This window comes from the organism of the source record quoted next, unplaced genomic scaffold (assembly GCF_019419815.1).
Source record: "Pyrus x bretschneideri cultivar Hongxiangsu unplaced genomic scaffold, Pyrus_bretschneideri_v1 Contig1, whole genome shotgun sequence".
Taxonomy (NCBI): Eukaryota; Viridiplantae; Streptophyta; class Magnoliopsida; order Rosales; family Rosaceae; genus Pyrus; species Pyrus x bretschneideri.
Genome location: NW_025999390.1, coordinates 3,399,051 through 3,537,975, shown reverse-complemented (window position 1 = coordinate 3,537,975; position 138,925 = coordinate 3,399,051). Strand labels below are relative to the sequence as shown.

General features: G+C 36.8%; 18 protein-coding genes and 1 long non-coding RNA gene across 36 annotated transcripts in view; 7 read left to right on the top strand and 12 right to left on the bottom strand.

The window, feature by feature from the left end:
- LOC103951808 (protein EARLY FLOWERING 3) overlaps positions 1-300 on the top strand; it is a 4,997-nt gene extending 4,697 nt beyond the window's left edge. The window contains 1 exon segment of the mRNA XM_009363269.3: positions 1-300. This exon segment is cut by the window's left edge and continues 62 nt beyond it. The gene's annotated coding sequence lies outside the window, so the exon portion shown is untranslated.
- Positions 301-846: 546 nt separating this feature from the next.
- Positions 847-2,873, bottom strand: LOC108867771. The gene is made up of 6 exons (XM_048590439.1): positions 2,700-2,873; positions 2,138-2,620; positions 1,822-1,983; positions 1,655-1,708; positions 1,357-1,503; positions 847-1,239 (listed from the first exon to the last, which is right to left on the bottom strand). Exons 1-6 carry the CDS (start codon positions 2,871-2,873, stop codon positions 847-849), a joined length of 1,413 nt encoding a protein of 470 aa, XP_048446396.1.
- Positions 2,874-3,815: 942 nt separating this feature from the next.
- Positions 3,816-6,007, bottom strand: LOC103955288. The gene is made up of 7 exons (XM_048590431.1): positions 5,867-6,007; positions 5,696-5,791; positions 5,316-5,459; positions 4,734-4,883; positions 4,597-4,650; positions 4,357-4,503; positions 3,816-4,233 (listed from the first exon to the last, which is right to left on the bottom strand). The coding sequence occupies exons 1-7, from the start codon at positions 6,005-6,007 to the stop codon at positions 3,853-3,855; spliced, it is 1,113 nt and encodes a 370-aa protein (XP_048446388.1). The 3' UTR covers positions 3,816-3,852.
- A 1,306-nt stretch (positions 6,008-7,313) lies between these two features.
- LOC103951900 (CXXC motif containing zinc binding protein) lies at positions 7,314-9,626 on the top strand. Its single transcript, XM_009363386.3, has 4 exons — positions 7,314-7,494; positions 7,674-7,781; positions 8,411-8,578; positions 9,193-9,626. The coding sequence occupies exons 1-4, from the start codon at positions 7,393-7,395 to the stop codon at positions 9,313-9,315; spliced, it is 501 nt and encodes a 166-aa protein (XP_009361661.1). The 5' UTR covers positions 7,314-7,392; the 3' UTR covers positions 9,316-9,626.
- A 24,947-nt stretch (positions 9,627-34,573) lies between these two features.
- LOC103951891 (glycosyltransferase BC10) lies at positions 34,574-37,752 on the top strand. Of its 6 annotated transcripts, none has more exons than XM_048579850.1 (3): positions 34,574-34,724; positions 34,819-35,924; positions 36,798-37,752. In XM_048579850.1, the coding sequence occupies exons 2-3, from the start codon at positions 35,394-35,396 to the stop codon at positions 37,434-37,436; spliced, it is 1,170 nt and encodes a 389-aa protein (XP_048435807.1). In that variant the 5' UTR covers positions 34,574-34,724; positions 34,819-35,393; the 3' UTR covers positions 37,437-37,752. The 6 variants fall into 6 exon arrangements, with proteins under 6 accessions (XP_048435807.1, XP_048435809.1, XP_048435819.1 ...); XM_048579852.1 differs by having other exon boundaries at positions 34,577-34,699; XM_048579862.1 differs by having other exon boundaries at positions 34,609-34,965; positions 35,400-35,924.
- Positions 37,753-44,718: 6,966 nt separating this feature from the next.
- On the bottom strand, positions 44,719-51,177 carry LOC103951877. Of its 3 annotated transcripts, XM_009363356.3 has the most exons (7): positions 50,979-51,177; positions 50,826-50,873; positions 50,496-50,717; positions 49,186-49,524; positions 46,822-47,179; positions 45,242-45,319; positions 44,719-44,968 (listed from the first exon to the last, which is right to left on the bottom strand). In XM_009363356.3, exons 4-7 carry the CDS (start codon positions 49,479-49,481, stop codon positions 44,915-44,917), a joined length of 786 nt encoding a protein of 261 aa, XP_009361631.2. In that variant the 5' UTR covers positions 49,482-49,524; positions 50,496-50,717; positions 50,826-50,873; positions 50,979-51,177; the 3' UTR covers positions 44,719-44,914. The 3 variants fall into 3 exon arrangements, with proteins under 3 accessions (XP_009361631.2, XP_048435792.1, XP_048435797.1); XM_048579835.1 differs by lacking the exons at positions 49,186-49,524; positions 50,496-50,717; positions 50,826-50,873; positions 50,979-51,177 and adding an exon at positions 47,311-47,489; XM_048579840.1 differs by lacking the exons at positions 49,186-49,524; positions 50,496-50,717; positions 50,826-50,873; positions 50,979-51,177 and adding an exon at positions 47,320-47,480.
- A 5,277-nt stretch (positions 51,178-56,454) lies between these two features.
- Positions 56,455-60,019, bottom strand: LOC103951861 (vacuolar-processing enzyme). Its single transcript, XM_009363331.3, is given in 10 exon segments — positions 56,455-56,914; positions 57,013-57,219; positions 57,335-57,544; positions 57,755-57,803; positions 58,008-58,207; positions 58,288-58,373; positions 58,709-58,829; positions 58,832-58,867; positions 58,956-59,120; positions 59,777-60,019. Coding segments are annotated over 10 exon segments (1,485 nt in total). The 5' UTR covers positions 60,005-60,019; the 3' UTR covers positions 56,455-56,731.
- Positions 60,020-64,582: 4,563 nt separating this feature from the next.
- LOC103951850 lies at positions 64,583-67,929 on the top strand. The gene is given in 6 exon segments (XM_009363319.3): positions 64,583-64,753; positions 65,041-65,204; positions 65,206-65,345; positions 65,433-65,538; positions 66,959-67,102; positions 67,223-67,929. Coding segments are annotated over 5 exon segments (780 nt in total). The 5' UTR covers positions 64,583-64,753; positions 65,041-65,066; the 3' UTR covers positions 67,475-67,929.
- Positions 67,930-68,443: 514 nt separating this feature from the next.
- LOC103951836 (PITH domain-containing protein 1) lies at positions 68,444-73,027 on the top strand. 7 transcript variants are annotated; one of them, XR_007256653.1, is made up of 10 exons: positions 68,444-68,600; positions 69,139-69,219; positions 69,520-69,569; positions 70,112-70,189; positions 70,606-70,663; positions 70,748-70,797; positions 71,019-71,127; positions 71,203-71,264; positions 71,879-72,017; positions 72,126-73,027. XR_007256653.1 is itself a non-coding variant. In XM_048579801.1 (10 exons), the coding sequence occupies exons 1-9, from the start codon at positions 68,517-68,519 to the stop codon at positions 71,952-71,954; spliced, it is 648 nt and encodes a 215-aa protein (XP_048435758.1). In that variant the 5' UTR covers positions 68,444-68,516; the 3' UTR covers positions 71,955-71,980; positions 72,126-73,027. The 7 variants fall into 7 exon arrangements, 6 of the variants coding, with proteins under 6 accessions (XP_048435758.1, XP_048435752.1, XP_048435737.1 ...); XM_048579801.1 differs by having other exon boundaries at positions 71,879-71,980; XM_048579795.1 differs by having other exon boundaries at positions 71,874-71,980.
- A 1,477-nt stretch (positions 73,028-74,504) lies between these two features.
- LOC103951871 (ferrochelatase-2, chloroplastic) lies at positions 74,505-77,545 on the top strand. The gene is given in 11 exon segments (XM_048579769.1): positions 74,505-74,562; positions 74,565-74,589; positions 75,076-75,379; positions 75,480-75,623; positions 75,710-75,811; positions 76,023-76,126; positions 76,218-76,344; positions 76,528-76,680; positions 76,847-76,947; positions 77,045-77,198; positions 77,200-77,545. Coding segments are annotated over 11 exon segments (1,410 nt in total). The 5' UTR covers positions 74,505-74,519; the 3' UTR covers positions 77,353-77,545.
- Positions 77,546-79,504: 1,959 nt separating this feature from the next.
- Positions 79,505-85,398, bottom strand: LOC103951915 (far upstream element-binding protein 2). The gene is made up of 6 exons (XM_009363406.3): positions 85,028-85,398; positions 84,515-84,801; positions 84,227-84,316; positions 84,076-84,147; positions 83,756-83,872; positions 79,505-80,858 (listed from the first exon to the last, which is right to left on the bottom strand). The coding sequence occupies exons 1-6, from the start codon at positions 85,329-85,331 to the stop codon at positions 79,683-79,685; spliced, it is 2,046 nt and encodes a 681-aa protein (XP_009361681.2). The 5' UTR covers positions 85,332-85,398; the 3' UTR covers positions 79,505-79,682.
- Positions 85,399-86,316: 918 nt separating this feature from the next.
- Positions 86,317-88,054, bottom strand: LOC103951932 (NADH dehydrogenase [ubiquinone] iron-sulfur protein 7, mitochondrial). Its single transcript, XM_048579761.1, has 2 exons — positions 87,598-88,054; positions 86,317-86,896 (listed from the first exon to the last, which is right to left on the bottom strand). The coding sequence occupies exons 1-2, from the start codon at positions 88,002-88,004 to the stop codon at positions 86,662-86,664; spliced, it is 642 nt and encodes a 213-aa protein (XP_048435718.1). The 5' UTR covers positions 88,005-88,054; the 3' UTR covers positions 86,317-86,661.
- Positions 88,055-89,051: 997 nt separating this feature from the next.
- LOC125475218 lies at positions 89,052-89,818 on the bottom strand. The gene is made up of 2 exons (XR_007256639.1): positions 89,682-89,818; positions 89,052-89,564 (listed from the first exon to the last, which is right to left on the bottom strand). It is a non-coding gene; the product is annotated as an uncharacterized LOC125475218 (long non-coding RNA).
- Positions 89,819-89,887: 69 nt separating this feature from the next.
- Positions 89,888-95,007, bottom strand: LOC103951938 (serine/threonine protein phosphatase 2A 55 kDa regulatory subunit B beta isoform). 2 transcript variants are annotated; one of them, XM_009363437.3, is made up of 14 exons: positions 94,580-95,007; positions 93,685-93,788; positions 93,454-93,552; positions 93,223-93,342; positions 92,702-92,893; positions 92,458-92,549; positions 91,980-92,098; positions 91,533-91,656; positions 91,250-91,373; positions 90,849-90,917; positions 90,649-90,740; positions 90,468-90,545; positions 90,261-90,328; positions 89,888-90,030 (listed from the first exon to the last, which is right to left on the bottom strand). In XM_009363437.3, exons 1-14 carry the CDS (start codon positions 94,698-94,700, stop codon positions 89,894-89,896), a joined length of 1,539 nt encoding a protein of 512 aa, XP_009361712.1. In that variant the 5' UTR covers positions 94,701-95,007; the 3' UTR covers positions 89,888-89,893. The 2 variants fall into 2 exon arrangements, with proteins under 2 accessions (XP_009361712.1, XP_009361718.1); XM_009363443.3 differs by having other exon boundaries at positions 92,705-92,893.
- A 9,614-nt stretch (positions 95,008-104,621) lies between these two features.
- Positions 104,622-108,446, top strand: LOC103951961 (protein NDL2). Of its 3 annotated transcripts, none has more exons than XM_048579738.1 (11): positions 104,622-104,853; positions 105,625-105,724; positions 106,183-106,280; positions 106,419-106,507; positions 106,705-106,765; positions 106,865-106,951; positions 107,041-107,118; positions 107,206-107,250; positions 107,381-107,436; positions 107,683-107,818; positions 107,919-108,446. In XM_048579738.1, the coding sequence occupies exons 1-11, from the start codon at positions 104,794-104,796 to the stop codon at positions 108,135-108,137; spliced, it is 1,029 nt and encodes a 342-aa protein (XP_048435695.1). In that variant the 5' UTR covers positions 104,622-104,793; the 3' UTR covers positions 108,138-108,446. The 3 variants fall into 3 exon arrangements, with proteins under 3 accessions (XP_048435695.1, XP_009361736.1, XP_048435704.1); XM_009363461.3 differs by having other exon boundaries at positions 104,624-104,853; positions 107,206-107,262; XM_048579747.1 differs by lacking the exon at positions 104,622-104,853 and having other exon boundaries at positions 106,065-106,280; positions 107,206-107,262.
- A 1,126-nt stretch (positions 108,447-109,572) lies between these two features.
- Positions 109,573-111,663, bottom strand: LOC103951970 (inorganic pyrophosphatase 2). The gene is made up of 4 exons (XM_009363474.3): positions 111,458-111,663; positions 111,254-111,375; positions 110,870-111,071; positions 109,573-110,218 (listed from the first exon to the last, which is right to left on the bottom strand). Exons 1-4 carry the CDS (start codon positions 111,596-111,598, stop codon positions 109,829-109,831), a joined length of 855 nt encoding a protein of 284 aa, XP_009361749.2. The 5' UTR covers positions 111,599-111,663; the 3' UTR covers positions 109,573-109,828.
- A 599-nt stretch (positions 111,664-112,262) lies between these two features.
- On the bottom strand, positions 112,263-115,675 carry LOC103955295 (homeobox protein ATH1-like). Its single transcript, XM_048579727.1, has 5 exons — positions 115,082-115,675; positions 113,382-114,654; positions 112,847-113,193; positions 112,683-112,743; positions 112,263-112,601 (listed from the first exon to the last, which is right to left on the bottom strand). The coding sequence occupies exons 2-5, from the start codon at positions 114,513-114,515 to the stop codon at positions 112,437-112,439; spliced, it is 1,707 nt and encodes a 568-aa protein (XP_048435684.1). The 5' UTR covers positions 114,516-114,654; positions 115,082-115,675; the 3' UTR covers positions 112,263-112,436.
- Positions 115,676-118,320: 2,645 nt separating this feature from the next.
- LOC103951975 (abscisic acid receptor PYL2) lies at positions 118,321-119,391 on the bottom strand. The gene is given in 2 exon segments (XM_009363488.2): positions 118,321-119,084; positions 119,086-119,391. Coding segments are annotated over 2 exon segments (603 nt in total). The 5' UTR covers positions 119,145-119,391; the 3' UTR covers positions 118,321-118,540.
- Positions 119,392-132,245: 12,854 nt separating this feature from the next.
- LOC103951984 (K(+) efflux antiporter 6-like) lies at positions 132,246-138,458 on the bottom strand. 2 transcript variants are annotated; one of them, XM_009363498.3, is made up of 20 exons: positions 137,879-138,458; positions 137,540-137,583; positions 137,221-137,279; positions 137,036-137,123; positions 136,897-136,958; positions 136,728-136,803; positions 136,528-136,602; positions 136,220-136,291; positions 136,009-136,092; positions 135,616-135,684; positions 135,410-135,487; positions 135,193-135,281; positions 134,767-134,863; positions 134,628-134,681; positions 134,084-134,179; positions 133,589-133,777; positions 133,417-133,494; positions 133,224-133,268; positions 132,891-132,980; positions 132,246-132,773 (listed from the first exon to the last, which is right to left on the bottom strand). In XM_009363498.3, the coding sequence occupies exons 1-20, from the start codon at positions 138,147-138,149 to the stop codon at positions 132,690-132,692; spliced, it is 1,800 nt and encodes a 599-aa protein (XP_009361773.1). In that variant the 5' UTR covers positions 138,150-138,458; the 3' UTR covers positions 132,246-132,689. The 2 variants fall into 2 exon arrangements, with proteins under 2 accessions (XP_009361773.1, XP_009361781.1); XM_009363506.3 differs by having other exon boundaries at positions 137,036-137,114.
- Positions 138,459-138,925: the final 467 nt, after the last annotated feature.

Here is a 138,925-nt window from a genome sequence, read left to right as displayed (position 1 = left end):
CTCGAAGTTGGCGTGGCTCGGTCACTTCCTCCATGTACCATTTTCAGTATAATATTGTGTAACAGGTATTTTCTTTCGCATGTCTCGGTCTTGTGAATGTGTACATTCATATGTATATCGTATATATACCTCTGGAAAACTCACAAGCAGAGCAGTGTAATGTGAACATGCGAGATGTTTTCTCTTGTATTATGTTATAGTGGGGATATAATGTAAGTAGCAATGGCATTGCTATTTTCGGGTAGAACCGTAGAAGGTGTAATTGCCCATTTTTGAGTATCTGATTGTTGTTAACTAGAAGATAGTCAGAGCTGGAAATATCTTCCCTTAAATTATACCGTATTTTTGCTATTCTCCGGATACGATATTTCGATCACGTTATTGACATGGTTGATTATCTTAAGAGTATTAAATCATCATTTAGAGCGTCGATTCTAGGTTTTTGAATCGCACTCTGGTTACTTAAAACCTAAAATTTAAGCTGTTCGACACGTCCGCCTTGTAAGAAAGAACAGATGTTATGTGGAGAGGGCTCTAAGAACCTTGTAGCACGATAAAATCGTGCTCGCCAAACACGGTTTCAAACTTATTGTCCGCCAAATAAAAATGGTTGATTTTCTAAAATAGTAATCGTGCATTTTTTCATCTTTTATTTTCTTTTTTCACTGAGAGATGATATGTAATAACCTTCTTAGATGGATCACATTTATAAGTATTCTTCCCTCGCACTAAAAAGGTACTTCTGAATCTCCGATCACATTACAAATCAACTGGAGTAAAACAAAATTGGACTTTATTTCAAAAACAAAGGAGATTAAGCACCCATAATCTGAGGATTTAGAGTAATTAGTTACAATCAGGAGGATTTAAGCCCGGGCCGCCGAAGTAAAACACAGGTTCTTCAGCAAGTGAAGCGGCATAGTTCAATGCAGTGTAGCAATACTCTTCGTCTGTATAAGTCCCTACCCACTCAGGATACTTGAGCTGCATCGAGTAATCTATGATCCTAACCTGCTTAATATAACATGCATTCCCCAGTTTGCCCCATGCAAAATCACCACTTCCCATTTCAGTTGCAGTGTGTGGATGGTTTTTCTTAATTTTGGAGCTGTACACCTCCCCACCCCATTCGACTAAAGCTGCAACACCCTTTGTTAGGTAAAAGAAGAGCTCTGGGGGAAAGTATCCGACGGGGATGTTTTGGCCGACGCGCACCCACCAGTTGTTGGTGTGAAAGTCCTACAGCAGGAATAGAACGGGTTATAAACTTTTAATAAAAAACAATACTTTAACAGACTAAAGGGAGACAAAATCGGCTTATTGTTTGTTCAGCGTAATCCAGTTGATATTTCAGACCTTGCTGATGCTGAAGGTGGCCTGATATTGTGGACCCATTTCAGAAGAAACAGGTCCAAGGGCCATGCCAAGGGCTAGGTCTTTGTTGGTGTGCACAAATCCTGAGCAAGTGAGATCAAAGCAACCTGTCGATTTGTATGCGTCCTTCTGATCAAAAATGAAAAAAAGGGTTTTTATTGGAGAAGTTCACCGAGGTTTCCCAACTTATCACTTTGTCCCTCGCATTTTAATCAAAAGATATGGAAGCTGGTACCAATGACATTTTCCTGACTGATCATATTTGTAATGAAGTACTTACAGTCCAATATACAAAAAGTCGACTTGCTTCATCACCATACAACTTCGGATTTACCTAGAAGCGAAAAAGGAAGGTTCATGTATACGTGTCAAAGTGTGATTTTATAGATCTAAAGTCGATTTTTTTTTCATCTGCAGTCTACAGATGAAGAGTCCAGAGTGAGTTACCACCCAGCCTGATTCGACGCTTTCAAAGGCGTCTCCGGGTCCATTCTTGAGCCAGATTTGAGCAGTAGTGAACTCATCTGGCGATTGGACTCTTGGATTCCAAATATTTATATCCCCATGAGCACCTGTATAACTATATCCAACTGTTATAAGGATAGCAGCCTGCACGTTCACATAAAATTTAACCATTAATTGCACAAGACACATTTACAAACTAAAAACTGAAATAGTTATAGAATGATTCCTAAACATAACGTTTGCTTGCTGAGCGATTGATTTGAGGACCGAGTTCGACTCTGGTGCCGTTGATGATTACAGCGCCTTTCTCATCGTTGGTTGAGTAGTAGGAATTTGCCGGTTTCTTCCCAAAGTGTTCAAGTGAAGCAGCTCTCAGTAAGTCCTGCCTTCGAATTCTCCGAATGGGAATTGTTCCATCTGGACAGCTTCCACTCTTCTGCCAAATCTGAGACAAAATCTGCTGAGAAGAATTATGATCATTTTGTACAGGACTACTTGCACTAGGACTGGGACTGGGACTGGGACTAGAACTAGGAGCCTCCGATGTGAATTGAAGATTCGGTGTCATCTGCAATAAATCATTAACCTCATTAACCTTCCAACTGTAAAATGTTTCATTTAGATGTAACCAACCATAATGTTTTCCAGTTTTTGTTTCGTACATTCTTCGAACAAATGAAGGATTAAAGTAGACCTGAATTTTGTGGTTCCGCAATGCTGGATGATCAAACGCAGGCTGTTTGTAGATGTCAACACAATCAACGATATCTCCATCCTCACTCTACAAGAAATCATAAAATCAAAGAGGTAAAGTGAGTTTAGTCTGCAGAAAAGATAATTAAAATGGCGGAAAACCAGACCTTAATAGTCTTAACGCCGGGCTTATTGAGAAGCTTCAACATCTTACGAACTTCCAATTCCAAAGTAGCTTGGTTTGCTTTAGATTTCACATGAGGATGATGATCTGCTGCTCCACCACTGAACGCAAACAATCCCATTGCTAACAAGAGCATTATAATCCTCCTTTTCCCCATCTTCGATCTCTCGGCGTCTCGCTCAATCTTGCAGAGAGAGAGAGAGAGAGAGAGAGGGGAAGAGGAAAGTGTCTGGTTTGAGAGGAGGAAGATAAGAATGCCTTGATTATATACAGTGCATGCATATGCGTCATGGCTTCAGTTTTAGTCCATGTGTCAAACGAACAATTCATGCAGGCTTACACAATGAGCTGGAGGAACTTTGCATGTATGGAAAGGAAAAAGAAAATTTTAATGAAACACTTTCGGTACTGTTCATTTTTTAAAAAACATCACATTTTTACCTTTTTTTAGTACTATTCACTATACCTTTATTTGTCTTTTAGAATTAAAACTAAATTTTTTTTTTGAATTTTTCGTTAATTTTCCTAAGGAAAAAAGGGGTTACTTCTGATTTCTATATTCAGTGAATCAGACTGTTGTGGATGCTATAGAAAAGTGTGCAAATTCAAAAAACATAAAACTTATTTGGAAATCTCAACTATGCCACTTTGGTAAAGATTGAAAATTTAATCTGGTTGGTACCTTCTGAGCAGAAATGGAAGATGTGCCACTCTGGTGGAAATATAAGACGTTAACTAATGAACAATTTTGCAATGGATAATACTTCCATCATTTCCATAACCGTAAATTCTCTTAATCGTCATCTTAAGATAAACTTTACAAAAATTATATGATTGAAAGACTATTTAGTGATCTATAAATATAAACAAATTGACAGTTCATCATGAAGATGTTACATATTGCTAAAACTGTCAATTCGTTCAATACTTATGAATGATTAGAGATGTTCTTTCAATAATGAAATGAACGGTTTGATTTATCCTCATTGTACGTTAGATTGAAGTCACATTAGTGGAAAATAAGAAAAATGTTGTCTCATTTTGAAAGTACAAGTAGTGCTTAAAACGACACAGGCTTAGATATAAGAACAATAGGAATACTAGGTGAATACAAAAGCAAGAGGTATCCCTATTGATTAAGGACACATAGGATTTCTACCAGGCCCTCCGTAATAGAACTCAGGTTCTTCAACATAATCTACTAGATACTTGACATCATAGCAGTTGAACTCGTCCATATACACATCAGCGTATTCCGGCAATTTCAGCTCAGGCGAATTGTCGTGTATTCGGATTCTTTTTACTGAACCTGAAGTCCCCCAAACAAAATCAGCAAACTGTCCACTTCCCATGTCTGTTTCTGTGTGAGGAGTAGTTCCTACTCTTGAGCTGTAGACTTCACCTCCCCACTCCACACTAGTTGCATGATAGCTCAACGCAAGGAACAGCTGCGGCGGCCAATATCCGACGTAAATGCTCTCCCCATATTGCACCCACCAATTGCTTGTCACCGGGTCCTGAATTCGAAGGCAAAACATAAAGGAATTTAATTAATATGTTATGTTGTTAAATTATTAATCTAATACGTTATGTTGTTAAGCTGTTAATGTGATGGTATGCTGTTAAACTGTTCATATTACCTTGAAGACGTAAACGATTATTTCATATGGAAGGTCATGAGGAAAAGATACTGGATAAATTGCTGCACCAAGAGCGACTTTGTTGCTAACTTGAACAAATCCAGGACAAGTAAGATCAAAGCAACCTGTTTTCTTTGAATCATCAGCCTGCAGGGAACATCAGAAGTGCAATTAACCCTAGCCAGTGGAATTAATTCACGCAAAAACTGAGTTGTGAACTTGTGATTCATGTCTGCTTACAGTCCAATACACGAAAAATCGAGTCTCTCTATCTCCGTAGACGCTCGGATTCACCTGAAGAGGGATTCACAACAACGATGTAAAATATTTCAAATCAAGAACATGAAGGTGAAGGGAGTTATGCAGTTATGTTATACCGCCCATCCGGATTCAACCATCTCACGTGAATTTAGGAGGCTAACTTGAGAAGTGCTGTAATCATCATCGAGGTCAACCATAGGGTTATAAACTTTGATGTCTCCTTTGCCTCCAGTATATCTGTACCCTACTGTAAGCAATATTGCCTTCTGTAATTCAAATTAATTAACACAGTCAGAAATTAAAAAGGGTTTGGAATGATTTCGCTAAGGGTATGCCCAAGAGTCACATAAGCGCTTTCTGTAAAAGCATATGTCAAATGCTTCTTCACAAAGCACTTCGATTTCGATAAAAAAAATTCATAAGTGTTTCAGATAGAGAGAATGCTTATGAGCATAAGTGCTTTCAAGAGAAGCAGTCCCAAACCAACGACGTGTAAATTTATAATTAATTTCAACAATGAATTAAAATGTGATACTGAGGAGTTAATGCACCGAGTGGTTTGCTCTTAGAACGTTCCCAGTTTTGTTGTCATCAAAATTTGCAGCTGCAGCATGACGAGACACAGTACTTTGCTTCTTCCTTCCATAGTCCTTAACGGAGCTAGCTCTCAGCAGTTCCTTTTTCCGGACTCGTCGGACCGGGATTGTTCCCGGAGGACAGCTTCCACTTTTCCTCCATTTTTGCTTCACCATCCTGGAAGATTGTTCTTCATTCTTTTTCTTCAATCTGTCCATTTTTGTCACTGTCTTTCTCTCCCTTTCTGGATCATACGTGGGTGCCATCTGAAAAGGGAAAATTATTCACACCACTTGTTATGTTGAAAAATCGAGGACGGTTATCCTACTAACACATACTTAACACGAACACTAGAAAATAGCACCGTAATGGTCCACTGAGTGGTATATTTGGCCTAGTAAATGGTGTAATTACTTTATGAGTCTACTACACCATCTGATGAATCATTTGTAGATGTTCGTACTTAATACACGTTGTCATCCTAAAATATATCGAATTAGATAAAAGTTACCTGGATGGTATGGTTGCTGAGAGCAGGATGATCAAAAGCTGGCTGCTTGTAAATGTCAATGCAATCAATAATATCACCATCTTCACTCTACAAGCAATCAGAGTTAATATATATTAGGGTTTTACTGTGTAAGTGAAATTTATGAAGTGAGTAAATTCATACCTGAATGGTTTTAACTGCAGGCTTTCTGAGTTGGGTTAATTTTCTTTCAGCTTCCAAAATCTTGTGGTTAGAGAACAGATCACCCTCCACAATTACCCCACATCTAATCAGAGTCACAGCCACTCCCAACATAATTACCATCCCCCTTAATCTAATCATCACTTCACCAAAACACAACCCTTTCCCCATTTGTTGTTAATTAACTAAACTAATAATTAATTAATTACTTTGAATATGTAATTAAGATGAGATTAAGATATGAAGAGCCCAGCAGGAGCTGGATCTATTTAAAGGACATTGTCTCTGCAGAATGTGCAGCATGTGATTAAGTAGACATCCAAATCATTTCTGCCAACTACACTTGGGCAAAATAATTTGCATGATTCACCGTTCAATCATGCAAATTTCACTTCTTTTTTATTTTCAATTTTTGGATTGTCACATGTGAGTCACCACATCTTAAAATTTTGAAAAGTTGTCACTTTGTTTCCTCTAGCTCAAAAGTTAAGAGTATTTTTAAATAATTAGTAATATTTTTCTCACGCACGTAAAAAAATATTGTAAAAATTTAACAAAATCATATTAGTAAAAACAATGATTAAGTATCTGAAACTCCTCAACTTTTTAGTGTCATTCTAAATTGCTTTCAACCTTTTGAAACATTTCAAATAAGGGCATCTGCCACGATATTTGTCTATTTGATAATATATGTTGAGGTTCTATGTGATCTGTAGCTGATGATGTGAAGTGGATAGCATTCTTGACCAAACACAGCCGCTATATATATATATATATATATATATATATTTTTTTTTTTTTGGCTCATTTTGGAGTGGTCTTGAATTATAGGGTGGTGTGGGCGGTTGTGTTGGCCTTGGAGGTGATAGCTTGATAGGAGGTTAGGAGGTGGTGACCGTTAGTTAGTGAAGACTAAGTTTTTATAACCTTCTATTGATTTTAGAGATAAAGTAAGTCTTTATTAATTTAACATAAATTTAATTGACGTTTAATGGATGTGACATTTCAATAGATTAAGTATTTGCTTTGAATGTTTACAAAAGTTAAAACCAATTTAAAATAATACTAAAATGTTATGGGATTTTAGGTACTTCATCGTAGAAACAATCTAAGACGTTGTACGCAGCTACAGGGAATTTGATCCGCTCCGGACCTGAGTGTCCAGAGTCTAGGGATCAAATCATCTGGGCCGCTGATTAGTGTGTAAAAAAATCAGAGCTGTTGGTTTTTTATAGTGGGCTAAAAAAATGAGTTAACGAGGATCATTAAATTAAATTTATGCGGTTCAGATGAATTAATTTCTAAGCTCCGAACACTAAAGGTGCGGAGCGGATCCAATTCCCAACTACGGCGTTCTGTCAAGCAAACAGTGGCGCGGTTAAGCTTACGCGTGACCCAAGTCCATTTTAATTACCAATCCTACCACTCAGCGAGTCAGAGTCATTCATATACACAGAGAGTAGAGAGGAAGAGAGAGAGTAGCTTGGGATTTACGTCAAAATCCAAAAATGGTGAAATTCCTGCTTCAGATCACCGCGGAACTCGAGAACCTGACCGACCTCCAGCCTCAGGACGGCTGCGACGACACCAACTTCTCCTACCTCTTCAAGGTCAGACCTCCATTTTCCTCCAATCCATTTCGTTTTGCTATTTCAGTTTGCGTTCTCCTTTTCTAGGGTTTCTGGCATCGAATCCATGTCGATTTTAAGTCGCTAAATCTGCTGATGCTTATAGACAGTATTCACACGATTCTTTTTTTATTTTGTTTATTATTTTGTGAATTTTGTAGCTGAAATGTGAGAGGTGTGGAGAGGTGAGCCAGAGAGAAACTTGTGTGAGCTTGAACGAGACTGTTCCCCTTCCAGTCGGCAAGGGAACCGCCAATCTCATCCAGAAGGTAATCCCTCTTTCTCTCTCTCTCTACTTATTACACAAGGGGATTTGTAAGTAAAGGGTTTAGGGTTTGGTGAGAAAATCCAAGGATTCTTGTGTTTTCACTTGTTCTTGCGTGAATTAGTGAAATGCCGTGTTTGTTGAGTGCCTAATTGTTGTAAAAACGACCTTGAGATTCCCGTTTCGTTCTGCTTACCCTGTGTTCAATCAATTTGACGTATGCCTCTGGGAATGGGATGTTGGGTGACGTTTTGCATAGGTAGGTTTCAACTTGGTTGTATACAGTTTGTGTGAAATTGTTTCTTATCCCGTTTTTTGTTTGACTGATAAGAATTATTATCGATACTTGCGTTTGGTTTAGTGAGCATTTCAGATTTTTTAGTTGTTCGTAGAGCTCCGATCTTACATGAATTGGCCATATTTGTCACTTTGATTTGAGATAGTTCTGTTTGAAATTGTGTTGTGACATATGGGAACTTATTGATTTTGATGGCTACATTATTCCTATTTCATAATTTGAATTTTGATCGTATGGGTATGGGGCTTCTTCCTATGTTTGGTTTTACCCAAAATATTTTCTGCTTAAGTTTGTTGTACATGGTTGGTGATTTTTTGCAAATTTTTCCCTTGCAGTGCAAGTTTTGTGAGCGCGATGGAATGATTATGATGCACCCAGGTCGTGGTAAGCCACTGACGCAGGAAACAAGTGAGGCCAGGCAGTTTGCCCCATTGATGATCTTCGAGTGCAGGGGTTATGAACCTGTGGACTTTGTTTTTGGTGGTGGCTGGAAAGCTAAGTCTGTAAGTTTCTCTTCCTCACATGCAACTTTCAATCATATAGCATATCGAATGAACATTTCTCATTGTACTTGAGGCCAAAAAGTACCTTTTGTTGGACATGTGAGCTTATAAATAATATTTGTGTGAACATTCCTAAGCACTAAATCCCTGTACCTCCATGAACTTCAGCACATATGTATAAAAATTTTGCTATTTGAGAGGGGTGGTCAGTAAATGTGGTACAAACACCATAATTATCAACATAATTATTCATGTATTGAATTCTTTCATTCTTCACTTTTTAACTTCAGCGAGCATTAAGGATTGCTTTCCTGTTTTATATTGTGCTAGTTCCCTTCAAAGCTTATTTTGGTATTGTTGTTTGCTTGTGTTTTGATCCTTATTATTTTCTTGTGAGAAAGCTTTAGTCTCTGTCCTTTCCTATAAATGTCGCACGGTTAGTACTGTTACATTTCATGTTATGAGGATAGCACATTCGAGATGTGAGAACTGCAGATAATTGTGATGCTTTCTTTTTTGACCCCGTCTTTTCTTGTGATAACATTTAATTGTCACCAAGTTTAATTGTATTGCATCTGTATGTAAACTTAAACTAGTGTTCATTTCTTTTGTAGTTGAGTGGCACAAATTTTGAGAACATTGACTTGTCGGCTGGGGAGTTTGTTGAATATGATGAGAAGGGAGAGTGCCCAGTTATGATTTCTAATCTTCAGGCTGCTTTTGTGGTGAGTTCTTAGACTGTATGCCACATGAAATGCGTCTGGGTATATAAAAGTTGGTATGTGAACTTGGGAAGCTAACCGTTCGCTTGTGAATAAGATGGACTGTTTCCTGTGCCGTGAGCAGAAAAACCTATGTAATTCGTACAGTAAATGTTTTGAGAAAGTTCAGAGTTCATGTTGTGCTCGTTATTCGGTTTTAAAATGATTCAGTTACGTGGATACAACATGGTGTACTTTCGTTATGAATGCATGGATTGCAAAACTTGGTTGTATCATGAAATGTTTACGGGATCACGATTCAGATCGGTGGAGGCTTTATAATTCTACTCCGCTTGAGCAGTCAGAACTGCTTTTTTTTTTTTTCGAGTGTGGTTGAATGAGATTACACCTTGACAGTGCCTTCGACCATACAGTCTGCAATGCGACCCAAAGAGTCCAATTTCTCCAAATTTCGAGTTAAAAGTTTCTTATATTGTGGAATTCCTAATTTTTTTTGTTTTTTGAATAAACGATATTATCTATGCTAATGGATGGTAGAGTAGGCTAAGCCTTACAATGGGCTAGCAATGATGTAGTTCAAATTCGTCTTTGGCGAAAATCGAATCTAAGATCTCTCACTTACAAGTAAAGTAGAATACCATTAGACCGTAATATTAAGTAATTGAAATTTGTACTTATGTTTTGATTTTTTCGTCGCTAGTAAGTGCATGAATATTCTATATTTGGAATTAAAATTTGTTTGATTCCAATTATGTAGTAGTAAACATGCCATGAGTTCTTAATACTTGAGTTTAGGCTCGGTGAGCCATAATCGGAATTGAAGTTTTCTTTATTTTGATTCCGATTACGGAGTAGTAAACATGTTAAGCGATGGGTTCTTAATACATTGACATTACTTTAGTCTAAAGAAGCTGGCAAAATTGCACTGTAGAAATGAACAGTGTTTTGCATCACATTTCAGTTTATTTACAGGATTGCCACTCGGTTGCTTTTAACACACTTTCGTTTTATTTACACAATTGCCACTCAGGCTTAAGGATTGATTTTCAACCGTTCGCAGCTTTCGACTCGGGGAGAGAGGGGAGGGGGATATCATGGCTGACAGATTGGAGAGAGACGATGACTCCAATTTTTCACTCGGAGACAGCTGGGTGTCGCTGTGTCGAGCGGAGAGAAAGGGGGACAGAGACTCGGGGAGAGAGGGGAAGGGGACATCACGGCTGACGAATTTGAGAGAGACAGTGGCTCCCATTTTTGAGTCGGAGACAGCTGGGTGTCGCTGTGGCGAGGGAAGAGAGGGGACAGAGCGACTACAGAAGAGGGAGACATAGGGCCTGACAGATTGGAGACGGATGGGAGCTAGGGATTTGGACTGAGTGAGAGAAAGATTTTGCTAGCACCTCTGCCAGGATCTATGGGATTTTCTCCCATTTTAGAGAGAGAGATGGACAGGGAGAGAGATACACAGCGGAAAGCATGGGTGTGTGTATTCTTTAGGGTCGACGGGTTACGCACAGAGCCGGTGAGGAGGGGATGCCTCAGGGACGAATGGCAGCATCTGGGTTTTCATTTTTCTCCCTTGATTCAAAAGGTATTGCACTGCTTTTGTTTTCATTGTTTGGTGCCTAATTGCCATTTGATTTGTTAAAATTTTCTTTTATATTTTGTTCTTTCATTCAAATTCTAACGGATGTCTATAAATTGTTCAATTGGGTGCTAGATTATGTCTCTGTTTTTGTCAATTAGGATCTTCCACTGATTTAATTTGTTTTTTTCTTGATTACTTTTTGTGTGATTGATCCTTTTTCTCTTTTAGAATTGTTAAGGATATTTTGTTCCTCCATTAAAATTGTCATAGATCTTTATAGATTGTTTAGCCCACATTAGGATTTTACTCTTTTTCAGTTTATTGTTTTTAATTGTTGTTTACTGTTTGATTAGCCATTTCATTTATTAAAATTGTCATAGATATTTTTTCTCTCATTAATGCTATCATAGATATTTTATATTGTTTACTTAACTATTAGGGCTTGCTCTTAGTCTTTAGCAGGTTGTTTAGATCACCTCTACGATTAGCTATATGTCCACATTCTTCCTACAACCTAATCCATTGTCCTGACAACCATAATGTAGATAAATTTGTGCTGCTCCATTGCACATAGGCAGTAAGCTGTGAAGTATATCAAATATTCCATAAGATTAACCAACGTTTGACAAGTTTAAGCAGATACACCAACACAGAGAGAAAACACCTAAATTTACAGCAACATGAAAGCTTAACAAATAAAAAAAATTTCGTAAAACATATCTAAGTTTACACAGTTTATTGTTTTCAATTTGCTGTTGACTGTTTGATTTGCCATTCCCTTTATTAAAATTGTGATAGCTCATTTTTCCTTCATTAAAGCTGTCATACATATTTTAAAGTTGTTTAGTTAAGTTTACAGCTTGCTCTTTGTCTTTGTAAATAAGGGGCCTACACTGTTAAATTGTCATGGCTAATTTTCCCTTCATTATAGCTGGTCATAGATATTTTTAATTGTTTAGCTAACTATTACAGTTTACTCTTAGTCTTTCTAAATTAGGGGACTGCACTATGTTGATATTTGTGTTTTTCAGAAATTTTTTTTCCTTTGCTTATGTGTAAACAAAATTCAGTCTCCTTTTTAACTTTATTGTTTTTTAATTAGGGAGTTTAGGCTTTTTAGCTTTCTGTCTTTATAAATAATGGGGTTACACTCTGCTCATTTGTGTGTTTCTTCGTACTTTCCTACTATTTGCTTCTCACCAAATCACCTTCAGGTTCCTTTTCCACTTCACATCATTCGAATATCTCTATGTTCCTAGGTTGTTTTTCCTTTTCTTGGTTGCTTCTGTATTTTTGGGATGCACTTATAAATTTTATTTTTCATATGCATGTAGATCCAGCAAAAGCATACACATCAAACCCCTCATTCACACAACAGCCACCAAAGAGACCATTACTGAGGTATTTCTCAATCCATTTAAAAATTTTTTGTTAACTTTTGTTAACTTTTATACAAACTAATTTCTAATATAATTCTCCTTACTGTGTTTGGATACAAACTCTTTTTCCCTCTAATTTTTTGCCATGTCATGTATCCTTGCAGCTCAACCACCTGCAAGTTTTTGAGAAACAAAGAGCCTCATCCACAGGAATCTGTAATTCATAGCAGCAGGTATATCCTAAACTTTTAGTTATCATCTCCTTATTCATGAAAACTTTTTCCTTCTATTTTTTTGTTGATACAGTATATAGTGTCCTTTTTCTAACTTGGAGAAAATCATTTCGTATTATTTGGATTTGAGAACACCAGCATACACATGTCCTGGTTTTTTGGCATGCAACTAAAAGTGTGAAACATCAACTTGAGAAGAGTAAGACTAATTTCTTGGCTTTATTTATTTTATTTTAAAACCAAGCCTACATTCTTTAAAGCCACTATTAGTATTTAACTATGATTTGAATTAATTGATCTGTGGGGTGTTTCAATTGATCATCTGCAAATAAATATACAGTTCTTTAGTGGTACCAAAGGGTTGACAGTGGGAGTTCTTAGTCATCCAAATCTATTTCAACGCTGAACAAAGAGTTCAAACATATGTTATTCTCTTATATGTTTGTATTTGAATGGTAACAATGTTGTTCTTCAGCTGCAAAAATCATCCTTTTAATCCATTTCAACTTAGGCTCAACTTTACTTTCGTTTCAGCTTCATTTTCATGTTAATCATGTCCTGTTTGTGTGTGTTTTCTGTTGGCATTGGAGCGTGGTGCTTAAACTGAAAGCTCTGGGTTTATTTATTTATTTATTTTATTTTAAAACCAAGCCTACATTCTTTAAAGCCACTATTAGTATTTAATTACGATTTGAATTAATTGATCTGTGAGAGGACTGATTCCAAAATACATCTTAACAACTTTATCCGGCTGATAATTCAGAACATTATCAAGTCTAAATGATTGGTCGTCAGTTAAACCCTTCTGAGATATACCCTTTGTTTGTTGCACTCTCACAAATTTAATCCGTTCCACCATCACAGTTTTTTTAGCTTTTACAGTTTTCCCACGGTTTCTGGAATGCTTTTTCGATCTTAATACTATCTGCTCTGTTGCTTGATGTTATCAAATTTTAAAAATTGAAACAACGTTATAGTTCTAACCAAAATTTGTGAAGGCCAAGGATGTAACCATCTTTGGTTTCACATTGTTAATTTGAATTATGAAGTTATGAGTGAATAAATTGGGAGTCTGAAATGTGTGTCTGCCACATGGGTTGGGTTGGGTTGGGTTGTATTAGCGACTCTGTGTGAGTGTAGAGGTGGGTGTGGAGGTGGAGGTGGAGGTGGTGGGATGGTGGTTTTGTTTTTGCGCCATCCCAAGACCAAGGAGAATGCATGTGAGAAAATCTGATGAGTTTTAAACTCATCACTCACTTATTAGTCAAGTCAACCATTTTCCACTAAACTCTGATCTGCCAATTTGCCAATTGGCATATGGTTTTAATTTGAATAGGTTTAAGGATTAGGTTTGGTTGGATTTCAACCATTAGATTTCAGATTAAACGCATTAGGTTGAACGATTAGATTTGGTTGGATTTCAACCATTACATTTCCTAGATTTAAAATCTGTTTACTATCTCATTTAATTGTTGTATGTTACCTCATTTAACTCAAATTTAATGATATTTGCTCCTCCAATTTCTCAGATTTCCTAACGGATTTACTTTCTTTGGAAATTTCAGGAACCCTGATTCTGGGAGGAAGAATACACTGCATTGCCATCTTTAGGTATACAATTCTGCACGCTGATTACATGTTCAAAAGCCTAATTAGTTATACACCATTTTTTTTAATTACCTTTGCAAAGCTTTTTTACTTAGATTTTAAATATGTGATTAGTTTGTAAAGAATAAACGAGACAACTAATCATGGGTACATACTTCTTTTTCGATTTTATCCTCTGCATTGTTTCTTGAATGAAATTGGATTCATAGATGTAGGGATACAGCAACAACTGAGGTGTGAATAAAAGGTCTAGCCGTAATGATTTTAGGGTTTAGAATTGATTTGAAAATATGAGAAAATGCTGCATTCTCTGTTTTTTTTTATTTTTTATTTTTTTTTATTTTTTTATTTTTTTGCTGTAGTGATTCCAACTTAGTATATACCCATTTTTATAGTACCATGAATAAAGAATATGCAATTGCTAGGATCTCAATTTGATAATCCGATTATAAATGGATCTATATAAATCAAGGCTAATTCAGTCCAACTTGATATAGCATGACTTAATATAACATATCCTTTGATCTTTATATTACTTATGGTTTTCTGTAGTGGTAGTTTAATTAAAATAAAAAAATATAATAAGAATGAGGTTACTCATTCATTATATTTTAATATTTTCTAGGTTTTAAATTAACTTTGATCTATCCAAATATGATGTTAATCGATTATGAATCAATAAATAAGATTTGGTGATCCAAATAGGATTCAAAACTGTTAATTCGATTTCAAATATGATGTTACATGTACTGTAGATTGGTCACAGCCTAATAAGAAGACTAACTGGAAGTGATTTAGCCCTTCGTTCTCATTTTTTTTTTGTTCAGTCCAGTGGCAAGAAAAAATAGGGGTGCCTGAAAATCATTTACCTAAGCATATATGTATAACAACTTCCTTCACTGTAGATTAATATCCAACGATTCTAACCTATATTATATCGTTTATATACTTTTGGAAGTATGTCATAATCAATTTGATTTTCTATTGGTATGTGTGAAACCAATTTGATTCAGGTTACAAGGTTGAGGGTTGCGGATAGTTAATCATGTTCAATAACCTTAGTTACAGGGCCATTCACTTAAATTTTGTTTTCAAGTTATAGAAATACGGCTTTTGATTCTTACTTAATATAAGCTTTCATTGCATCTTCAGTTTCACATCATTCATCATTGTATTTGCTAATATCAGTTTTTAATGTGATAAGCTTACTGGTGTATTGTTAAAAGGTAGTGAAATCATCTGTGCTTGACGACTTACCTGCTCAAACAGCGCTTTCTGTGTGTTTTGTTAACTGCTAAGTAGGTTTTTAGGAACTTTGTATTTTCATGTTTTCACGAATTTAGAAAACAGTTTTGACGATGGAGATTGCCTGTTGAGTGGGAGGACTTGGCTTTTGGGGACATGATAAATTCAAATTTTAGCAGATTGTTTCCTCCATTTTCCCAGTTTGTTGGTTTCTAATTTCTCTTTGGAATCAATTGAACCTCTTCAGTGTGGTGTGGTGTGAGTAGATAACATTGTAATTGGTATTGTTTAAAGAATCCACAAAATGTTGTCTCTTTATCTCCTGTCAGTTTAATCTTCTTCTGGGTGAAGAGAATGAATTGGCAGAAAAAAGTTTTGATTTTGCTTATTGGGTTCAATCCTTTTCCTTCCACAAACTGTTAGGTTGCCGAGAAAACGATGGAACAGGAAGAAAATAAACATTGATTTGGTTGTATTAATTTTTCCTCATTTGGGTAATTACAGATGCGATTTATATTCCTCTTATGTAAGAGATGAGATCTTGAAACCAGAAGAAGTTATTGTTGAATTGATGCTGAATTAGATGCATTTAGATTTAATTAGTTATGAATTATCCATTTTTCTAATCAGCCATTCATTCTTTTCCTTTTCAACATGAGTTGGCCAAAATTTTCTTTAACCATTGAATGAAGTGAAAACGGATGTTGGTCTGGTAGATGGTTTTATGAAATTCGGTTGATGAAACTAAACCATGTAGTTGAATTTAGCTCAGTTGTGTGCTGGTTCGAGTTTTCTCATGTCTCTGTTTCTTCAGTTTCATATGGAAACAGACCTTCTGCTTATTTTTTCCTTTGAACAGTTGTGGCTACAAAATTAGCTACTTGAACGAGTCCTCAACACTTTCTATTTTTAGTTACATCTTGAAATGGCTGCCTACACTGCATGACACATCGACATCCTCAAATGAATGCTTCTTCTTTTATTAGAGTTGCAATAATCTTCCCATACATGTTGTAATACCCACATGAGCTTGCCAAAGGTACTGACTGGGTGCTAATTTCAGGTTCACGTACAAGGTAAAGTTCCATAAGGAGGTGCAAGCAGAAGAAGAATTGGCATCACCCTTCAGTTTTTCAACCAAAAGCAGGTAACCTTTATAAATGATTTATACAAGCTTCTCTGTTTTGTATCTCTGAAATTTGAGTTCTTTCACAAAAAATGTGAATAGGGATTAGTAAATATTTCGCATTTTTTTTTTCTATGGGCCATTTGTGTTCTATTTCAGTTGTATTTTGAGTCATGTAATATAAATTGCATACAAAAGGCTAAAGAAGTAAATCCAGTATACAAGCTCTCACGGTGAAGTTGAAGTTGAGACTACACTATGGAATGTTAAATATTTAGTCTAAATCTGAAGACCGAAGAATAAAATAACTTAGAAGCTAAAATGAGTAGAGTTAACTTTTTAGCCTCAGATATCCTTAGGCGGGCACAAAATTTTGACCACAACATCCAAAATTTTGATCCCAACAGCGTCGATAAACATGATGTCAGACGACTGATTCCAAAACACATTTTAACAACTTTATCCAGCTGATAATTCAGAACATTATCAAGCATAAATGACTGGTCGTCAGTTAAACCCTTCTGAGATTTACCCTTTGTTTTCTTTAAAATTGTAATGGATGTTTATAGGCTGTTTAGTTGGGTGTTGCGGAGATTAGGCTGTTGAGTGCACTGTTTCGTACAATGTTAGAGTGAGGTTTCTGTCTTTAAGAAATGGAGAAACAATCTAATTATTCTCATATAGTGGAAGGTATTAATTTAGACTAATCAATGTTATTTAAGATCCAATCTTTTTTTATCTTTTGTAAAATTTTTCGCACTCCTATCAAAATTATTTTTCCTTTGAATATCATATCAAGTGAGATAATGTAAAACATAATTCCTCATGCATGTTCTGTATTTTAATTTATTCTGGACAGATGCTGGCCAAAATTTATTTGTTGTTCTAAAATCCATAATTTCCTTATTTGTATTATGTCTGCTCAACTTCGGTGTAGCCAAAATAGTATATTTATCAATATATACCTAAGTATATGTCTAAATATATGTATAGGCATCTGCATAGCTATATGTATATGTATGCATATATACATGTGTATGTATGCATCTGTGTGTGTATGTACATGCCTATATAGGTATGCATGCATAGATGTGTATATAACTATATATGCATCTGTTTTTTTACGTCCATGCATATAATATGATCATTGAATCTGTTGTCAAGACATACTATATTAAGGATCTTGCAATCATGAATTTGGCTGAAATGACTATTAGTACTGATTCAAGTGTTTAATCTTTTTGATTGTGGAATGTTTAATATTTAAAACTATTTAGTCATTATTCTTAAGATATAAAGTGAATAATGAAGGCAAGCGAATTGAGGTGTTTCTAATTTGTATCAGTTCAGGCTCTAAAAAATTAGTGTTTGTTTTCGACAATTTTTGATATTTTCTATTATTTTAGGCTGTACATGAAGTGTAATGTGGTATGCATGCTAGGTGTGAACCATTATTTGCTCTATTTAGCCTATTCCTTCTAAAACCGACGTTCTCACACTCTAACCCCTGTACTAATTCAAAACCGATTACGATACCTCATCCTTACTTTAGGCCTTTAAATAAATATGGTGACAGAAGATGCATTCCCATTGTTAGCAACTTTTCTTTCGTTAAATGTGAATTTTTCGTACATTAAGTCCATTGAACTGTCCCAGTTAGAGTCCATTGCACTGTCGCAAATTGAGTTACTTTTCCTGTATCCATTTGTTTGCGCTTCGAATTCTAACTCTCAATCTCATTGATTTGTCGTAGTTTAGATCAAGGTGTTATTGCAACATTGTGATCTGCTCTTCTTGCTGCCTTTCATCTAGGGATCCGCACCTATTGCATCTGAATCAAGGCTTTGGTATGTCACCTAAACTAAGATACATTGTTTCCCCGTGCTTTCTGGTTGAGTTAATGCAGATTTATCATGTTTCAGTCGATTGTTTGGTTTTATCAGCTTATGTCATTCGTTTGCTACCTGCTTTGTTTTCATTCTTCGTTATCTCTGTGATCTTTTGATACTTCACAAGTTCATTGGTTTCTTTGTTTTTGTTGGTTTTAACTTAGTCTCAACCATTCTATTATTGTTCAAAGGTGCATTGGTGTCATCTATGATTTTGCTTTAACCGAGTGTTCCTAATTCTTAGTCGAATGTTGTTAGCCATTTTATATTTTTTTTTTTGTCAATTGCTTTCTTTCTTTGTCGCGTTTTCAATCTTCCAAACCACTCTTCAAACCTTAGTTACTTTGCTTGGTTGGTGTGGTTGGTGTTTTCGTTAGGTTTTCCTAAGAGTCAACCATCTCATCCGTCCCAAAGTACATTAATAAGTGTTGTTAATAAATACGCTCTCCGAACAAATCTAAGTTATTTCCAAAAAACTCACCGCTTCTATATTTGAGTTTTAAAAAATTTTGACGATGTTATTTTAAGATCTACAAGCTAAACACATTTTTCTTTCTAAAATACACTTGAAATCGTAGTAATTCACGAAAAGAACAAGTTCCGTTGGATGAAACAGTTTAGATTTTGTTTAAAAGGTTTTTTGGTGGTATCTACACGTTTGGTTAGTGCAAGAAGATTTGAATTTTTTTGCTCTTGCTTTCCTCCACTGTAACGGCTTTTTGGGCTTTCACTGTATAAAGATCGAACAATTGTTAGATAAGATAAAGCATTACTACAAACAACTAAGGGGAAATATGAAAGATCATAGAGAAAATTCTTAGTAGTTATACAATCACAATTTAAGTTACTTTTATTGTAACTGTTTGTTTGCACTTCAAATTATTAATCTCAGTCTCACTGCTTTTTCGCAGTTTAGATTGTGCTCACATTGTTCAATCATAATCTGCTCTTGCTACTGCCTTTAATCAAGGGGTTCCGAACCATTACGTTTCAATCAACCCTTTGGTATGCTCTGAACTTCAATACATTGTTTCCCCATGCTTTCCATTTCAGATAGTGCGCTTTTATAATTTTTAACATAACTGTTAGGTTTTTTCACCTCATATTAAACGTTTGTTCTAAGCTTTGTTTCTCATTCTTCGTTATCTTTGTAACCTCTGATACTCCAAAGGTCCGATAGTTCGTTTTTTTTTTCGTTTAAATTTTGTCTATGCAATTATGTTATTGTGTGAAAAGTCTCTGGGTCTCTGTGATTCTTATCTAACCCAATGTTTTTAATTGTTTATCAAATGTTGTTAAGCATTTTATATGTTTTCTTTTGGTTGCTTCCTTTCTTTGTTACATTCTCACTTTACCAAACCGTTCTTCGAAGGTTAGTTACTTTGGTTGGTTGGTCTTTTCGTTAGGTTTATCTGGTAGTCTACCGTCTCATCCTCCCCGAAGTGCTTTAATAAGTGATGTTAACAATTCCAATCTCTCAACAAACCAGACATATTTCCAAAAAAAAAAATCACAACTTCTATATTTAAATTTTTAAATTTTTTTACTGTGTTATTCTAAGACCTACAAGCTAAACAGATTTTTCTAAAAAACATAAGTATTGACACTATATTTAATTTGTGATTCAGGATAGATAAAATGGTCAAAGAGATTGATCGAAGCGAACAACAAATTCTAGGAGGAGTTTTGGTTAAAAATTTAAAGGAACTGATTGAGGCTCGAAACAATAACAAGATTCGAAGAAGGATACAGATATATAGAGAAACTCCCCCAGGACCCAGTACAAAGGAAGAAGTCAAAATAGAAAAAACAAGGATGGGTTTGCGTGTTTATGGTAAGGGTGCAAACCGAAACAAATTGGTCGTCCACACTATCCCTTCGCCTGAAAATCGTAGTAATTCGCCGAAAGAACAACTTCCGTTGAATGAAGAAGTTTAACATATTTTTTGGCGGGTTTTCGGTGGGATCTACAAGTTTGGTTGTTGCTACAAAATTGGAATTTTGTTGCTCTTTCTTGCCTCCATTGTAACATCCTTCTAGGTTTTCAATGTATAGAGACTTAACGGGTGTTAGATAAGATAAACGCCATGTAAACCTCTTTTGTTTGGTCATAACATCAATAATGTAAACAATTAACCCTTTTACCGTTCAAGGATGAAGTGTTGGCGTGCTAGGAATATGTTTCTCTGCTTATATATTTTTTCCATTTCTCTTTTTCTTGATAGGATCATTTGACTCATGCTTCTTTGTTGGTTATACACTAATAAAACAGTTCTTCTATTAATGTTTTGATATTATTCGTTTGTTTTTAAATTGCAAATTTAGTTGTTTTTATGAAGATTCTGTTCTCATTTTTAACTTTGAAAATTTTGGTTGGTCCTTCAACAATTTTTAATTGGTTACTCCAACACATATGTTTTATGCTGTGTTAGTTCATTCTTTGCAGCCATATCTGAATTCTTGAAAACTATGGTAATTAATGTGGTTTTTCGGGTGGTTTTTCAAATGGGGAAACAGGGGTGAGCGACGAATTTATATTATTATTCTCGGTTGGTATGTAACTATTTGAATATGGAAGGCATCATATTATGCAAACAATGCAACAATTGTAAATAGAAAAGGTCCTTGCGGTGTGCAAAGGGTGGGTTTAGAGATGGTGAGGTTTGCCTAGGTGGCAAGATTAATGCTCATGGTTTCGTAGTTGTGTTGATAACTGTGAAAACAGCCGACATTGGTCACCTCACTGTTCCTCTACAATGATTTTAATGTTTGGATCTTTAATGACTTCTCAACTTAATGGTCTTTAACTACTTCAAAGTGATTCATAAAGTTGGATACGATTTTATTAGAGGGTGTCAATTTAAAAGTATGGATTAGGGGTTTACATTTTTAGGGTCTTCAGCTATGGATACAAAGTTGTTCATCACGTTAGACAGGAATTTCAAGTTGAATTATGACCGTGATAAAATGTTTCTTATGTTTACTTACCTTGGAGTGATTTCAATCCATTTTTTCCACCATCACAGATTTTTCATGATTCTTTTCAATTTTTATTTCTTATAAATAAAGTTGTTCCAGTCAACTTATCGACGTGTTGACATGTTTAAGTGGTGGTGCTTAAACTCAAAACATCCTAGAGTATTGTTGACATGTTTAAGTGGTGGTGCTTAAACTCCAAACATCCTGGAGTATATCTATCATTAATAATTTGTATCAAGCTCACCGTTTAATAAGAGTCCAACCTACAAACTTTGTGAAACGGAACAATGGAATCGCATCATAGATTTCTATGTTTCCCTAAACATATTTAATGAAAAAGTTTTCCAACATTTACAGGATCTAACATATACTGAATGCAAGGTTTAATCTTCGAACTCTCAAATGATGCATATCCTTTAGCATCCATCACAAATGTTTCTACATATGTTGTTGATTAACTACGTGAGGTGCAACTCCGTCTTCAACTGTTAAAATATATTTATTGTTGGAAATTAAGGGCTTAGACTCTTAAATATACACTTTTCATCTTGCACTATCTATCGGTCTAAAGTGAGTCAAACCTAAATAATTTGTTTGTTTCTGTCAAATTTATAAATGCATGTCTTATATTAATGTCGTTGAGCCGTGCATTAGTTTTTATAGTTCGATGTTTGTTCTGTCTTTGGCTTCTCTTTGATTATATATGTGTTTATATTTTGTCTTCCTATTTCTCTAGGTTTTGTTTTTATCGTTGGAGTCCTGCACTGTTCTTTCGTGGCATTCATTCACAGCTACGCTTTCGTCTCTACAACAGTTAGATTTTTGTCCCTTTAAAGAACCTTTAACTTTTTATTTTTTATTGTTACTCTTTTCTCGGTTTACATGTTCAATCGTCTATGCATGCTTTTTTGGATCATAGTAACGTCGTTATTCAATATTTATGCTGCTTTCCTTTATCACCATTTTTTTGCAATCATCGTTCACTTTAATCATTAATTTTCCACTCTGCACTGACAAACCACACTATTTAAGGAAGCAATTACAAATCAATTGTCTCTATTCTTCATTCTAATCTAAAAAGATTAGGATTATGTTTTTACTATTATGTTAACAAAGTGTTTGCGATTCTGATGACCTCTTGCTTGAATGGGTTTTGGTTCACCGCTCATTTCATATGGTTAACATAGTTGTTTCATCGTCACATTCCTTCTGTTAGAAAGTAAACCATTGTTGTGTGGTTTTTTCCGTTTATGTAGATTTATGTCTAGAAGAATAGGGCTATCTAGGAATGCCGCTAGAACTGAGCGTGCTGATTCGCCTACATCTATTGCGGTTGTTAATCTTGATGATATCGTATTACAAGATGTTCCCATCAGTTATGACGACGAATACAACAATACTTCAACCTCTTTACTATTTTTAAACAAAGGAAACAACCCTCCCCAAACATTTACATCAAGTTTTGAACAACATACTCCTGTTCGAGGTCTTCTTACCTCACATTCAACAGCTGGAACAAGTTCTCATCAAATTTCTGTACCCCTTTTTCTTGCTGACCATGCCACTATGCGCCGGTTGTTAGCCAAAGATGCTCCAACTATTCATTCTGTTAAAAACCCGCCCATCACTGGGCAGGCCACCTATCAGAAAAAAAGAAAGAGTATGCACTCTTTCAATATAACTTTGTTTACATTTTGCTGCTGATTTCAAAATTTGGCTTATCGTCGTTAATTAACTTCTATCAATTGGTTTGATGTATGCTTCTATTATTCATTGTTTTGTTAGGGATTGATCCAGAATATGTTGATTTTGGATTAAGAAATTACCAATGTCAATATTGCAGTGCTCTATTTTGGTCTGCAGAGCAGACAAAGAACCATCCTGAGCGTACTTCTTCTATTTCTACCCCGCAGTTTACTGCGTGTTGCATGAGTCAAAAAGTTCAATTCCCACGTGCTAAACCCACACCCATTTTTTTGGATGAATTGTTAAACCCCACAAATTCTCAAAGCTTTTTACAGTTTAAAAGAAATATTAGATCGTATAATTCAATGATGGCATTAACATCAATGGGGGCCAAAGTTGATCCATCGATCAACAAAGGTCGAGGTCCATATGTTTTTAAAATTAATGGTCAAGTGCATCATTTGATGGGTTCTTTGTTGCCTCCAGAAGGCGACAATCCTAAATTTGCACAGCTCTACATTTATGACACTCAAAATGAAGTCAGTAATCGTATCGGTTGTTTGAACAGATCAGAAGCATCTGAAAAACTCGATCAAACGGTTGTTAGTGGCCTCATTAAAATGCTAGACGAGTGTAATGAGGTTGTTCAACTTTTTAGGCAAGCCAGGGATAGAATTGATGAAAGGTCCACAAGTAATTTACGTCTACGTTTGTACGGTGCACAGAGTAACCATGATGTACAATACAATTTGCCAGCATGTAACGAGATAGGTGGCTTAATAGTTGGGGACATTGGCCAATTTCACACCGAAAGAGATATTGTTGTGGAGCATAGGACAGATGGCCTCCAAAGAATCACAAAGTTACATCCTAAATACATGGCTCTACAATATCCTCTTCTTTTCCTATACGGTCAAGATGGGTACCGGAAAGGTCTTCCTTGGAATCCAAATTTTAGGGGCAAAAAACCAAAGACTGGGGGGGTATCAATGAGAGCATTTTTGGGTAATCAAATTCAAGATAGACCAGGACATAGTGACACCCTGTTGAAAGGCGGCAGATTTTTTCAACAATACTTAGTTGATGCATATGCCACACTTGAAGAAGATAGGTTAGATTTCATTAGGGCAATTCAAGATTCTTTTAGAACAGAAGGTCTTAAAGGAATTCATGAAGCGCTCAAAGCAGGAAATGCAACCAGTTCTTCTGTTGGCAAAAGGGTCATTCTCCCAACTTCATTTACTGGCAGTGTTAGATATATGATAAATAATTATCAAGATGCCATGGCTATATGTCGCCACCTTGGAAATCCTGATTTATTTATCACTTTCACATGCAATGCTAAATGGCCTGAAATTATTGAAGATCTGCGTGATAAACCTGGTTGTAAAGCTGAAGACAGGCCAGATTTAATTTCCAGAATTTTTAAAGCAAAACTTGACCATTTGATTAAATACCTCAAATCAGGAAAACCTTTTGGCGATGTCGAATCTGGTTAGTTCTTTATTGTTGACCAATTTTTTCCTTTTATTTGTTTCTATTTTATCACTGCAAGTCCTAAGAGTCTATGGTTTTGATACTCCTGCATATTTATTATTTTTTTAAACAGTGATTTACACGGTTGAGTTCCAAAAAAGAGGTCTTCCTCATTGTCATATCTTGCTATGGGTCAATCAACATTATAAATGTCATTCTCCTTACGATGTTGATTCTATCATTTCAGCTGAGCTTCCTGATGAAGAACGTGACAAAGCTGGGTATGATGCAGTTTCGCAGTACATGATCCACAGCCCATGTGGTGTTGCGAATCAATTTTCACCTTGCATGAAAGAAAACAAATGTTCAAAAAAATTTCCTAAATCTTTCACAAGTGAAACCACTTTTTCCACAGAGGGTTTCGTTGCATATAAGCGTCGAGATATACAAAATCTATTTGTTCTAAAAAACGGAATCAAGCTAGATAATACATTTGTTGTCCCTTACAACCGTGAGCTATTGTTGAAGTATCAAGCACATATAAACGTTGAATCATGTTGTCAATCAACACTCATTAAGTATCTTTTTAAGTACATAACTAAAGGTGTTGATCGAACTAGAGCTGTTTTTGAGGATGACGAGTTTGATGAGGTTGTGGCTTACCTAAACTGTAGATACTTATGCCCATACGAAGCAGTGTGGAGATTGTTACAATTTCACATTCATTTTAGAGAACCATCGGTTGAGAGGTTGTCTGTACACCTTCCATCTGACCAAAATGTTGTTTTTAGAGAGACTGATGATCTAAACCATGTTGTTAACCACCCAAATCTTGAAAGCACTATGTTAACACAGTGGTTTCAAACCAATGTCCAAGACCCTGATGCACGTACGTTAGCTTACGTTAAGTTTCCTACCAAGTATGTTTGGAAAAATGATGAAAAACAGTGGACCCGTAGAAAAAGAGGTAGATCTCTAGGAAGGGTTGCGTATATTCACCCTGCTGCGGGTGAATTATACTATTTGAGGTTGCTATTAAATTACCAAAAAGGCAGCTTTAGTTTTAATGATTTAAGGACCGTCAAAGGCATTCTTGAACCCACATTCCAAGCTGCATGCACCTCGCTTGGATTATTAGGGGATGATAAGGAATGGAATAGTGCTATGTTAGAAGCGGTTGTCACTGCGTCATCCTTTTAATTAAGGCAATTGTTTGTCACATTGGTTCTCTTTTGTAATGTTGCTAATCCATCAACTCTATTTGAAACACATTGGAAAACGATGTGTGATGACATTTCGAAAAACATGATGAATGCTTTTGGCCTACAAGATGTCTCTAAGTACCAAGATCAACTTAGAAACTCACTTTTGTACGAGTTAGAGAAATTGTTTGCTGCTTCGAATAGCTCTTTGTCAAAGCATCACCTACCACAACCAAACAAGTTGATGATGGATAGAATTACAAATAGGAGTTTAAGGGAAGAGTTAGATTACAATGTTGACTCACTAAAACATGAGCACTCAAACCTATTCAGGCTGTTAAATAAAGAGCAAAAATATGTTTATGACAGTGTCATACAAACAATTCACAACAACAGATCTGGCCTGTTTTTTGTACATGGTCATGGTGGAACATGCAAAACTTTTTTGTGGACCACCATCATGGCTAGAATTAGATCCCAAAATCAAATTGTTTTAGCAGTGGCTTCATCTGGAATTGCCTCCCTCTTACTTCCTGGTGGAAGAACGGCTCACTCTAAATTTAAAATTCCTATCAACATCACAGATTGCTCGGTTTGTGAAATTAAAAAAGGGACTCATCTTGCAAAACTAATCACTGAAGCTGCTCTCATTATTTGGGATGAAGCCCCTATGAATCATAAACGATGTTTTGAAACCCTAGATAGGTCCCTTCGTGATGTTCTTAAGGGGTCAAAACCAGGTTTTGACCATTTGCCGTTTGGAGGTAAGCCGATTCTTTTTGGAGGTGACTTCAGACAAATTCTTCCTGTTGTTCCAAACGGAAGTGTTGCTGACATTGTCGAAGCTTCATTGACGAGTTCATACCTTTGGCCATATTTAACAAAATATTGTTTGAAGCAAAACATGAGGCTTTCGAAACCAAGTTTGGACGAAAGAGAAAAACAAGAACTCGCTCATTTTGCAAAGTGGATATTAGACACTGGCAACGATACTGCTACCAACTCTTTACCTTCAACTAATGAAGAAAGCTCTTGGGTTCAAATTCCAGAACAATTCCTTATCCGTTTTGATGAAGATCCTATCAAAGCTATGGTTTCAGCTGTGTATACGAATTTCAAAACTAATTTCCGAGATGTGCCATATTTGAAAGAAAGAGCTATTGTCACACCACGAAATGATACAACAACTGAAATAAACGCTTTTATGTTGGGTATGGTGCCCGGCGAAAATCGTACCTATCTCAGTTTTGATTCGGTCACTTCTTCAACAAAAAATTTAGAAAATTTAGATGTGCTTTATCCAAATGAATTTCTAAACCAACTTGATTTACCTGGTTTACCGCACCACAAGTTAGATTTGAAAGTTGGCACCCCAGTGATGTTGCTTAGAAATTTAAACCAAAGCAGTGGATTGTGTAATGGAACACAATTGGTTGTGATGCAATTGAACGACAGAATTATACAAGCAACAATCATAACAGGAAGCAACATTGGTGAAAAAGTTTATATCCCCAGGATAATTACTGAATCATCTCAGCATAAATATCCCTTTACTCTACAAAGGCGACAATTCCCTCTTAAACTTTGTTATGCGATGACAATCAACAAAAGCCAAGGACAATCCTTAAAAATTGTTGGCCTATATCTATCGCAAACTGTTTTTTCACATGGACAACTATATGTTGCGCTATCCAGAGTCACCTCAAAAAAGGGTCTCAAAATCGTTATTGCTCACAATAGCGACATGCCCTACGGTTATACAAAAAACATAGTTTATAAAGATGTTTTAAAACATTTACAAGAAGGTATAACTTTGTATTATTATTTTGTCCATTTGTTTATTTTTGTAAACATGACTTCACTACTTATTTGTTAAATCACGTTATTCAATTTTGAATTTAATTTGTTCCTAAATTGTTTATTTATCTAGATTAATGGAGGAGCAAGCAATTCGTTTTCTGACGCCATACCAGCCAGCAAACAAACTCCACATCAGGGTATGCAGAATATGGGTCACGAAAAGCATTGGAGATAATCCTCAACCTATAAGTCTTGATTGCGTCTTCGTTGATAAGGATGTAAGATTTTTACACCTTCTTACTTATCGTTGAATGCTAGCATTTTTACGTATCCAAATATGCATGCCATGTTCTCAGTACAACAAACTTTGTAATCAAACATAGACTAAATTCCACGAAGAAACTGATTTATACACTTTGCTACCCAATTATGCATCGCTTACATAATTACCATTTGTCTGATTAATTGTTTCACTAGATATGATCTTGGGCTTAACATTAAATTTATACTGGGTTAACAAGTTCATGCAGATAAACAACAAATGAAAAACCTATTTTCTCCATATGATGGCATGGCTTTCAATAAATTTTGTTAAAAAAAAAAAATATTTCACAGTGCACCATGCACACTTTTCCTATCTTTGGATTTCACTACAAATATTATATTTTGTTCTGTTTGAGGAAGCCTTTATGACTCTAGAAACAAAACTAAGTATGAACTATCAAGTCTTCTTTTCCTTAATTTTTCTTCGTTGTTTTTTAACCTATACAAATCAAACTAAATGTCATTTTGCAAGGTTGCTTCAACTACTACCGATTTGATTCTTTGAATAATCTCCACTGTTATCTTGCATATGATCTTAAATGCTATCTAAGTAGTCACAACTAGACTATATTGCATGTTTACGTGATTCTTAAACTATATGCATTAAATGTTATCCCACTCATTTAGTATTATGTCTAATCTTAAAATTCTCCTTCTAAAAGAGAGATGCGGTTCACGGAAGCATCAACGGTCGAGACATCCAATTTTTTTTGGACCGTCTAAGTGTCGGCAATGCATATGAAATCAACAAATTTCGTGTCATTCACAACAAGAGATCAAGCAAGGTTGTCCCTCATGCAGCTATCATTGAATTGAATAGGAAAACCACAATCGTTCCTATTCACAAAACAAGTCAAGAACTCCCAATGCACTGGTTCAATTTAATTGAGCTTAATCAACTTCATCAGAGAATCGACAACGATGTTGAGCTTACAGGTAACAAGTTTAGTTTCAAGTGCCGCTCAAACATCTAAGTTGATCATTTATATGTTTTTGTTACCTTCAGTGTCCACTCATTCCTCCCATTAAATATTATATGTAGATGTGTTTGGTTGCCTAACGGCTGTGCAGCCAACTGAAGAAATCACTATCCAGAACACAAGAGTTGCAAAGAAGAGAAATCTAAACTTGCAAAACATTAGGTAATTTCTATTTACGTTAAACTCTAAATATTATGTATATGCCACCCTATTTATGACATATACCAAACCATCATCTTTTGTATTACTTACAGAGACGAAACAGTGAGAATAACCTTATGGGGAGACTGCAACAGGTTTTGAGACCAGTGGAATACAAGAACTTTTGCCACCCGTATTTTGTGCTTTCACAAGCCTGAAAGTAAAACAATACCAAGGTTATACCCTACCATACATTATCTAACTACTTAAAGTTTCAGTTTGTTAATTGTTATCTCATATTTACAGGAAAACCTGTTCTCGGAAGCACATGATCAACCGTTTGTGTTTTCAATCCAGAGATTCCATAACTCTCTGAATACAAACACAAGTAAATCAACAACCCTTCTTTAATAACTTTTTCATTTATATTTCTTCGATTAATTTTTCTCACCCTAAACATGCACAAAACAGGTTTAAGCATAGCAGATCACCTCTTCAAATCCTGCCCACCTCAGCTGAGATGTATACGGGCCGTGCAGTCAGTGCTACTACTGAGTCAAAAACAATTGACGAATTGCTTTTACTTGATCCTGCCTTGCACAAGGTTAGTTTGTCATCACCAAACTAATCACCGAAATCACCTCTTTTTACTAATAGATTTTCGTGCTGCATCTAACTTGACCATCTCTTGCTTTGCTTCTCTATCTGTTTATACTCCATGTTTGCAAAGTTAATTTCAAAACCTCATGTTTCCATAACAGAATGCAAGTTTCGTATGCCAAGCAACTATTGTTGAATTCGATTTGACTAAGGGCTGGTGGTACAAATCATGCCCGTCTTGCCATAAAGTTGTCAAGAAAAACTCTGAATCGTTTGAGTGCAATGAACATGGGTTCATAAACAGATTACCCGAACCATGGTAATATACTTTTACCCCTATTTTACATATGATGCGTATAATACGTTGCTGAATCCTTTTTTATTATCTTGCGATTATGACATATAAGTCGTCTCCCCAAGGATTACATAATACATAAATGATCCTTCATCCATACAAAGGATGCCCCTATAGTGTGCATCCCAGGCCTTGCTATAAAAAATTCATTCAACAATCATTTCGAAAATTCTTCTTTGGTTATCACTTTCTGCTTAACAGCTGTGATTCTAAATAGGACCATTGTCAAATATCCTTTTAAATTTGTTCCAATTAAGAATTGTAGCCTACAACAATCTATTTTCTATGTCATTGGGTTGCACTCATCCTTATTTTATGTGTTTTAGTCGTGCTTATTCATATTTACACATGTTCATTAGTTTGGAATTAAACTTCCAGTGCACAACTTTTGAACATCATATTAATTGTTAAACTATGCTTTACAAACTTTGGGAACCATCATTTCCATTTGTGCTTCTACTTTATAGAGCCAGCAGCTAAAATCAACTTATAATGTTGTTCCATGATTGATTAACTCAAAACTTTCAAACATACACTTCTCATTATGCACAATATGTTGATGTGAGGTAAATTAATTCTAAATAATTTGTCTTTCTAACCATTTTATACATGCATACCCTGCATTACAGTGGTTCTATTGCATTTGGTACATTACCCACAAGATTGCTATTACCAGTATTGTTTTCCTAACAACCAAATATCCTCATCTTACCTAGGTTCAAAATAGATCTTATTGTGGAAGATATCACAAATCAGCACAACTTCCTCATGATAGGAAGACATGCCGAAAAAATACTTCGTGTTTCTTGCCACACTCTGGTGATAGAAGATGGACATGAGGATCCTTTCATACTTCCACCAACTCTAAAAAATTTGGTCGGCACAACAAAACAATTTCAGCTCTCTTTTGGAAATCAAAACACTGACTTTGGAAAGACAGACTTCATAGTTCATGGACTACTCCAAGATCAACTGCTTTCGAGCCCAACAATTGCCTTAGTCAAACCAAAAACACCTACTCCCTCCGTAGGAATACATATTATGACTTAAGCGACCCCCAGCCCAGTGATGCCTTCTCACCGACCAAATCAACAACCCCAGTTAGTTGCACCCACAAAGACTTCAAAAAGAGCATTGTTTCCTAATGAAGCGGACAAATCTGACAGGTAAAGTTTTCTCTTGCTTTAAAATCTCATGTGTAAATCTTCCAAACCATGCTTCTCTTAGGTATACTACAATTTTAGACTTATAGTGTTTACAATTTGATACCCCATTGACCATGGGATTCCATTTAACTCTTTTTTTTTATTGGTTTGTTACGTTTTAAGAGCATATATGTATATATGCTTTTGATGAAGTTCTCAATTCAAGAGCATATATGTATGTGTGTGTGTGTATATATATATATATATATTTGAATTTTAACTATTTAAATTGTGTTGAGCTTGCGTCTAACTTAGTGCTGGTGTTTGTGAGTTTCTAAATTTCTTCCAATAGCTTACTTTTAGTTGCTTTTGATTATATATTTCTCTTCAGAACAATTCTTCCACTTGCATTCTTACCAGCTATACTATTGCAAACCAAGCCAACATATTTGAGCTCTGTTTTTTCTTACTATAGGTTTCATAATGAACATCTACTTCTTCTTTGCTTTTTCAACACTTGATTCGATTGCACATGATTTTTTGTTGTTTTTGTACCTGTATCAATAATTTTAACACTGGAAGGCCGTGCTGCATTCACTGCATCAATAATTCTAACACAACAGAAATCAACCTGATTTCCATGTTTCTTTACTTCTTGCCGCAAGGACAAACAAATATATTGAACCTTTCAAATAGACTTTAAATTTATCCCATAGATTTTCTCCTTCTCTTTTTCTGATTGTTGCTGCCATGCTGAGAAAAAAAAAAATTATATTAATGGCTGTTCATTTATCTATGCAGTATTTCATACTTATTCTGATCTCCACCGGTTCTTTAAATGGTGTGGTTTTTCAATCAGTTAACAGTTTTTAAAAATTCAAACATTATAGTTCTAAGCGTAATCATTTGATTAGTCTGCCTTTTAGCATAATTCCCGGAGACCAAAGATCTAACCATGTACAAGACCCAACTATATAGTTTATTTCTATTTCCACCTGGTAGGCTTTCATTTCAGTAAAGCCTTTCATTCATTTCAGATAGGTGAAGCAGCACTCATTTGCTTTTATATATTAATTTTGCTGTGTTTTCAATTGTTTTTTTTTTTTTGGGCTTTTTTCCCATCTCAGACGTGTCTCTATATACATGCACTAATGATTGCAACGTGTTACAACGGTGTATTAACTTTGGTGTATTCTTAACTGATGTGTCCAATTTTGTTTTCACTAACTATTATAAACATTAGGGAAATTTAAAGCCAAATACCAAATTTTAAGAATTTTAACTTGCAGCCATTTTTGTTGGTTTCTGTAAAGATTCTAATGGTTTTCTGTTATAAATTTGTCTCTATTAGATTATTGTTTTTCAATTTAAATTTTACTCTTTTCCAACTCTGGGTGCTTCACTGAATAAATGATACAGATTCTTCTTGAAGTCAATTCGTTGTTTGTTTTCCTTTAGAGGATTGTTGTGCTTCGGTTGGTACCATTCAGCTCTGTCCATCTGTCAATAGGCATTGATCATTTTTGTGAATATGTGGCAGGCCATTGGTGATGCAATCTGTCTAGGTAAAATAGAGATCGTCTTTTAAAGTTAAACTGGTCCACTTTCTGCAAAAAAAAATTTGGCAAAATGGTTTAAGCATCTGTTCACAAAAACTAATTAATGACATCTTGATCAACCTGCACTGATTGTTATCTGGCCACTGAGCATTATGTTTGGGGTGTAAGGTGCATTTTCTATGGTATGGGGTGTCCGAGAGAAACGGTTTCTGAATTAGGTCTATTTGGATTTCAAGGATTACGTTTGGGATTTTGTTTGTAAGATTTGCAGAGAGATGGGGATGTTTCAGTTTTTATGTTTACTTTCACTGGTCCCATTCTCCCTTCCTTAGATGTTCTCTAACCTTATAAATTTGTACCTTCATTGACAGCAAAAAACCTCGCAGCGACCAAACAGACACAACCAATTCTGCTAGAATTGCTAAAGAATTCCACAATCTGGTTGTCCCCAAAATTGAACCAGCAGACAAAGTGCCGATAGCCACACTCAAAACAAAATCTCAAACCAAAAAAAACCAAAGATAGGTAAATTACAATTTGTTTTTCCAGCATACACCTACATAACAAACATCATGCTAGCATTTGTTAAACTATGATTTATATTCTTTGTTATAGTGCGGAAGATGTCCACTCTCAGAAAAAGTTAACACCACAATCTCCGTGATCGACTGCAGCAGGGCTTTCTACATCTTTTTGCCTTTCAACATTTTAGCTTAAGGACTTGACTGTTTCAACAACAACGAAACACTCTTTTTGTTTTTTGGTAACTACTGAAATAGATAACCAACCTACAAGACATATTTTGCCATCTTAAATGTAATGGCAAAATATGTGTGGACAACATGTTACTCCTGTTTCTTAAGGAAACAAACATCTTGCATAGTTTTTACTTTGCGCGTTTGTGCTTCAAAACTATGATGCTAGAATAAGAACAAAACAGTTTTTATATGTTTTGTCAACTGCTCAAACATGTGCCTAACTTAAATGACATCTATTTTGCCACCTTTACTACAAGGCCAACATTTGTGTAAACTACATGTTACTTCTGTTTATTAAGGAACCAAAACGTTCAGTTTCGTTCTGTTAATTGATCAATGTCTTTTCACATCAGTTAAGTTGAATGTATATAAAAACAAAACTACATATCTTATCAACCTCATTCACTCATCTATCCCTCTCTTCATTCTTCATTGTGTTAAATTTATTCAAATAAAACATATCTTCATCATACAGCTCAACATCATGTATTCAAGTCCCGCGGCATTGCGCGGGCACATTTTCTAGTTAGCCCTAAAATAGCTGTATTAATAAAAGGCTAGTCTCTATCCAAAGCCTAAATTAAGGGTAATGAAAAGCTAATTCTTGCTTTGAGCGATGCTAATTATGCTCCACATTTGTCTGTTGCTTCTAGGGGCGGAAACGTGCAAGACGGTGTCATTTGTCTTGCTGGAAGTTAGGCAAAATGCGAAACCTATCAAGTTGTAATCATTCACAAATTACTCCATTTCATAGTCGCAACACTTTAAGAACCGTCGTAAAGGAAAAACTCTTGAACTCGACTGCTATTCTATTACTTGTCTATATTTCGATTCTTAAAAAGTAATTTTTCACTAACACAAGATATACAAGCTCAATTGCGTTTTTGTGCACATTTATAAAAAAGACATTTTTTGGTTTGAAGAACCTCTAAATCTCATCTGTGACGTTTTACTGGAAGATTGTAGTGCCTCATTATGTGTCGATAATGTGAGCAATATAGTCAGTCTCAAGTGTCTAAATAACATTACTCGTCATAAATTCTAATTTTTCAGTTACAAACAGAAATACATTCCTTCTTCTACAAATTTAGGTACAACTTTTTCTTTAATGACCAAAGTAGTTAACATGAGTCTAACTCGCATTTATTCCTTAGATTTGTTACCATTAAAACTTAAATAATTTTCACTTTTACCAACTCAAAATTTACCCAAAAAAATACACACACGCAACTGGACGAGATAGTTTGGTTCGTCTTCCCACCTCTGTTGAAGAAGAGAGATATACCACCCGACAAACGGATCCCGTCTCCTCCTCACTCGCCTCGTGTGAGTAGAAGAATCGTCAAATATAGTAAACAATTAAACATTCTTGAAATCTCAGAAATATCATTTCTTTAATCTCGCACAAAAACGCAATTCAGACAACCTTCGTATCTGTCTCTCAGGTCCTCTCTGAGTGATCGCCTTCCCGTGTTCTTCATCCACGTGGCCACTTCCCGTACTTTCGGGCGCAACTCAAGCCGTGAAGTTTAAGGATCCAAACCCTCCCTTCATGTCCTTAAAGTCAACCTCCAACCTTTTACGGTCACATGGTATGTCATACTTTTTGACTGGTGCACAAGCAGTTCGATTTGTTTAACATTTGATCCCAGCTTAGATTCTTGTTTTTAAGTTATAACCTCGGTTTATCGACATGTGAAAAAGTTAAGATTTTTATGCAGTATGTGTTTAGTTTGGATATTGGGATGCTGTGGAATTAGTTTTCGGATCTGCCAGGAGTTAGTTTTTGCTTAGTGGGGTTGTAACTTGGGAGAAAACTGCGTGATTTCGATTGGAATATGGTTAATTTCAAGTCTAATTTACTATCTTTGATGCAAGATGTAATTTGGAATCTGGATTTTCTGCTTGTTTGAGAGAGAAGTAAGTTTGTGGGGAAAATTTTGATCTCAGACACTTGGAGGTAGTCTGTAGGAAGCGGAAGAGTTAAGGAATTTGATCCTGGTGGGGTGTTTTTATTGAGATGCAGAATTTGCAATCGAGGGCTGTGCCGTTAGAGGAAGGCAATGACCCTGGTGTTACTAGCAGCCGGGCAAGCCAAACGAAGGCCTTGCCGATTAGGCTACTCCAGTTATTCGCGCTGTTTCTGCTTTTCTGTATTACTTTCTCAGTCATTAGCGTATACACAATTCGGCATTTTGGAATCAATGGCGTCATGACAACAGCCGCAACCTCTTTCCAGCCGTGCCTTGAGGAACCAAGAGGTTTGGACCGATGGATTAAGCCGCCATCAAGTGTTAAACACACCATGAATGATGAGGAACTGTTCTGGAGGGCTTCTTTTACGCCTAGGATAAAGAAATATCCTTTTAAGAAAGTTCCAAAGATTGCATTTATGTTCTTGACTAAGGGGCCGTTGCCGCTGGCAACCCTTTGGGAGAGGTTTCTGAAGGGATACGAAAGGCTTTATTCAGTCTACGTTCATTCACTACCATCGTTTCAACCCCATTTTAATCCTTCGTCGGCTTTTTATGGGAGACATATTCCAAGCCAGGTATGCACCTATCTATATGTTATATGAAAGATTCTGCAATAAGTGCACAATTTATGTTTTTGGTTCCGGTATTCATTCAATGGTTTCTCTGGCTTTTACTTTTTGCACATCTTGATTTTCTCTGTGGTGAGCACACACCCCGGTTGCTTGCATTAGGTTGTGTGTCTGAAGTTCAAAATGTAACGAAAATGGAAAGCGCCTCTGCAGGAGGCGGTAATATTTAGAGATGATCAAAGAAAGGGTTTAACCTATCTGTGTATTGGTAGAAAAAGGGGCAATTCTAATTTATCATGTTTGGAATTACAGGGATGTAGAATACCGTCTCCGAGAGAGGGTAGGAAACCCAATTTGTTCCATGTACTCAATTGAATGAATGGATCTGACTTTTTAAATTCATGAAGTTGATAATCCTGCTTGTGAAATATACACTAGGCACAGATGCATTCATATGAACAGATGATGTAAAAGCATAACTTCTTGGGCGATACTCCGACCTCATCTCATATTCATGATTTCTTATTAACGTTCTTGATTCATCTCTAACCATCATTCTTGTGCCACAATTATGATGTTTCCTTTTACATAGTGTTATTGATATATGCCTTCAAATTGTGAGTAAGAATAAGGTGAATTATTTATGTGAATGATACCGGACAGCAGAATTGAAGTTTGTATAGATGTTTGCCCGAAGATAGATGAATATATTTCAAATGTGTGACTATATTCCGTATGTTTTCTGCTTCGTTTAACCTTTTCACTTAACGATTTAATTAACACTTAGTAGCTTCAAAAATGAGTTTCAGGGAAAACGTTTTATGGTCATCTTGATTGCCATTAAACATTCTTGCTGAGTTTTGGTTTTGTCCTGCGCAGGTTGCTGAGTGGGGAAGAATGAGTATGTGTGATGCTGAGAGAAGACTCCTTGCTAATGCGTTGCTCGACATATCCAACGAATGGTTCATTCTTCTTTCTGAATCATGCATTCCGCTTTATAATTTCAGTGTCGTTCACCGCTACTTGATGAAGTCCAAGTACAGCTATGTCGGTGCATTTGATGACCCCGGGCCACATGGAAGAGGACGCTACAATGATAACATGGCACCTGAAGTGAACATATCCGATTGGCGCAAGGGCTCCCAGTGGTTTGAAGTTAACCGAAAGCTTGCCATCAGCATTGTCGAGGATACAAAATATTACCCCAAATTTAAAGAGTTCTGTAGACCCGCATGTTACGTTGATGAGCACTACTTCCCCACGATGCTGACCATTGAAGCCGGGAATTCTTTAGCAAATAGAAGCATTACTTGGGTGGATTGGTCACGGGGTGGACCTCACCCGGCTACCTTTGGAAGAGCGGACATCACGGAGGAATTTCTCAAGAGAATTTTCTGGGGTCAACGCTGCACTTACAATGGCCAGAACTCAACAATCTGCTTTCTTTTTGGAAGGAAGTTTGCTCCGAGTGCCATGGAACCTCTTTTGCATTTAGCACCAAAGTTTCTGGGCTTCTAAGTTACAAGTTTCTAACACATAAACAGTCGGCCAAGTCGACGTCTCGAGCCGAAGAGAGTGCAAAACTCAATCGCCACGGTGTGTATTTGCTTGTTACGATAAATTCAACCTCAGTTGTAATATTTGCTGGTTTGGGGTTTCACCTGATAGGTCTTTGGCAAAATATACTGTTTATAACAGTTTGAGATGTACAGAGAAGTAGCACCCAATTTCGCATTGGGGCGTATCATTTTGTTCACAGTTTTGTATTTGAGAATTTGATATTTTGATGATTGATAGACACTATATTTGAATAATTTGTTCCTGATTCTGTTCACTTTTTGTTTTTGCTTTGTACATAAATCATAGCATATGCTACAGAGTGGCTCATGTGCTGAGGCGAAGTCATGAAGGGACGACGATGGTATTAGGCTCATTTTGATATATTTTTTCACACATAAAAGTGTAGTGCTATGCATGATTTTCAAGGTTTTTTTGTAGGCACAAGCCCCAATCTGACGTTTTTAGTTTAACTTTTTTCATCGGGTTTTGATTTGAGGTTAGTGATTCCTATGAAGTTCAAGCAATCTGTTGCATATGCGCTTTGAGGAGAAGGGAAAGAAAAAAGTTAGAGAGGCTTGAAATTTATATTCAAGATAAAGAATAATAAGGATGACACCATAACAGACTTAAACGACGATGGTCAACTACTTAACACATGACAGGGTAATTTTATAAGATTATGAGAATTTTTCGTATTGAGACTTTTGGATCCTTTTTAGACTAAAATCTTGACTCCGTAGCTGATCACACGCATGTGATTGTTAACGGTAAATCTATACGGTTCATGATTACTATATGGCTCCTCTACACGCGTGGCGATTGTTGGTGGGATTGTACGGCGCGTGAGAGAAAAGCCCATTTATGTTGTAGGTGTAACACCCAACCTCTTCATTTGATGTGACCAGCAAAGAATCTGTTGGGCCCACAGAAGACCCATTACCCTCTGGACACGCCATGGAACGTGGAAGAAATTTTAAAAGCCTCCAAGCCCGTTTGGTTTCACATTCTTTTTGGTCAACACATTGTTTTTCTTTTTATTTATCAAACGGTAATAGCTTTATTCACAGTTCAACTAGTCTCAAGTTCGACTTAACATGAAGTTCAGTCACTCATTAACGATAAAAAAATATTTAAAAAAAAAAAAAAAGAAAATAGATTCGTAAAAATCACTTTTCTACCTCAAAATTGCCCCAAAAAAAAGAAACATGAAGCCAAATTCATTAAAATAAGAAAAAATAACAATCTTGAAATGACAAAATTATGACGTTGGAAAACCGAAACAACTTAATAGTAAATTTAAGTTCCATCACAAACACATAAACTTATCGTCATCAAACTTGCAACATCTAACTAAAAAAAATTATAAAACAAAATACGAAATTGACGGAAACTTGGTCTCCACCGATCCAACGGACTTAAAAGCAAATTTATTTCCTTAAATGAAAAAAGGAGACCTAATATTCTCACGTACCTTTAGGTATCATTTGGTATGCGGGACGGGACGGAACAGGACGGGACAGGACGGAACGGAACGGAGCGGGAGCAAAAATGCCCTCGGATGGAAACAAGGAGGAGGAAGAAGGAGATGGAGAGGTTATAATTTTGTGTTCCATGGATGTGGAACGAGTCGTTCCAGGGGGTGAGGCGAAACGAAAATTCACCCAAAACTTGTCCCGTGGAACAGCTCGTTCCATCCGTTTTAGGCGCACCAAATGTGGGACGGAACGGTTTGTCCCACTCTGTTATGTCTCGTCCTACGTACTAAACAGTACCTTATTTCACATGCAGACAATCATGGACCACCCAATCATGGTTGATGAATCTGACTATAAAAAATGCCGGCCCCCATCATTTAGGGGCACTACAGTAACTTCCACTCATGCATGTGCACCCCCCCAACTTCCAAATACATGATGCCAAGCGAATGTTCTGGAATTCCCATGAAGTAAATATCAGAAGCAAACAGAATCTCCACCCTACACCTGTCGTTTTTCCATCCCATTCAACACCCTGTCGTTCTCAGACTCCCCACGTGTCGGACCCCGGACGGTGGCCCAGTTGCTGACCAGAAAGTCACGCAATTCTGCGCTGCAACCGCTCTGATTGCGCATTGTGGGCGGTTTTTTTTTTGTTTTTTTCCAATTAAAACTTTTAAGAAAAAACGGAAAGAAATATAAAAGCAATAATCTTAACGCGCAAAAGGTTATATAGTCTCTTCCTTAACCGCGTGCTAGCACGCGTTCATCCCCGTCGTTGATCGTACGGTCGACTCACCTGATTCGGAAGTACGGATTCTGATGCGCGCGAGTAAGATGCGTTCACGCGTCAGGGTAATCATTCTCGGAGAATATATTCTCCACTTGAGTTGGACCAAACAAGACACCCCAGTCGTTAGGGCATGTCTGAATACGTCGTCGTTTAGGTTTAATAGTAAAATTTCCCCCGAAATTTAAAACGACCACGCGTACACAAATGAATTCACATGCTGCACGCGATGTGTTTTATAGTGGGACCTACGGGGAATGTAAAAGTGGCTGCATTGCAGCATTAGTCGCCGTAGCTTATTCGAATTTTCAGCTTCCTACATTTAATTTTTCTTCTTACACATTAATCCTTAGAATTTAATTTTGTTTGGACTTTAGCACCAATTGTGCACGCAAAACAATTTCCGCGTGATTGTTTTCTTTCTCTGCACTCAAGTTCATTTTTTACTGTAACTAAATCAAAGAAAAATCAAGAAATATATCAAAACAAATGTGTATAATGAATATATATTTACACTGAGGATTATATATTGATTATATTAAATTAAAGTCGAACTTGATATGAATGAGAATTGAACTTACAACTTTTTATTTATAAGTGAGTAGACTAACACTATGCGATTAACTGGGCAAAGAAAACATTTGCAAAGGAATAAATGGAAGACGGGTTCATTGACGAAAAATTTTCAATATGCTAAGATCACGATCTGATACATTAAGTGTAATAATACAGTTGGATGAAAATTAAAAGAAAAAAGAAATCAACCAAACGTATTATTACACTTTGTGTGTACCATACTGTATTTTCGAGACACTAAAAATATCTCTTAATTGACAAACTGTTTGGGCCCAAAATATTATGATGGGGCCGAGCAGCAAGATGTGCTCGGCCAAGGTAATGACATGCTATGGGCCAAATAATGGAACCCGGACCAGCTGGCAGGGTCGGCCAGATCCTATCTTAAGTAGTCCAGATAAATGAGGAAAGGTCAAGGAAATCCTGGTGCGACCAGGATTCTCGACCAGCAAGGGATAAAGCCTCAAAAGGAGGAGAATTCAAAATCCCAGTAGGACGAGGATTGTTCGAGTTAAGGGTAAACCGGGACAAGGACTCCCAATCCAAATCAGATTGGGATTCAAGGAGCGAGTTGCTATAAATACAAGAAATCACGCAATAGAAAAGGACCCTTCACAATCAGCATACAATTGCCCTGCGCAAAACCTCTCAAACACCTTGAGATTTTTTCCTTTTCTTTTCCTGCCGACACACCTTCAGTTTGGATAAACATCACTGTGGAAGCAACCGGTGAGCACCTTCAGTTTGGATAAACAGCACTGCTGCCGCAGAATCAGCCGACCGAGAAACACCTTCAGTTTGGATAAACAGCACTGTGTCGAGGTCGACCGATTATCTATCTAAGTCTCGGCCGAGAAGGGTTTTCGAACCTTTGTTGGTAGAGGTCATCTAACTAAGCCTTTTCGGCGTAGTTGGGTGTTACGAGTTGCATTGCTCGGCGTATTGGACGCCGAGTGAGTTTATGATTGGATACTCGCAAGTAAGTTTCAGGGTTCGGCATTCCGACGGCCGAACTACGTTTACCATCAAGACATACATCACATTCGAGTACCTGTGCCCATATAGTTTGGTCTCGATTCGGCGTGCTTATACTCTTACGAATATAATCACAGTGACCGAATCAGGGTCCGACGACCTGTGAACTCCGTAGAATTAGTAGCCTTGTCTTCAAGCTATAGAACCCAGAGACCGAGAGCGTTCCTTCCTCGGTCGCAATCGCAAGATACAGAAGTCGATAACGCACCCAACGCGACATCACATTTTACTCCTCGGCCGAGCTCGGCCGACGAGTTGGCACGCCCCGCATTCAACCGAAGGACGTAGTTAGCTCATTAGTTACTCGGCCTGCGGGCCACGTAGGTTTTGTAATTTTTGTAGTCAACACAAACTGAAAGGAAAACGAAACGAAAAATGTGTCAAATTTTAACGAAAGTAAAATTAAGGTAAAATTTACCATACCAAGCAATGTGAGCTGTCGCGCCGAACAATAACAATTAGCCAGCCTGTGTTCAGCGGGCAGCTGCCCGACCAGCCCGCCACTACGCCTATAAATAACGTTCCTTACGCCCTCTCCTTTCCACCTCTCACCTAAGCTCATATACTTGTGCTTTCAGTCTCTCTGCGTCTTCAAAAACCCTAGTTTCCTGAAAGCACACAGAGGTCCGAACCCTATCAAGAATGGCAGTCTCAAAGGCATCCTCCGTCGTCGCCCTCATGGCAATCCTTTTCGCCGTCCTCTTGGCCATCGGCGCCGCCCAGGAGTCCCCTGCTCCCAGCCCAGCCTCCCCTGCAACATCCATCTCCCCATCGTTCGTCTCCGCCATTGTCGCCGCCGTCGCCGCTCTGGCCTTCGGATCTGCGCTCAGGGCTTGAGTTCGCGTTTTCTGCTGCTGGTCTGGATGTGGCTGTGTAGAGCGGTTTGGGGTTTTATGACTCGTTTTATTTAGTAGCGAGTGTCGTTTTAGTAACTGATGGCTATGGATCTTTAGCGATTTCATTTACATATGATGGCTTTGCTATCATTATTACTATGATGGATTTTGTGGATTTCTGAGTATTATTATGAGTAAATAATTCATTTATTTTATTTCGTTTGTCTAATTTTCTCTTTTCCTCTTCTAATTCTGTAATTCTGTGTTTGATGAGTGTGATTAGCTTGCGATCTCGATGTTTATTCTCTTAATTTAATTTTAATTTCATGAGAATCTTGCAATTAGAAATTTAGAAGTAGATAATGTGAGTTACAGCAGACATCTCAGATCTGTATTATTTAATTTAATTTACGAATTTTCTTAAAGAAGGTGACTGCAAAAAACTGAGTATCTGAGTCGGTGGTAATTATTTATTCCAACCAACAAAGCGATATTTTCCAGCTGCAAATATAAAATAATAATTTTTAAGCTGTTTCTCATCACATGGATAATAATTCTTCAGTTTTGTGGGTACACCGATAATTACAATTCGGGATGTTATTTTCTTTGGTCGAGAGAAATAATCCAGAGAAGGAAAAAAATGCATCACGAAACTTTTGTGGTCAAGTACCGACTGTTAACCTACATGCCATAGAATTCGTACTCAGTGGTAAGAGGCATATAAACTGCGACCAATTGACGTAATTCACATTAACAAGTAATGTTGGAATTTGTTTGGTTGTCGAACACTATCAGAATCCTCTTTGTTTCGATTCCTAAGTTTTGGGTCGTCGTCTGCCCTTTCAAGCATAATTGTAGGAAATACACGAAATTTGAATTTGAATGCAAAAGGAAAAGTCTATTGCCCCGACAACTGACCGAATTCACATTTATAAAATGCTGATATTTTGTAATCACTGTGGATATAGTGTAGTGCGAATTCAAATATGTGTAGTTTTTGGTCTCCACAATCAGCGTTAGAATTAGTCGTTGACAAGACTCGGATGATGGGTGATGGGGGCAGACTCAACAATAACAGTAATAACAGACATCACTAGCACTTTCCAATCCAAATACCAATTCTTATGTGGCATGACATGAAAAAGCAGCAAATGACAGCAACTTCAAATCTATTTTTAGTAATTAATAAATACTTTTTATAATTTTAATAGTTAACTTTTGTTTTAAAATACCAATTACAACTATAAAAAGTAAATAATAGTTTAAATTTGACATATCGGTTAGAGAATAAAATTTATAAAAAGATCAATGTGTCACATAAGCCTTTAAATTTAAATTTTGTGTTTAAAATTTGACATCTCATTTGAAGATAATCTTCAGAGGGAAATTTTTTCTTAATTAAAGCAGATTAAGAATTTAATGACAATGATGATGAATTATGATTGTAAATGTGAACGGACTCATTATTCAACTCCCCTGTTTATTTCTCCGTCAACCACCAAATGACTCATGTTTTCTCACCTTCACATAGTTTAATGCAGTTGATTGGTTACCTTACCGTTGAAAGTGCATATTGCGTTTAGAAATAAATTACTACTGACACGTCTCCCTAATCACGTAAAAAATGCCAATTAGAGACGCCACATAAAACGTAATGTGACATTGACAATTTGCTAATGTCTACGTAATTCTCTGTGTGTTTTTTTCGCTTGTCATTATCTTAACAACTGCAAATCAAATGTATCTTTTAGATAACTATTATCACCATATCATTAGCACGTATGTGATTCTTTTTATATCTAGAATTTCGTCCGTGGTATTATTATTTTGTTTAAATTATAATTATGTATTTATTTTTAAAATAAGGTATATTACTATATTCATCTGCTTATATTATAACTGACAGAATAATAACATTACATGACGATGTAAAAAAAATCTTGACATCTAGGGAGCGATGGAGTCCGGGTTTCCACTCGGATGGTGAAGTCTGAAATGCATTCCATTGTCCATGAGGACTCTGACTCAAGTGTTATGAGCACTCACCCCACCAAAGCGTAGACTCCCCGTTATCCATTTGAGCATTATTATCGAAGTTGTCAATTCGATGCAATGATGAATTCGTCCATATTTAGTTTCTACTTGGTTAGAGGAGATTAGATTCGATTCACACGGATGAACGAATCATACATATTTTGTAATGAGTTTTGTATCAAACTATTGTCATCAAGTTAATTATGCATTGTCAGTCTCCTGAATTTCAAGGTTAAAGAAAATTACATCTTTCGATCTTAATCCAACGATAAAGGAAAAATAAAAAAGTTTAAAGAACATTTTCTTTTTTACCATTGGGTAAGAATAGATCGAACAATTAGTTACCACAATTGACGATTGTATTTTTCCTCGGGTAACATTTTTCATGACTGGGGGAATTAAATCCCAATAACGCTTTCGCAAAGGGTAAATTTTCATTCGTTCGTGATCGTGTTGTTCGGAACATTGGGCGGAACGTAAAAACAAAGACAGTATACACAAACGGAAATCAAATCCGTTCATTATTTCAGACTGTTGAAAGGTGGAAGATTTACAGAGTTCTAACATTTTCTCATCCCTTCGAAACGAAGGCAAAAAAGGAAGAAGAAGAAAACTAAGATCCTCTCAACCTTGTCATCTTCGTCATCAACACAAACCCTATAATTCTATCTTTTTTTACTAAACCTCGTTTTATTCAGAGTCAGACTCCACCACATTGCCCATTGCCTTTAACCCTCTTGGTCTCTGCATCATCCAAAAAGTAATAACTAGTTAGTTATAATGCATGAAAACGAGAAAATTAGAGTAGGGCAGCCCGACCAACGAGATTAGAATTTAGAAAGGCACTCTCACGAAGAAACATGCCCCGTTGTGTACCATCCGACCCTAAGTAGGTATATCTTCCAGTGCAGACATACCCATATTTGGTGACCATTTGTGAGAGTGGCCTAACCACCGCGTACCCTACTTTCACCCGAAATTGATGAAAATTGCTTAAAATTCAAAATAATTGAATACCTTTTTGGAAATCTTCTTCTCCCGGACCTCGTACCGTTCCAGCGTCAGATCACAAAGCCATGCTCCCGGGCTCACAAGCTATTAAATATAAATGCAGAAAAATAATGGAAAGAATTAGATTAATCATTACATTTTATGGACAAAGGCAAAAGGGTTGGCTTTTGCTTTAAGTAACGGGAAAAAGCACTATAGGCTTTTTTCATAAGCACTTTTCTCTGCTTGGAATCGAAAACCAGATTAATAGTGCGTTTTTGTTCTCTCTGTACTTGGCACTTGGCAGTGCGGTCCAAGCCGGACGACAGTCAGGCTCACGTAGCCACCCAACAAAATTATGACTACGAAAGTACGAATATGCCCTCCACATGAACCATATTTACCACAAGAACATTTATTAAGAGCCCACTGGTTTTTAAAAATCGAATACCAACTAAATCACATGCGTACACGTGGGAGGCAATGCACCGCCCAATCACCATGAAATCAGAAAGAGATCCTCTCTGGATCTTTCCCCAAAACCCATGATCAAATGATTCAGGTCTTTAAAATTTGATCCAACCGCTAAAACAGAGAAGTTAGTAAAAATTTTTAAAAGTTATAATAATTTTTTACCGTTTGATCAATGTCAAAAATTCGGCTCATTTCATCCATAGATTTTGAAGGAAGGGATATGAAGAGATCTCTTTCCCATGAAATCCACCGAAAAGCGACCACCAACTATTGCCATTTGCCACGTTCATATTATTTAACAATTTAATTAATATTAGATATTACAAAAAAAATTAAGCCCCAAAACCAATAATTCGTCATTCCACTTGGACAACTAAGAAACTTTGGGGGATGAATTAGGTATAGATGATGTCCTTGGGACACGTGTATGTCTGGTTCTTGCTGTCACTTTAGCACTCCTTTGGCTTTTTATCTAAAACTAAAAATAAAAATAAAATTTTAAGTAGATCATTTTTTTAAATTATATAACGTGTCACCAATAAAAATTAAACGGTCTCACGAGAACAATTTATAGGATACATACACTGCTAAAGTGACGTCTCTAGCGCCAATGAAACATCACCATTTGAACAAAACTCAAACATGTTTTTTTCTTCTATTGACGCGATATGCAACGATGACCTTGTACCGGTGCCAACTTTATGTTTTTTTTTTATCCTTCAACTAATCTAGACCTAGTCCACATTTTGTGACAACAACAAATTGCATATACAAAATAACAAACCAATCACAACAAGCAATGTAAATTTCTAGCCAAAAACACAACTCTAAAGATCCGAAAAGGAGTTGAATAGACCTCGTTAATGCTGAGATTGCGTATTTCAAGTTAATCACGTATAGTTACGAAAAACAGAAATATATGTAACATTATGTGATTAACTTAAAACAATGTCGCGACGTAGTTCTAAATTTTTTACCTTGACAAATTGACTTTTTCCTAAATCAAGCAACTTATAATCAAACTAGGTTTTTGCAATGGTGTTCAAAGCTACTTAAATCCCTAATCATTAATTAAGGAAACTAATTAAGCAGAGATTAAATTAAAAACTGAGTGAGAGAGAGAGAGAGCTTACATTGAGGGTGCGTTGGATGAACTTGGCACGCTTCTTTGGTCTCTGAGGCAATTTGGACCCTTTAATCGCCATGAAGTCCTCCTCTTTCTCTTTATTGGTCAAAGCAATCACGAACTTCGGCGGCCACACCATCGGTGGCCCCGCCGCCGCCTCTCCGCTCCCCGACGAAGACCCGCCCTTCTTGCTATCGTGCGCCGTGTCCGAAGACGCTGCAGACTTGTTGTGATGATTAATCTCATTATGGTGGTGGTGGTTTTTCTTATCGTGCGCACCCCTGTCCGGCGAGGTAATTCCCCTCACCCCTCCTCCGCCGTTGCTCTGGCCTCTCATGGCAGCAGCGCTCGTAATCTCTGAGTTTCTGCGGAACCAGATATCAAATCATAAAATCAAATAAAAACATAGATAGAACATAATAAATGATATTTTCGCAAAAAATAAAAAACCAAATAAATGAGATAATAAAATTTTGACGTGGGTGCGTCAAATTACAAGATTGACCTCGGTCGATCTAGATCGGTGGGTGAGAGAAGGCTAGTGAAAGAAACTCTGTGGGTTTTTGGCGTAGAGAATGAAGCGTGGTGTTTGGCTTCGTTGCGGGACCTTTGCGTTTTGCTTTTATGGTGGGAAGTTGTTAGTTTTTTCATTTATTTTTTAAATAAATAAAAAACCAGATAATACATTTCACAGAGAGAGAGCGGAAAAGCGACGTGCCAGCTGGTTCTACGGCTGGTTTTCGGCCGTTGGATCGAGGGTGCCTTTTTGAGGGTTAAGGACACGTGTCGGCTGTAGACAGAGGCCGACCTGTTGCCTAATCCAATCGGACGGCTGATGATGGGTAGTTGATGGAATTCGGTTATGGGATGGACACGTGGAACGGGAATTGCCCGTTCCTTTTTTCCAATGAGGCCGTGGAATCAGGGTGCCGGTCGTTGTGGAACGGATGCCAATCATGCTAAACGATGGAGTGGAGGTTCCGATGATCACAGTAGGAATACGCCTGCTACATGTTATAACCGGATAGGATGGTTTAAAGCAAGGAAAGAAGAAACATATCATACCAGATTTATGATCGAATCAGCTTCAACAATTCCTATGGTAATAAATCAATGACACTAAGGTATTGGGACGGAGCACGCGTGAGTGATTTCCGACCATTGATGTGGTGAGCAGCTGTGCCTGGCATCAATGGCTCAGAATTATCCACGTGCACGTCATTCCTAGAGCTAAAACTCAAATCAAGTTCATTGCACTTAGAACACAACTCACCGATACTATGACTTGATCCCCCTAAATTACTCGATAGAATCGGTTTCACAATTTAAGATCTAAAGCATGAGAAGAGCAGGAGTCGAACTCTTACCTTAGGTACGAGAGGGTGTAAACGCTCCTTGTGCGACTCGAGATTCTCTCTCTCTCTCTCTTTCTCTCTCTAAATTTAGTATTTCGTGATGTGTGTTTCTGTTGCACAAAGTCAGTTGTGACTACATGAGCAATCTATTTATAGTGATTCAGCTACTAGGTTTTCTAGAAAGACAAGGAAAGAAGGCGGCCTCACGTACTTACCATGAGCTCTCTCCTTCCGGAACTTACCCATCTCTGCACCCCCACCTGACCAATTGGAGAGTGGGTCAACATAAAAACCTACACAACAGATCCAGCCCCAATTCTATAATTAAAGTCCTAATCCTCTAAAAAACTTCATTAAACTACACATTAAACACATGCTTAAAGCAGAACGTTTATAATTAAATGAATGAGACCACAGGAATATAAAACATGTGGTGCGGGACAAAAAGATCATTAGTGCTTACTCTCTAGCCTTATCCAATCCTACATAAACACTATCCAATCCCACTCATATAAAGGAGACAACTTGGGCAGCACTCGAGCCGTGTGCATTAAGAGCTGTACTTAAATTGGTCACCCAATATAATGAGATCCGCTTCTTCGTTTAGAGTGTCTAACTATGTAGTTGATCTAATTGTCGAACCAAGTTTCCGTTTATCCTTTTTTTTTTTTTTTGGTCAGAGTCGATAACCTTGACTGTACTTTGATAAATCAGAGCAACAAAACACTTGCTTAAGATCAAGTATGCTAATATTTTCTCACAAATCTAAAATCTCAACGCCGAGACTGAGTGATTTAAAACCTAATGATCTGACTGTGCTATTAAAATTAACGATTAACGATGAATTCATTTCATATAAATCATTCTCAGACAAGGCTAGAAACCAAAGTTGAAGCGACAAAACCCAGCATAATCACACCTCACTAAACGACGAAACTACACATTAGCAAAGAGCAAGAGAACCTAAACGACGTCGGGCGAAGGAAAAGAGTAACTGAGTGAGTGAGAGTACCGACCTGAGAATACGCTGAGGTAGCGGTTGCTGCGGAGATAACGGCCGTTGACGGAGATTCAAATACCCGTTACTCGTCTGATTAACGGTGGTGGAAGGCTGATTGGCCAAGTCCTTATCGGGTCGAACGACCCGGCGATCAACCCGGACCGTGGTTCGGGTAACCGGGGCGCCGCTCGAGTCGTCCTTCTCCTTGACCTGGATCTTCATACACCGGAGGCGCTTGCGGTTCCCCCACTGCAAAACGAAGTCCGACGTCGTTTGGTGTCGGATCGCAACCTCGGCGGAGACGGAATGCATCCCCGCCGGTTCTATCTCTACTGCTGGTACGGTCCCTTTCCATCTGCATTTAATTACAGCGGTTAGGTTAAAATCGTACTTTTATATTTTAAACCGGGGTTAAACAAAATTAAAAGAGGACAGAGGAGGCAAAAACGAGAATCTGGAATTGGGTTGTGGCTGGCTGTCTGCAACTGCAAGAACCCAGAAATAAAAATTCAAATTAAAAAGAACGAGTTTATCCAAATAGATGGAGAAGATGAAGATCCAGAAAATGTAGGGGAAGGACAAGGCATTAAAATTTGATCCTTGATAACTGGGGAGACAAAGATGTTGCGCAGTTTCATCTCTTGCCTTGTTCGTTTTCTTCTTGCTCTCAGTTTCCCGGGAAACAAACAGAAAGTTTTTACTTCTTCTGGTGTTTCAACTTCTAAAAAAACTGATGGCGGAGAAGAACATAAGCATCGGAGTTAGAACTGGCAGAAGAAGAACATAAACATCGGAGTTCGAACTGGCTAGAAAAAACTCGAAAGGTTGGTGGATATTGAAAGAGAGGCCGTTTCTTTTGAATGCTGAAAAAATTCAAGGACAATCGATGGAAATGACCCGGCACAAAAATAAATAAACCAATAAATAAATAAAATCTTCACCAACACAAAGGTATTAGTTGCAGAAAACTGACAGAACCCAGAATGCGAAATTTGAGAGAAGACTCGAACCGAAAGATGGATTCAATTAGAAGATGCAGAGAGATTGCGATTTTGAGAGAGAGAGAGAGAGACAGAGAGACAGAGAGACAGAACTCTTGGAATTTCAATGGGAAAAGCATATATTATGATGTAGAAGTATGTCCTTTTGAGAATCCATAGAACAAACAGATTGCTTCGACTCGATGGAGATGACGAAAATGGAGTTGAAAGATGAGAAGATTCGATGAACTCAAAAAACGGGTTGAAATGGAATCCACCAGTAAGATCAAAGGCGGAGACTTTTGGTTTCAACTCTGATCTATGAACCGGATAAATGAATCCTCACCTGTAATGCTCAGATTTCTCAACCACCTACAATCCAGAACTTGAAGTTGAAGTTTTGCTTTTTCTGGGAAATCTTGTTCTGCTCGGCCTTTGAGACCGCAAAATGCAAATCTACACCCAAAAATCGACGAAACGATCGAAATTCAGAGCTCGTCTCCCTGATACTCTCAGAAAACTAGTTGAGATTTCTTCAGAAAACGGGTCGAATCTCTTCGAAATGAGCCTGAGAATTCGAAATCAAAACCAAACGATGAATTAGAACAGGGAAACAAAGCAAAACGACGAATTTCTCTGCAAATTCCAGTGAAATGAGATCGGTTTTGCAAATTACCCAACAAAATCGCAATCGAATTCTACTTCGGAAACTCTTGGAATGTATCTGCAAAACATAAATTCCACCAGAAAAACAAAAACCCAAGTCAATTTTCTGAATTTAGATTCCATTAAAGCAGCACAAAAGGACCTCTGTTCTCAGAATTCAAACCTCTCCAAGCTCTCGCAGACTCAGAGAAAAAGCTTCGATTGGATCCTCTACATTCACATAGGCCAGCTCTACGAATTCGAATCTGAATTCCCAATTCAAAAAGTAAATGAAACTCGAAGGCTAAAACTCTAGAGAGAAAGAGTTAGAGAGAGAAAGCTTCGTGCTTTCTTCTGGTTTTCTGATGGAACGAAATGCACTCTTGCCTTTCAAACCCAGTTTTTATACCAAGCCCGTTACTCTCTCCGTCACACATCAAACGTCCAACGCCGAGCTTTCTCCACCCTCGATCCACCATCCAACGGCTCCCGCATCTTCCTCTCTTAAACCGTCAGCTCCGTCTCTTTTAAACCCCGTTACGACGTCTTAATGCGCTCCCTTCCCTTCGCGGCTTCACAGCCTTCACCCTCCGTCTCTTTTGTACCTTTTTTTTTTTAATATTTTTAATTATTTTTTATTTTATTTTCTGGTGAACCGGTTCGATGGCGCTTTGGTTCGGGTCACGTAGATGTAATCAAAGTGAGCTAACTGTGGTTAAATTTTAACCGGGGTCGGGGATTTAAGTTATCAGACAATTGTCCGTAGTATCCGGTTGCTCTGGTCGATTATAGACCGTGTACAAACCGGGCTTAAATGTTGTGGGTACGGTTTTTGACCAAATTATATTGTTGAATCTTGAGCGTCCATCAAATAAAGAAAAAGAAAAAGAAAATCTTGAGCGTCGGTTTTGCCACCATTGTCCATTATTGGTTTGAGCATATGGATCGTATTTTAAGTTGAGATGTGAGAATTGAAAGACACTTTGATAAGACTATTTTGTTAGACACTATTAGTTAGGTATTGTTGTGTTTTTTAATAAAATTATTTCTACTGTGTTGTAAGAATAAACAGTTATAAAATAAAATTTTTAAATATTTGGTAAGTTTTTTTTCCGTAACAGTGTTTTTAACAAATAAAAAAACAATGTCTGAGTGTTTATTAAACTTTTATATAAATTTTTTTGAATATATTAAATGATTAAAGAAGATAAAATATTTAATATGATATAATTATTGTCAAAGACAATAATGTAGGGACAAAGATTATAATTTTGTAAAATTGTGGGGGTATACTTGTCATTTGAAAAGTTCATTAAATGAGCATTGATTACTATACTTTGAAAAAATAAATTTTTTTTAAAAGCATGGTAGACGTTGTTTGTGCTTTTTTATATTTTTCTACTTTCATTGACATTAGTTTTAACAAATTTTTTATTTTTATTTTATTTTACCAAACACATTTAATGTTCCAGATTTTTTAATAAGCTGCTTTTTTTTTTTTTTTAAACATCACAATCTCATACCAACCCTGAGTGAAAACATTTTTAAAGAAAATGTTTATGAGTTCCAATAATGCTTAATATGCTTCTTACAAAAAATACCAGTTATGTGCTTTGAAAGTAGTTCAAGTACTTTTTCAAAATTCACTAGTATTTTTAGTAAAGATTGATTCTCAAAACATTTTTATAAAAATGTTTTCAACCATTTTAAAAATTATGATATAATCCTACATCGGTAGATTATCGTAGGGTTGAGTAGGATTATATCATTGGGTCTCATATTTGTCCAAAAGGTATTCCCTAAATGTGGTGGTCGGATACTAGTTGTAAATTTAATTTGTGAATTTTGGCAAATGGTAAATGCATTATAATAAAAAAGTTTTAACGAAAAACCCGCGGTACTTGTGACATCCCGTCCCGGAATTATCGAAACGTACATGTGAATTGACCATTTTGCCCCTAGTTAGCTTGGTTGTGTTATTGGTTATTTGTGTGCCTTGTTGGCATGCTTAGGGATCACACACATACCCTCATTTTCCCTATCCCTTTCTCAGTCACTTTCCCTGTCTCTTTCTCTCTCTCTCTCTCTCCCGAGTCTCTATCCTTCCTCTCCCATTCGAAAACGTACGGACACACACTAAACCCCTCAAAACATCACGGATCGAGGAAACTAAGGACACCTTCGAACTCGTGAAGCTCGTGTGAATACAACCATACCATTTGCAGGTGAGAAATCCTCCATTTTCACGTCGATTCCATAACCTCCGATTTGAGCACTATTCATGCAAACTTAATCTAGTTAGTTTTTGGACATTTGCAGCTTGTAGATGTGTAGGTGAGGTCCCAAGGAGCTTGGGAGTGTATCGTTGGACGGAATTGGACGACGGGATCACGAACTGTAAGTTTGGCCGAATTTTCATATTTTTGGAAAGTTTGATTCCGTTGTTTTTAGGCCCTAAAACTAGTCCAACGTAGTAGTTTATGATTAGGGCTTCATTTTGGTGTAAATTACGTGAAAAATGGATGAAAAACGAAGGAGAATAGTGAGTTTAAACTGTTCACAGTTTTCTGGTGACCGGAGTCCGGCGAGGGTTGATCGGAGAAGAAACAGGAATATTCCGTTAAGTTTAACGGAATATTCCTAACGGCAGTAACGGCGTCTGTTTAGGTTTAACGGAATATTCCGTTAGTTTAACGGAATATTCCTGACGGCGTCTATTGACACCGTCAGTGTGCACGGCACGTGGCCGCGCGTGGGGGCGCGTAGGTCCGTGCCTGTTTTGGCGCGTGGGGGCGCGTGAGAGGTCCAAAAATTATTTTAAAAATATGGTTGTGATCCTGAGGTTGTGTAGAGCACGTTGGTATATTCATTTGTCCATTTTGAGCAATGTATGAGAAGTTATTTTGAACGGAAGGTTATGTGCTTTAAAGTTAACGTTTTTATAGTTAATTCGCATATAGGTGACACGTATCCCGAGGACGAGCGTGCACACTCGAGGCAAGAGGGCTACGACCCTTCCACATACCAGTGAGTGGGCTTTTGGTTTTCCGTATATACCTATATACATATTAATTCCCATAAATTAGTATAAAAGCTTATTCGTTATATGCCATTCCTTTTATATAATTGGTGGTTATGCATGATTAGTTGCATATACGTTTATTTATATATTCAATTATGCATATGTCTATAGATTTAATGGTGCTGTGGAGGCACAGGTAAGTGCCAGGTAAGCGTTGTTAATAATTTCATTAATTAGTGGTTAGAGGTGCTTAGAGAGCTCATAACCTGCACCCCCGGTGTTAGTGCTCCTGCCCAGAGTAGGGCACAGTCCTTCACGTGTTGTTCACCTCCTGCACCATACGCTCAGCTTGGATCCAAGTTAGGTGCACAATCTTGTTGTACAGACCACTATAGGTGGTTCCGACTTGTAGGTGACCCGCGATTATTCGCACAGCCTTCACGTGATCGTAGCACTAGAGCGTTTATATGTATTGCACCCAGGCTTGTCGTACAGACCACTACAGGTGGTTCCGACTCGTGGGCAGGTTTAGTTGTGAGATTGAGATTTGAGCTCTAGATTCAGCCGTACAGGTCACTTTAGGTGACTCCGGCTGCCAGTGATAAGTTATTGACACGGTTTATACCTGAGCACTTGCATTTTATCATGATGGCATACCCTTGAGCATATCTGGCATATTTATCCCTACGTATATATGTTTATTTTCTGGGAAGTATACAGGTTTTACGGCGAGGGGTTAGAATAGATTTTATGAAATGGTTTTCAAAGAATTTGTTTTTGCCTACTCACGTTTTTGTTTTGCGCCCCTCCAGGTTCTAGTAGCTTAGCGGGCTCGGTGGTTTTCCCCGGTGGACGTCCCGGCATTTCTGACAGACACTCACCGATGTAGGGTCACCTTCGGGTGCACTATCGTTGTATCTTTTCTTTGGACTGCTGTAGTCTTTAGGCTATGAATTCAGCGTCTCACTTACGCTAGCACTTATTTTATCACTTTGCATATGCTAGTTTCTAAATTATTCGTACTTTTATATTATTTCCTTTAGCTTCCGCACTGTGCACATGGCTACGTCACTACCACGTGGCGGCCAGCATGCCCTGACCTCGGTTGGGGTGTGTCAGTACTGTTCACTTTAACGAAAAATCATATTTTTTTCACTAAAAAGTCAATCTTGATACTATTTACTTTACCTTTTATTTTGTCCTTATCGTTAAAACTCAAAGTTTTCAAGCATTTTTCATTAGTTTTTCCTTTATAATAATTGTTCGCATTAGATTTTGGGATTTTGATAAGCTTATTTGACTGGGCTGGTTTGGTATTGCAGTGCTTTGAAAAAAAACTGCTTCTGCTGTGCTGTAAGAATAAGCAGCTGTGAAATAAAGCAGCAGAGTATTTGGTAAACTTTTTTGTAAAAGTGATTTTGAAAAAAAGAGTAGTATTATAGTGTTTGGTAAATTTTTATGTAAAACATATGTGAAAAAAAACCGATTTTTCAAAGCTGGGTTTTGCAGGTTCTTGTTTTTGGCTTTTTTCATCTAAAACTGTAAAAAAAAACTGAAGCTAAATGTTAACCAAACACAAAAACAACTTTCAACTTTTTTTTATACCAATTTTTTTCAGAACCACCTCACGACCAAACCAGACCTTCAATTGATGACTAGCATGTGCACTTGAGCAACTAAGCATAGCGTTACTCTCGTATGATATATTTCTTTGTAAACAACAGAAGTCGAGAAATTTAAAATATTTTAATATGCGGACCAACATAGTGAGCCGTCTGTTTTTAGTGTGAACATTGTTACAAACTTATCTTATTATCAAAAATAGATATGCATTATTAGGAGATTATATACGAGTTCGATTCCCACTGTTGTCTTATTAGTTATAAAATCACTTTATTTCAAAGTTTTTGGAGTTTTCCTAGATTAAAAAGAATATTAACGAACTAATGACAAATCCATATTCGATTTCATGAGGGTAAATAGTATACGGCTCTCTGTAGGACCCACAACGTGGCTGCTTGCTTCCCTCGATTAAGGCAGCTACAGGTTGGAGCACGTTGAGGAAGGAAATTTAAGGATTGGGCGTATGTACTCCTGATATCTCATGAAACGACGACGTACTTTTAGCTCCGAATTAAATTACATGTCGAAACAAAGCCGGATAAACTTTCATGTTAAGTCCGGGAAATGAGAATAAAAGATTTTATCATTAAGTTACTCTATGATAATTTCAAGCTTAAACGTCACCATTATCGGTCAAGTTGGTTTCTGTGTTTTTAATTTAGCTGAATTGATCCTCGTGTTCACCTTCGTTAGCTAATTTTAGACAATCCATTAAAGGACGATTAAAATTGACATGTGCCTCGCACATAAGAGGACAAAAATGTAACTTCAAAGTAAACCCATGCAAGATCAAATGATTGACAATGACCATCTCATGTGCAAGACACGTCTATTTTAATGGTCCTTTAACAAATTGTTCAAGATTGACTAAGAAAGGGCAACACAAGAATCAATTTAGCCAAATTGAAAACACAGAAACCAAATTGGCCGATAGAGTAAAACAGAATGATCATATTGATGTTCAAGCCTAATTTCAATCATAAAGGACACTACTATAATCACAATACTAATGACATTATATCATAAATTGCAAACTTTTTTATAACCAAAGAGGGAAAAGACGTACAGATTCATACATAACAAACGCGCTAACAATACTTACAAGTTTAAATGTACGTCCATTACAAAGCAATCTAGTACAGCAGACGAGCTTGAGCTTGAGCTGGTATTTACAAAGTTCCACCCAAGCAATCGAAATAACATTCATCGAAATTGATCCTTATATATGTGTGTTTGTTTGCATATAGATGGCGGCCAGACTCGTTATTCAAATTCCACATTTTGCTTACAAATCACGCACTGAATCCCCGGTGCAGGGAGCTCCAGCGACTGGAAGGGGCGCTCACGCAGGCTTGCGCTGAAGCCTCGGCCATCTGCTCCTGTGTCATTCCGGCGTTGCAGATGTTTGCCAGGGAACGCATGTGTTTCATCCCGTATTGAGATAGGGATCCACAATGTGTCTCAAAACTCCTCACCTGTACAACAAGACCCATCAGGCAACTAATTGGCGTAATCTTAAAGTTTCAGAAATGTTTTAAATCATTGACGAGAGATTGAACAGCAGAAGTTTTACCATTGTCTTAAGGCAGTCCCAGTCATCAACAAGCGGCTGCCCAGCAGGTCGAACGGCGTTGAGTACTTGTGGGCCTTTTTCAATTCCGAACAGGAGTTTCCCAATGAGCTTCATGGTCTGATCTATGTGCATTCTGTGAGACATTGCTTCAACAAAATCCTTTTGAGCTTGAACTTTCCTTGCAGAGCCTTCTGGAGCTTTACGATACTGCAACCAGAAAGGCAGAGGAAAATGATAACAAGGGGATTAGATCTTCCAAAAGATGACCGGTACACATATTATCAGAAACGGCAAAAGTATTCACGGGGGAAAGAGATTAAACCTTATGCCAGAAATGAAGAAGATCAGCATCGCGCTGGTTGACAGCTTTTGAAGATGGCCTCAAGGAGTTCTCACCCAGAAAAGTGTAGTTGTCATTTGCAGGATTTGTCCCCATGTACACAAAGAGGTTGTTCTTGCTGAGCCCTACATCGCCGTATTGCATGACATGAGAACCAAATCCATAATTGTCATTGGCTGTCCTCGTTTTAACCTGGGCCATCATTATGAAACCAAAGAATTGCCATTAGCAACTACCAAGAACACATCGAAGTAGGGGCATCTTGATACTTCCTGGCCAAACCCTAAAACTTAATATAAACAACTAGTCTACCTAAATTATAACGGGACAATGAACAATTCTTTTCAGTACAAACCAAAAATCTCTACTTGTTCTATAGCAATGTAAGGGACAAATTCTTACCAGTTCATATTGCTGGTGCAAAGTTTCTGACCTCAAGTTGTGTATGTCACTGTTCAAAAGTTGAAATGTCAAATATCAAAGTAGTAATTTACAATTTGAACAGTTTCACTCTATAACCTGAGAAAAAAACTTATTCTTGAAAAGGCAATCCAAACACCGATCAGAAAAACCAACTTGAAGTAGTACTTTTGTTTCAAAGGAAGCTGCAATTGCTGTTTTCCAACAAGGATATGCAAACAAAAAGTCTTTGTACCTGTCTTCCATCCAAGCAACACTATACAAGTCACCCAAGCAGGTCTCGTATTCTGGGGGAGGACTAGGATACTCTCCAGGGCAGTAAGTTCCCCAACTGCTCTCTTCTGCATTCGACGCAGTGGTTGCAAAGATATTCAAACCTTCCGGAAGAAGACCCTCGAAGATACTTCCAGATTCACAAGCTTCCAGATAAAATACCTGCAGCTTTAAGAATTAGGCCAACCCTAGTTGTACATGCATCCATCTGTCTACACTTTACAGTTCAACTAATAACTTACTAGGCTTTTATAGGTTCCGGCAGCATGCTTCTTCTTCAGGACTTCTATCAGATCGTTAGCATAAATATAAGGACTAGTCGGCATCCCTAGGAAAAGAGTAAGTAGATAAGATAAGGGATACAGGCAAAAGAATATCAGTATTTCATGAGTAGACTTAATATCTCCCAATCAGGCAAAAGGCTACACCAAAAAGTTGTGGTATTGCTCTTCTCAGAGCTACTAACCAAGAACTCTGAGACTACCACAATCAAAATAGTATATATAGAACTATTTGTGGGATCGCTATCCGCAACATATATGAAAGTGTTGGCATAATTGCTCTACCGAACTAACATAAGCAATCCACCAATATCGCCCTTACAAAAGACACCTAAAGCAGGCCAAATAAAATCATAGAAGTCGCTTCTCAAGAGCTACTAACCAAGAACTCCAGGACCACCATGATCGGTGTAGTATATGAAAATATGATCATTTGGACCGCTATCTACAACCTTCCCACTACCCCCGGTCAGAGCAGTTTTATTCCCAAGGATAGCAGGCAAAAAAGTTGTTCACAGGTAACATCTTCCCCAGTGTAATCCTGCCATAACAAAATTGACCGAAATGAGGAGAATTTTTACAACTGACAACTCAAAAGTAAACGAACACCTAAGGGGAAGGTATCGGACCTTTGGAACTCCTTCGTAAACGTCACTCCCCTGCGGGTTGTTAATGATGACTCCTTGCCTCGGGTTCTCTTCGTTGTAAGCAATATCATCGTACATGAATACAACGATGTTTTCATCTTTCAGCCCACCTTTCTTCAGTAGTTGATAGGCGTGACAAATATCAGCCTAACAACAAAAACAGAGTAAAAAGGCAAGTTTGAATTTCGATCAACAAATGGAAGTTTCTTTCTTTCGAATATACGAAAACAAGGAAGATAGATATCGAAGTTCGATTCTTTCGGATTCTACATAAATATTGAAAATTTGAGACTCTGTGTTACATACAAGCTAAAGATTATGTCAAAGTTCGATTCTTTCGGATTCTGATGAGATTCATGCGAGTTCTAAAACAAATTCCATATCAAAATTCAAGCTCTGTGTTATCTATAAACCAAAGTCGATGTCAAAAAACGAGACGAAATCAAGGAGAATAAGAAACAAACAAACTTGAGCTAAATTCACATTACTTCCACAACAAACTCAATCTTCGTGAATTTAATTTGACAAATTCGAAAGCAAAAAAGGTAAAATAAACAGAAATTAGATCATTTAAAGTCAAATTAAACGAGATTATACAATCATAAACTCAAATTAAACGAGATTATACAATCATAAACTTTCCAATACAGAATTTCGGATATTAAACCATCGAAAAAGTGAAATTAACATCCAAAATTATTACTCAAATTCTACTAAAAACTAAATTACAAAAAAAAAAAAAAAAAAAAATCATTTTTCAATTAAGAAATACGATATGATTGATATGCAGGGAAAAATATTACCTGATGCCTGTAATTCCAGTAACCATTGGAGCCGGCGATCAGAACAGCCCACCTGGTCCCGACGGTGCCGTCGTCTTGCTGATCGGGAGCATCATCGCCTCTCCCGAAGAATCTGGAAGCTTCCGACGGTAATCGCAAAACGTCTCCAATCAGGTCCCGGCTACCGGCTGCGGAAGCCAAGACGGAGGCGAGAAATAGGAGGACGACGGCGCCGGCAAACCGAGTCATGACGTTTCCGGTGAATTTTTGGGGTGCCTGATTGGTAGAGGTTCAAGGTTGGGTGCATATTTATTGGTGATCACGTGGGCCTTTCTTTGTCAGTTACTTTCATGATCAAGTTGCGGGCCCCATCGGAAACGCTTTGGTTGTGCAGTTCATGCAATCTGGGACGTACACGTCAGCGCCATGTCTGGGGAGACGTAGTCTATCTTTTCCCGAGCCAACATGTTCCGGGAATTACAAGCGCATAAAGTTTCAAACAATTTTAATATTTTATGTAAAATCGATAGTCTGTATTCGATTATTATATATTATAAAGCTTCTAACAAACATTAGACGCTAATCCGGCAGTACGTCGGGATTTAGCGTTTAAGAGGAGTCAAAATGAATTTAAGTAAATTTATTATATGTCATGTTAAATAAGTGTCTGGTTATACTTAATATTATAATTTCATTATAAACTACAAAATAGAACAACATATATATTATGAAGTATTGTAACATAATGACACATGAGGAACAACAATATAATGTGTTCATTTAAGTATACAACAAGTCTCTTACAATTTATTAAAAAAATAGAATGCAAAATAAAAGTTATATATTTTCTGTCTAAGTGAGTCGCGACCTAAGCAGGTGCCTAGGCGGGTCTAGGCGAGCTAAACATGTGCCTAAGTGGACAACTCAGCAGGTTCAGGCGCCCTTTCATAATTTTCAAACCCTATGCATTAATCAAAACGGTGGTCTAGCTGCCTAGCACCTAGGCGGAAATTTTTAGAACAACGTATATTGGGAGTTGGATTTCGAATACAAATAAGAAGTACACAATTCTAACTAATGTAACAAAGTTTATTAGAAACTCATGTGACTTATTATTGTTTTTGGGTCGATGTGTATTTTTGGTTCTATTATACGGAAAAATACTTAAGGATGGATAATCAAGCTTCAAACTTTGAGCGTAAAAATAGTTACTTTTAATCATTTCAACTATAAGTTATTAGCAATCAAGGTGTGGTTTAGCATTGTTGTTCGTGGCAAAATAACAATTATGTTCTCCCAATTGAAATTTAGTTGGTGAAATTTCAAATTGCTTGTCCATGCTTTTATTTTAGCACTAACGTGAGCACAAGTTTGTAATTTTTATTTTTGCTATATTGGTTTTACTCCTCCACGTGTGTGTGTGTATATATATCGCTTGTATCAAACGATTAAACTTGGATAAATCCATAAAATATCACTTAAATATTTTGTGTTTTTTTTGTTTTGTTTTAAACAATCACATTATTTCAAAATGATACAAAAATGATGATGCATAAAAGGGTATCTAATTTACTATTCGATTTTATGAAGTAGAAGACAAGATTCCAGGCAATTCCGTGGTCAAGAAAACAAGTATCGACGATGACATGATGAATGTGGCCTCTCTCTTTTGTTTTTCTTTTCGAATGGATAGGATTCTTTCTTTTTTATTCCTATATCATTTTCTTCTTTACTCTTATATATTGTTTTTTATTTTATTATTTTTATAAAAAAATTAATATAAGATATTGACATCTAAAATTTTTTTATAGAGAAAGAAAATGATATAAGAATATACAAGAAGAAAAAAATATAAAGATGTTGACATTTCTCGTTGAATCATAACTGCTTAAATAAATAAAAAATAATTAAAGAAAAATTGGAAGGTAAAAAAAATCATATTCTATTTATCGAATCCAAAATTTCACTCTCCACCTTTCACATATCAACTCCAACACTGTTGTGGACTTTTATCATTCGCACTGCCCAGCGGGAGATGGCCTTTCATTATAAATATCCAATCTGGGCGGATTCAATGAACCTACACAAGATTCTTTTTTTTTTTTTTTTTTTTTGGTATTTTGTATTGCTGTAGAGTGTAGACTAGTGGCGGACGCCGGATGTACTGTGGTTTCAGGATTGTTCGAAGTTGAAAAATATACATGCGAAGATTTTCATCTTACATTTCGAATGTTGGTATGTGTACATATTTGTGCTAGTCATATTTGATGTAATACATGTTAAATATATTTTGGTAGTACTTGACAAGTTGTGTCGGAAGGATTCAATAAATCCTCTTCACGACACTCATCAGATTGCTTCAACATGTGCCTGGTATTTGTTGATATAAGCACAACATGGTTCAGTTGACAACAATAAGCTTACCTAAGTGTTCGACGAAATGCCTCAATAAATAAAATGAATTTTTTTTCCGCACTCCATGCTTTGTTTCCTTTAAAAAAACCTAGACCTTTAACATTGGAACCTTCAATGTTCAAATCTTGGATTCGCCACTGGTTTAGACTAAGCAGCGTGCTTCTTTTTAGCTTTCACAAATACTTCTCCTTGATTAAGTTTATGTTGAAATATTGTTCGAATGAAAAATGGGAAAAAAACAAAGGAGAACTAATGAAAATAGTTTGAAAACTTTGAGTTTTAATCAAAATGACAAAAATGTGTGGTAAGTGAATAGTAACATAAGTGATTTTTTAGAGTAAAAATATCATTTTTGTTAAAAGTGAATAGTACCGAAAGTGTTTTTTTAAAACTTCCAAAAAACAAAGCCTAAAGTTACCAATCTTACACACATAGTTGTTTTTAGAGTCTAACTATCGACTTAATCTTTTCTTTTCACGTAATACTCGGGCCAAAGTCTTATGAACAAATACTGCATGGAACTTTTAAGGTTTTTTTATTAACATCCCACATTAAAATTTAATGTTAAATTACTTATGTACCCTATTATACAATGACAATTTTAACCTTATTACGTTAAAACAAAAAATATTCTAAACACACCCTAAAACACTTTTAACCTATTATTTATCTTCTTCAACAATCAAAATCTCTCACTCCATTGTTAAACAAAACCCTAACCAAGCTATATGCGTTATTTTATTCTTTGATTTTGATTTCAAGGGAGATTAGTCCCACATATTTGCTTGTGATTTACCAGGAAACTTGTGATAGCATGTCCGGATTTATAGAACGAAAATGACATTTTAGTAATTTCACCAAGTTTGGGAAGCTTTTGGTGTTTTTTTTTTTTTTTAGAAAACATTATTTTTGAATCTTAATATGTGCGCCCGTGGGGCCCACTTACTTTTGATGTTGTCCCCCTCCACCCCATTATTCTCTTTTCTCTTCTCCTTCTCCCCGTGTCTCTCTTGGGAAAGTTTCACAGCTCTCTCTCTCTCTCTCTTACTATCTCTCCCTTTCTTAGAGCTCTCTCTCTCGACGCTCTCCCTCTCCCAGAGCTATACTCGCACCTATACTTGCAACCACTCATCACCACCCTCATTAAACACTTGGCATCGATGGAACCACCATCTGCTCCGGGGACATGACTTGGGACTCGAGGAAACTATGTTCTCCGATGATGGACCGCGACCTCACTTGGTTTTCCTGATCACTTCCCAACCACAATCGGACCTAACTATGGCCCAATTATTTGTGGTGTTTTCGTCCTCGCTAGTTTGCATGGCTCTTTGGTGGAGAAGTATCTAACATAGAATCGAGACGTATCATTCTGACGTCAAGGCACTTTTGCATTGACATTTTCAAGTCATCTCGGTGTAGGACCCATCCTTTTATTCATTCAGATTTATATTCTTTCATTTTTAGTGTTCTAATTAGTTGTATGCTCTGAACACATTATTCAATAAAATATTAATTATATTTAAATTTATAAGTCTTATTTATTCTAGTTCTCATGCATCCTAATATGGCTTCGTCACCTTCGGGTGTCAGCCAACACGTATCTACTCTGGTATTGGGAGAATATCGGGTCGGGCATGTCAAAACTCTACCACCCAAGCCTATTATTGATTGATTTAAGCTTAATATTTAATTACAATTCACAAAAAACCCGATTATCTGAAGGCTTCTCTCTTAGGAAGTTCTCACTATTTTCAATAGTGAATAACTGCAACATAACTCATTCCATTCAATGGTTAATAACTGCAACATAACTCATTCAATTCACGGTTAATTACTGCAATATAACTCATTCCGTTCAATTAGCGCCTCTTAAGTGACAATTTTTTTCTCTCCACATCAATCACATTGGATGTTAGAGTTTTACTCCAAAGTCAATATAATTTATAAAAATTAAAAATGAGTATTATAAAATTTGAAGAATGTGGGGTGTATGTAGAAAATGTAAAGTGTATGTTGGGAATGTGGGGTGTAGTAAAATAATTTTTAATTGAAAAAACAAACATAAGGTGTATTAAGTATGTATGATTTATTCAATAATATATGTCGTGTTAATACAATAAGCCACTTTTAAACAGAAAAATTTAACATTTTTTGATACATATAGAATTAATTATCAATATGACAAGTAGGCAAAATACTGAGAAAAGAAAATTGTATAAGTTATAGTTGACCAAAAAAAAAAAAAAAAAATCTTAAAATATCATCCTCTTAAGATTGTCCATCCATTGGGCTTGTTTAGCTATTAAAGGCCCAATGTGAGGGGAATATAAAAGAGCCCAATAACTTTCAGCCCATAACGGAGAGACCACTAAAATCCCAAATCCGTAAGAACGTATAAATATTCTGATTTCCAGGCACGCACCCAAACACAAGAACTATTGATTACCGCCACCACCGTCGCTTAGCCTTCTGTACTGTAAACCCACCATAACCTACGACGAAACGACGCCGCACGCCCGGGTTAGGCTTGATCGTCCTTGTACCTTGACCTAGCGCACAAATTCCAGCAGCTTAGAATCGGTAGGTTTTCGTTTTCTGCATGGTTAGGGTTTGTTCATTGCAAAAAAGAAAATCACAACAGATTTATGGAAGTTTGTTTCTTTTATTGTTTTTGTTAATTTTTTGGATGATTTTATGCGGATTATTTGTTGGTTGTAGACGTTGATTCGAATTAGGGTACGTAGGTCACTCTTCAACTTTTCGTCTGGAAAGTGTTTGATGTTTTGCCTCAGAGAAATTACAGTGATGGGTTTTCTGTTGAGATTTCATCAGAGCTGGAAATAATCTGTATTATTTTTTGGGTGCAGTTTTTACCAATTGAAGGAAGAGTTAAATGGAAGGAGAAGACAACGTATTGGATGCAGTATTTGAAGATGATGACTTCATGGATGGTGGGGATGTTGAGATGCTCGATGTCGAAGAAGGAGAGCTTGTGGATTTCAATTCACAAAGTGGGTATGGTTCGGGGCAGGGCAGTGGTAGGCAATGTCAGTGTAGCAAACCAAGAACGTCAGGGCCCGAATCAGAAGCCCAAGCCAAAGAAGAAGAAAAAGAAGAACAAGAAGAGGAATAACGGCCATTGGACTGCGAGTATTGGGACTGACATTGACAGGTTATGACCGCCCCAGTTAAGAACCAAAGTAATTACATGTTTTGGAGATCTTTTGTGGGTTTTAACATGATTTTGTTTGCTTTGCAGGTTTGTGATAGAGACATGTAAGCGACTGAAGGAGAGGAAATCGTATTTGGTATATACTGCTGTTGGTTGCTTGGGTATTGCTGCATTGAGTGATCTCATTAAAGAGGTATGGTACCCTTTGTTATGCTTTCGTGGAAATGCAAAGAAATTTCAGTTTATTTAACTCACGATCATTCTTGTTATCTTTTTATATTCTCTTTTTTTGCTCAACTGGCCTGCATTACTGTTTGTACATTGTAATCGTTCCACTGAAAATGTCTTTGGCAGACACCATTAGCGAGTACATGTTTATCTGAATTCAAGTGCCATACTTTTGCGATGTTCCGACCTTGCTGCTAGTGTTACAAAGTTTGTGCTGAGTACATCTGAGCTGGCTTTCCAGTGATGTTATCAATGAAAACCATCTAGTACAATTTTCCTGTCAATTCAGTAATGATAATCATGTTTTGGGCGAATGGGTTATGTGCCTGGACAACTTTATGGGTACTCTTTGAGGTTTCCTTTATACCCTGAGCCACCTGTATCCTTTTTTAGCCCACTTCACATCATAGCCTTAGGGATCAGACCTTGGTGCTAATGTCCGGAACATGGGCTTCGAACTCATAGATGGGTTTTTAGTGACTTCAATTGAGCATTATCTATTATGATTCTTCTTGTCAATTCTATTCTATTCCTTCTTGAACACTTCGGATCTTTTGCGAATTTGCTAATGGGAATCCTGGAATTTGGAGGATGAGTTATGCATCCAGAAATGCTTTATGGGTACTTTTAGGGTTGTTTTGCATCCTGATCCATCTGTTCTTTCTAGCCCATTCACATTTTAGCTTTACAAGGAAGTTAGGGACGTAGGGTACCCTTCAGTGAGAATGGACTTGAATAATTCAACTGAAATTTTCGACGGGAAGGTGAGATTCTGGGTTGCTTAATGGATCAGCTTAGGGCTGACGATGCTTATCCACACTATTTGGCCATACAGCCTTTCATAATGTCTGATGCTCAGTATTGTTTCCCTACCCTTGCAGATTTCTCTTGCAGAAGCCATTTTGCTCCTTACAATCATGTGCTCTGAACTCTGATGTCCCCTGGATGACCACTCCATCGTGTGCTATTTGTGTATGTTGATGTGATTTTTTCTTAGCGTTACATTAGCCAATATGCATGCAAAACACATGTAAGAGATACGAGATGAAGCACTATCTCTTTTTCATTTAAGAAGCTCATCATTCATGTTTGCTCCTCCCCCAGGCACCACAAAGCTCTATCCCGGGATGGTTAACAGATTTTTTTTGTCATTGTGAACATCTTTGAGCTTGCTTTGATTGTAGGGAGCGATATTCTTAGTTAAGTATCTCCTTTGAGTAGTTTCGGAATTTTATTAGATGTGGTTGTTACAAGTATTTCTAAGTTTCAGTGTATTAGTTATTAATTACTTGCAGTCCAGAGAGAATCCAGTATCTGGAGAAAGGATATTTTTTCCCTGCTAGAGACCATGGCATAATCGATGATGAAATGATGAAACTTTTCAGGTGGATGCAATCCAGGCATGCGGAGGTCAGATGACTTCTGATGGCAGACGTTTCCGATATGGTGGTGGGATACTTTGGAATATCATTAAATCACGCGAACCAAAAGCCTATAGAGAGATAATGAAAAAAGCAAGGGACTTTGAGGTACACAATTAATCATATTTCATATAGTTTATGGTATTATTATGCCCAAACTTCAATTAAAATGTCACTAGAGTAAGAGGGTGTGTCAGTGACTTTTTTATGTTTTCTTTCCTCATGCAGAAGCAATTCAAGAAACCAAACAGACCAGCAATAGAGCAAAGGAAAGAAGGCTCATCTGCCAATTCATCCAAGGACGGTACTCCAGCCGATGTGCCAGATGATTTACCGGTCCTACGTGAAATGCAGACTCAAGCCAATCCGTCAAACCCCGAAGTGAAACACGTTTCTGTTCGTGATAGGTTAAGGTTGCCTGTTTCATATGATGATGACCTGCTTGGAGGGGAGCCCAAAGACGATCCACTTAATTGTTAGAAGAAATCGATATTTTTATCCGCTAGGAGTTTTTGTTTCTAGATCTACGGCAACAGGGTCCGGATCGACATTGAGTGTACTCCCAGACGAGAGTTTGATATGCAGAGAATTCTCTTTGTTTTTGTTTGCCTGGAGGCCACAGAATTTTTCTTCCCCTGGGGAAAGAGTTTTACTGAACTGTATCGGCGTTACGATATTGTGATGACAAGTAATATCTCAAAGAAATTTTGAAGAATGCTTTTTGCCCCTACGACAAGTCTTCCTCCGAGATGCGCCACTTGTTTGTGCTGTATTTGAGGAGGATCGCTAGCACGCTAGCTTCCTTGTTCTGCGTGTGAGGAGAACGACCTTTGTATGGAAGTTAAGCAAATATTTTGTGTGGGAGTTAAGGAAATTGCACGACTTTTATATGTGATATTAACGTTTATTATATTTTGAAACTATTTTTTTATTGATTTTTAAAATTAAAAAATAGAAAAAAAATAATACAAACTAGTAGTGGTGCCCGCAAAGAGATTTGTACGTGTCGAAAATCTTGGGAATATTCCAAAGTAGATTTATTAAACATGTGGTGTGACTATAACGATTTAAATTTTGTGTTATATTAAATCTTGTAAAAATCCTCAAAATTCATTGAAAAACGTGGTTTATAACTCACTATTGTTGTGAAAAAAAAAGGAAGAAATTTTGTGTTTTAATAAATATTTTGCGTACAAATTAACGAAAATATTACAAGACCTTTAAATGTGATCCTACCGTTTATTAGGTCTCAACATTACTTTTTATTAGTTTTTAAATTTTCATTAAATATATAGTTCTCGGACCTATATATCCCTCAGAGCTCGCGCGCTTGAGCTTTCCATGCGAATGTCAAAAGAAGGAGCTTTGTGAAAACAGTGGCCATTTTCGGAATTCACCATACAGGGCGAAAAATGTAATTTCACTTGAAAATGCAACGGTTCGCTCCTATTTGTGGTTGCGTCTATTTTCTTCCTTCATCTATTTGTCTTGTGAGAAATTCAGCGATCGAAGGGAAAGAGAGATGGCTTGCTTGCACAATCACAGCTGCGAAGATCACGATTGTTCGTCCGGTTGGACTCTCTACGAGCATATTGACCTCCCCAAGGTCCCTAAATTCTCTGCCTTTCTTCTTTTCTCACTCTTAATTTTACGATTCCTGCTCTCTATATGTGATTTTTTTGGTGGTTTTGCAATCTGCTTACTATTTTATGATTTTTTGGGCTCATCTGAAAGTACCCAGAAGGAAATTTGTAGTTGAAAGAACAGTGATTCAGATTCTCAGATTAACCCTTTAAGCTGAAATTCTAAATCTTGCTAGCGTTTTGAGTAAGCATTGTGTTTGTTGTGTATGAAATTTTTGATTTAGTGGAAAACAATGAAATGGGGTTTCGTTGGGTTTTTCGATTTCGGTGTGGGTGATTTTATGAGGATTGAGGAGTAGTTGATGATTTCTGATGTGGGTTTGTTGATACTTTGGAGTACTTTCACACTTTATTGTTCAGTAAATGAAATTTATGAAATATTTCAACGGAGCTCGGACTTGCTGATTGACATCGTGCCACTTTCAGCTGAATTCTGTTTGTATTCTAATCATTAATATGCACTGGTCCCTCCTTTAGAGAATTTCGAATGGTGGTTTGTAGGTTTCTGCTTTGAATGAGGCGGTTCCAGGAAGCGTCAAGTCGGTTTTCAAAGCTTGGGAGCAACGGCTGAATTCTAGTGGGGTAATGATCCCTTCGTTGTGATTTTATGTTTTATCTTCTTTTTCTGAAGGTGTGTTGCCTCCGAGCAAAACAATAGAGAGTTTTGCGAACGTTATTTGTAGACATCTTTATTAATGCAATAATGCAAATTTCGTAAGTATGTAAATGAATTTCAGAATGACATTTTCATGACAATATATTAGCTCAAGTTTAAGAGGTTACTGATTGAGATTCAGTTCAGGTTTGCCATATATTTTGGTGGTAATTTACGTTTGAATTTATAGGAATAAGAAGGCTCACTGGTCCTACTTTCTGCTACAGGGACACTTGGAGAGCAATGAGGGTGATCCTGAGTTACTTGTTTACATTCCGTGAGTGTCCCATTTTTGTTGTTTTATATCTTGTCGTTTATAACATGAGTTATTGACTGCGTGAACACGAAATGGATGGGGACAGGTAGATCCAGTGGTTCAGTAGTTCTACCATTTTCCATCTTTCCGTTCAATTTCAATGGTAACATGTGCCTGATTCTCCATAATCTGGTCTGTATAAGTTTGAGTAAGGGACTTAACCTCAGTAGCATCTTCAGGTTCTTCCAAAACATGACACTTAACATGTGCATCATTTTATAATTATCCTTTTGTCGTGCACTCAAAGCTTCTTTCGTGTTTCTTGAATGGCTTGAAATTTTGTGAAACCCGTAGCGTAGGAGATACAAGTAATGATGCTGAGGATTTATTCTATTTTTACTTTTCATCGCTTGTTTTCTGCAATCTATGATAATATAGCTGTACTTATTTATGAAACATTTGGTTGGCATCTTCAGAGATTTATTAGAAGTTAGAACCCAGTATTCTTTGATGTTGTTGCATACATCTAACTGAATTATATTTTTCTCATTTATTTTTGATAGATTTACATCAGATGTAAAGATCAAGAGCATATCAGTTGTAGGTGGTGTTGACGGAACAAGTCCTTCCAAGATGAGGGCGTAAGTTTGACCTTTTCTATACTCTACCTAAGGGAAGGCCTTCTTATATCGGTTTAGTTAGAATGGTGAGGCAAGAAGCTCTAGGATTTGAGTAATAATTCGTTTTACTCAAATAAACTCATTGGCAATCTTTTTGTCTTAAATGTACCACCATTTCCTTGCATCAATTTCAAATTTTCTTGTCTCGTCCATTTCAAGTTTTTGCAGTCAATACCTATGATTTGGAATTAACTTGGAATATCCAGGGAGTTTCTGTTCTCTTTTCATTATATTGTGGTGGTCATGAGTGTATGTAGCCCTGTATGAGTTTTCTGACAAAATAACTATTGAAACAGCTTTGATGGATGTTCAATATTCAATTCATCTCGTTTTTATATTTGTAAATACTAAAATTAGGACTGCATTGCTTAAATTAGGTTCATAAACAAAGAAGGAATTGACTTTTCAGATGCTCAAGGAATGCAAGCTGTTCAGGTATTGCGTTCACATTAGCTTGTTGCAGAGTTAATTGATAAGTTAAACTTTTCAGCCTTGAACATGTGTTCTTGTTGTTTTAAGGAGTGGGATCTGGTCGAAAATTTTCAAGGAACGTTGGAGTACCAGACAAGGTATTTATTCGTTGCCTCTCGTACTACAGAAACCATTTGTCGTAATGTTTGGGAACATGATATCTATAAAAATTGAGAGGAAATCTTATTCTTTTTCAATTGAGAGCACTGAAGGCAATCCCTTTGACTTGGTACTGAAATCAAGAGGATATCATTTTTATCTGAGTTTTTATCTAACCATTCAACAACCCTTCTGATATTACTTTTGTCCATACAATTAGATATTCCAAATTTCAAAACGTGGCCAGCATCACATTGCATTTTCCCAATAGTTTTGGTGGTGATACAACTAAGATAGAGTACATTGGCTTTAAAGGCGAAGCTACAAAGGTAATTTTCATTCCATATGAGTATATTTTATTGCGTCGGTTCTGCGAATAATAGATTTTCCGGTCTGACGAGCAGTTGAAGAGGGATGTTGTCGCAACAATTGTTTACGAACTCAGGCCAAATCCTTCCGATCATAAGTAAGTCGTCATTATCCCTGTGGAATCGTAATATTGGCCATTTTGAAAGAAATGTCGATTACTCCTTTATTTAGACATAGCAGGCGTCATTAAATCTCGCTTAACGGGCATTGCATTTTCTTTAGCACATCAGTTTACCAGTACAACTCCATCCATAGAACTTAATGTCCTGTCAATAGAGCTGATGTATGTGTATGTTTCGTATTTTGTCGATTGTTCTTATCCGTAGGACAAAGGCCGAAGGTGGGGGTCTCTCACATGTTGAATGAACAAGTCAAACGCTAACTGCGAACTGCTGTCTTCTTAAGGATTAAATACTCTTTGCAGTTTGTAAATTGGTACCTTAAAAACAAGAAAGTGCTGAATTGTTGTCACAATCCTTTTATCCGTGGCATCTTTATGGTTGGGAAATGTTGTTTTAATGAGACCAGACGGAGGTTCTGTGGCATTTTTTAGTTGAAAGTTTCAAATTTCATTCTTCTTCTCTGTGTTTTAATTGCTTTCTGGGTTTTCTAATTGTTGAGTAATCTGATTTTTGAAACCATACATTTCATATTTTCTTTGTAAATTTCTGTTTTTTCGTTTTTTTTTTTTTGTCAATTCCTTAAGACCAGACCAGGAAATCTCATCAGAAGCAACAAGAACAATCAAACGGGCAAAGCGGAGTGTTTCCAGCATCTGCATTGTTAATTCCCAACTCATCTTCTGTGTAAACCGTGAGTCCATCCTCCTTCTTTGTCTTCGGCTTCTCAGGTTTCTCAATCGCGTTTTCTTTTCGTTTTTCAGCCTTTCCAGTTTCGGTTTTCTTCTTCTTTTTCGCTGCAAATATTTCATCAATCTCAGAAACGGGCTTCTTTGCAGAAGGCACAGGGTTTTCAGCCTGAGAATCGACAAAAACTACAAAGATGAAAGGTAACCAAAGAAACTACGGAAAAGATGTGCGCAACTTACTTGATTATTAACCTGAGATGTCAGGGTGGTGTTTCCGCCAGACACATGACACAAGCTACTTGACGAGAGGGTTAATCCAGCAACACCAACTTTAAACATGCAGCAAAAGCCTTCCGATCTTCACCAGTCAAATACGCAACCTGCAACAATTAACAAGAACTTCATCAGGCCACTGAAATAACAGTTGTATAGCATCAAATCCAGTCACTGAAACTACGGACGTGGTTTCCGTATGTTGTACCCAAATTCAAAAACCAGTTCCAGAAAAGTAAACGAGTGTCATAATGTTTGTATGTAGCCAAAAATTGTAGCATGAAACCACAGAAAAGATTTCAAGCTATCTTCTATTGGCAAATTCATATCGGCTCCAAGCGGCAGTCAAGGCACCATCAAACTGGTTCTTGCTGTTGACTCGTATAGATAGAGCCTCCCTCGACACTTACAGGGCTTCCTAATCCGATTCGATCATCAAAATCTAACAATTAAACTAATTACAGATCTTTCATTCAGCCACATTGCATCAATGCAACACTAAAACCTACAATCTTCAGATTCCTCACCATTTAATCACTAAAAAGAGTAAAAATTTGGATTTAAAACACAAAACCCAACAAATTATTCATAAAATTTGGAAGATTTAGCTGCTTTAAATTTGAAGGAAAGCGTGGAAAAATAACATCTTTCCTCCAATCGTGATAGTAGCTATTTCTCGGCACCATGCAAAAGGTTGCTTGTTATTGGATTTAGCAACAAACACCCGTGTCTGACTGGAGTGCCCAAATTTTATTATTTTTCATAAATCCAACCAAAACAAACAAAAGGAGAGATTTCGAAAAATGTATAGCGGATATTGTGTCATGAAAAAATTGGGATTTTGAGTTTCAAGGATCTTCACCCACTACTGAGTTTTAGTTTTGGCTCCAAGCGGCAGTCGGGTCGCCACCAATCGGGCGCCTGCTGTTGACTCGAATATGGAGCCCCGATGACACCGTAATCCACAAACAAAACCCAAAACCTAAAACGATATAAACATAAAAAATGAAATTTAATTACCCAGTAAGCCAGTAAGAGCAAATTGCAGAAGGTTGGAGGTTCCGACGGAACTCTGGATTGGAAGTAGGCAGAGACTAAAGTAGAAGGCGCCGGAGAGACGGGAGAGGGAGCTAACCTGTAATTTATAGCTGCTGAGGCCGCCTAACCCTAACTGTACGAGGCATTACAAAGCCCACTTCAAAAGCCCACGATATTTTTGCTATTTGTTTGGGCTGAGCCCACTGCATTTGGTTCAGTCTTTGAGACTATTATCAAATGATTGGACCACTTTTAGAGTGTCCGTCCAAAATGGATGAAAATACTACTATGGAGAAGTACATGGGAGATGCTTTTCCAAGTTGTTCTTTTTTAAAAAAAAGGGAAATCACTTATTGTGATTACTGTGTATGATGAATTATACCGAAAATTTCCAAACGAGCCTTAAAAGTAGTTCCATACCCTATGATATAAGAATATAAACCTATTCTATGAGGTTTTTTTTAATTGTGAGAACCATCATGCGAGGTTTCAAAAAGCGCTTTAAAGTAAAATTTAAGCACTTCACTTCGATAAGTACTCAAATTTTTAATAAATTTTCAACATATTTTTTAATTATATTAAAAAATTACGAACTCTCAACCTAATCTACATCTACTTCTCAAAGAGTCACAGTATTAGGTTAAATAATCTCGGCTGGATCCCTTCCACCAAATTCTAATGATCAACAAATCCGAGTACTTGAAATTTGATCCAACTACTAGAAACAGGAGGTCCTTTAAAAAATTATAATAACTTTAGTCGTTAGATCAAATTTTAACGATACATATTAGTTAATTAGTAGGATTTGATAAGAAAGATCTGGAGATGAAAGCTTTCCAATAATCTCAATGGCAAAGCATGTCTTTTACACAAACCACCCTCAATCCATCCTCAGGCCCAATCGTTACGGCACGTGATATCCCGTGACCGCGGACTCGCCCTCGACAAAAAATGGTAAACAATGGCAACCGCCTTTTCGTTGGACTTGTCCGCGTGGACGTTTGACTTTGGAACACGTATTTCTCAACGAAAATTAGAAATCTCAGAGGAGAGAGAGAGGAAGGAGAGAGAGAGAGAGAGAGATAGGGGTTAGGCAGTGGAGCTCAAATCTTCTACACCCAAAAGTTAGGAGAGTCGAGAGACTTCGTTAAAAGCAAGTTCTGAAGACGTTCATTTTACGCTTCCAACGATTCGACGAAAGTTTTGGGATTTTTTTTGCCGCCGCCGACCGCCATGGACGCCGCCGCATGCTCTCGTGTTCTTCCTCAGATCAACCTCTCCATTCGGATCATAGATTATCCACGTAAGCCCTCGAAATCATAATTGTTTCTCTGTTTTTTTGTTTTCCAAGTTGGATCAGTAAAGTTGGCTTTTTATTTAATTAGATTTGTGTTTATAATTAATCGCGCGAGAAGATCCTAGATATTTCTTGGGAGAGAGCTTTGGATTGTATGTCAATCTTGTTTCCTGGAAAATTGCATTGAAAATAAGCATTTTCCGGGCAACCAAACAGAAAGTTTGCATTTTCTTTCGACAACCAAACAGGAGCGTTGAATTATGGCAATCGAATTATGCTTGGGTTTTGGTTTATTGGTTTCGCTAAGCTGAGTTTTTGACTAAATGTGTAAATTTGTACTTTCCTAGCAACCAAACGAAAATGTTTGCATTTTTACGACAACCAAACAGGAGCATTGAATTATGGCAATCGAATTAGAGTTTTGGTTTATTGGTTTCAGACTTTCATTTAAGCTAGCTAAACTGAGATTTTGACTGTCTAAATGTAATTTAGTGGTAGGTCGGGACCTGCCTCTTTCCATTCATCCAAGCGATTGCTAGTTCCGAAACAGCTCACAGTTTCTTGCTCTACACCGATTGATAAAGGAAATGACATGTTTGGAGTATCACATTGTTCTAAGAAAAACCCTGTGGGGGAAGTATTATGCCCTGCGGGTGTATGCACTTATGGTGGGACTGATGTAGAGTCTCATTCCCATGCTGCGGAAGAGAAAGTTGGAGTGCTGCTTCTGAATCTTGGAGGACCCGAGACGCTTAATGATGTTCAGCCGTTTTTGTTCAATCTTTTTGCTGACCCGGTATGTTCATCTGCTTTTGTTGCCTTGCCTTATTGGTGTCAGCATTAGTTATTAGCTTAATACACTCATTACTAACATATTCCCATGTTGTGTGAAACAGGATATCATTCGTCTCCCAAGGTTGTTTCGGTTTCTCCAGCAACCATTAGCGAAATTAATTTCTGTACTTCGAGCTCCAAAAAGCAAAGAAGGTTATGCTTCTATAGGAGGTGGTTCACCATTGCGTAAAATTACAAATGAGCAGGTAGAGCAATATGCATAGCATGCCTGTTGAAATGTTTCCTTTAGATTTTATTTGTATAATTAGGTGGCTTTTGCTACTTGTTACAGGCAAATGAACTCAGAAAGACTCTGGAATCAAAGGACTTGCCTGTCAATGTCTATGTGGGAATGCGTTATTGGTACCCATTTACTGAGGAAGCAGTTCAGCAAGTGAGTCTTAAATTTCAGTAACCTAGTATTATTTTTATACATGCCGTTGGTTCTAGGCAATGTAAGGGACATGGGAAAATAGAATTGTAACCTAAAAGTCTCCCAACGATTATATTGGTTAGATTCATTGAATTTGTAGTTAGTCATCATGGGGCATCTTGTAATTGAATGGATCAAATGACTGAACTTTTTCCCACATTATCTGTGACAGATTAAGAAAGACAGAATAACCAGGCTTGTTGTCCTGCCTCTATATCCTCAGTTCTCTATCTCTACAACTGGATCTAGCGTTCGTGTGCTCCAGGATATTTTCAGGTGACCATTTGCTGTCACTGTCAGTTTATGGAACCAAGTAAATGTTTGTTTACGATGGTCAATTTTCTGAATGTGAGCGCCCATCTTGCAGGAAAGACGCCTACTTATCAAGGATGCCTGTTTCTATTATAAACTCATGGTATCAACGTGAAGGCTATATTAAGTCAATGGCCGACTTGATTTCCAAAGAACTAGAAAGTTTTTCCGAGCCTGCAGAGGTGCGCTTGATGTTTCTATCGAACATATGCTTTAAATTCGTCAGAAATGGCTCTTTTGATGCAATTAAGTTTCATTCTCTCTTTGGTTTATAGATGTTGCTATTGAACGTATGCTTTCATTGTATGGTTATTCCCTGAACTGCACAGCTCCGGTAAACATTGCTAATTTTGTATGAAATTCAGGTCATGATATTCTTCAGTGCCCACGGAGTGCCGCTCAGTTATGTGGAGGATGCTGGAGATCCTTACAAAGATCAAATGGAAGAGTGCATCTTCTTAATAATGAAAGAGCTGAAATCTCGAGGAATCAACAATGAACATACTCTTGCTTACCAGGTGGGTTATGAAATTCTATTTTCTGACTCGTACACTCCATTTCCCTTTTCTATCTTTCTTGGTTCTCAGAACAAGCGTTGGTTGTTGTCCACCATGTCTGTCGCCAAATTTCTTGATGTTGTTTTCTGATTTTCTTTTCCTTATTTTGGGGTTGCGTGGTGGTCAGAGCCGAGTTGGTCCTGTGCAATGGCTAAAGCCCTACACTGATGAAGTTCTTGTTGAGCTTGGCCAGAAAGGCGTGAAAAGTCTCCTAGCTGTTCCAGTCAGGTATTTAACTTCGTTTCTGGCCCCGGGCATTATTTGGTTTTTTTTTTTTCTCTCAAAAGTGAAGTAAGTTAATTTGGACATCTATTTTCTTATCCAGCTTTGTGAGCGAGCACATAGAGACTCTTGAAGAAATTGATATGGAGTACAGGGAATTGGCCCTCGAATCTGGCATTGAGAATTGGGGTCGAGTCCCTGCCCTTGGTTGCACTCCTTCGTTTATAACAGACCTCGCAGATGCCGTGATAGAAGCTCGTACCACTTGCAACAGCCATGTCAACCCCACAAACTACCTCAGAAGTAGCCGATCACGACCCTGTGAGATACGCTATCAAGATGTTTTTTGGTTCCTTTTTGGCCTTCATTTTGTTATTTTCTCCAATGATAATGGCATTCAGGAACACCTGATTTAAGGAAGGTATTAAGCAGTCACTTAGAATAAGAGTCGAAACACTACGAAGAATCCCCCATCCGCTTTTTGCAGTTTTCATTTTGTTCTTTAACCCATCAGTTGACCCTCATACTCCATATCATTTATGGAACAAGCTTTTTGCAGTTTTGCAATTTCTTCATAAATATAATTTTTTTTTTCTTTTTTCAATTTCTTATATAGTTTGGTGCTTTGATTCAAGAAGATATCTTAGATTCTACTTTGTACGTTTTGGATGTTATGATTTGTACTAAAGCTGGTTTTAAAATTACTTATTGAGCATAAACATCTGCTTCTGGTGTCATTCTGCCATCTCCGATCGGACTCGCAGTTTCCTTTCGATTTCTCCCTTGTAGCCGGCACCCCAACTCGCCGGTCCAGCATCCTAAATACATGTTTCTAGTTTAGATGTAAAATAAATAAATTGAACGGTGATTTATGTACGAATTTGCAAAACCAACTAAAAATCGTGAGTGTTATTCCACGTTTTTTGTAAAAAAAAATGCAAATTTTTTATTTTCTTGAAATATTTTCTGTGAGCATTAAGGAAGTCTAAATAATTGCATTCAGAAGTAGATTTACGATTTATTGAGCAACAAGTGTATGTTTAGTAGAATATTTAAGCCAAAAAGTAAAAAAATAAGTGAAAAGTATAGAGATGTTATAATTTTAAACAAAAAATGGCAAAATTTTGTTTTGTTAAATAGTCTTTCACCCTCTTTTTTTTAACCAAGAGGGTTCTATTAATATGTAATTTAGATTTAGATAAAAAAAAATTAACAAAAGAAAAAAAAAAGGTTCAAACATCTTTAAATTTAGGTTTTAAACCGATGATTACAAGTGTTTAAATACGGATTATAATAGATTTTTCACATAAAAATATATTTTGAAGAACATGAATATGATTGTTAGTTGTGGTGGTAAGAAAAATTAACAAAACTGTACAAAAATGATTCAAATTCTTGGGGTTGCCAGAAAGTATAGAGATGTTGAAATCACTTGTAGACGAGACTTAAACAAAAATGGCAAAATTTTGTTTTGTTAAATAGTCTTTCACCCTCTTTTGGTTGACAAAGAGGGTTATATTAATATGTAGTTTGAATTTACATAGAAGAAAAATTAACCAAAAAAACAAAGTTCAAATTTAAATTTAGATTTGAAATCGTTGATTACAAGTGTTTAAATACGAATTATAATAGATTTTGCATGGAAAAATATATGTTGAAGAACATAAATATGATAGTTTGTTGTGGTGGTAAGAGAAATAAAAGAAAAATGTCCAAAAATGATTAAAATTCTTGTGAATATGATAGTTAGTTGTGGGGTGAAAAAAAAAAAAAAGGTACAAAAATGGTTAAAATTCTGACTTCGGGCATAGTTCACAATTTATCTTGACCCATCTCAAAATGTCTCGGCTATTGTGTGCTCTCATTCATTCCGTCTTGATCCTTTGAGAACAGCTCGACCAATAATATGCTTGTTTTGATCCGTTCTCAAAAGATCAAGACATGGATTATAAGAAAATTTTCACCAAAAATACATTTTGTGGAATATGAAGATGATAGTTTAGTGTTATGGCAAGACAAATAGAAAAGTTTAGCAAAAAAAATATAAGATAAATAAAATTGATGGTTTAGGCGCATGAAGATGCAATATAAGCAGTGGAGGCCCATGAAGTTTAGGGCTTAGGAGCATGTGAATAGTAGCACATGAACAGTAACAAGTGAGTAGAAGAAAAATGTAGTTTAGATATATATATATATATATATATATATATATATATAAAAGGTTTAAATATTTTTAAATTTAGATTTTAAATCATTGATTATAAGTGTTTAAATACGAATTATAATAACTTAAATAAGATAGTTTGTTGTAGTAGTAAGAGAAATAAAACAAAAATTAACAAAAATTAACTTGCAAGTCAGATGATTAAGAGTATGCATCCACCCGAAGTCCGCATTCAAATCCCCCCCACCGTAGCTAGGCGTGTTTAGTGTAAATTATGATATGGTTGGTCAGAAAAAACAACTGTAGTTAAAACTCCCTTGGAGAAAAAACATCAATAAACGAATAAGAGACTTTAACAGAAAGAAAGATGTGCATTATAGAACAGAAAACAAGAAAATCTGCAGAGAAAACAAGATCAAACAAATTCTTGCAATTACCAAATCCTCACAAACCCGCAATACCGAAAACATAAGTAACATGTTCAACAAATACTAACCTAACTAGCCTTACTACTACAGAAAATACAATGAAACATCACCAAGTACCCAAAACGTTAACACCCGTCCGCCATAACACTTCAACTCTGAGGGGAAGTTTTGGCAACTCCGCCGCTTGGGGGAGCAGTCTGTGAAGCAGGTGGTGGAGCATCATAGGTCCCGCGGGTGTTCCCATTTGCACTGGCATCAGCAGAGTAGGGAGGAGGTTGTGCATATCCAGCACCATACGATGCGTTATAGGGTGGTGGCGCCTGCCCATAACCTGGCTGGCCAGCTGGTGGTGCACCATAGGACGGGGGCCCGTACCCAGTTTGTGGTGCTGCAGCACCATAGCCAGATGTTGGGGGACGGGTAGCAGGATCTGGCTGAGCATATGCAGAAGCTGGAGGCTGAGCATGCGGGTATCCTGGCTGCACAGGTGCTGGCTGACCATAGCCTCCTGGAGTGCTGGGTGACTGAGCGGTTTGCCCATAAACTGCAGGATTTGCAGGAGGCTTTTGTGCTGGAGGTGCTCCATATCCAGCTCCATATGCAGGCTGAGCCGGTGGTTGGCTTCCATAACCAGTTTGAGAAGTTGGGGGTGCTCCATAACCTGGCTGAGTAGACCCTTGGGGTGGGTAACCAGTAGGGTTAGGGCTAGGCTGTTGACCGACATTGTATCCTTGCTGGGCAGGAGGTGCTTGAGCTGAATCACCCTGAGTTCCATAAGAGGGAGTGTGCCCATCTTGAGGTGGGTTACTCACATTACCATAGCCCGCTGCAGAATAACCCTGCTGTTGATCATATGCTGGTGGCTGACCGTACCCAGATTGAGGTGGTGCATGATATCCACCGTAGCCATCTTGAGCGTAGCCTTGTCCTTGTTGATTATAGCCTGAAACTGGCGGTGGGCCATAATTGTAACCAGCACTGTCAGCAGGAGCAGCGGGACCACCAGGATTTTGCTGTTGATGTGAAGGTTGTTGCTGACCATAGTAATCATAACCACCACCTTGGGAAGTCTGCTGAGTTGGTGCAGCAGCTGACTGGTCCCAACTGGATGGATATCCACCAGATGTTGGTTGAGGAGGATAGCCAGGGTAAGAAGGCTGGGATGCATTATACTGCTGTGGAGGGCCAGAATACGATCCAGACTGCCCGTAGCCATAACTAGGTGGTTGCATTGGGGGGCCAGAAGGAGCCCATCCTGAGGGAGGCCGTGCTTGATAACCTTGCTGAGAGTATCCTCCAGACATTGCTGGATTTCTAACACGGTTCTGCAATAAAATTATTCTCACAAATGACCATGGCGTACTTTCCATGATGCTGGGACATACGGAGGAATAAAAAAACACATGATGTACAAAAGCAAACATTGGAAACATGTATAAAAGAAAATTTCTATGATTCAACGAAACACGTAACAAATAGGAAAAACAAATACATTCATATAAATGATTAATGGATTTCATTATTATATTGGGAAGAGGTGTAATCACCCACATACCGTACCCGTGGTTGTATAAATTGAGTTACTCCAGCAGAAGCCCACACCCTACCTATTTGAAGTGAATGGGTACGACAAATAACAACACACTATATAGAAGCTTTTATATAAAAACAAACTTACATATAGCCCTAATTGAGACGATAGTCATAAAACACGCGCAAAATGCAGAGTAGACTACAGTACCAAATATCAACATACGCACAGGTATTAATTAGACATCTTAGAAAGAATGACCAGAAGACATTGTCCATGCACTAATACTTCCCAAATAGGCTACCACATGTGGGATGATCAGTAATTCCAAACAAAAGCTATCTAAGCTTATGTAAAAAACATAAGTCATCAGCATAGAAAACCTGTTATGTTAACCAGGGACATTAGTCATAGATCATATTAGATGAATACCCTTTGTACTTTCCACAAGTGTGAAGCCAAACCATTATTGGCAGAATAATATCCCAAATAAACAGCAAGAATCTCTCCAGGATTTAATAACAGAACAGAAATATAGCACTAAAAGGGACAAGAGGTTCTGAACAATTAGGATCAAGGATCCACAATATGCGTAATCAATAAAAATTAAGGCAATACTCCTTTTAAAAAATAAGTCATCACATAGGATAAAAGATTAATGTATATAAACTGGAAAAAGAATGGAGAAATGAACAGAAAGCAGGTGAGGCTGACCGATCATAATATTCAAGTTCCACAAAAATAAACTGGACATGAATAAAATGGCACTCAGATTCTCACAACTAACCAAAAACTGTCCAATATCTAACAAAAAAATCGAAGAAATTTTTACAACTATAATGCTACAAAACATTTTTAAAAGCCCCAGAATAAACAGTATAAAAACTTGAAAAATAAAACCAAGAAAGTCTAATATTGACAGAGGCTTCAACACAGGCAAAGAACTACATAATTATGACAAAGTCAAAAGCGCTCAATAGAAAAGAACTTTGATTGGAAGTTCATATTCTAACATTAAAACTAATTAATGTACTTAGAATAAAATGGCTTAAATTTTCTGGGAGTTATACTATTAACCTTCAGTCCTATCAGAGCTTCACTCCGCAATATCATTACTAAATACCAGAAAACGGGATTTAGAACCATACCAGAGTGATGATGAGGGAACACCAACACAAAGGATTCCATGTTGGTGTCACCAATGGTCCAACACAAACTAACCCTACAATAGCTCCCAATAAGAATCAGTTAAATGATACAAGAGAAATAAGCACACTGATGGTAGATCAAGCTGTTATCCCAATAATTTATCACTTAATGAACCAATAAGTGTAATGTTAAACATTATGAGAGTTAATGAAGCTTTAATGTAACTTAATAACCTAAACATGTATATGAACTCCCATAGACTAAATTCCCAATAAGCGCGTATGGCAAGGACAGCCCAATGTGTCGTAATAATCACTCCTCCAAATATCTGTTCAATCTTAAGGTCAGATTAGCCACTATCTGCATCAATCATATGGGAAGAAGAAACTTATTGCAGATAACTATCCATTTAAGATAACAATTCAGATGACCCAGCAGGTTCTATATATACAGTTTTTAATGCTAAATCTATATGACATCCAAATGGATTTTGAGAGGTGAAATTGTGCCAACCAGTTTCTTAAGTTGAAACTAGATCCCAGCAAATGCTAAAACACAAAGAATAAATAATTGCATCAACAAGCTCCCTCCAGTGTTCACTTCACATGTTAGACTCAATCTCAGCCAGCTACACTGTGCATGGCAAAAAGATCAGCACAAAACAAAATTTCTGGATTAATAAGATCTAAAGCAGAAAAAATCAATTGCGGAACTTACAAACTGATCCAATCCTCATAAAATCATAATATTTGGGTCATAAGCATGTTCAAAATACCAAAGGGAGTAACCAGTACAACATTAGGGATATTGTGGCCCACCATTAGCCAAAAATATAAAGTCAGCAATAGTTCGACCGGAATTAGTATCCACAACTTACATGACACAGTGGAAAAATTGCACACCCAGATAGACTACAAAATACATATCTAGAACAATTGTACAGTGTAAATGCAAATAACCAGCATAAAACTCAAATCCATAAAATAAAGAGAATGAAAAAGGAAGAGAAACCCAATTTAGAGACAGAGATGTAGTATTATGCACAACATAAAATGCAAACTGAAAATATAACTAATTGTCAAGGAAAATGTTTTAACAATAACAAGAGATAAAAGTCTCCAAAGGCTAATCAGAAAATGATACAGATTAATTGAGCACTAAAAATAAAACTAACACAAAGCCCTGCAAGAAAGAAAATTAATACCAGAGTAAAATACAAAAAATGTAAGCCTAGTAACCAGGTCGATTGACCTAATTTGAGTACAAAATATGACCACTAGGAATATTCAAAATAAGTAACAGCCATGCAACAGGGAGCCTCAACATATCAACAAAAACACCAAAATCTGATAGGAGCACGTAGAGGTGTGGCAATTAAATGCATTGACAGAAAATGGAAGTTCAAATAGCCATGGAAAACTATACATCCTAGAGAATCACATCTACTGTGGCTTACTCCTCCTGAAGTTAACAATCTCTGATTACAAATACATGAGAAAGGCGTACAAGCCAAATTTTTAGGCAAACACCAATTAAACATACCTCACTAATAACTTCAGCTACCAACTGTTTTGCAGCTTCAATTTGTTCAGTAGTCCCGTCAATCTGTAGCGTCCTTTCTGTTGATGTGTCACCAGGTGGCAGATGCAAGGGAATAACCTAAAAAAATATAATGTCAGCTCACAAAACCATTTCCTATATTTGATTCCACCCAAACACATTACTGAAAACGATATACTAGAAAAGTTGTGGGTACAACATACTGTGAAGAAAAATGATAGAAGAATACATCAAGTTCCAAAAGAAGACAGAGACAAAAACCTTAGAAAAGACCAGTATTCTGCCCAAGATTGAAAACAAACCTGGATACGAGCTCCAGTCCTAGCTTGCATACTTTTTATTGTTTCACCTCCTTTACCAATTACAAGCCCAACCTGAGATTACAGTCACGAATCCTCAATAACCAAATAACTAGAACATTTTCATAATGTGGAAAAATTATATAGCCAGTACCTTGTTGTTAGGAATTTTTGTAACATATTGTTCACCGCCAGCTTGCACTGTTAACCTTCTAGAAGCTATGGCAGGACCTCCTGATTCAGCCTGGGACAAACATAAAAGCTTATACATGTAAGCCATATTTCCAAGTTCATATGTACAAATTTGATAAAACTCAACTATCTAAATATGGAAACAAAGGATCACAATGTGGCGGATTTAGAACTTATGTGTAAACTTTTGACTATATCACAAGCAGGTAATTGATAAAACTAATCTAAAAATTAAATGCACAAGCCGAACCTCAGCAAGAACTTCATTGATCAAGTGCTCAGCCTTTGCAATCTGCTCCGGAGTACCCATGAGCTCCACCATCCTAGTCGGAAAATTGAGGTCCGCATCAGAATCTCGGGTAACTTGAATCTTGGCTCCCGACTGAGTCTGTAGATACTTGATAGTCTCCCCACCTTTACCAATAATGACACCAACCCTGCCATTGGGAACCTCAATCTTTTTGCTCGATCCCTGGAAACCACCGTAAGATACCGGGATTGAAGAAGGAGCTGGGTTTGAGAAGTGAGGCTTCAAATCTGTATCGTTTTCACAAAATCACAATTACAATTGCTGCATTCAGATTCACATTCACATCATAAACATGTATAATCAAAGACAAATAGCAACGTGAATCGCCCTAGAACAACTAAACCCAATTGAATTCTTGGATGTCAAGCATATTAAAAAAAGAATAAACAAGGATAAAAATTTAAAGTACAAAAATTAAAGGAAAATGGAAAATTCTAAAGAGGGAAGGTGAACCTGGCGGACCAGAGCTAAAGCCCTTGTCAATAGAATCGGAGCCACCATTGTCAACCCTAGAGCGCTTAGCATCCCCGCCGTTCAACAACCGAGCCGCGATCTCCTGCGCCTTCTGCTTGGCCAGCTGGAAATCTTCCATGGGCGGAGGAACGCTGCTGTACGACGTCGGCGCAGAGTCGGGGGACGATGACTTGATGGGGGCCGAGAAGCCGGTGACTCTGCGGGTGGACGGCGGCGTTTGCTCCTCGTACTTCCGCTTGTTCCCTGAATCTGGACCGGATGAGTACTGGGCTTCGTCGGCCATTGTCGTAGCTGTAGAGGAAGAAACCCTAGAAGATAGAGAGAGATGGGAGAGAGAGAGGAGAGTGAGGTGGAAAAACACCAGTGGGATATTTATACGGACGGAGACTTTTTTAGCGTTTGCGTATGGGAATAAGGGTCTATAAACTTTTCCAGACGGAAAGCGGGTCTTGAGTAAAACTGTAAAATGTGAAAAGAATTGTGAGATTTATAATTTTTATTTTATTTCTTCCGCACTCGGTTAATTTTTGTGATTTAATACTTTTTAATTTATATTGATTTGAAATTCAAAATTTAAGAACCGTATGTATAAAGTAAAATAGAAGTGTGCGCCAACTTATTTTTTGTTCAATTAGTTTTTATTTATTTTATATTTTTATGAGGTAAACTACAAGTGAAATGTAAAAAAAAATTACAAGAGAATAATATTTGTATATGGTAACATAACAAATTATGGACCGTTACTTACAATTATGGCTATTTTTGTGTGGCGGGAACATCATATAAGATTTACGTTTAATTGGTACGATCACCAGCATAAGTGAAGAAGAAACAATTTAAATGCTTTCAACGCAATCATTTTTTGAAATTGTGTGCTGGGGTTGTTTCAGCCAGTTTTGGCCATTCTATTACCACATATTAGAGACAGCTTGACCGAAAACTTATGTGATAATCCTTAGTCTCTTGTTTGTTGACTGGGATTGGACAAGATTAGGAAGTTAGGAGTTCGAGTTCAAATCTCATGTGTCGGAAGGTCCCAGATTTGAGTCCCAAGCTTCCGAAGGTCCCGATCCTCGTCCCCGGCGTTAGGGGTTTGGGAGATGGGGTTCATGTCCTGCACATCGAAGTCCTCGGGCGCCTAGTTCACCAGGTTGGGTCCTCAACACCTAAGCTCAGAGTCAAGTCTTCGAACCCTCGGACCCAGTCTCAGGCAACAACATTTCCAACAATAATATGACTACTTGAAACTGAAATCATGAACTCAAGGGTTTACAGAAAAAACATGGATACATTACTTAATCCCGGGTTAAACAAAAACTATGAGCAGCTTCCAACAATCAATCGAACAAGTTGATAAACATGGGAGATTAGTTCAAGCACACAGTTTGAAACAGAAAAAAGTTTTACAGAATCTTTGGCTACTGTTATAGCTCCAAAACGACGGAAATATGCAGCAAGCGCAACACAGGACACCCTGGGACCTAAAATTTATAACTTGTAAGTGCAAAATCTCTCCCTTTTCATGGTGCTTAGCCAGGGCAAACCAGCCCGGATAGACTTATTATTGGATTAGATATCGCGAAAGCAGGCCCCCAAACACAAGATGAAAGTCCTCACTTGGTCCACCAAAGGAGGAAATCCTTGCGCCGGTTGATCTTCTTCTGTAGCTGGAGAAGGCCGTAAAGTAGGGCCTCAGCAGTGGGAGGGCAGCCTGGAACATAGATATCAACGGGGACGATCCTGTCACAACCCCTAACAACGGAATAGGAGTAATGATAGTAACCACCCCCATTTGCACAGCTTCCCATGGAGATGACCCATCTCGGCTCAGGCATTTGGTCATAGACCCTGCAACAAAATTTCAGCACAAAGATCACAACAACTCATACCCATTTGTTTACTTGTGCAAACATTACAATAACACGTAAATTGAAAGGTTGGTGAGGAGCTTTTAACTCCCAAAATCAAAGGCAATTATGCACTTCCCAGAAGAAATTCCTAAGAAATCCAATCCATCCAAAGTCACACAAGTCAACACAAAGTAGTTTTTTCTTCGATACAAGCAAATATTGTGGAGGACAAATCCCATCCATCCAACGACAGACAATCCTCTTTAACTATTTCAGCTACAACCCCCTTGCAAAACTAGTTTTTGTTACCAAGAGCTAATACATTGTTTATATTCGAGCCATAATCTATTCTAATCTAACCATGGGAAGCATACCGCTCTAACCAACTTGGCTAAGCAGCATAACCAGCAAGCACTTTCATTGGTAAAATTCATGCAAATGCAAATATAAAATAATCAAAGTTGGTTCTCAAAATTCTCCTAATAACAAACTGGAGGAGAAGGGTGGATATGTTATTCCCATTTTATCGGAGATTTCCTTAAAATTGAGCTAAATCAAAGCTCCAATTATTCCAAGTTGAGATTATATTAGGTATATACAAATCTAATTATCGCCAAAACATTTTCTAAGCTCAAAAATCCAGAAACCCTAAAACTGCGATTCGGAAAAATGAGAGGGAAGGAAGGGCTTGTTGCTTACTTGCGGAGAGCAGGGGCCATCTTGTTGGTGAGAGTGCCGGCGACGATCATGCAATCGGACTGGCGAGGGCTGGGCCGGAAGATGATGCCGAATCGGTCCAAATCGTAGCGGGCGGCTCCGGTGTGCATCATCTCGACGGCGCAGCAGGCGAGGCCGAAGGTCATGGGCCAGATGGAGCCGCGGCGGGCCCAGTTCATGAGATCGTCGACCTTCGAGATCACGAACTCGGCGGCCTTGGAGAGGCCCGGCGGGGGCGGGGAGGCGGAAGGGGGAGGAGGGCGGGCATAGGTGGCCGGAGTGGAGCCGGAGGGGGCGGAGGACGAGAGGGAGGGGACGGTGGTGTGGAGAGAGAGGGCCCGCTGGGCCGAGAGCTGGAGAGGGATGCGGGCTCGGGTCAGCAGAGCCATGACCGTGGCGCTTCGGAGAGAGAGAGAAGAGTTATAGAGGAAAGCTGAAATTTTAGCCAGAAGCTGCTTTCTCCATGTGTGTTTTGCATCCGGCGTAAATCACAATTTCCAATTTTCATAGGATTAGGTTGCTAATTGGGATTATACCCATTTTTGGACTTGTACAATGCGCTTTTTCCTAAATGTTGTGCGATAAATAGATTTAGAGGGCTTTTTGGGTTTTTAACAATATATTTACATTAAGAATAAATTAGTTGCGATATCATTGTTTTCGAGATTCGAAATTAATAACTCTTACTTACAAGTAAAAAAAAAAATACTAAATTATGGTAACAAGTGACTAGAATTTTTTTTTTCAATAATTCGGAAAATTTTAGCAATACCTCAGACTTTATACCTAATCCCGGTTTGCTTTCTGAATTTTCAATTTGGTTATGAGTCATTTTCAATTCATCGCTAGTGTCAATTCCAAAAATTATTCCGTCAGATTGAGAGTTGCTTTCATCAGTTCAATTGAAGGAGAAAAAAAAAACAAACAAACAAATGTAATAAATTTGATGGTTGATGGCAAATTGCACATATTCAAAGGAGCTTGAAAACACAATTAAAAGTCGCTGGGGAAAATTAAAAGAAGATGCTAATTTCTAAATTGAGGGGGCATTGCTAATTTGCCTAGTTTTAATGTTAAGTTAGTCAAATAATAGTAACTAGTTAACCATACATGAAACCGACTGACCTAGATATTGTTCCAATTGTATTATTACACTCAATGAGTTGGTGCACAGAATTATGTTCCCGACACGCTGAAAACATTTCTCCACACCTAACGTCTATCCCATAATAAGAGCTTCATCTGTACGATGTGGGAGAAACACTTCCAAGCATCGTTGCACAAAACAAATCTCTCAAATAATATAAAAGATCGTGCTACTCACATCATGCTGCAAATGTGACACTTGTTTCACAGAAGAAAGGCCCGAGCCAAATCCAAGGAATTTAATTTACCATGGTAAACCTAAAAAAGGGAACGAACTCACCGCGGTCAAATATAAACAAAGTGAAAATTTTACCATATACAGTTATACTTAATAAAATAGTGGTTTAAGAACAAGGTAAAAGTTTGTTACAGTTCCTAGCCCCCAAGGGCAACACTAATGTCAGCACAAACTAAACAAAAGAGGCACCTAATTCAACAAAAGTAGTCCATATGCTTCGATATCACGCCGACCCCCGAATAATATAGAGATGATCAGTTTACCTACACCAAAAACATTTACCTAAACAATAAACACCCAAAAACCAGACGAATTAAGACCGAGGAATTAAGTCTAACATGGAGTCTTCACTGTCCAAAGGAACCAATACTTGCTAAGGAAAGAAAATCAGCAGACTCTGAAAGAGGGGGAAAGAATGGTTAGAGTAAAAACAGTGATAAAATTTCACAAACCCTTTTAACTTTAGTTCAAATAATACAAGGTTGAAGGCCCCGGTATCAATCAGCGCTGATGGCACCATTACAGCTTCTCCCCGCTTCAGGATCTAGGACCCAATTGGTTTCTACTGTGGCAGCAAAGCAGATATTGACCAGGTAATCTTTAGGTAGGGGGATCAGCTAATATCACATCTCTTCAACTAACAAGACACTATGAGGACAACAGCATTCTCCTTTCGAGTTACCTTAAACAGCAAGGTTTCGCCCGTATGGGTGGGGTAGATACTACTTTCTTCTTGCAAATGTTGACATCAGCCAAAATGCTTCCTGATTTTGCAGTTAGGTAGGGTGCAGCTTAACATCACTAGCTGGAGAACAAGGCAAGGCAAGGCAGCCTTTTGTCAATAGAAATAGGAAAAGCTTTGCCTGCCAAGACATACAACTTTCCATACTATTTTTATGCATAGTACATGTAAAGGCTGTTTGAAGCAGCACAGGCGATTGAATTCTCAGAAGGGTGCCATGCAAGATGTAGCAACTTTGTTGTGAAATCAAAAGAATTTCCGTTTGCGTCAGCTCCAGAGTTATCCGCACCTTTTATATTCCAATGGAAGAAAATATGTACAGACACTGGTTAGCAGATAGACTACCATCAAGTACCATACCTAATCGATTCAAATCTGAATTTTATTCTCTTTTACAAAAAAAGTTTCAGTTCATTCGAGACTCCGAATGGAAATCAATTATGTTAAATTTTACCAAGACCACTCAATTTTCAGAAAATGGACTATGTATACAAAATTCATATGCAAGCAAGAACATACCTCGCCTGAGAACACGAGGAAGACTGCCCAAAGATCTAGAAGGCCTTGCTGGCATTTGAACTTGTCTCCTGGAAGTTCATGAGAAAAATAATAAGCACATTTGACCAAGAGAACAAAAAAACCAAAAAAGAGTTTTTCTTGGACTAAATGATACCATTCCCTAAAAAGAGCATGCCTAAGAAGCATTATATAGAATTTGAAAAATACCTCATGGGGTTTTTGCTGGCCTCCAATGTTGTTGCTTCTGTGCTCCCTTCAGAACAACCAAACACCCGAAACAGATTGCTGGAATCACAGAAATGTGTTTCTTCATATGTTGAGCCCCACACAACTTAGGTCACGGTGCAAGTATAAAAGCAACAAAGGATGTTTATGGTCTACAGCTAACCTGTAAGAACCTGTTGCCACTCGGTGTCCATCTCCACTTAGACAGCACTCAAACTTATCGAAGATGGAATCATTTTCGTATAAATCACAAAGCTGACAAAGATAAAGAACTAAATAAGTTGCATTGTACGGTATTACTTAAATAGTATTGTCTTCTTTTAAGATTATATGCGAAACAAACTTTTTGAAGGAATACATCACCTTTGGTCTTAGATATTCATGAACCTGGAAAGTTGCAACTGGGCCAGAATCCATGTTGATGTCCCATAACTGAGAAAACCGGGAAAAAAAGGTGAGAACAGAATTTGTAATGGACAGGGTTAAGAATCCGAAAAATCTTAAGACAAGAAGTAGCCGCAATCCACAAACTCACCACAAGAACAAATTGAATATCATGATATAAAGTATTCACTCTAAACATCACAGTAACAACAATAGCATATTTTAGCAATCCAGTGTCAAGAAACAGAGAGAGAGAGAGAGAGAGAGAGAGAAGGTTTTTAAGCATTTGTTACTGCAACTCTGTTAGTAGGTCTATGACACGAAGTTTCAAAATATTGAAAGTATGAACCATCTTTTTATAAGAGTCTGAATATGTGAACCTTAAGAGACATGTAATCCCGACTGAGTATATGTCTTCCATTCTTAGCAAACTTAATATCTGAAATCGATGCTATTATTTCAGTGAAAAAAGATCTTGAACCGGGTGCTTCTTGTTCTTCAAACCTGCACCATTATAACTCATAATTAGGATTCAAGGGAAACCAAGAAATTAAAGAGGGCTAAAAGTGTCAAAGGATTTTTCATACATTTATTTTATTACAATACTACATCATCTTTGGTGAGTGCAAGAATGGAAGGGAGGAAGAATGAAAGACAACTCACAATTTGCTATGAGTGTCACATAAAGCTGACTGCCGCAGATCGATAAGACGAATTGAGCCTTTGGAGCTACTGTACGCCAACATGTTACAATGAGTAGGGTGAAATTCTGCGCATGTTATCACCTCTGCACATAAATTTCAAGTATGTAAAGATAAATAATTACACATGTGGAGCTGTTTGACCAACAAAGCATATAAATAAGGCATAATTCAAGTTTACTACATGGCCAGAACATTTCAGCCATATAGAAACAGATGAAATCTATGACAGACGTGATAGCATGCCACTCAATGAAACGTTCACCAGGATATGACTGAATGGCAGACCAGGAGCCTTGTAACAAGCCTAGATACTTGGGTCAAGGTTATATCTACTGCTATTTCTCTTCAAATGACAGTCAAAAGTTAGAAAAGTAAGAAATTGTCATCATAGTGTTGTGGGTTTTACCAGTTAGATCCTCCATGTTTGCAGGCTTCACGTCAACAATATTAAAACTTTGATTGCTAATCTCTAGGTTCCAAAGATTAATTCGCAGGTCATCAGCTGATATAAAAGTTTCACCATCGCTGCAAAACCAAAAGATAGTTACATTAGTGACCAGACGATGGAGACCATGGTAGATAATATCCATGCAACAATACCAAAGTATATATTACATAATACATAAAAGTAAGATTCGACATTGAAAATAAATCTGACAAATATTGTTCCAGTGTCAACGTTTACAACAGAAACTGTTTTTTTTTCTTTTGGGGGTTGGGGAAGTCCAGCAACTAAAATTTGCTCCTCCATGATCACGTAATCAAATAATAAAAATGTAAGTTCAAATAGGAGCACAAGCATCAAGGCAAACAATGAATATACACAACATGATTTAAAAATTGATGAAAAGGTGAAGGCGTATTCCATTGAATAAAAGATGTACCTGTTATTTGAAATCGAATTAATATGATAGTCATGGGCATGGGTATACACTCTTCGACATCTAGCCACAAGGCTCGTCTCTTGACTGGTCACCTGGATGCCACAAAAGTTCAAGTGTTAGAGCTAAATAATAGAATGTCATTCACCAAGAAAGTTAACCATAATTGACTCTGGAAAATTTTCTAAATACCATAACAGCAAAACCATATGCTATTAGAAAATAAACAAATCGAATTGTGTACAACTACCACTGGCAAGTGCAGAGATGGAAATGAAGTGTCATTGCTTGGAGAACTGATTGGGCTCTCTTTACATGCTCCATTTGCAAGATACGGTTTTGAGCTTGCTGACATAGAACTAGCAACTGATCCATTTTCCATAGATTTAGAAGCATCCACATTCATCTCACATACTTTCTTTACCTTCTTCTCTTGGACCTGCTCAGCATTAGGACAGGATTAGAATGTTTCCTTCCATACGAAAAAAAAAATTTAAATAATTACATCTTAAGTCGTTGTACCACCTATTGGAAGCCATAATAAGTCATGCACTACACTCTGCATGTGCGTATGTGTGTGTTCATCCCAAGAATGAGGTATAAAATGAAATGGCTGGAGTAATCGCCATCTTTGTTCTGAACAATATATAAATGGAAAACGTAACGCAACTAATGTTGCTTAAAAATTACTCTGGCCGATGTGATATCGAGAGAAATCATCTTCCATATAATCTAACCACATACGAGTTCAAAAAAGGTTGGTGCTACCTTCCAGTATTTGATGGTTTTGTCATTAGTGGAGAGAAGAAACAGTGCACCATTAGCTGTTTGACACCATCTGATCTTGTTGATTTTTTCCTCAATTTCCAAACTCTTAAGATAATCAAACTGAGTTTTGAAAAAAGAAGAAAGTGCAAGTTAGTGAAATCCAGATTCTGGCAAAGAGGAAATCTTTATAAGCCTATCTACAGTCCTAGTTGAGCACAAAGAAAGCCATACCTCAGGTTCATGACTTTGAAATTCGGTTTTATAGCGGAACTCAGGATGCCTACTGATTGAATAATCCATCCTCTCCAGATCTCTCCGATGTCCACCATGCTACAAATTTAAGTTTATACAATAAAAGTAGAAATAAATCACACCAGTGTAACAAAATACAACAACAGAATAAGGATAAAGATAATGCACTCCCACCCCCAACCCCCTCATGATAAAAATGTATTAACTTACATCCTTTATATCCGTTCTTTCAAACAATACCACCCGGCCTCCACGATCTCCAGTCGCAAGGTGGTCCCCAGTTCTATCGAATTCAATAGCCGATATTATATCAACTGCAAAACATTAGCATGTACACAAGCTAAGTAGTTGTGTATGTTGGTGCACCAAAGCACACTACTCAACACCTTCAAACACCCACTAAGTATCGTTTTCAAAGCTTCAAAAGCAGGCATTCAAGTGAGTCCATTGATTGAAAGTGATACGATTTCCAGTTCACTTATTTCTCAAATCCAAGTCCTTAAAGTTTAAAACATATCTCCCTACATGCCTCCATCGAAACAATATGTTCGAAAATGAATCCCTATACTAATCAACTAAATGTAGTGATTTAAAAATTAAACGAAGATTAAAAACAATTAGACAGCCTCCAAATGTATAGCTTCATCAATTAATAGCCACAAACCATTAGCCAATAATGTAAGGTTCATTTGGAAGTGCTTTTAAAATGACTGAATGCGTTTTAGAGAAAATGTTTTTGTGTTTCAAAAGCACTTGAAGTGCTTCATGCAAGAAGCAACAGTTATGTGATTTCCAAGATTCACTTGTATTTTTATTAAGCATTGGTTTCAAAAACATTTTCAACGAAAACACTTTTAATAATTTAAAATGCACTTCTAAACTATACAGCTCAAGTGCTTGGGTCATCAAAAAACCAAACTTTTTCGATTAAATTTCATTGGCGTCTTATGATTCTCATCATTCAATACACAATTTCTGCAACTAATCGTCCGATAAATTTATTTAAGATTAAATTAATTAGAATTAAATGTAATGAGAGAAACGAAAGCAATAGTGAATCCCCGACAATACGAAACGAAAATTAGAGGAAGAGTATTACTATTACCTTCCTGAACTTCTTCGCCGGCTGTCCTTTCTCCGAAGACCTGCGAAAACTTCCACTCGAGCGGCGATACGGCCGCCCCTGACGTCGCCGGAGCCGCGAGGCCCTCTCCACCGCCGTTCATTTGTTTTATTCCAAAAAAAAATCGACAAGGAAATGAGCCGAGAAAAAGAGAAGAGAAATCAATGCAGAGTAAATCGATCTGAGAAAATCGGATTTGCGTGAATCTCAGGGATTCGGAGCAATCTACATCGGAAAATCAATGCAGTCTCTTCCTTCTTCTTCGTCCATTCCAAGCCTTACGCGTACGGTCCTCACAGCGACGGAATTTCCACTCTCTCTGATTCTTTCTCTCTGATCTCTCTTTTTTTTTTTTTTTTTTTTTTTTTGTGCTGAAAATAGAGGGGAGGAAAATGACGCAGCAGGACGTAGCTTTTTAGATGATTTGTCGTGGATGTCTAAATAATTCAGACTCCCCACATTATTGATGTTTTTTTTCTTTAAAAAAATCTAATGAAATATTTCTGGTACTGTTTACTTTTAACGTTAAGGATATTTTTACTCACTCTAATACAATTCATTTACATCTTTATTTTGTCAATTTCTTTAAAAACTAAAGTTTTTGAGAACTTTTCATTAGTTTTCCTTCTTTTTTAGGTTACGGTTTAAGTTGCTCTAAATTACAGTAAATGATATAATTTATTGTCCTAGATTATTATGACAAAAAATGTTTACGTTCATACATTTTATTGTAGAAATTTTATAATTGAAATGGTGTAAATTTCTTTGTCAACGTTTAAAAATCATATTTGTTTTAATTAATTAAATTCACAATCATTTAGTTTTTAATAATTGTTTCGTCACGCATATATTTAAACAAATTGACAATTCAGTGTCAGAATGTTAGTTATTACCAACGTAATTTTACACACAATTAAGTTATCGTCAATTTAATTGTTTTTTTTATTTTATAGGGATAATATTTATATGATTATTGAGAATATAAACAATTTTGATGATATAAAATATATCAAACAGAATCGAATTGACAATTAGATGCGTCACCAGAGTAAAAAAAAAATTTATTGTGACGAAAATACGATTCGATACATCAAATATCATAATATTATTAATTGAAATTTTTTTATTCAAATTTCCAACTATTGTATCATGGCCATTGTCGTACCAAAAAAAACTCCCAACCGAGTAAACCCAAGTATTTTCATTATTTATTTCATCTCTTCATCTTTTTGTGTTTATGTTTTTTGAGGAATATTTGGTTGTAAAATTTGGAACTTTATTAAAGCAATAATAATGAAATAAAAGTGGTAAGTGATATATTTAGATGTGATAACTATTGAAAGGGACAGGAATAATATTATATCCTTTTATATAATTTTTTTTTGTCTAATCTCTCAACTTTATGGATATGGTCGTGTGAAATCGGCGTAGCATACAATGTAGCTGTTTTTCTTTGATCCAACGTTGTTTGTTGGTTTGTAGCCAAAAACAAAAAAAAAGGTAAAATCAACGGTGGATGTTTTATCATTAGAGAAATGTTGAGAGGGCTTTTTTTAAGATAGAACTATTCATAAATTTTTTGTCACTTTACAATTTAATGTTAATTTTGATGTTAATATTATAAAAAAGTGTGTCAAAAACTTGAGGCGGCGGATAATACATGGAGAGACTCACTTGAAAGAGCCCATTTAGCATTTCTTATCGTTGTGAGCAAAATACTGGAATATATTTTGCTTTTGCTTTCTTGTAATCAAAATTTAATCAAATCGAATAGTTTTGAAAGAATCAGTCTTTATCCATTCATGATTGATGTGTGTATTTGCAAACAAAAAAGTTGATGGATGTTTTTTTGTATTCTAATGGAAAATATGTTACCGTAATTTTTTGATTCGCTCTTAAATTTAATCTAAATTTCATATATGACATATAAAAATGTCGTGTATTTTTCGAATTTGGATGGGTTATTTGATCAATCCTAACCAAATTCATTGATTAATTGTACTTAACAATTTAACCAAAAGTTAATCATTGTATTATTCTTTTTGTTGAAGTTAAGGTTTGAATTAAGATTCGACCTATCCCTAATCTCACATCACTTGTGTTAAGTAACGTTCATGATGAGACTCACAACACGTAATCTCACATCACTTGCAATTAGAAATTGAACCATTCAGTATCGCTCGCAGCTTAATTCGGTCAATGTCAAGATATATTTAAAATCGTATAAATTTTTTCTTATAAATTATTTTTCACGAATTGAACAATTGAGATTTAATTTTCAACGTTTACTTTTTTATTTTAATGCGGAACTCTCAATTTTTGTTTTCTATTTTTAATTTGAGGAAATGAGTCGGCACTTTAAAATTGATATTTAACCACCCAATCGAATCTTTGAAGCAAAGCTTTTGACCCATTTAATATGAGCCTGGCCCACAGGATTTTGGGTTGGGCCTGTTTCAACCATATCTACTGACAAAAATACACGTCAAATCTGATTAGAGGTCGTCTTTATGATCGACAGAAGCCATCGGGCTTTTCAGTGGGGTCATAATTAATTCTTATGCCCTGCACCACAAGCAATGCTCATGCAAACTTTTGTTAGTGATTTAGGCTTAGCAACAAGAGGAAAAGCAAAAGTAAATAATTTGCCTTGGAGTGAATTCTGTATAGTTTTTGAATTCCGATGATACTTTGGTACTCATTAGTGAGTATAATTTTGTTGAATGATATATTAAAACTATTATTTTGACAAATAATTGGCATGATATTTAAAATTTTTGAATTTTAAAAATACAAACACGTGACATTTTTTAATTGGGCCGATTCATGGATAAGTACTCTACTCTGATATGGTTTAATAAAAAAAACGTGACGTGTTCTTTGTTTTCTACAGTCCAATAAACATTAATAATATATCTATTATTTTTAAAAATTATAAAATACGTGTTAAAATATTATTGGACAAAATTAAAAAATTATTATCTTATTTATAATTCTACTATCGTCGTTGCGTTGACAAATATGACGACCGACGCATGCCAAAGGTGCAAGTTAAACTGATCGACAATCTAACGTGCAGTTCGTTGAAAATAAAGTGTCCTTGTTTCTTTTGGATAAGCTGATCGACAAATATAACATACTATTATTATAAATAAAATAAGGTATCCTACCAAAATATAAGTTTATTGGCAAACGATACGATGATATACTGTGCTAAATGTTTGTGCTTAACAAGCCTAACATTTGACCCAAAAGAAAAAAACCACCAACAGATTGCCCTTTCGCCCTGGCAGCATCGACGGTAGCGATCATCTTCTCTAGGAATTTTATGCTTGTTCTGGTGCTCCCCATTACAGAGGAGAAGATAAAAGTTGATTTTCTTTTATTACTATCAAGACTTAAGATGAATACTAAAATCAGTTGTTTAGGAGTGCGACATTAATAAAATAAAAGAAACCAAACCAAACAAAACCAAATCCAAAAGAAAATCGAACTTAATTGAATCGAAAGTAGTTTAGCTTTAATTTTGGCAAAAAATCAAACCGAATGAAACGGAAACCACCCCCATCCACAAGTCAAACTATAACAAAGTTTGAATTTCAAAAAGTAAAATTGTGACTTTTGAGTTAAATGAGATAAAGTGGGATCAAAATCAAGTTCCATAAACCGTAGCTAAAAAACAGCCTAAAATTTATACAAAGACATATGTCTATAGAATTGTGTCAATATTAGTTGCACATGGCATGGACGAATTCTGCTATGTCAAAGTAATAAACAGCACAGTGCTATGCTAACACATTCATGCACTACCGGCGCTAGCATGCAGTTTTCCTTTTTTTTTTAATGGAAAAATAATTTCATTCAAAGAGAAAAACCACAAATTCAACCGCTACCAGTACAATCGAAGAGAAAAGCATTTCTAGTAGGTAAAGTCCTATCCCAAATAAAAGTATCATGAATAGAGTGCCCTACTCTAGTAATGGCATCAGCATGAAAATTCGCCTCCCGAAAGACATGAGCCCAAGATATAGAAGAAAATGATCGTGCAAGCAATCTGATGTCCTCGATAATAGTCTTCAATCGCCGAGACGTTCTGCACTTGTTTAAAATAGAATTGATGACAAGCTTGGAATCACCTTCAACACATATATCCTTAAAACCTTTGACTTTTGCAAACTTCAACGCATCACGTAAGGCAAGAGCTTCAGCAACAGATATAGTATTATCTCCAAGATTGCGAGTCCCAACAACAATAGGAGGCCTATTATGATCTCTGATGACAAAACCTGCAGCTGCTTGAGATCCCACCACTAAACCGTCAAAATTAATTTTGAGCCATGGCGCACAAGGGCCTTTCCACTTAATAATCTAAGAACATCCATAAACAACATCGAAATTATGAATTGATCTTGAGCTTTTATTAGTGTTGTAGTACTCACTACCAACTGTAGTAGCCACCATTGGAACTCTAGCAGGGTGGACCTTACAATTACGAAAAATCAAATTGTTTTTATCATTCCATATTTGCCAACAAATAAGGAGAGCCTTACTAAGATCAGACAATTCCACCTCATCATTAGCATTCAATTCAGATAACCAATCAATTAAATCCAACCCGACACCAACAGGGTAAGGGCTAGAGAAAATTCGCTAAACTTCTTGAGCATAGATACATCTAACAAAAAGATGTTGCTGATCTTCTTCATCAGTATTACAAAAGGACAAACATGATTAGTATTAGGAAAGAACCTATTTAATCTCACTCGAGTTTAGAGTCTCCCACGAAAGAGAAGCCAACAAAACATTTTTATCTTATGAGGAATTAACAGTTTCCACATTTTATTCAACAAAACAGCTAAAGGGTGTACTGTTTGGTGCTCAACTTGCAACCAAATTGCAGACTTAACAGTGAATTCACCATTAGTAGATGGACCCCAAATAAACTCATCTTGCCTTTCATGCAAAGGAAGAGGAATACTACATATCTTTCTTACAATATCAAAGTCCAACATACTCATTAATAAGGTCTTGTTCCAACTGTAATTAGCAATAAAATCACAACCACCCATAGATTTAGGAGTACAAACATTCTTCCAGGCCACGGGGGCCATTTTAGTTTCATTACTCCAAAGAAAAGTTATACCCTCTTTGTCCAAAGTATAAGTTATTTTATTAGGGCATTTAAAACAAGTCATGACATGATTAGGTGTAATATCCCACATCGTCTAGGGGAGGCTTACAGGATTCACTCTCTTAGATGATGTGGGATGTTACATTAGGCATGCCAGATAATTGGATTTAATTAAAGTTAGTTTGCCAGCCCTAGAAAGGGTATTTGCCTTCCAACCTGGAAGTTTCTTTTTTTTATTTTGAGAATAAGCTCTTTAGAGTTGATAGGATCTTTCCAGAAAATTATATTATGAATTCCCAAGTACTTACCAATAGTTGTTTTATGCTGAATTTGCAATATGGTAATTATATCGTTTCTTAAACTACTAGTGGTATTATTAGAAAAATAGAGAGACGATTTGTTGAAATTAATCTTTTGGCCAGCGGCAGAATAAAACTTACTGAGGGTATTCATGATGCTCCTTGCTGCTTTACATGAGGCTTTACTAAAAATTAAACAATCATTTGCAAAAACAAGGTTAGAAATTCTGAACCCTAAAGGATAAGTAAGAATACCAACCTGATTTTTAGAATTACAAGCTAACAAATTTAGTTGTCTAATTAAAGGCTCCATGCATAAAATGAAGATGTAAGACCATATCCAATGGTTGGGCTAAAAGCCAAATTTTTTAGCCCAGAAAATTTAGCTTTTAGCCTAAAAACAGCTTTTCTGCTCTAACCGTTCTAGCCTAAATTTTAGCCTGAGATTATTAAAGAATAAACTTAGGCTATTTTTTTTTGTTGAATTAAATTAAAAAATTAAATAAATATGTAGACTATAGTAAATTAATTTTATGAACATTTTAATTTAAAAAAATTTAAATTGTGATAAATATTAGGTGGAGTCCACTTCGATTTCTGGGCTAAATTTTGGGGGAATTTGGCATTAGTTTAGCATTTAGCATTTAGCCCAAAATTTCCCCTTGGGTTGGAGTGGGTTTGGAGGGAAATTTTGAGGGATAATTTGACTTTTAGCCCACCATTGAAGTTGGTCTAAGAGGATAAAATATCGCCCTGCTTGATTCCTCGTGAAGGATAAAAATAACCCTTTGTTTCTCCATTAATCAAGACAGAGAATGAGGTTGAAGTGACACACTCCATGACCAGCTTAATCCAATTGTGGTGGAAACCAAAATTACTAAGCACCATTCGAATATAGTCCCGATGAAGCATATCGTAGGCTTTCTCAAGGTCCAACTTAATGGCCATGGAACCCAACCTGCCTTTTTTATTCTTAAATCCAGAAAAAATTTCGTGAGCAATAAGAATGTTGTCATGGATTGATTTTCCTGGGGCAAAAGCCCCTTGATTTTTAGATATAATCTGTGCAAGCAGAGATTTGAGCCTAGAAATGATAATTTTAGTTATAATTTTGTAAATAACATTGCATTAATCAGTTTAAGACTTGAGGAATTATCAAAGAAATCTGTAACCAATTAAATAACAGAATGCTTAACAGTGGACCAACAATGTTGGAAAAAAAGATAGCATGCAACCCCATCAGGTCCCAGGGCCTTTAAGCTTCCAATGCCGTTCACAGCCATCCAAACTTCATCTTCAGAGACTTCCTTCGGTAAATCGATATTTTGTGAATCAGTTATGCACGGATTGACAATGTCAATAAAGCTACTCACATCACTGGGATTGGGAGTATGGGAGCAGGAAAAACGCAGTTTAAAATCCTGGACAAAAATCGAAGGATAAAAATTATGGTAATTATATATGATTTCTCATCGATGGTTGGTGGGTTAATGTTGATGGGATATTGGAACTTATGGTGTACTTACATAGATCAGTTTTCTAATTTATAACCCTACAAGAGTGTATCATAAGTATTAATAATCCCAAATAAATTCCATTACCATGTTTGTTTAGGTAATTAATTAATTTTTAAGCAAATCAAGACAAACAGATTATGAAGTTGGTAAGTGTCATATAGACGGCCGATGAGGGTTTTATTGACGAGAGCGCATCTCATGTTGCCAATAAATACATTTTTAAAAATTTATTAAATAAGATCATGTGTCCAAACAGATCGTGACTTATCATGACAATTACCAAAAAAAGTTCTAATGACGCACAAATGCAAACAACTCGTATCTAAATGTAATTTGGCCTTGAATTTTTCAATTTTGCTAAATGACACAATAATCTACGTAAGTCATTTGTAGCTCAATTGGTTAATAATATTTATTTTTGTGCTTGGGGTTCCATGTTCGAATTATCCACTCTGTATCTTTTAAATTTTTTTATTTTAATAAACGATTAGTCTCACTATGAGCTAGCAATAATTATAGGACGGAAAAAAAAATTTAAATGACATATAAATTTTTTTTTTTTTGTCATATAAAATTAAATTTTAAGTGATTTGTTATATCAATTTTTTAAAATCATTTATTTGTCATCTCACCTAGCACCGTAAAGTTTCCATTCAAAATAAGAGCACATGACTTGGTTACAAGATTATTTTGGGGTTTGGGAAGTTTAAAAATCCAAAATAATGGTGAACACAAGTAATATGTAGTGCATGTGGTTTATTTTGGATGAAAAACATAACGAGGTTAATGTGAGATGACAAAGTAATGATTTTGAAAATTTGATATAAAAAGTTCATATAACAAATTAAAAAAGATGTATAAGTATATACGTCATTAAAAAAAAAAAATCTCTTATAAAAATTGTTTGTCAATAATTAACGGCAAATTTTCTCGAAAAAATTGTTACCTAGTTGTGTTTTGTCTGGCAATTTTCGTCGAAGAACCGTTATCCGGTGATCTTAGAAAAAAACGTTTTAGTAAAAGGACTGAAAATTGTGTGAAAATTAACTTTTGGATTGTTGTCTGGTGAATGCTAATGACAGATACCAATAACTTGATGAAAAATTAAACAATAAAAATAATTAATATATAATTGCATGTTTGCACTTATAAGTTATATCTAGCCACATGATGTCTCAACTGCTGAATCCTGTGGTCGTGATTACGATGGCCTACCATGCATTGCCAAAAAAACAATTAAAATAAATAAATAAAAGAGTAGCAAATCTTTCTATATATTTGGATGTGAACAATACAATCTATGTGTATATTCCAATTTTAGCAACATGCATAAGCGTTTAACTCGAACGGACCACAACTTGGTCCTACTATTTGTGTCCCACTTATTTAAGAGTATGAACATGAGAATTAAATAATACGATTTAATACATTAAATAATGATAAGTGATCAAGAATATTTACTCGTATGTTATTTTATTATAATGTGCAAATAAATAAGGACGTTGTGACTTCTCTTGTTGCATTTAACATATTAATAATAATAAAAATATGTGGATCAAACAATGCAACATGTAAACTAATATAGGAAAAAGTTATGGGTTAGATTTATTATGCTTGTTCATATATGTTCATTTTCATGAATGAAATACATCATATTTCAGTGGGTAATTGCAATTCTCAGTATAAGTCAAATTTTGCCTACTGTTATTCGCAATTGTACCAAGAGTTTGCAAAATGACTTTGAGGCCTCGTTTGATGTCTATGATAGACTTAGATAAGATAATTTAACAAATTCGATGCATGTCAAATGAAAACATAGGGTCTGTTTGGTACTCTACTTGAATCCAACTTTTTAAACACAAAAATAATTTTTAAGTTTTAAGTATTAAAAACTTGTTTGGTAGGATTATTTTAAAAAACTAAACTCAAAATTAACTAAAAAATATAGTTTATTTTCTAAAAACATAAAAAGTAAGTTTTTAAACATAAACTTACTCTTTTTTTTCTCCCTCCTCCCCTCTCACTCCAAATCTCTCTCTCTCCTTGTTTTTTTCTTTTTTTTTTTATTACCATTTTCATCTTTCATCCAATCCGCTCTCTTTTTATCTCGGTTATTTCTCTCACTTTCTTCCTCTTTCTTATTTCTCTTTCCTTCAATCATCTCTTATTCTCTTTCCTCCTCCCTTCTCTTTCTCTCTCTCATGCGACCCCCTCTTTTTTATATCTCTTTGTTTAGTTTAAGTCATAAGATTTAAAATTTTTAAATTACAAACCAATCAAATTTTTTGAATCTTAAAGAAAATTGATTTCAAAAAATGTTCTTAAGAAATGTTTTGAAAAATGATAAAAAATTTCAAATAAAATACCAAACAGACTCTAAATGTTCAGTGCCATTTTTTTTTCTGAATGAACTTAAAAGATGAATTAGCAATGCTTAAGAGAACTCTCTCCAAAATTAGGATTCTATATCAATATTTTATAATGTTAACACGAGAATTAACGTTAAACTATAACAAATCCCTAAACATAAATGATTTACCACTTAATATCTTCCCATGCTATTCATCATATCCACTTAACATTGCAATTAATAGGATTAATTACTTAGCGTAGTAATTAATCTTCCCAAAATCCACATATATTTTTGAAAATAATATCCTTGTTGTTTAAAAACGACACGTAAATAATAGCAAATGCTTGATATACGTGCCCACCAACTTCATGACTTATTTACAATTTAGCCCTTTGCTTCAATTTGCAATTAACAATTTTTACTAATTTTGTTTGAAAAAACAAAAAAACAACTCCAAATACGACTTAACAAAAAGAAAAACAACTTCAAATACATAACTAATTCACCACTAAAAAAAACCCAAATATAAATATAATCTGTTTTCAAACAAAAAAAACAAAATAAAAATCGTTAGGGTTTGGATCTTTTAAAGAAAAAAAAAAAAAGAATTAAGGAAAGCAAGGGCACTTTAGTAAATTTAAAAAACTGTCGGCCTCTCGCTCTTAACTCTGGTTAAATCAAAACCCGTTCATATATACGGGACCGCTCCTGAGACCTCTCTGGCGATTAAGCGTCGGTGACTCGGTTCGCGACTCGTACGAGTCAACATTTTAAAGAGATAGATTTGTATTTTCATATTTATATATAAATCATGGAAACCAAACCCAATGCCTCAGCCATTTGAGGACTTTTAGAGAGAGAAGAGAGGGGAGAGAGAGAGAGGAGAGAGAGGGAAAATGGGGGATTCAAGTGATTCGGTGTCGGTGGATATGGAGGGGGTTTCTCTTGGCGGAAAGGTAAATAACCCACATTCCTGAAATTTTGTATCGTATTTTACTTTTAACAAACACGTTGTTCTGTTTGTTTGCCGAGAAAATTTCGAAATTTGTATAATGCAATATGTATTGCGTTTGATCCTGCTATTCTGAAAAGCCCAACTCTTTGATTACGAAAAATGGGTGGTGTTGAGAGGAATTGACTAATATTTTCTTGATTATCATGAACGATTGCTGCAACATTACTTTTTCTTAATTGCAGGCTAACAAATTCAGATTGTCTATTTTTGTTGTTGGGTTTTTGTTAAATTCTCTTTCTTTTGAAGAACAAAATGCATTTTTTCTCATTTGGGAGCTGAGTAAGTGAGTATATGAATCAATTATCTATAAAGTAGTTAGTAGTATAATTTTTCTGCTTTGGGAAATATATTGTATTTGGTTGGTTAGTAATTGGAATGCTGCTGATATTCTTGGAGTCAAAGAATAAAAATTCAAACTTTCATCGATGATTGCTTTGCGCCCATGTGATCAATTTTCTACTTTGTTATTAAGGGTACGAACTGCATACGATCACTCTACTTTTCTTCTTGATGGTAGTATACTTTGTTATGGTTGTTAGTGTATCATCATCTCCTCACAGTAAATAACCCGAAGGGCGCCTTTTTTAACGTGCGCGGTTTATCTCTTGAATGCTGATTCGCAGTCATATGAATGCTTTGTCACTATTGTGTTTCAATTTTACTTCCCTGAAATGTTGTCTAAATTGTATCCTGTTATGGCATCTCTATGCAGGAGCATATTGTGAGAACCGGTCTTGGTTATGTGTCGGTCGCTGTGTTGGGAGATCCGGACAAGCCAGCTCTTGTCACGTATCCTGATTTAGCCTTAAACCGTAAGTGCAGCATAGCTTAGCTACCGATAATTATTGTTATGATTGGTTGTACATTTGGTTTGTCTTTGTCTTGCATACGTGGACGTGTGCTACTCATGAAATTAAAATTCATTGCCTGGCAGTTTTGTTGATTGATCTTACCCATCATTTTCAATTCCAAATTTTTTAATAGAATCAAATTGCTCATAACCCTGAAATATTATGTGTAGTTAGAAAATACGTTTGATCAATTTCTATCACTGAAATTTATTTGTTATGAGTGCAGTTTCCTAACTAGTTTGGTTTTGCTTTCTTCTTACTAAATTGGAGAAATTCTGTCTTAATTTTTTACCAACTTCAGACAAGTATTTAAAACCTCGAGCATCATGGATTATCTCCACCAAACGCTTCAACGTCGTTGTTTCTTTTCGTGACATTAAGATCCAACTTATCATTTGTCTTATTATCTGATTTACCAGATATGTCCTGCTTTCAAGGATTATTCTTTTGTCCAGAAGCTTGTTCCTTGCTGCTCCACAACTTTTGCATATATCATATCAGTCCTCCTGGCCATGAGGTTTGTAAATCAATAACTTGACTACATATATGGCTTCCACTTGATTTTTATGACTACACCAGTCTAATTTTCTCTTGTATTTGAGTGCTATTTTTCACATCGTATCTTATCTTGTGCTTTCTTCAAGAACTTGTTCAGTTGGGAGCTTCTGCAATTAGCCTTGATGATCCGTTGTATTCTGTTGATGATTTAGTAGATCAGATTGCCGAGGTTCTCGACTTTTTTGGGTAAATGAAATTTCCATTTCATGTGAAACAAGAACTTGCTTTGGAATGATCTGAATTAAATGCCTGTTCATTAGAATGCTTCTGATTTAGTGTCTTTACTCCCATTTACTGAACCCACGCAAATAAATAATCTTCCTTCTATTTAGATGATTGAAAAATGAAGGTAGTTACCCTGATCTCTCTTTCTCTCTCCATAGACTCGGTGCAGTGATGTGTATGGGAGTTACAGCTGGAGCTTTCATTCTCACCCAATTTGCTGTAAGATCTCTTGGCACAGTGCAGATTGGTGCTTATATGTGTTCCTTATCTTTCAATAAGTCCTTAATCGTCTGATTTTCCTATAACTCTTGGCAACAGATGAAATATAGACCACGTGTCATGGGTTTGATACTTGTTTCACCCATATGCAAAGCAGCCACTTGGACAGAATGGTTGTATAATAAGGTTTTTTTTTTTCTCCCCTTCCTGGATGTATAAATTTGTTGGGTTTAAGGAAAATCTGGTTCTCACATGACATTTAATATCGTTTTCAGGTGATGTCGAATTTACTCTACTTTTATGGCATGTGCGGGGTGGTTAAGGAGATATTGCTTAAGCGGTACTTCAGCAAGGTCTGCCACTGTTAGTTGAACTCACATATATTTTTGTCCCGGCATCTATTTTGGTTTGATTGTTTAAGTTTTAAATCCTGGCTGCAGGAAGTTCGTGGTGGTGTTCAAGTACCAGAGTCAGATATAGTTCAGGCATGCAGAAGAGTTAGTGTTCTAGCCTTTTTTATCTTCTTTTATTATGTTACGTTCCATGTCTGTATAAAACCAACGATGATGGTGGTTAAGTGCTGATCTCATGTCTAATGTCTGTATGCTCTTACAGTCACTTGATGAAAGGCATAGTTCGAATGTTTGGCGATTTCTTGAGGCAATGAATGGGTAAATTCTATTCCCGAGATTTCTTTCATATTTGTATTTTATGATCAAATCCCAATAACAAACCACCCACTTAGGAAGGGGTTGTCCCCGGCAGACAAATTATCAGCGAGATATTAGCAATCACTGTGGCATTCTGTAGTGTTAACTGCACAAAATGCATACAGGATGTCCAATTATAACCACTTCATAATCGGAGTTTGATGCATTAGGTGGCATGGAATTAATTCTATTTTTAATTTCTCGTAGGAGACCTGACATTTCTGAAGGATTGAGAAAGCTACAATGCCGTTCGCTAATATTTGTTGGTGACAGCTCTCCGTTTCACTCAGAAGCTCTCTACATGACTTCAAAACTAGATAGAAGATATAGTGCCTTGGTTGAGGTATGCAACCCGGCTAATTTCTACGGTCATATCAAGTTTTAGTCGTACTTTTCCATGAATATAGTGTAAGCTCATTACTGGACGTGTGGGTGACCTGCAGGTTCAGGCATGTGGATCAATGGTGACAGAAGAGCAGCCGCATGCGATGTTGATACCGCTAGAGTACTTCCTCATGGGATATGGTTTATACAGGCCTTCTCAGTCCAGTGTCAGCCCAAGAAGCCCCTTGAGTCCGTCCTGCATTGCACCTGAGCTTCTTTCACCAGAAAGCATGGGCTTGAAGTTGAAACCGATAAAAACTCGAATTCCTCGTTCCTGAAAGGAGTTGAAAAAAGGGTTTGCGAAAAACGCTTCTTTTCTGTGAGTTTTAGATTTCACTTAGATTTTGGGGGTTGAAAAAAGGGAAGGGGATTAGCGGTTCTGTAGATATCTAGAGCGAGAGAGAGAGAGAGAGAGAGAGAGAGATACAGGGGATAATATCCAGATATAATTCTTTCATTTGTAATCACAACTGTTAGTTGAGGAAGGGGAAGGTCTAGTTTTCTGTATATCGTCGAAATAAACATTTAGTTACAAACAAAAACGTAAATCTCAATAATGATATAAAATGGATGATGATCTTGTGTTTTGTTCGTGTTCTCGAAGTGGGTTTTCTGTATATTGAGCGATTTTCTTCTTTTAGTTTTACTTTTTGTTCTTCTCCTAGTTATGATACGTTGATTCAACAGAGTGCCCGACACACCTAAAAGATGCTTATCTTTAGTTGTACCACAAATTCGACAAGTTACTTAAAGTTAGGTAAATACCGGCTTTCGTTTTGGTTTTATTGATGTGGCACATTCAACTTTAAATGGTGGATCATGTGTCACCCCAGGTAGCCATCTATCTTGGCACAAAATATGACTCGATTAATCACCCTGCGATAAAAGGGAGGGACTTGGTGGAGTCTGTCATGGCCTGCATGATATATATATGGCCGGGAGCATCTTTGCTTATCATCACTAACTTAGATTAGATGGATTCTTACCATCATTCTAGAAGATTGCCACGTGTCCTATTACTGACGGGTAGTGCTATGTACAATTATTTTTACCTTTTACATATCCTTTTCAATTTTTTACGGTTGGATGTGCCACCATGACTCCACATCAATTTTTGGCGGTCGGATGTGCCCCCACGACTCCACATTAATCGTCCCACTACCGCGGCTATCTTTTGAAGAAGATGACCTGAAAAAATCACCGCCACTACGATTCCTTGGGCTTGCGATGGCCATGGTCAGAGACAAAAGCAAGGGAAAAAAAGGTCATATCTTCGTCTAGTATGCGCCTTCCCAATCCTATGGCCATTTCTTCTGCGCTGCATATGGTCACATGGAGAAGAACATGGGTTAAATAGAAGGATTTATCAAATGCAAATCAGTTTTAGAGATTAGGTGTGGGGCGGGGGAGAGGGAGAGGGGGAGAGAGAGATAAGGGTGAGACGGGTGAAGGAGAGAGAAAGTTGGCTGCCGCGGGCAAGTTGAGGTGGCCGTTTAATATGGAAGTTAACTAGAATTAGATGAAAGGGCACAAGGCAGAGTTTAAGTTGTATGGTGAGCATTCATTATAATTTATGGTGGTGTGGAAAAGTGCACCTAAATGGGTAGTGCATGATTATTTCTCATTTCTTTTACATGCCGGGTGTTTTTTTGCCGTTGTTTGGCCGGCAAGATTAAATTTTTATGTTGTTAAACTGTGAATTTGTATTATTAAATTTTTATGTTGTTAAACTGGTAAAGCTAAATCATTCCGTAGACGTAAAGGTACACAACAAAGATGGAGCCAAAACAAGTAGGAAATATGGATTGGTATTTTTGGTGCCCCAAATCCTAACCACTGGCAAGGAATTGTTCCCACACCCTTAGGATTAAATCAGTCGATCAGAATAATGCGATTACTTATTTGTACCTAAGTTCTAATTTCCCTATTTGTAAATTACAGTAATTTATAATATCGTCTTGTTAAACAATTACTGGCGAGGAAGCGGAACTGGGAGGGCATTTTGAAAGGCATCATAGGCAGAGGCAGATATCGAACTGCTTTGAGACTTGCAATCAATTGGAACCAAATGATTACTTCTCTCTTTGCCAGACTTGTCTCCAATGAAGAATGCCTTCACTGTGTTGAGCAAAATAGTCCCGAGCTCATCGCACTCGTTCCACTCGTAAATCTTTGCCTTGGTAAGCAAGGGATTGGCAGAAATCAAATCCCAGATTGGATAGTTCTTCCTCGGCAACAGAAAGTCTCCTTCTTCAAGCTTCAAACCCGCGCAAAAATCGGGAGCTCCATCTCCAACATAGATGAAATGCTTCGTCCCATCTGCTGAAACAGAAGCTCGGATCTTTCCCATCATTAAACCCTGCAGCAAAAAGTTAAAAGGCATAGGATCCCAAAAGCGCTTTTGGAAAGTGCTTTTAAATGACTGAAAGTACTTATGAGGAAATGTGATTTTGGAATTCAAAAACATTTTCTCCAAAAACGCTTTTAAACATTTTAAAGTTTAAAGTTTCCCAAACGAGGAGGACTACTTAGGGCTGATTTGGTATTGCTGTGCTTTGAAAAAAAACTACTTTTGCTGTGCTGTGAGAATAAGCAGCTGTGAAATAAAGCAGCAGAGTGTTTGGTAAACTTTTTTGTAAAAGTGCTTTTGAGAAGAAAAAAAAAACAGTATTAGAGTGTTTGGTAAACTTTTATGTAAAACAGATGTGAAAAAAAGCCGATTTTTCAAAGCTGGGTTTTGCAGCTTCTTGTTTTTGGCTTTTTTTCATCCAAAACTGTGAAAAAAAGCTGAAGCTGAGTGTTTACCAAACACAAAAACAGCTCCCAGCTTTTTTTGATAGCAGCTTTTTTCAGAATCACCTCAGTACCAAACCAGGTCTTAATGCTTCCTACAAAAGCACTTTGATTTTTAATAAAAATTTCGACAAGCTTATTACAAAATACTTCTAGTAAAACCGTTTGTAAGTAGAAGTGTTTTTTTATAAAACCACTCCACGGAGCCCTAGTTTACCTTGCACATGTTGGGAGGGCAAAGAGTGCAGCCATGGGAAGACGAGATGAAATCATGGAAAGGCAAGATTCTCAGCTTGCCTTGTTCATCAATAAAACTAGGGTTTGTCTTGATTTCTGAGAAGCAATCCCTTATCCCATGATGCTTCAATATTGCGTCTATGAAAAAATCATTTGCATCACTTAAAACCCTCAGATCACACCTGCATATATGTGTGACAATTATAAATTACAGAAAGTATGAAAACGATTTCCGCACATGGTTCTTTTTACTTTTTACCTTTGAATTAAATAAATGAAAGAAAAATCAAACATGGATATCCAAAAGGAGAAAAGAGTGTGCGAAAACATAACATAATTTATGTTCATAAGAAGATGAAATTACCCAAAAGCATGGGCTGATTTAATTGCAGAGACAATGTTGGGATGGATTGGAACCCTCTTTAAGCACTCCGAAATGTCCTGAATTGTCTTTCTGCGTGCATGAAGCTCCGTCATCATCCGATCCTGAACATCGAGTTAGTAGTTACATACCGCTGCGTGTTTGAAAATTCGTTATCATATAATTAGTACCATTAATTAAACAGACCATAAGAGGGTTCCAAGTCATGGTAGGGAGGAGCTGAGTGAACAAGTCCTTGACACCCAACTCGTCCACGATCCAGTTGTCGCTGTCACAGTTGATGATCGTCTTGTCAAAGTCGAAAACAACCACCATCCCCGCCGCCATTGCTCCGAAATGATCAAAGAGAGGGCAATAGAAGCAGTGTGTTAATTGTGAGACAAAGAGGAGGATTAGCCTTACTGTGTTTTTATAGGGTTGCTTAGCAAAGTGGTTACAGCTTAGCAAGCACTACGTCCCTAGCTTTTGGGATGTAAAGGGGAAAGAGTACGCAGTAACTAGTCAGCACTTATTTAGTGGACGATGTTCGTGTCCTGCTTGAATTCTAACTCTTGATTCGAATCCTATAAGAACAGTGCACTTGCATACTTTTGACAATGCATAAAATGTTATATATTCTGAGTGCTGCAAATTATAACCGAACATGCAAATAACAGTCTGACACGTAAAAAATATAACTCAAATCATAGTGTGATGCATAAAAACACATGACTCATTAAAAACGCAAGGAAAGTTCATGGACAGTACAAAATATTTTTTTCGAACGGATTTCATTAAGAAGGAATCTGCACACTTTTTTTTCTCATGCACATCCTCATTTATTTCCAACTTAGATCAAACAAAAATCAATGGACATAGATTCAGAAGAGTTCAGAAGAGTTCAGATGAAGAAAACGAGCGTGGAAAATCGTTTTAAATTAAAGTAATATTTGACTTTTAGTTGTGTTCTTTTGGTTAACAGAAATATATACTTTAGAACCAAGAGTAGGCATTGATCAGGACTTAAATTCTGCTTTTCCTCACAAGAAAATTACTCCTTAAAACTTTTAACTTGCATACAGGAATATACACTTGTAATAATGCTGTGGAATATTTGCATTGTTTCCCTACATAATGATCCAGATGTGCCCATTCCTTCCATTTGCTATGTACCATTTAAAAACCTTCAATTCACACCAAATTTGTGGTTGTTAATCCTAATGTGGTGGCTTCTGTGGGTTCTCTCGAGATTTTCGTTTTGACGGGTCTTTCTTCGATTCATCTCCGAGTACATTTCCTCAATCATCGGTTTCCATAGCCGGACACGGGCATTTATAAACCAATTGGATACCTATTATAGCCAAATATGCAGAATAAATGAGTTCTTAGAAGCGATGGATTCAAATTCCTAATAAAATCAGTGATCACATACCTGGTTTCTTGTCAATCCACTTTTTACTGCAAGAACATGCTTCTCCGAATCTTTAGGGTACCTGAAAATTGATTAAATAGACAAGACATGCTATAGTCTGAGCTCATTCTTGAAGACGGGTATTATAATAAGCCAAATTCTAAGACATGTTCATTTTAGCTCACGGATGAAGGAAGTTCTGAAACATCCATGCACGTAACACTGAGACGGATCTTTCAGGCAAACCTCTCTGAGGTCTCCATATTTGATGTTCTTTCTTCTTTAGATGCTGAAGAGCCAATTGCTTATGGAATTCAAAAGACCTTTCGCTCTCATTGGGGGATGCAGGGCTTGAATTTTCACTTATCAGAAGGAAATGCGTGCTAACCCGCTCCCTCAGACTTTTATACAGCACAGAGATAGTTTGAAGCACAAAACAAGCGTGTAGATGAGGATCTGTCTCAGTTGCAGCATGAAATGCTGATAAAACTGTATGAATCTCATCGACACATTGGTTGTAGCAGTCATCGAGCTGCATCAGAAAGAATAATATCAATCTGTTAAAGCGCCCAAAAACTATTTCTAAGTCCCAACACATTCGAAAAGAAATGTTTCAGAACAGGAAAATTCGGGGTTTCTACACCTTTTGGATATAGAAAATTTAATTGACAACCAAATCAGATAATTTAGACTAATTAATAGCACAACACAACTACATACCGTCTGTAAAAGGGCCAGCAATTTGGTTTTCTTCGTTTTGATTTCCTGTTTTCGCAATGCAGGCTCCCTAGGTACCTCAAATCTACCATCTAAATCATCATCCATTGCCGACATCCCTCTCTCAGACACGAGCCTGGCAGATGAAAAACTTGACTGGTCTAGATTTTCTAAAGAATAGTTTGCGATATCAGAAAGTATTTCCTGAACCACATGAAGATATCTTGATCCACATATTACTTGGGATAACTGAGGAGGTTTGCAAGAACCGTAACTTAGGGAAAACTCCTCACTGTTGCTAGAATATTGCTCTGGTGAGGTAAACCTTGTTTGATTCAGACAAGGTTGAGCAATCCCTGAAGAACCAACATCTGAACATTGATTTCGGATTTCCAAAGGCCTGGACGTGGCAAGAGTTAGAGCAAGCTCGTTGCTAAATTTGGAGGAACTGGAAGAATTATATGTCATCACACTTGCACCATCTGATGATAACCATCCATTTGGATCCACATTTCCAACGGATGAATATGTTTGAAGCCCTATTCTTACTGAAGATCCATCACCAAGTTCCAAAGGAGCTGCGTACTTGTTGATCTCCCACTGTCTATTTATGCTACCAAGCATTTCATCATATCCACAATTCACAGAGGCCGCGAGCAGAGAATTGGAGTTGTTAGAGCAGTCATTCAAAACATAAGCTTCTGAAGAATTAAATGGCATTGCTGAAATTGCTAAATTGTTGAGATTTTCTTGAAGAATAGTACTACCCCTCGCCGCGAACAGGGCAGCAAGCGAGGCAGAAGAATGTGGTGTTGCTTGGAACACCGTATTATCAGCGAAACTTGAACTGACGAATGAGGATTCTCTCACATTGCTCCCTCTTTGAGAAATAAGAAATGGACTCGATTCAGCCACACTAACGCAGTTTGCGTTGTTAAGATCAGAATGAGAATCCATGACAAGTTCTCCATGAAAGGTTGAAAGCACTGGAGGCAAAGCCATCATACGGTTTTGGTGATTGAGATCAAATGAATAGGACTGTACAAGTGAGTTCACTGTGGTGTGTGGTACAACCCCATCCATGACTAGAGAATTTTGACTGTCCGCCGGAACATTATACATCTCATTATCCATCATATCACAGGGAAACAAATTTCACATTTCATTTGGCATAATTGAAAGATCGGGAGATATATATTCTTTCAGCCAACTATCTTCCAGATGAACTGATCAATTTCAATCAATCTTAGCCTGGAAAAATTTAAATTTCTTCCACCTACATTTCAAAGTTTAAATTCAAGTAAATAGCATGAAGCAGTTTGTCAGATTAAGTGCATGCAAGTAACAATTCTTTCACAGAACGGAATTTCTATAGACCAATCAATTGAAAGAGTTAACCCAACACAGTTTCTTTTCATTCGAGTGACATTATAAATTAATCTAAACTATGAAGAAAGCGATTAGTAACTTGGTCCCAAAGGCGGAAGCATGCTGCCCTAATCAACTTGACTATATCAAAATGCTTAAACTCAGTGATAAATTTAACAAAACTGAGAACTTAATCATGCAATCAGTAGCAAATTACATGAAAAAAAAGAAGATTAAATGCAAACACTAAGGTAAACATTTAACATAATAATTAATTAACAGTTTATAAATTAAATACCGCAATCAGTAACAAACAAACTATGAAAGTAACAAACCTGAGAATGCAGATTCTTCCCCAGCAAACCTTCTCTGTAGCAAAACAAATTTATGAAAAATCTCCACGCCGATTCATGGTTTTTTTCCCAAATCAGACCCCCAAAAATTCGAATGAAAAGAAAGATGGGGAATGTTGATTGACACAGAATGTATGTATACTTCTCCTAGCAATAATAATTAATAAAACCAGAAAGCTTACAAAAGATATGATTCTTTTGCTTTGGCCTTAAAAGCCTAAAAGGAGTACAATGAAAAAAAAAAGGGTGGGAGAATATGCAGTGGTGAGCAACTTTGTTCCCTTAACCAAAAAGGAACAAGAAGAAAAAGCTAACTCCTTCCCTCCCACCTTTCTCAAATCACAAGAAATATAAAAGCAACACAAAAAGTTGAAGTCTTTTGTTTTGGATGAACAGAAAAGTGGGGGACTTTTTTTTACTTGCAAGCTAAAAACCAAAACCCAAGAGACTGACACAGTTTCAGGAATCAGGAGGACCCATCATCTCTCTCTCTAGCTTGAAGCCACGAGATTTAAAGGAAGAAACAGAAATGGGTCTGAAATATAGGACACCCATCTCAGACAAACCCAATAAAAGAAACAAGGAGAGGGAGAGAGTGGAAACGCCAAAGAAAACTAAAACCACAAATGAAACTTGAGAGAGAGAGAGAGAGAGGAGACGTGTCGAAAAATAGAGAGTAAAAACCTCCTTGCTTTTTATCTGTTTTTGACCCCCAAAACCCTGATTGATTGAGAACAAGAGTAAATGCGGCAAAGAGGCTCTCAAACTTTCTCCTCAGAATCCAACACTAATGGCTTAAAAGCAATCTGAAATGTGACAATGCTGATGACATTGAGAGAGAGAGAGCCAATTCACTGTGACAGCAGCGCTCGCAGTGTACTTTTGTACACATGCAGAAGGGACGAAGGAAAAAAAAAAAAAATTAAAACAGACAGTGCTGATGCAAGCAAAACCCCAAAATCTCTGATCAGAAAATCTTGATAAATTTATGAGTGTAGTTACAAATCACACCGACTTTTTTCCTTTTTTTGCATGGATATCCAAACTTAAAGTATTTAATCCTATGGCCTAATTATTTTATAGACTGCATTATTACAATGTAAGTAGGGTTTTAAAAATCTAGCAAATAATGATGAGAATCTGCGGAAACTGGAGATGAGAGATACTACGATGATGAACAGTGGGTTTGGTGCTTGAAGTGATCTTGTTTGAAATTCTTGGATCATGAATTTAATACTGATAAATAATTAAGTAATTTCCTTTTTCTATTGTGTAAAATATTTCGAAATTATAGATACTGGGGTCCCGACGATGTGACAGTACATGCAACCTGCTCTGAGATTTTGCTGGCCAAGTTCCAATACATGATTTGGCGGATACAAAGTAAATACACTCAAGTAATGAACGACGAAAAACTCATGTCTTTTTTCTGACTTACAAGGATAACTTACTTGGAACATTTATTCTTATTAATATAACGTTTTTATGTACTAACATATATCAATGACACGAGAAATATCATGACTAGGACTTGTATAATATGAGTATATTAATACATTTATGACCGCATTTGTGCCATACAATTAGTTTTTTCTTCGTCCCTTTTGCTGGCCTTTTGCCGTGGGGTTCAGGGTTGACATTTAAGCCACACGAAAAAAGCACTGGACCAATTATGCACCTAATTTCTGCCCTCCAAAAATCTCAATGACCCTCTCTCTGTCTCTCTTTTTTTTTTTTTTTTTTTTTGGCGAGTCTTAACAAAACATTTTTGGTACTGTTCACTTTTAACATCAAAGATATTTTTACTTTAAAAAGTCACTACTGGTACTATTCACTTACAACACATTTTTGTCATTTTGATTAAAATTCAAAATTTTCGAATCATTTTTATTAGTTTTCTTTTTTTTTATTCGTGCAAAAATTAAAGGCAGAGATTTGTCAATTTTTTTGCTGGATTTAAGCTCTCAGCCGCTTCTTTAATATGCACGAAAGCTATGTAGAAAAATATACGTTTTTTGTCAAAAAATAAAGAAAAATATACGTCCATTATGTATCATCAACTCGGTTGATACAGAGGATCAAAAATATATTAGATGCCGTGAAAGTTATTTAATTAGGATTCGTTTGAATAGTTTTCATAGCAAAAACACTAGTGTTCGTAAACACTTATGGTGAAAATATAATGTTTCATGAAAAATTATTAGAAGTGTTTTAGAAAGAAGCATCTAGTAGGTATTTCTCTATAAAATGACTAAAACGTATTTCTGCTTTTTTTGTCAGACACAATAAAACCTTTTATAACTCAGAAAAAAAGTGCCTTCACTCTTTTCAGTCGATAAACAATCTCAACTGAGTAGAATAACTTGGTCTGATCCGATGCCATAAGAATTTTAGAGCATCCAGCTTCCAAACAAAACTTTACATTCTCAATGTACCTAGGATTATATTACATATGAACTATTTGTTTAATTAATCGAAGACAAGTTTCAAGATAGTACGGGTCAAGTCTCGAGGAGGCCGGTGGAACCCAATAAGATAATAAGAATAAAATGCTTATAATATGTTGAAACGGAAAAGGATGCTCATCGGATTATTTTTCTAGGGATCTGTTGTGATAATGATTGTTCATCATATATCGTGCGGTTATAAATTATTTAAAATTTAAAATTTAAAATTAAATATAAATAGTACTTAAAAAAACTGAACGCACAATGTACGATCAACGATTATAATCAAGAAATCTTTGAATTCCCAAGAAAAGAATCCGACGAGAATCATTTTTCTGTTGAAACCAACCAACCAAAGTGCTTTTGCTCTTGTTATTTTATTGAAGAGAGAAATATGATAACATTTAAAAAATAATATCCCCCATAACATATCTCGAATATATCCCAATGTCCAACTATTACGAGGTGGTTAGTGATTGAAGGTGAACTTCATGCTCGTATTTTATATGTTACATTTTGGGTTCAATTTATGACGATGGTGGCCAGAAAACATTTAAATAACTTTGTGAATCTTTCTGACCTCGAAAAAAATAGACTACCTTGATGAAGCTACCATTTATATCTTCGGATCTCTTTCACCAAATCCTACGGATCAAGTGATCTGAACCCTTGAAATTTGATTTAACGACTAAAATTATTATAACTTTTAAAAGAGATCTTTATTTTTAACTGTTAGATCAAATTTCAAAGATCCGGATCACTTGATCCGTGAAGTTCGGTGGAAGAGATTAGGATCTCTTTCCCATCCCCGCAAGCAAATAAAAATATACATATTTATCAAATCCCCAACCGTACCAAGTGAAATAAAAATCATAAAATAAAAAAGAAGAAATGGGAACAATATTCAACTTGCATCAAAATTAACAGCAATGCACTAACCACTAAAATTTGATTTTTATTTTTATTTTTTTATAAAAAAAATATAATAGTCAATTCATGATTGATCATGTCCTCCTCCAGTGTTGCCATGCACATTCGCCGCCATAGCCACCACTCCAAGCTTTTGCAAGTTCAACTTGATCACAGTGTCCGCAAACATCTTTGTATCCTCCCCGGTGTTCCCTTCTGGTATGTCCACCACATACGACTCCAAGACAATCGAGTACACTTGATTATTCCCCTCCTCACCTTCGCAATTAACGAACTCATTGACCGAAGTAACCGACCTATAGTTATTAAGCCTGTGCTCCCCTCCCACAACTCTAAAGCTTATTATGTGCTTCTCGTCGTCCAAAATCTCCAGCCTCTCGGTGCTCGTCGACGCCGGGAGCCCCGAAACCACCATCACCTCCCTTATGCTCCCAACTCCGCCGTCGCCTTTCATGTTGCAGCTCTTGATGAAGTGCTTGTATTTTTTAGGGTTGTCGAAGTTCCGGACCAACGGCCAAATTTGCTGTGCCGGAGCTTCGATTTTCTGCGTTATTAGCGACGTGCATGTGTTCGGCGACGGCTCGAATTTGTGGTACGTGTCGATGAGCCTCCAGCTCGGAAAACTCAGCTAGGGTTAGACCATATGGCGGAGCGTGGCCAGCATCCATGTTTGTTTGCTCACACGTGTGAAAAAACCAACACGGAATTAATTAGAGCATAGAAGGAGAAGAAGAAAATGAATGAGAGCTAGTGGTACTAGGGCAAGTGAACCATCATATGAACACGAGAGTGGGGCACATTTATGCTTGGAGGTATTTTTCTTTTAGGACGGATATGCCCTTGAGATGGATTTTATTTTATTTTTTATTGAGTGGCCACTGGCCAGTGGGATCTATCTATATATGGAGAAATTTTTTAGATTTTTCGGTAATACGGTCTGAATATAAGATGTATTTTACAAGTGATTGAAACTTTTTTTCTTAAAATATCCAATCACTTATATTATGATCTTTAGTGTACAGAAGTATATTCTTGACATATTGAAAAATCGCTCCTTTATGACAAATGCAATCATCTTTTACTTAAAAACTGTGTTTACTTCCAAATTAAGAGAATTAATAACTGCTTTATTGAGAAATGTCTTGGTTTAGCCAACGTCCGAACCTGGATGATACAAAAAGTTTGCTAACTGGCTGGCAAGCAGCCAAGAAGATGAACATGAGGTGGAAATTTCGTGAAAGCATTGTTTATATTTTTGAAATTTGAATAATACCTCATCAAAGTGGTTAGAATAATATTAGAGTACATAAGTTGGGAGCGCGATGATTCATCTTCCGTAGTTTCCAGAAAAATCTCGGTTTTTAAATAAAAATTCTGGCATGCGTTGTCAAAATAAAATTTTAATGGTATTTTTATTCTTAATGGTGCTAAGAGTTTTTTATTTTTTATTTTTTTTAATACAACGATATTTTATAAGAAAAATTAATGAAAAGAGTTTCAAAACTTTGAGTTTTAACAAAAAAAACCATCATATAACTTTATTTAATGATAAGGACAAGAGAAAGAAAAAAACAAAAAACAAAAAAACAAAAAAAACCTAAATAAAGGCACTTATAAAGAGCACCCAACCAATCTTTCAGTTGCATAACCCTTTGACATAATCCAAACATATTTTATTCCTCTAAAATTAAAATTTCAAATTGAAGTGGGTTCCATTCAATTCAGAACTACATCTGTGGCGGTATGGTTGGGAGGGAATCGGTTAGGTGTGGTGACGTGCCCTAATTCCAATGTCCAAATGACAACGGGATGGCCACGTGCTGGCCGACTCCCAAGGGTGACGTAAGCCATTTCATGAATGCATATGCTGAGAACATGAGGAACATGCATAAAAATTTCATACGGAACCACGTAATATAATATTCAAATACAAACCTTAATAAAATATAGTAATCAACTGCCAACACATTTAAAAGTGATAATGCATGACATGTTCAAAGCATACTAGTAATTCGAAATACAAGTGGACGAAATATTAGAAAATGCGATTTCAAGAGATGTCTTACGCAGAAAGGAGGACACAAATTCACTAATATGGGAATGCCTTGTTCCTAGGTCCTTAAGGGGGCACAAAACAAAATATGAGTGGACCAAGTTTATATATAGTAATACTAAATCAATTACTCTTCAAATGTACTAACCCCCAATTTTAGAAAAACTCTAGCATGCCATAAAACCTTCATAAAACATATATCGTATATAATGTGTTTAGTAGTGGTATCACAATCGCTTGAAGGCATTAAATCGCCCACCTGAAGGCATATATATATATATATATATATATATATATATATTCCACTCGAAGGCACTACATCGCCCGCCCGAAGGCATATATTTTATAACGACCCGTCCCAAAATTTTACAAATTTCAAAACAACAAGGGCAATTTTATAATTTCACTTTGCTTAGGATATTTATTTTAAATGTTGTGTTTGGGGGATCTTGTAGTGTGAGCCACTAGGACCCACGAGTTGTCTTGTGTCCCCTATCTGTTTCCCTATCCCCGTCAGTTTCTTCTTTCATATTGGACTCTTTCTCAGCTATCTCTCTCTCTCTCTCTGCATATGCCGAGACACCAAACCCAGTCACCACCCTCGCCGAAACGGCGAACACCACCGCCACAAACCTAGGCTAGTCACGAACCACCACCTACTGCCATGATTTCCTCTCCATCACTCCTTATCTCTGTCTCTCTTTCTCATTCTCTATGAAACACTGAGACACTAAACCTAGCACACCAAACACGCCGGCGAGTTCCACCTTCCCCGACTAAGTAAGGCTAGGAATACCCTTGATCCTTCTTTCTTCTCAATGTCCTGGGTTGATTTAAAGACTATAGGTATGTTTTGATGACGTTTTGTGACAGAAAACACCTTAGGGAGATTTTCCCAGATACCGGTGAGAACCCAAGCCGTCCAGGTCATTTTCCAACCAATTTCGACCACGGTTGGCCATGAGATAGGTATAATATTCTTCATTGTTCCTTGGGCCTCAATTTGGTATATGGAATAACTAGTTTTAATTAAGTTTTAGGGATGAACGGAGCTTGGAAAGCTTTAGCTTTCTTCTTCGTGGAGACCGGTTAACTCACGACCTGAAACCAGGTCGACCAACCTGCAACCCAAAACCAGGCCTAACCCAACAACCATGCCCAAACTAACAACCTAGATCCAACCTGATCCGGACTCATTTCCAGATTTCGTGGGTGGCGCGTGGAAGGCTACCATGGTCGGCGTGTGGTGCATATGCGCCTCTGTTGTCATCCACGGCGGTGCCGGTGAATTTTTCGATGACCCATCTCGGCGCGTGTAGTGATGTGTGACCTCCCGGGCGTCGCCCCGTACGCGTGGATGAACTTAAGGTCCCCCATTAAGTTTTTCGATGTCCTGAATTTGAATTCGACGTTTGGTTTCCCAAATTCAATCGTTTTAGTAGAGTTTTATTAATTGATCCCTTGATGTGCTTAAATGTATTTGTCAGTGATGAGCCCGTTTTCTAGTTTGCACGGCTCCTCGGCGATAGAGTATCTGTAAGTAGACCCCTTCCAAAATGCATGATTTTAATTACTAGAAATGCATACATGAAAAACATGATTTTATGACTACGTTTTATGAAACGTTTATGAGTAAATCAGATTTACGCTTTATGAATTATCATGCTTTATCGAATTTATGTTTACTAAGATATTTATGAATATGATTTATGATATGATGTTTGAGCTATTGAGGCTCTGATGAGATATATTTTGGAAGGATTGTGTTCATGATTTTCAGTGCTTACTTAGTGGATATTCATACATATATGCCTTCGAGCGAGTGATATAGGGCCTTTAGACAAATGGTTTATATATGCCTTTGAGCGGGTGATGTAAGACCTTCAGGCGAATGATATTTATATATATGCCTTCGGGCGGGTGATGTAGGGCCTATGGGCGGAAGATTTATATATGCCTTCAGGCGGGCGATGTAGGGCCTTCGGGCGATTGTGAAACCACTATTAAGCACACTATATACGATATATGTTTTAAGAAGGTTTGATGGCATGCTAGGGTTTTCGGAAAACCTATTACTTATTATGCTATATATGAGTTTTCTAAACCTGGGGGTTAGTACGTTGAAGAATAATTGTTTTAGTATTGCTTTTATATAAATTTGGTTCACTCATGCTTTATTTTGAGCCCCCTTCAGGACTTAGAATCAAGGCGTACAATCGCGGCGTTAAGGCACTCCTGCATCGGTATCTTCGAGTCCTCTTAGTGTAGGACCCATTCCTTTGTTCGTACATTTCATAATATTTCTTCTACAGTATTCTTGATTATTTGTATGTTCTGATCACGTTCCCACATTTGCATATTCTTTATTGTTAAAATTTACGTGTTTTATTTATGTTCATTCTTTCTTCATAACCTAAATGCATGTTAATATGGACTTCGTCACTTTCGGGTGTTGGCCAGCACGTGTCTACCCTGGTGTTTGGAGGATATCGGGGCAGGCGTGTTATATATCTTCCGTCCGAAGGCACATATATATATATATATATCCATTAAGTGAGCACATAATTTCATGAATATAATATTTTCAAAATATATACCATCGGAGCTCAATAGCTCAAACATCATATCCTAAATTCATGTTCATAAATATCTCAGTAAACATAAATTCGATAAAGCATGATATTTCATAAAGAGTAAATCCGATTTACTCATAAACGTTTCATAAAATGTGGTCATAAAATCATGTTTTTCATATACGCATTTCTAGTAATAAAATCATGCATTTTAGAAAGGGTCCACTTACATATACTTTGTTACCAACGTGTCATTCAACAATAAGGAGGACCGGGTCACCTCAAATGACACACCAAGTTGGGACCGAGTGGTGGTCGGAGTTGGCCAGAAAATGGCCGCAAACTCGTTGTCTTCGCCAGAAAACTGGGTAAGTTTTCACGTGAGTTTCCTTCACTGGAGAATGTTGGTGAACAGTGATGGTGTAGAGGACAGAATAAGGAGTTTGGGGGTTTCCTCGTTCGTGGTTTCACCTAGGGAGGAAGTGGTAGTAGTGGTGTTATTGATATTGTTGTTGTGTGTGGTACCCTTAGGGAGGGTTGGTTCGAAGAGAATGAGAGGGCCGATCGGTGATGGAGAGAGTTTTGAGAGAGATAGAGGGAAGTGACAGATAAAAGAAAAAGGGAATGGGGATGCATGGGTAAGGGGGAAAGAACAAGGGGACAAGTATCCAAAGTGGGTCCCAATGGCTCACAAATTAAGGTCACAAGAGACGAAACGAGGAAAGCTTGAAAAACGTTTGACATTTCAAAACATAAAGTCTTTGTTATAACTCCAAATTCGGATCCGTTCGCGCTCATGGGTTCGTGGCAATGAGTATGATAAGAATAAAATGAGAAAATTAGTTATATGCGTTTCGACGAGATGGTCAACAAAAGTCAACATTTTTGCCACGAGGGTATTTTGGTAAATGCGCACTAATATTACAAGAACGTTAAATTAAGGATGGGGTATCACATGTGGGTTGGGATAGTTGAGGGTATGGGTGGGGCAACATCATTGACAACATCGTTGGACTCATCACCATTTTTCCTAGTAATGGTATTAAGTTATCACACATGCATAGAGGTGGAAAAAAATACCGAAAATTCGAAATCATACCGAAACCAAATCAAAAATCCCAAAAATTTTGGTACCGAAACCAAACCGATCCCGAATTGTTCGGTATGGGATCCGGTCTCACACTTTAAAATTGTTCGGTTTCCCCATCCCGAATCGAACTTTAAACCCTATTGTTATAAACTTATATATATGTTGGAATATGTATATGGCTTATTATTATATTATTAGAATAACTTAAGTGTGGGGATAAGAATCTGATCGTGTGCAGTGTGGCGTTTAAAGTTTTATCAAAGCACATGGGTGCTGTCTGCTGCTGCTTTCTCTATCGCTCTCGAATTATCTCCATCTGCAATGCAAACCATAAAGGCGAAGCCACCAAAACATTCCTTCAACTCAATCCAAACCCAAGCCGACACATCCCTACTCACTCTCTCACATTTCTCATCTTTGGCCCCTCACCCAGTCTCAGATTCTCTCTGTCCCTCCTAGAATTCGAAGCTCAGCAACCACCACCCTCTCATAGTCTCACTTCAACGAACTTTCTCCACTCCGGCCACCACCACACCTTACAGCTTCATCCCCACCTCCGATTCTCTCCCTTGATTCTCTATGTGGGGTTTCAAATTAGGGGCTCGGGTTAGGAGGAGGACAAACTATCTCTTCACTTTGTCTCTCTATCTCCCATCAATCTTCACTAATTCACTGCACTTCTCTGATTTCATATTGGGTTTTTCATGCAGGTTCGAATGTTTTCGATTTCAATCTAGTTGATTTGGATTTCAATGCAAGTTCGGTTTCGGGAAATCCCGAAATACCGAAATTTTTTTGGGAATACCGAAATTTTTTTGGGAATACCAAAATTCGGGAATCCCGAAGTTTTGGTTTGGGATCGGTCGTCTTATTCTTGTGCCGAAAATTTTCGGTTCGGGATTTGTTATGTCATTTTGGGTTCGGTATCCTATACCAAACCAACCCTAGCCATGCATGACTTTAAGAGCGTAGACGTTGATCAATATCATTTTTTTTTTATCTTTGTATTGTATTATGGTGAAATAACTTGAAAATCTGGAATGAGCATTTACTGTTAAGTTTTATAAACAGTTTAGTATCATTAAGTTTCATAAACAGTGTCGTACAGTTAAGCTTCATAAACAGAATACTACCGTTAAGTTTCATAAACAGTGTCGTACATTTAAGTTTCATAGACCGTGTAGTGAGTTTTATAAACAGTGTAATAAGTTTCATAAACAGTTTGTGTGAGGGCGCGCGGGTTCGCACGTCAGTTTTTTTTCTTAAATATTAAAATTATGTCTTTTTCACTAAAATTTAAGTTTTTTATTTTTATTTTTTTTGTTGTTGTCATTTTTAATAAAATTTAAGAGTTTTTCATTAAAATTTAAAGTCTTTTTCATTAAATAAAGTTATAGCATGATTTTTTGTTAAAATAAACTTAGTCCAAGTCATTTTCACGAAAGTTTCTATTTTATATTATAGCAGTGAGGAATTTGGGGCATTGCTTGGGTGGTAAGTTGCCTAATCAGAGTCTTTCTTTTCAGTTTATAGTGTGTTCCGGGTTCAATGGATGAGGATTGTAGATTTCGATAGTTTTCATTAACAAGTCGAACAAAAAAAATTCCACTTAAAATTGAAGATAAATAATACTAAAACGTACTACTGTAGCAAAAAAGTTTAAAGCTAATATCCTATTCTTTTTGTTGATTAAAATTTTGAATTCATCATTCATAAATTAAACCTAAATCTAAACTACAATATTAAGCCTACTTTAGAGCATATAGAAACAAGCTAGATCTCTACCAATTTGCCTAACTTTGAAAGCCAAAACCCAATAATTAAAATTAAATAAGTATCGTGGAAGAGTTTATTTGATTTGTCAACTCATGATTTGAAACAACCACGTAGTATGACGATGTAGTGGTATTCCTCTTTACTTGTAAGTAAGAGGTTTTAAGTTTGATTTTCGCCAAAGGTAAATTTGAACTACATTATTGATAGCCAATTATGAGGCTTAACGCACTTCTCCACCCCCTTTAGTGTAGATTATATTGTTGGTTCAAAAAAAAAATCATGATTAGGAACAAGATTATTACTTAATTTCAAACAACTCATGCATGTCCATGTCTTCCTTCTTCTTTTGGATTGATGCATGTATGTTAATTGTCTTGATTGAAACTCAAACGAAAATTAGTTAGCCCATGAGATCATCAAAATTGGATTAGTACTTAGAGGCAGTTGGTGACAATTTTGGGAGGGGCATGCATGTAAATTTTTGAAAAAGTTAGGGGTAGATATGGTAAAACAAGAAAAAGGACAAAAAGACTGGGTGTAGTCGCAATCGTTGAACAGGGAAGCTGGAGATTCGTGGATCATGTGACAACCCTAACAAACTCCCGAGTGAGATCTAAATTCAGCTTTATCAAAGTTATCGAATTTTTGCGACCAAAAAAAAAAATATATGAGGTAAATGTCTTTGTAATATCTTTTTTGACAAGGGATAATGGAAATCGAATCGAAATCAACATAACCAATCGAGTTGTAAACTCCTTTCAAAGTAGTTTATCTGTTTTAAAGTTTGTTTAGTATGAATCGTATATAATTTTCAACGATGAGAAGATTCGTCATAGAATCTTTAAAGATGAATATTTAGCCGTACATGAAGTTGTTTGTCATTTTAGTGTTTGTTCAAACAGTTTAATAAAGAAATTAAGACTTGTCTGGTAATGAATACGAATGAATTTATAGTGTGTTGTTGTTGGTTGCAGGCCGGGATAGAACACTTTATATGCTTTTTGGTTTGAACATGTGTTATGATGCAGTCGTGGGGTTCTTGGATTTTATTCCAAAACATAGCAGATCATGTTTTGTCATTTTCTTTTATAATAAATTGATAGATGGATGGATGGATGATATTCCGTTCTTCTCTAAACAAAACTGTTTAATATTTGGTAAATTTGACGTATTAATTTTCGGTATATTATAGATATAAACTCCGTCATTCAATACACAATGGACAATTTGCACATAAAATTTCGATATTTAATGGGTGCTGTATTTCTATATTCAATGGTGCAACAACTAATCAACTTGTATGGTGGCCATGCAGTCATGCTTACCTGGGGTTCTTGGTTGTGTGCCGGGACCTAAGCAGCACTAAGCGAGAATTTTTATGATTGATTTTATTGGTATTGTATGGTGCAACAACTACTCAACTTCTATGGTGGCCATGCAATCATGCTTATCGGGGGGTCTTGGCTTCACGCAAAGTGGAGAGAAAAGAAGAAAGGAAACAGATAACATACAGCTCTGCATATATGACTGTATGCTGAAATCTATGCCGACTTTGGATAATAATTTTCATTTTCCAGATATTCGGGTTTTTTTTATCTTGTTTTATATGTTAGTTTAAGTTGCTTAAAGTCTGTCTCCAATACAAAATGATCAAAGTTTATGCATGTATTTATGATGGGTTGAAAGAGCTTTTGTGTGGACCATGCACTTACTGTATAGGACTCTTGTATTTTAGAGAAAAAAGAAAAAAAAGAAAAATGAGAAACGATGAAATTAATGTATAAGAACTTTTATATGTACGGTGAATACATGGTCCTATACCAATCTCGTATTTGCTACAGCTGAGCGGGATCCCAAGAAGCTGCTCCGCGTAATATTATGTTTTCAATTTTGGTTCATATATATGTAATATAGATTCTTCTGGCTGCAGGTGGGGCTGATTAATCTGAACGTTTTATCTAAATCTATTGAAGCTTCCAGCAGCTCTAATATTCCATATCGGTGTCCTTCAAACCCTCTTATGCGTTTAATGTCGAAATTCGAGCCTACTTCTGTTCTTCATCAACTTCAGCCGCAGTGCTGCCTGCACCTGCAGCAGCAGCTCTTCCATCTGCAGCAGCGGCAGCTTCTCCTCCTGATTTAGAACTTAAGCTTTGCATCTCCGATGCCCTAGCTAGCTAGGAAGTTGGAAACACACTACTACACCATGCATTGAGCTCCTTTTCTAGAAACTAGTTTGTAAATTGTATGCCTTTTGAGAAACCTAATGGATAATTTTATTAATGCATGTATGGCCATGTAGCTAGCAGAAACTTGTCGTCCAAGCGCTACTTCTAAAGAAATATCTCAGTTGCTTGTCCTAGCCTTGATCGTGATTATGATCCAGAAATATCCATACGAATATCTGGTTTATGTTTTTTATAAGCAAGTTTTGCACACATATCACACCGTGATTAACGAGAATGCAACAATTTCTTCTTTCAGGAAAGGAAAAGAGCAATATCTTTTATATATAAAGCCAGGGCTGGTTTTGGTGTCACCGGCTTTGACAAAAAGAACTGGACGCAAATGCCCCTCGGCCAAAAAAAATTCGAAGCAGTGAAAAAGAATGCATAAAAGTATCCAAGGGTAATTTTGTCATAAAATTATTTTTAAAGAACGAAGTCGCTGGAGGGTTTCAGTTACTATCCTCTTTTCTGCTTCTTTCTTTCCGTCTCTCTCTGCCTCAAATCCGATTTCATCTCTTCAAAACCTGGGTTTTCGCGTCGTTTTATCCATCAGAATATGGGTGCTTTCATTGTTTATAGTCAATTTTTCAGGAGACGTTGTAATGGCTAGCAAATTTTGTTCATGTACTACAAGATCAGTACTTATGGTGCATTTGCTCCAAAAGCTGTAATGTGAAAGCCGCTTCATAATGTATTTTGATGATTCAAACTGTCAATTTTTAAAATATCACTCATAGATTATACTTGTAAAAAATTAGATAAATCCAAAACATCAAGACATTCATATGTAGTGAAGAAAATGAACGAATATGGTTCTACTAAGAAACCATCAATCTAACGCTTTTTAAGAAAAACTTGAAAAATAAACGATTCAAATTGTTGAAACATTACAAAGTAAACTTCACAAAAACATGTATAAAAAAGTGATGCCAAATATTCTTCCCAAACAATCGTACCCGCGTAATTATTTAGGTCTGTTCGCTCTATCACAGACAACAGCCAAATGGGTTTCATCACCATTTATTATTATTATTATTATTATTTAGAGAGGTGTAGTCAAACTTGAATTTGAGAGGATTTTAAAAAACTTTAAAATCCTAGTGTAGTCAATTAAAAGATTTTAAAGGATTTTAGAATCCATTCAAATCTAGGTGTAGTCAATTAAAGGATTTTAGAATCCTTTCAAATCTAGGTGTAGTCAATTAAAAGATTTTAAATAATTTTAAAATTTATCCAAATCTAAGTGTATTAAAAAAATTAAGATTTTGGAGGATTTCAATAAGTTGTGGATTTTGTGGGATTTGAGAGCCAAAAGTATATATAACCAAGACTAAAAAGAATCCAACCTCACCCCCTAGGATTTCAAATCCTTCCACCACAATCCACCACAATCCATTCAAATTCTTTAAAAATCCATATGAATTTTGTAGAAATCTCTAATCCTCTTAAATCCTATCAAATCTATCACTTTTAAAATCCTTTAAAATCTTAGTTTGACTACAAACCCCTTAATATAATTGGGATTTTACCTTAAGACTCTCTCCAACCCTGGGTTATGTCACATCCCAGACTCAACTCCGCCGTAGCACGATATTGTCAATTTTGGGCTCACCATTCCCTCACGGTTTTGTTTCTGGGAACTCACGAGTAACTTTCCAGTGGGTCACCCATCCTGGGATTGCTCTCACCCAAACTCGCTTAACTTCGGAGTTCTGATGGAATCCAAAGCCAGTGAGTTCCCAAAAGGCCTCGTGCTATATGTAGGTGGGCATATACATATAAGGCACATCATCCCCTCTCCGTTAGTTGATGTGGGATGTTACAATCCACCCCCTTAGAGGCCTGACGTCCTCGTTAGCACACTCGATTGAACGACAGAGTGGCTCTGATACCATTCTATCACATCCCAGACTGGCTCCGTCGTAGCATGATATTGTCTGCTTTGGGCCATGCCCTCACGGTTTTGTTTCTGGGAACTCATACGAGAACTTCCCAGTAGGTCACCCATATTGGGAATGCTCTCGCTCGAACTCACTTAACTTCAGAGTTTCGATGATCTCTGAAGCCAGTGAGCTCCCAAAAGGCCTCGGGACCCAAAGCGGACAATATCGTGCTGTGGCGAAGCCGGTCTGGGATGTTGTCAGAATGGTATCAGAGCCACTTTGCCGTGTGGTGCGATTGTGCCAACGAGGACGTCGAGCCTCTATGGGGGTGGATTGTAACATCCCACATTGACCAACGGAGAGGAGGTGATGTGTCTTATATGTACATGCCCACCTCCATATAGCACAAGGCCTTTTGGGAACTCACTGGCTTCGGGTTCCGTCGGAACTCCGAAGTTAAGCGAGTTCGGGTGAGAGCATTCCTAGGATGGGTGACCCACTAGAAAGTTCTTGTGTGAGTTCCTAGAAACAAAACCGCAAGGGTGTGGCCGAGGCCCAAAGTGGATAATATCATACTGTGGCGGAGTCGAGACTGGGATCTGACAGGTTAAAAGCCAAATATCCTGGCCCATAGCGGACAATATCATACTATGACGGAGTCGAGACTGAGATGTGACAGGTTAAAAGCCAAATACCCACCCCACCCCCCCCCCCCGGCCCGCAAAAAAAAAAAAAAAAAAACCAATCCAAATCATTGGGCTAAAAGCCAAACACCAAAGCAAGGCCAAAGTCTCCCCAAGAATTAGCCCAGAAATGTGTGGACGTGCCCAAACCCAGCCCAATCTCGGCCCGATCACTCGCGCCACTTGCCCCACGTGGGCGTTAGCCTTTAGTGCCCAACAGGGTGGGACCCACTGTCAGAGCCGTTGTTGGCAGCAATTATGAGCCCAACGACTCTTTTGTTTATTTGACGGTTGGCATTATTCGATCGTTGGTTGATCCAACGGTCCAGATTCAATTTTTTTTAAATGTTATTTTAAAATACATTGAATCCAACGGCTGAGTTCGAATATAATCAAATCTAACGGTAAAAAAAAAAAGATCTAATGGCCCAAATTTAAATCTAACGGCTAAAATAATAAAAAAAATTTATTTAACTCAAAATTCACCAAAAAACTTTATAAATACCTATGTATTTGTTCAAACATTCATACAAAACTCAAATTTCTCATACAATTCTTCTAATTTATCTTTCTACCATTTCTTTCATTTCCAAATTGTTCAACATGGCAAGAGAGCATATTAGAGGTCGTAATTGGACCTGTGAGGAAGATGTTGCTTTATGCTTGGCATGAGTTTCTATTAGCAAAGATGGTGCAAGTTGAACGATTGGTGCAAGTTGAACGATTGGTGATAGTTAAAAGTTTGGTGAAAGTTGAAAGATTGGTGAAAGTTGAAGGCTTGCTTTGTGGAAAGATTTAGTGATTTTTCAATATTTATCGGAATTTAAATATTTTTAGATTAAAATGTTCAAAAAATTAAGTTACGATAATCTACATATTTTTTTTTTTAAAAAAAAAGTTAATTTAAGAAAAAAATTAACCTAAGTTCATTATTTAATAACTTCCGGCTAAAATTTTAGGCCAAAAGTGTTAAGCAGAAAAGATGTTTCTGAGCTAAAAGCTAAATTTTTCGGGCTAAACAATTTGACTTTTAGCCCAAGGATTGAAGATGGTCTAATGAAACAAAATGTGAACCATGTGTTTTTTTCTTTTTTCTTTTTTCTTTTTTTTGTCGAAAAAAAAAAACTGTCATTATTAATTTGGACACTTCACAAAAACACAAAAACACCAAAAAAAAAAAAAAAAATACCAATGCGTTTGCATTTCACATAAAACTGTCATTATTAATTGGACAATTCAAGAATTTTATTGGTTTTCTTCGAGCTAGTAGTCTCAGCTGATCTCACGACTTACCCTATGAAGGAGACGGAAATATTAATATAGGACAGAGTAGCATGGACTTGAGTGGCATCAAAAGATGATCAGAGCGATAAACACATGCTTGTATACAAATATTGACGATACAAAAATCCCACTGGCCAAAGTAATTTATCGACGGTGATGTACCAGTACTCATTTCAAGGTCACAAGTAGACGACTAGGATAATTGAAATTCCAGAAGGAACGAAAACCCATTTAATTTAGTGTGAATGTTTACAATTAGGCTTAGAGAAAGGAAGGAGGTAAGATATACAGATTACTTGATGTATCCAAAATTACAAGACAAAATTATGTTACAACTCCAAACGAATTAACAGTGCGAAAGAATGAATATTATAAAGGTAAAGCATCATTGTGTTATTTCTTTCAGCAGTTAGATAGTCTCTTCTCTTTTCTGTTCTTTCCATTACTTCGGCTCGATTTGAACTGTTGACTTAGGCCGGTAATGTGAAACGGAAATTACTCCAAGTAGGTTTGTATGAGAAGTAAAGAAAATAGTTACCTCCTCCTTATCAACTCCACTGGAAGCACTCCCCAAATGCGGCTGGAGTAAAAACATTGTGGGTAAACCGGAGACTGCCTTTACAGTTTTTCCTTTATACAGAGATCACGAATCATGCGATTCTCGGACCATCAAAATGACACGTTGTTTGCCACTATCTGAGCGAAGGTTATCTCCTTTGAAACCAATCTGAAGTCGGTAAACATACGTAAGAGACGTCAAGATAAAGATGTAACGCAAGTGTGGAATAGTTGATTTCGATCAAGTTGTATGGAACCATTTCTACAATTGAGTTTAAGTCAATACCTCAACAGCACCATCGGGAGGGAACCATCTTAAAAGCACACCAAGATGCACTAAACCAGGAATTAGCTTGAATAGAAAAGGAGTGGTCACCTGCAAAAGATTTCAGAAAATGTGTCGGAAAACACTATTATACGAGATGCCATTGCTAAACTTCATATTCATGACTGATTTTTTTTCTCTGCTTCAGAGAATCGGGTGATCTAACTCTTTTTTCATCAACAAAACCACATGCATTAGGGCCAAAAAAGAGCCAGGTACATAAGTACATAAGTAAGTAACAAGAACGGACTAAAAAAATCACATTATAACACTGAACAGAGAGAATTTTCATACCAGACTAAGAGCTGTGGTTCCAAGAAGCAGCAGATATAATTTCCCCTGAAAATGGTTGAAGTTTCAGCAAACTAGCTCATTATTATCACACTATTTTTCTAACAAGATTGAGGTTAAAGATCCAGAGAACACAGCCAGTGATGTACCGTGGGCCTTAAGTATCATCATAAGCTACTTCAATACTAGCACTAACCTCGACTAGATGGAGATTAGAGGCACGACTTAGAAGAACAAAAGCAAATTCGCCTATCTGTGCCAGAGAAATTCCAACCTATACAATTACAAATACAAGAATTCAATAAATGTGAACAACTAAATTACTAGAAAGAAGCAATATGAAAATGTGACTTTCATATCAAACTTACAAGAAATGATGTTTTGTTGTTGTAACCAAATCCCTTGACAACCATGGTGATAATAATTGTTTTTATGATGATAACTAATATAACAGATGCTAGTAATATATCTACATGGTTCCAGAGAAATTGAACATGGATTAGCATCCCGATGCTGGCAAGAAAAAGAGCAGCAAAAAGGTTGCGGATGGGTTCAATCTGCAACAAGCAACAAACTTCAGTGCTGCTATCTTACTATCAAGAAACTTCAACATTATGAGCAACAATTTATTGTCCACATATGGACCACAAAAGTAACTGTATAATGACCATGATACTGCCAGTTGTACTATTTTATGCCAGAAAACTTGTATGTATAATGCATCTCAAAAATCAGAAAATCAAATTGGAATGGGGGTGAAGGAATTTCATTTTCCAGCAGATGGAACAAGGATAAACAAGGAAGATCAGTTGAGCAATTCAAGTACCGTTACTAATCATACAGTATAGAGTATGTAGCCTTACTTGTTCTAGAGTATGTTGTGCAAGATCAGTTGTTGATATCATCACTCCGGCAGCGAAGGAACCCAGTTCCAGACTTAGTCCCAGCTTATCACTACACTGAAATTGTAAAAGCAATTAAACTACAGTGGCATGACTAGAATCTGACATGCATGTCACGAAACTAAAGCATTCAACTATCTTACATCATTTCAATAGACTCATAAGATGCACAAGGACCCTATTAACCAGATGCTGAGGGTCTATGCGTACATAGTAGGACCAGGACATATTGACCAATTTACGGAAGTTGAAGGAGCAAAAATTTGTAGCCGAAAATTATTCTTAGGTCATCAGTCAATCCGGCTTGCTAAAAATTAAGTAAAACACCAGATGTATTGCTCCTAATGCATTAGAAAAGTAACTTGTAAAAATGGAAAACAACCAATAAGTATAAATGAAAGAAACATGGATGAATATGATTCTGTAGCAAGCAGAACAAGAGAAATGAGAAGCTCGGCAAGATAGAACAAGGATTCCAGACAAATAAATCAAGAAGGAGACATACCCAGGCAACAAGCAAGCAGAAAGCGACTGATGCCAATTGGTACAGTTCATTGGTCTGCAAAGATGACATTTAAAATTAAAGAAAAATGTAGCTTACAGATAATTAGCAATTTTCTAGGACAAAGAAAAGAAAATGGTACCTGTGAAGATAAACTTATCATCAATTTAAGTAACCAAGGAACACAAGTACGAGATGAAATAGAAAGAACAGCCAAAAATGTAAGCAAAGTCACCATCCTGTTTAAAGAAAAATAAGATGTTATAAACATATAACCAGCATATAGATTTGTCACTAATTAAGTAATTTTATAGAAAAGAACGAGAAAGATTGTAAATATCTTCAGAACTTCATCTTCATTAGTTATAAAATCAATATTTGATAACAGAGCTACCAGCCAGTTCACATTTTTTTATAAGATTGATAAACTAAAAAAAGTGGTCCAACGGATTTTATATAGAAATCATAACGGGTGACAGCAAATATCAAGTGAATATAATATGTTTTTTTCAAGATTGTTCCACAAGGGAAGGGAACAAGCACAATTAAAAGAAAAACGAAAACTCACAGCTTAGCCATAGATATCACTCCTTGAAGAATACCCGAAGTCCCACCCAGCACTGGAAGCAAAGCAAACAGCAAACCCACAGCACAATCCTGCAAAGCAAAATCCTCTCCACACATATTTTAGAAGATTGATAAATCAGTCCTAAAATGCAGAAATTAAAAATTCAAAACGGAAACTGAAAGTACATCAAAGGAATGCGTATATAAAACCAACAAACCTGCAGAATAAGGGTGCCAATGGTGACTTGGCCATGAAGGGCATTAGTGGAGTTCTTTTCCATCAAAAATTTCAACACCTAGGGCCAGAATAAAAAAAATTGACCTGTGAATACTATGCATCCAAGAAAATGGATATATAAGAGTGAAAGAGCCTGCAAAGCTATGCGAACGTGGGCATGCATGAGGTAGGTTTATGGTAATTTACCACTGCTGTTGAAGACATAGAAAGGAACACGCCAACAAATATCCCCTCAGAAACTTTACCACCACATAACTGCAAACAGCATCCAATCAGAACTGCAGCATTGAGAATGAGAAACATCTATAACAGTACATTAACAGAACATTTAGCTTAAAAAACTAATGTTGAGAAAATTTATTGGAAGTGCACACTTGCATATACCAGATATAGTAAACTATTACAAATTACTTAAGGAATCAACATAGAAAGAATACACGAATGTATCACAACTCTATGTTCTAGTTTTGAATGGATATTTCAATAGCCAGAAATTAAGGTGGAGATGTTTTCACATGTAAGATAGATATAAGCAAGCACAAATTTTTAAGGAAGTCGGTAGAAAATTAGTAGACATACTGAGGCGGTAATACCACACAGACACATAAATAGGAAAATTTGTAGCAGCCCTCCTGGAACAGCAACTGCTCGAACAACTCGAAGCTACAATAATGCAAGGGTGAATTTGATTATAGTCAGCTATAAGCATATCAAAACTGCAGAGAGAGAGAGAGAGAGAGAGAGAGAGAGAGAGAGAGAGAGGAGGGAGGGAGGGAGGGAGAGAGTCTACCTTTGCTGTGGAGAACTCCAGACCCAGAGCAAAAAGAAGAAAGATTACCCCAAACTGAGCCACAGTTTCAACCTGCACCCATAAACCAGAGCGAAGACGGATGTGAGATACAAATATCTTTCCATCAGAAGAATATATTAACAATCAAATAGAACAAATCCTATCTCTAAGAAAAGTATTGTTTCTTTTATTATTTCACTACAGAGGCATACTTAAGATGCCTTACCGAAAACTTTTTATTGTACACTACAAGATTAAATGAAAAAGTTCTTCTTGGATAATAAAATTGTAGGGTAAAGTAAACATACTTGAACCATTTCACTGACGAAGTTGAAACCTCCAGGTCCAATAACAGATCCAGCTAGCAAATATCCACTAATAACCTGTCAAGTTTTAGTATCAAGGAAACAGAATATGAACATTAAGTAAGATCATAGCATTATATTTTCTCTATGAAGTTTGGAAATATATGCAGATGTGTATGTATGCGTGAATGTATGTATCAGACCGGTTGTCCAGCGCAAGCAAAGGCAATGCCACCACAGGTTGCAGATACAATAACGACCACCAAATCTGATATTAATCTACAATGCAACAAGTACATGATTTAAAATTAGCATTTCTGTTAAGTGAAGACCATTGAACTTTACGAAACTGTAATGAGCCAGTAAGTTTACCTCAAGTCTAGTTGCAGCACTGGATATTTTGATTTAAAATTTGATATAATGAAGACATTGTCCTAAAAATATTAAACAGAGTTACACTTCATGAAGATAAATACCTGCAGCAATTATATTTTCCATGAAGCAATCTTACCTTGCGATCAATGAGCGTTGGTGTATCTTCACCTCTATTATCATTATCCAGATTGAAAACATCATGTAGTTGAAACGACCTGTTTATTCTACAACAGAGTTAGCGTGAAACAAGCCATAATGGCTAGATTCAAGTGATAAAGAATCCATGAAAAATTGTACTGATTTTAAATTATAAGCATGTACTTTTCTTCTTTCGTCTCATTTTTCTTCGACTTTACTCTCGCAACTGTTTCCAAAACTGCCTGATCCACACAAAGATAGGTAAATAATGAAATTAGAAAGACTTACAGCATATTGGATTTGAGACCGAATCAAGTTTGCATCAAAACATTAGATTGCACTATATATGCACCAGCAACCCATGAATTATGATAAGAAATGGTTCAATGTAAAGGTTTCAAATTTCTTGAATAAAACGGAACCAGATCTTAATGTAATGACTCTCCACGGTTGAGAAACATTCATTCTGTAGAAATGCTGGATAAATTAGCTTGGTATTCACCTGCTCGCCGGCTACGCTGTTGTTGAAACTTCCAGGATCAGTAGCTGCAAGTACAAGCAAGCAATGGGAAAAAAAAAAGTTTGATTTAAGACTAAAAACATGAATTACCTAACAATAACAACTGCATTTAACAATTTAAGCATGATCTGATGGATTTTTAAGAACGAAATTTCACCACAACCAACTTTTCTTAACAAATTTTTCATCTTTTCCTCTCAGCCAAACACAAAATCGAAGATCCTTTAAAATTTCTTCTCTTTTCGTTCCGGGTTTCGACCTAAAACCCTAATTCGAGCCAAAATGCATAGAAAGAGGAAGGGCATCGGATCTAATACGAACCTTCGTTCTGATCACTCTCTTTGAACTCGTTCTCCAGAGCTTTATCGATCATATCCGCAAAGCTTCCTTCTTTGGGCTTAGAGAGCGAGACATTGGACTCGGTGGCGTTGGCGTTGAGGAGGAGATCTGCTTCAGTGACCGAGTCGTCAGCAGCAGCGAGCGGGTCAGCGAGCGAGAGTGAGAAAAGCAAATCTGAGCTCAGAAGCAGCAGAGCAGGGACGACAACGGCGAGGATGCCGAGCGAGGAGGAGGACGCGCTTCTTCTCAACATTGCAGAAATGCAGCTGCGCGGCGGGCGGCAGTTAAACGACGGAAACCGCGACGGTCGAAAAGCTTCACCAATGGGAAATCGCGATTGGAAGAGAGAGTGTAGAGAGAGAGAGAGCGAGAGGAGACCAACCAGAGTTAGGGTGGCGTGGTCAACATGGAGTCATACACTCATAAATCTTGGAATTAATTAAACAAAATGTGTGGGGGATTCCGTCGCCGGTGGAAACTGGAAATCGCCACACTTGTGGGAGTTTTTATAATGCCGGCGGGTCACCAAAATTTTATTTCGGATTTGGAAGTTAGCGTTTAAGGTTTGTTTAGGGTAGGTCAAAGGGTTAGGTGAGGCTACAGGAGGGCGCAGTCCGGTTTTATTCGGTCTTAGATCTTCTAATTTTAATTAAACTGATGTTGATATTTGAATAATATTAAAAACTTCTAAATTTTGGTGTTTGAACGATTGATATAATAGTTCATTCGTTAATATGTAATCAGAATTCAGACAATTAAATTGAAAGGAATTACAATTCGGTTTTGTTTTTGTACTTTTTAAACAAGTCAAGCCAAACTAACTTCGATTTGATTCAATCTAGTTGTGTAGGAACCAAAACAAAATTGCTCGAATCCCATCCGAGTTTTTTTATTAAATCAAATACAAAAAAACAAAAGAAAAAAAAAAGGAAAATGAATACAAGATTGAACATTCTAAAACCACTCGAGCTACAAACGCTTTTTGTTTTACCAAAAATAATCTTCACTTGATTTTCATTTTCTAGTATC

Excerpts from the sequence above, each read along its gene's own strand:
- LOC103951877 (XM_009363356.3), bottom strand. The coding sequence starts at position 49,481 with ATGCATTCCGTCTCCGCCGAGGTTGCGATCCGACACCAAACGACGTCG. Across the intron at positions 47,180-49,185 it reads CTACCTCAGCGTATTCTCAG|AAACTCAGAGATTACGAGCG; the intron begins GTCGGTACTCTC and ends CTGGTTCCGCAG. Across the intron at positions 44,969-45,241 it reads AGAAGAAGATTTCCAAAAAG|AGACCAAGAGGGTTAAAGGC; the intron begins GTATTCAATTAT and ends TGGATGATGCAG.
- LOC103951900 (XM_009363386.3), top strand. The coding sequence starts at position 7,393 with ATGGTGAAATTCCTGCTTCAGATCACCGCGGAACTCGAGAACCTGACC. Across the intron at positions 7,782-8,410 it reads CCGCCAATCTCATCCAGAAG|TGCAAGTTTTGTGAGCGCGA; the intron begins GTAATCCCTCTT and ends TTTCCCTTGCAG. Across the intron at positions 8,579-9,192 it reads GTGGCTGGAAAGCTAAGTCT|TTGAGTGGCACAAATTTTGA; the intron begins GTAAGTTTCTCT and ends TTTCTTTTGTAG.
- LOC103955288 (XM_048590431.1), bottom strand. The coding sequence starts at position 6,007 with ATGGTAATTATGTTGGGAGTGGCTGTGACTCTGATTAGATGTGGGGTA. Across the intron at positions 5,792-5,866 it reads CTGCAGTTAAAACCATTCAG|AGTGAAGATGGTGATATTAT; the intron begins GTATGAATTTAC and ends GATTGCTTGTAG. Across the intron at positions 4,884-5,315 it reads GTCCTCCGGGAACAATCCCG|AAGGCAATATTGCTTACAGT; the intron begins GTCCGACGAGTC and ends TTTGAATTACAG.
- LOC103951938 (XM_009363437.3), bottom strand. The coding sequence starts at position 94,700 with ATGAACGGCGGTGGAGAGGGCCTCGCGGCTCCGGCGACGTCAGGGGCG. Across the intron at positions 92,894-93,222 it reads AAACCATCAAATACTGGAAG|GTCCAAGAGAAGAAGGTAAA; the intron begins GTAGCACCAACC and ends AATGCTGAGCAG. Across the intron at positions 90,031-90,260 it reads TCCTCGTGTTCTCAGGCGAG|GTGCGGATAACTCTGGAGCT; the intron begins GTATGTTCTTGC and ends GGAATATAAAAG.
- LOC103951970 (XM_009363474.3), bottom strand. The coding sequence starts at position 111,598 with ATGGCGGCGGGGATGGTGGTTGTTTTCGACTTTGACAAGACGATCATC. Across the intron at positions 111,376-111,457 it reads TGACTTGGAACCCTCTTATG|GATCGGATGATGACGGAGCT; the intron begins GTCTGTTTAATT and ends CTCGATGTTCAG. Across the intron at positions 110,219-110,869 it reads GCCCTCCCAACATGTGCAAG|GGTTTAATGATGGGAAAGAT; the intron begins GTAAACTAGGGC and ends TTTTTGCTGCAG.
- LOC103951984 (XM_009363498.3), bottom strand. The coding sequence starts at position 138,149 with ATGTTGAGAAGAAGCGCGTCCTCCTCCTCGCTCGGCATCCTCGCCGTT. Across the intron at positions 136,959-137,035 it reads CAACGCTCATTGATCGCAAG|GACAATGTCTTCATTATATC; the intron begins GTAAGATTGCTT and ends TAATATTTTTAG. Across the intron at positions 134,864-135,192 it reads GTGATATCTATGGCTAAGCT|GATGGTGACTTTGCTTACAT; the intron begins GTGAGTTTTCGT and ends TTCTTTAAACAG.
- LOC103951915 (XM_009363406.3), bottom strand. The coding sequence starts at position 85,331 with ATGGCCGACGAAGCCCAGTACTCATCCGGTCCAGATTCAGGGAACAAG. Across the intron at positions 84,148-84,226 it reads CAAAAATTCCTAACAACAAG|GTTGGGCTTGTAATTGGTAA; the intron begins GTACTGGCTATA and ends CTGTAATCTCAG. Across the intron at positions 80,859-83,755 it reads TAGCTGAAGTTATTAGTGAG|AACCGTGTTAGAAATCCAGC; the intron begins GTATGTTTAATT and ends ATTTTATTGCAG.
- LOC103951891 (XM_048579850.1), top strand. The coding sequence starts at position 35,394 with ATGCAGAATTTGCAATCGAGGGCTGTGCCGTTAGAGGAAGGCAATGAC. Across the intron at positions 35,925-36,797 it reads GGAGACATATTCCAAGCCAG|GTTGCTGAGTGGGGAAGAAT; the intron begins GTATGCACCTAT and ends TGTCCTGCGCAG.
- LOC103951836 (XM_048579780.1), top strand. The coding sequence starts at position 68,517 with ATGGCTTGCTTGCACAATCACAGCTGCGAAGATCACGATTGTTCGTCC. Across the intron at positions 69,220-69,519 it reads AACGGCTGAATTCTAGTGGG|GGACACTTGGAGAGCAATGA; the intron begins GTAATGATCCCT and ends TTTCTGCTACAG. Across the intron at positions 71,265-71,873 it reads CCAAATCCTTCCGATCATAA|ACCAGACCAGGAAATCTCAT; the intron begins GTAAGTCGTCAT and ends CAATTCCTTAAG.
- LOC103951932 (XM_048579761.1), bottom strand. The coding sequence starts at position 88,004 with ATGGCTCTGCTGACCCGAGCCCGCATCCCTCTCCAGCTCTCGGCCCAG. Across the intron at positions 86,897-87,597 it reads ATGGCCCCTGCTCTCCGCAA|GGTCTATGACCAAATGCCTG; the intron begins GTAAGCAACAAG and ends ATTTTGTTGCAG.
- LOC103955295 (XM_048579727.1), bottom strand. The coding sequence starts at position 114,515 with ATGATGGATAATGAGATGTATAATGTTCCGGCGGACAGTCAAAATTCT. Across the intron at positions 113,194-113,381 it reads TGCTGGCCCTTTTACAGACG|CTCGATGACTGCTACAACCA; the intron begins GTATGTAGTTGT and ends TTTCTGATGCAG. Across the intron at positions 112,602-112,682 it reads GTGGATTGACAAGAAACCAG|GTATCCAATTGGTTTATAAA; the intron begins GTATGTGATCAC and ends TGGCTATAATAG.
- LOC108867771 (XM_048590439.1), bottom strand. The coding sequence starts at position 2,873 with ATGGGGAAAAGGAGGATTATAATGCTCTTGTTAGCAATGGGATTGTTT. Across the intron at positions 2,621-2,699 it reads CCGGCGTTAAGACTATTAAG|AGTGAGGATGGAGATATCGT; the intron begins GTCTGGTTTTCC and ends GATTTCTTGTAG. Across the intron at positions 1,984-2,137 it reads CCAACGATGAGAAAGGCGCT|GCTGCTATCCTTATAACAGT; the intron begins GTAATCATCAAC and ends GTGAACGTGCAG.
- LOC103951961 (XM_009363461.3), top strand. The coding sequence starts at position 104,794 with ATGGGGGATTCAAGTGATTCGGTGTCGGTGGATATGGAGGGGGTTTCT. Across the intron at positions 104,854-105,624 it reads GGGTTTCTCTTGGCGGAAAG|GAGCATATTGTGAGAACCGG; the intron begins GTAAATAACCCA and ends ATCTCTATGCAG. Across the intron at positions 106,508-106,704 it reads GAGGTTCTCGACTTTTTTGG|ACTCGGTGCAGTGATGTGTA; the intron begins GTAAATGAAATT and ends CTCTCTCCATAG.